This window comes from Bos taurus, chromosome 23 (genome assembly GCF_002263795.3).
Source record: "Bos taurus isolate L1 Dominette 01449 registration number 42190680 breed Hereford chromosome 23, ARS-UCD2.0, whole genome shotgun sequence".
Lineage (NCBI taxonomy): Eukaryota > Metazoa > Chordata > Mammalia > Artiodactyla > Bovidae > Bos > Bos taurus.
In genome coordinates, this window is record NC_037350.1 from 8,136,899 (window position 1) to 8,278,542 (window position 141,644).

The 141,644-nt window shown below is 57.2% G+C and overlaps 1 protein-coding gene across 3 annotated transcripts; it reads right to left on the minus strand.

Moving 5' to 3' along the window:
- Window positions 1-3,244: 3,244 nt before the first annotated feature.
- On the minus strand, window positions 3,245-117,772 carry GRM4 (glutamate metabotropic receptor 4). Of its 3 annotated transcripts, XM_024983885.2 has the most exons (12): window positions 117,651-117,772; window positions 106,544-107,437; window positions 66,414-66,630; window positions 41,024-41,159; window positions 37,972-38,126; window positions 35,716-35,856; window positions 21,452-21,652; window positions 21,110-21,246; window positions 16,880-17,815; window positions 10,207-10,239; window positions 9,993-10,128; window positions 3,245-4,185 (listed from the first exon to the last, which is right to left on the minus strand). In XM_024983885.2, exons 2-12 carry the CDS (start codon window positions 107,060-107,062, stop codon window positions 4,136-4,138), a joined length of 2,661 nt encoding a protein of 886 aa, XP_024839653.1. In that variant the 5' UTR covers window positions 107,063-107,437; window positions 117,651-117,772; the 3' UTR covers window positions 3,245-4,135. The 3 variants fall into 3 exon arrangements, with proteins under 3 accessions (XP_024839653.1, XP_024839654.1, XP_003587709.2); XM_024983886.2 differs by lacking the exon at window positions 10,207-10,239 and having other exon boundaries at window positions 117,651-117,771; XM_003587661.6 differs by having other exon boundaries at window positions 9,993-10,239; window positions 117,651-117,770.
- Window positions 117,773-141,644: the final 23,872 nt, after the last annotated feature.

Sequence of the window (141,644 nt, forward strand, 5' to 3'; positions counted from 1 at the left end):
GCTGGAAGGGATCCAAGCTTGGATACTGCTCCTGAAGCTTAGCCCTCAGGGTCCTGGGAATTCCACAGAGGTGGCCCGTGTGCCCAGCTAGCCTGGGAGCCCAGTGAACTCCTGTTCAGGACAGTTAGCAGCTTAGTCTTCATTTTGAGCCTCAAAAAGCTTTTTAGTGGCATTGTCCCCACCCTGACTACAGAAACCCCAAGGGCTGGTACCACCCTGGCTTGCTCACTACTGCATACCGGGGCCTGGCTTGTACATGCATGAGTGCATGCATGCCCAGTTGCCTCAGTCGTGTCCAACTCTTTACTACTGCCCTATGGACTGTAGCCTACCAGGATCCTCTGTTCATGGTATTCTCCAGGCAAGAATACTGGAGTGGGTTGCCATGCTCTCCTCCAGGGGATCTTCCCAACCCAGGGATCGAACCCTGGTCTCTCCCATTGCAGGCAGATTCTTTACTGTCTGAGCCACCAGGGCAGCCCACACAGTACACAGTAGGTACTTACTATCTGTTGAATGAAAAAGGAAAGTGTTCTTACCAGATTTGTCTAGTTTTTCCCAGACTTTCTTGGTTTTAGGACTGAAAGTCCAGCAGCCCAGGAACTCCCTGAGACTCCAGAGACCCTAGGTCTGAACTCCACCCTCCATCTGCCCCACATAAACATATTTCAGTCCCACATGTTGGCCTTTTGACATACAGCTAGTGTTAGGTAGCTTGGCCTTGCACTGAACTGAGCTACAGGGCTTGTAAATGGACTTAAAGACCCTACCCCCAGAGCTTCTGGTCCAGCCAGCCTGGGATGGGGAGAAACCCATAATTTGATTTCCTCCTTTTTTTTCGCCCATGGCCATGCCATGCAGCAGGCAGGATCTTAGTTCCCCGACCAGGGATCAAACCCATGCCCCCTGCATTGAGAGCACAGTCTTAGCCACTGGACTACCAGGGAAGTCCCCCATAATTTGATTTTCTAACAAGTTCTCAGAGATGCTGATGTTAAGATTCTTCTGCCAGAACACTGATTTACCTGGCCCACTGAGCTGTCCCTGATCCCCTGGGGAGCTTGTAAAACAGATCTGTGCCAGCCCCACCCACGGGACCTCAGATCGAGTCCTTCTGAATGACCATCCACCATCTCCATGGTCTAAAGTTCTGGTGGGGGTAGAACCTCCACTAGGTAGTTTTGTTATCTTGCCCTGGGCAGGGCAGGGGCTGCCTCTGACCTCACCCTGGGGCCTCTCAGAGGCTGAGGCCCTAGGGGAGGGCTGAGCACAGAGGAGAGAAAAGGTCTCCGGGGGGTCAAGGACACTGCAAATCCCCCCATCTTATTGAAATAGAAAATTCTGAAGATACAAATATCTGTCCACATTTCATGGGTGTCTCTTGAGCCTGGGAGTTAATAATATGGGATGGAGAGCAAAGATGAGCAGCCAGCTGGCCCTGGAAGTTCTCCCTACCACATGTGTCAGGGCCGGCCCCATCTGCAGCACCTGGGGGACCCCAGCCCCAGCCTCACAGGCCTAGGCCTCCATCGTGATGGGCCCCTGGGATGCCCACCATCCCACAGAGCTGCAGCAGGCTTGCCTTCCAAAAGTCCTGCTGGGAGTGGGTCCTTCCTCCTCATCTCTGGACACAGAGCCTACTCACCTCTCCTCTGTACACCAGACCCCTGCTGGGAATGCACACCCCACCCAAGCCTTCCCCACTTAGCTCACTCACCCCCACTGTCGTGTTTCTTTGGGTCATCAGCATTTCTAGAGCCCCAGGCAGGCCAGCCTAAGGCCCATGCAGAGCCCACCCGGCTCTGACCCTCAGCCTCCTCCTCCCTCTAGGAGGCCTTGAACTGCCCTTGGGCCCCACTGCCCTCTCCTGAGTGCTAGGGGGACAGAGGGGGCAGCACCCACCTTGGAAGGAACATGACTCTCCCTGGATCCTAGAAGGGGGCTCCACAGATACGGGGGGCACCTGGGGAAGTCCTGGGCTGAGTGTCAAGCCCTTGGGTTCCAGGCCAGGCCCTCTGTCCAGACCCAGCCCAGCCATCACCATAGAGGGACCCGGACCACTGAGGGGACAAGGTGCCTAGGCAGGGGGTGCAGTCAGAGAGCTGCCCCTGCCCTTCACATCCAGCTCCCTCACTCCACCCCTGCCTACACTACACTGGGCACTGAGTAGACTCTATTCTGGATGGCAGCCTCAGGGACCACCCTGCAAAAACAAGATGATGGGTGTGAGAGCTCCTTCCCCACTCCCTCCCTTACATACGTATTTATTGAGCACATAGTAGGCACTGCGCACACACACAGTCTCACACGGACCCCCAGGAGAACAGACTCCCGAGCCTGGCCCCCAGGAGTAGCCCCCCAGGCGGATAGAGGGGCCTGACACGTGATTGAACGGCCCACCTCACCTCTCACACACACCCACACCTGCTCCACACCTGGGCCCCGCCAGCCCCCAGTCGGGCCCCTCCAGCGCTCTGTCAGGTATCAGAGGAAGTGGGGCGGGGGGAGCGGGCAGGAAGGGGCAGCTCAGGCAGCTGCCGTCTGGGGCCTCGCTGTGTCGCTGGCTCTGTAATTTACCCCTGGCAGGGCCCAGCCCCTGAGCAGCTCGCTCCCCACCTCCCAACCTGCCACGGATGCCAGCTGCTGTGAACACACTCCCACTTGCAGAGGACAGCATCCTCGTGACATGGGTGTGATGTGGACGCACACCCACTGGAGCCTAAGCAGACAGACACTCCCACAAGACAAATAAGCTTGCCTATGGAGGCATAGGAGTGCGCGCGCGCGTACACACACACACACACACACACACACAAAATGGACAGACGCACAGGGCTGGGGGGAGACACACACATACACAGAGATACACCTGTGCCATACACCTGGCCCACCTGGCCACGTGCCACACACTCATCTCCAGGACAGCCACCATCCCAGCACCTGTGACCTGGAGACAGGACGCACAGGAGGGGAGGGCTCTGGGTGCTGGGAACCCTGTACCCACTCTCTCAAGAGGAGCATTTACTGGCTGGGAGGGAAGGAGGGGATCAGGTTATGGTTGGCCCCTCCCTGCCCAGGGACTCTCCAAGACCCCACCCGAGGCCAATCCAGGAAGCAGTCTCCACTGCCCTCCAGCCCTGTGTCCCTGTCACCCAGTTCCTCCTTCCCTGTAACCGCAGGGCCTCCAGCTTCGGGCTGAGCCAGGGGTCCGACCGCAGGCCCCTCAGTGGATGTGGAGCCGGGGTGCAAAACCATGTATTTATTTTTATTAGAAATGTTCTTGGTATAAAAACAATCATGCGCTACACATTGTCGTCAATAACCATCACCAGACACCCAGGCACTGAACTCCGTGTCATCGGCGGGAGGGGCAGGCGGGCAGGCGGGCAGCACACGCGGCAGACGGCGGGGGGCAGGCGGGAAGGCTGCGGGCCGCGGGCACGCACAGAGGCCACGGAGAGGACGCAGCACTTGGCAACACACTCGGGATTTGCTTTTGTTTTGGCTTTTTTGTGTTTTGATTTTTTTTTCTCCTTTTTTTCTCTTTAGCGACATGTAGGATTTGGTGAATCGGCAAGAGATGGCAGGGAGAGGGAAATGAAGGCGAGGAGGGGGCTGAGGACAGGAAAGAAAAATGAGAGACGGGCGGAGCACAGGAGAAGAGACGGGAGAGAGCTGGAGACGGCAGAGACGGAAAGAGAGAAGATACAGAAAAAGCAGAGGTCACACAGACAGAGACACACGGCGAGAAAAGGTGATACAGAGAGAGAAGAGAACTCAAGACTGGGATGGAGACTGAGGGAGTCACCAACAGGACAGGCAGAGACGAGGGGGGAAACCAGTGCCCGAGCCTCGGGGGTTTGGGGCGGGGCGGGGCCGGCGCAGGACGCAGGCGCTCGTGGCCTGAGGCTTCCCAGCCCCCCAGCCTCCTCCTGGCCCCGGCCCGGCTTGTCCAGGCCACCCAGCAGTGACTGCCGGGGGTCCCACTGTCAGCAGCACCAAGCCACGTCCGCGGGAGCCCGCAGGCGGTGAGGACATCAGCTGGGCCCCTGGGCGTGGCCCTGGCCGGACGCACCATCCACAAGGGTCTCCGTCCTCCTCCTCCTCCTCCTCCTGGGCGGCTCCGGGGGCCGAGCTAGATGGCATGATTGGTGTAGGTGACGTAGGTCTGTTTGGTGGCCAGCGCTGGAAGGAGAGAGACCGGGGAGCGAGGAGTCAGGGGCTGTCTTCATCCAACGCCCCTTCCGCAGGCATGGCCCTGCCCGGGGCATCAGCACCCACCCCGCCCACTGAGCACTTCCCCCCCCCCACCCCCCGACCCATCCCACCCACCCCCACACCTGGGCTGCCGGCCTGGCGGGCCCATCCGTCTTCACCTCGTCCCCCTAGGCGGACCCTCCTTGGAGCTCTCCCTGCTGACGCCATTCCTCTGTGAGTATCGCCCCCCAGCCCCCACCCCACGGAGTCCCTGTGTGCTCCTGATCCCACGAGGCTTTAAGAGGATCGTGTTTATTTCTGATATGATACAGTCTTCAAGTATGACCAGGGGAGAGTTTTTCAGACATGCAACACACACTTTGGAAACACACATGTAAAGAATATATACAGACACACAGCCTTGGGGGAATGAGCAGAAATGCAGACAGAGGAGATGAGGGAACCAGAGAGGGGCCTCAGGGGGCTGGGCACTGGGGCGTGTGCCTAACTCGGCCCTACTCCCACGCCCGGGGAGATGGTGGGAGATGGAAGTCCTTGGGACCCCTCCCCCTCCCCCACCGGGGGTCCTGTCTCACCCCAGCCCTGAGCCCCTCTTATCTGCATGCATCAGTCCGGCTTCCGCTCACCCATCACGGGGCCAGGGCTGCCTCTCTGGGTGTCTCCCCTCCCCGCAGCCACGGTCAGGGAACCATGCCAGCCCCCCACCCCACCCCGGGCATCCCAAGTGCCTGCACTGCCACCCCACTGGAGTTCACACCTCACAGCAGCCTCAGGAAGAGGCCAGGTAAGCACCACCCTCTTGGAACACTGAGGAGCTGAGGCCAGATGGGTGAGGAGCCCAGCCCGAATCCTGGGGTTTTTTCTGTCCTGCCAGGGCTCAGGGTCTCCCTCCATGACCTGCAGACAGCTCGGGGGAAGTCGGGGAGGCTGCCTGTGCTCTCTCTGCCAAGAGAGCAGAGTGGATGTGGGACATCGCTGTGCCCTCGGTCATAAAACTGCCTTGACTCTGTCAGGACCCTAACAGCTCAGAACAGGGGGGAGCATCTACCAGGCACAGCCAGGGGCTTCTGCCTGGAGAAGGTGACACGGAAGACGGCAGGATGGTGGGCGGCACCCTGACCACCCCCAGCCGTCTGTCTACCAGTTTTCACTGCCAAATTAAGGACCATATTTCCCAGACTCCCTTGCAGCCCAGAGTGGCCTCATGTGACCACATTCCTGCTAATGACAAGTGTCAAGGGCTGTGTGCAGCGTCCACACATTTGATGAAAATAGACTGTTCCCATGCACGAGGAGTGGGAAATGGACCTTTATTGTTTTAAACCACTGAGATTTGGCAGAATTATTTGTTACCATAAAATGATCAAGCTCATTCTTTGGGGGAAAAAAAATAGATTGTTTCCTCCCTACTTCCTCTCTTTTCCGTCCTGTGGCCAGAAGCAACATCTAGGTCGAGTAGCCCCAGGCATGAGGACAAGGACAACCCTCTAGGACCCGACGGAAAGACAAACAGAAGGAACCCAGGTCCCTGCTGCTACCCGCCATGCACTACAAGATCAGAGAGAAACAAATCTGATTTGACCACTCTGTCCTGGGGCCTCTTTGTCATAGCAGCGTGACCGGAAGCTCACTCATACAGCCGGAACTGCAGCGACCCTCTCAGAGGGTCCCCTGGGTGTGGAAAGAAGCAAGGTTGCCAGGATGGGGTGAGCAGGGGGGACACCAGGGGACCAGTGGGGAGGCTAAAGGAAGAACTCTCTCCTGGCCCGGGCTGAGAGTGGCCTTGGTAGGCAGATGAGCTGAACTAGTCCCTGTCAACGGAAATATCCAAGCAGAAGATTAACGATCACTGGGCAGGGGCAGGGAATTTCAGGTTTTAGGTGCCACCTGGACAGGTGCTACTGGAAGGTGTCCACGACACCCAGGACAGCATTAAGAACCCAGCACAGCACTGCGCAGTGTGTAAAGGACACCCACCTTCATTTCTAAAACAGCCTACGTCCCTCTGGGAGGCTGGAGGACCGAGGGTGGACAAGGAGCACAGCTGTGACCTCAGCCAGCTCCTCCCCGCCCTGCGAGGTCTCCGGGCCTACAGCAGGAGGAGAGCGGCCCTTTTTGCTGAGAGTTCCTTCCCTTCAGCTGCCCCTACATCCCCGCCCACTCTCTCCCCCAACCTCAGAAAAAGAGCCGGCCACTGACTGTGACTCTCACGTCCGTGGGCCAGGCTACTGAGCATCAATTCCCCAGGGCTCCATCACCCCTTGGGTGAACTGATAAAACTGAATTTCCAAACCTGTAAACCCATCGGCAGCTCCTGGCTCAGAGGGGAAGGAAAACCTCAGCAGCAAGATCGCCACTGACTGCAGGGGCCCGGGAGCCTGAAGTGAGGGCGGTGGGGGCGCAAGGAGAGCGGCGGGGACAGAGAACGTAGCAGGGAGGGGAGGGACAGCTGGGCCCCTCCTCTCCCTCCAAGACCAGAGCTGCCTCCTCTAGAAAACCCAATCCGTGGGTTTCAGGACCCAGAAGCACCTTCAGCCCTCCGCTATAAGCCAGCAGCCCCAGAGTCCTTCAACGGAGCCTGAGTCTGACCATCTGGAAAATGGGAGCAGTGATTCCGCCCACGGCCCCCAGGAGCTGAGGCTCATAAGGAAGAGCTCTGGCCACTTGAGGTCCAGCCCTGCCCTCACTGGTGTAGGGGATCTCAGCCTCTGCCATGCAGACTTTCTAACAAATTGAACCTCTCAGAACCTCAACTCCCTCATCTGTAAAATGGGGTGATCATAAGCCCTTACCTGCTCTCAGAAACCGGGTAGATAGAAATACTCCCTAAACCCTGAAAAATGGTAGGTGAAGGGGCCGGGCTAAGATATCCATGAGGACTGGATGGGGCCAGCGACACTCCAGGGGCGGCAGCTGCGTGGAGGGGGCGGGAAGGAGGTGTGGCCCAAGGACCCAAGCCCATCCCTCACTGATGACTCCCGGCTGCTGGCTTTCAGTGTCGCTGTCTCAGCTAACAATTAGCTGGGCAGTGGTGGCAGAAGCTGTCAGCCCCCATTTGTCGTCCCCATGTTTTCTCGCCTAATCTGCCTGCAATCGGGCCCCTGAATTATTTATTCTGTTGTTTGTTTAAAGATACGTGGCCTGCCAGTGACAGAGTGAAAAATGTCCCTGCTCCACGGAATGACACCTCCCCACTCCTCTGGCTCACACCCCCACGATCTGGCTGTTCCCAGAATTAATCACCCGGCTCCCGCCCAGCGCCTCCATGGCCGCTGTTGTCCCCGAGCTGAGAAGGTGGGGGCGAGGGAGCCGGCCTCCAGTCCTCAGTGCAGGGGTCGGTGGGGAGGACCAGCTCTCACCCTGCCCTCTCGGGAAGCAGGAGGCTGGGAAAGCTGAGTCTCCCTTGCCAGGCCCGCACAGGGACCTCTCCTTGTCCCCAGTCCCCAGGTGCCAGTCTGAGTAGAGGCAGAGGCAACTGTGTCAACGAGGTGCCATCAGTCCCACCCCTGGGGTTCCCTCTGGCCGGTCACAGCGCTATGCGTGCCACCCTCCGGGGTCAGGGTGCTCTCTCCTGTTAGACACGGGGGTCTGAGCGAGCTGATACCCACTTGCTCTCATGAGCCCTGGAGCAAAGCGGGGCCTGGGGGCATGGGACCCAAGAAGGGTGAGTCTCCCTGGGAAGGAGGAAAAGGAAGTCAGGAGTGTGGGGTGGGAAGCAGCGAGGGGTCCCAGCTCAGGACAGAAGGACCTAGTTAGGGGCTGCCCTGGGGGTTTCTGCACATCTGAGTGGACGTGAAAGACCAGAGGTGGGAAGGCCCATGAGGACACTGCCCCTTCCCATCACAGGCAGAGGGTCCACATGGCATCTGAAGGGAGCCCCAGGCTGTGTGTAGGCACAAGGAAGTTGATGCCCTGGAAAGAAGAGTACGACCATAGGGAATAAAATGTCATTTGGTGGAGGGTGTGGCCAAGAGTTATCAGGGGTGTTGAGCAAAGGAGGGGCATGCTGGAAGCCAGGTACTTGGCTCTGCACAGAGAGACAGGGAGGCCGGATGGAGTCAGAGTCAAGAGAAAGACACAGTATGGCCAGCTAGTCATGACCTTGCTCTGTGACCTCAGGAGAATCACTCACCCTCCCTGGGCCTCAGCTGGGGATCCAGCCCAATCCAGGCCTCACAGGACAGATGTGAAGACCACTTAAAGGGGAGAGATCTCTGGGAAGTGAAAAGTCCTGTTTGGATGTGGGGAAGGACTTTCCTCCTTTCTACAGCTGATAACTTTTTCTACAGGTGGGAATGACTGATAACGGAAGATGCTTCAGCCAGAGCCCCAGGGAGGGGAGCCTGTGGGAGGGCCTATCCCAGCCCAAACACCTGCTAGGGAGGTCTCCTGTTTCTCCGATCTCTTGGTGGGTGACAAAGGGGCCCTTCTCTGGAGCCTGTGCTCGCCAATCTCCCTCCTGGTGTTCCCAACAATGTCCACTTGCGGCCTTTCCCCCAGGACTAGAGGGAGGAAGCAGAGCACTGACCTGAGGGGCCACCGGATCTGAAACTCTCCTGGGAAAGGGGCTCTTCACTCTGCCGCCTCCAAAAAAAGGCCCCCAAGACTCCCAGAAAGCGGGGAGGCAGGAGGGGCTGCTATTTTAACCATTCGGACATTTACAGGGGGTCCAGGGAGGGAGTCCAGGTCTGCGGTGGGACCACAAGTTCCCCTGCACCCTGTCCACCCGGGAGCAGTCGGAAGCGAGGCCCGTACAGTCCCAGCCCACAGGTCAGAGGCCTCGGTCTCTACTTGGAGGCAGTGGGACATCACCTGCTGCCACGAGGCCCCGGGGAGTCCCTCGCCTATCTGAGCCTTCCTTTTCTCATCTGTTGTTTAATTGTTCAATTGTGTCCAGCTCTTTTGTGATCCCATGGGCTGTAGCCCTCCAGGCTCCTCTCTCCATGGGATTTCCCAGGCCAGAATACTGGAGTGGGTTGCCATTTCCTTCTCCAGGGGATCTTCCCCACCCAGGGATCAAACCCAGGTCTCCTGCATTGTAGGTGAATTCTTTACCATCTGAGCCCCCAGGGAAGCCCTTCCTTATCTGTAGCCTCAAATAATTAAAAACCACTGCTTTCAAGGTTGCTGTGAAGATGAAAACTGGTTCCTGCAGGGGTGGCCCAGAGTCGGGGTTCAAGAAATGGTCACCCAACCTGTCCCTCCCATGCCCTACCTCTCTCTCCTTGGACATCCCCCTACCAACCACTCTGCAGGCCCTGCTCCCCACCCTAGGCCTCACTTACCCATCCCAGGACCAGTGTCCTGAGTCCCCCCTCTCTCAGGACCCTGCCTTGGGGCAGCTGGACAAAGTCAAGCTGAGGGATTTTAACTGCTTCCAGACAGCGCCCCCCTACCCAGGGAGACTGAAAGGGCCAGAGTCTCAGGTCACCCTGTCTAACCAGGCCCCCCACGGACTCTTCCTAAGTGGGCATAGTTCCCTGGAAGGGAGAGGCAAGAGTCCCCTTCCCAGGACGGGGCGGGGCAGATTGGGCTGTTGCCCACTGTTGCCTCAAGGCTCTCCTCTGGGTGGGAACCCCGCACTTTGGCCTCAGGGCTCTCCCTGTGACCCCATTGGACCAGACTTGGTTGGGAGCGGGGAAGCGGGGACCTGCTCCAGGAAGAGGGCGGGGCCCGGGCTGGTCCAGAGGAGAGGGGCGGGGCTTGGGCTGGTCCAGAGGAGAGGGGCGGGGCCTGCGCTGGTCTAGAGGAGAGGGGCGGGGCCGGGCACTCACCGGGGGCTTCCAGGTTCTCGCAGAGCTCGGACTTGGCCTCGCCGTTGGGCCGGAAGCTGCCTTTCTGCGTGAACTTGTTGGACATGGTGGCGGCGGTGACGACGGCTTTGAGACTGCGCTTGCGCTTGGGCACGTTCTGCTCCGGGTGGAAGAGGATGATGTACACCTTGGGCATGTAGAGCATCCCCAGGGACACCGAGGCGCTCAGACTCACCGAGACCGTCAGCGTCGTCGTCTGGATGTACAGCTGGGGGCGGGCCGGGGGCGGCGTCAGAGCGCGCTCTGCCCCGGGCTCGCGGGGGCCCTGTCCGAAGCCCACCCCTCAGACACACACAGCTGGCGACCCCGCCCTGTGTCCTGCTGGTTTCTGGCGGAAGGGAGCCATGGTATAGAGCCTGAATTCAGCCTGGCTCCACCACTGTCACTATGTGATCTTGGACAAGCCACATCCTTTGGGCCTCAGTTTCCTCGGGCATGAGAGTTCTAGTCCTTACCTCATAGGGTTGTTGTGAGTTTGAAATGATTTAATAAATGGCAAAGGCATGTAAAATATCTGGTATGTAGTCGGTGCACACAAGTGTTCACCACTGTTACGTGCTATCTGGGAAAGGCCCAGGGGCGGGGCTCTCAGGGGACAGCTGACCCTCCCCTGAAGCAGCACCCTGCACAGGGCTGGGAGTGAGGTGAACATCGGGAGGTGCCTTGTAGTAGCTCCCGGTGGCCATGGCACAGCACTGTGGCCAGGACCCCCATTCAGTGACTGTCCCCCCCATGCCACTCTGTACAGAGCAGGCAGCTGGCACAGGAGCCATGGCACCCGTCGTGATGCACTGATGGCAGCCCAGTCAAAGCTCACTCGCCAGCACTAACAGTGACAGATGTTTAGCAAAATGAAAGCCCATTAATCTGGGTGTCGGGTAATCCATTCTTCAATAGTGGGGCCTTCCAGGCAGGGCCCGACAATTCCCACTGCCCCAGCCTGGGATCCCCTCCCCACCTCCTCCTTCCCTCCTGGGCCTCCAGGTCTCAGCTGCCTCTCTGGCCTCCTCAGCCAGGGTGGGGCCAGGGGAAGCCCAGGCTGTGGCCCCCAGGTCTGGGTATGGGAAAGCAGAAAATGCTCTCTGCCTCCTAGATTTGCCATTTCTGAGCCTGGGATCCCTCCCCTGGGGCCTGGTTAATGTACCACCTCCTCCAGGAAGCTCTCCCTGACTCCCAGATCCTAGCCAACCCCCCAAGACAGCCTTCACTCCTTGCACCCAGCCCAGCAGTGGGGGACCTGGGTCTAGACTTGAGTCCTGAGGTCACAGGGGCCCTGGCCTCGTTGGAAAGTCTCCTGAAGGGAGGGGCCAGGTCCTCCTGTTCTCATATTCTCCCCATCCCCTGCCCCTCTCCATAAATACCTCATGACCTGAATCTGAAGGGCCTTCATCTCGGCCACCCTTCCCCGGGGTTCTTCCCTTTGGAAGGGGGCTGGAGAAGCTGGAGGGTCTGAGAGGAGAGAGCTGTGTGACACCGGGGAAGTCTCATTCCCTCTCCAGCCCTCAATTTTCTCATCAGCACAACGGGATGATGGCACCTACCTCACCCAAACCACCAGGATACCCAAGCACAGACTATGAGGTCACATGAAACTTACAGGGGGTCCCGAGGAGGAGGCTGGGAGTGCGGAGAGGCCACCGTTCAGAAAATGTCACAGACCCAGGAAAACAAGAGCCTGCTCCCCAGTGAGCACACACACCTCTGTCCTCACACACAACCCACACTCTCACCCACGGGCACAGCACTACCCCCAGCATGTGGATGGGAAAGGTCATGACTAGCCAGTGGAGGGTGCCAGCCACCTCGCCCACCCCTGAGATGGCATTGGGGCCCCAGGGTGGAAGGGGTGGAGGGGTCCAGGCTCCAGAGTATCACAACAGACCCTTGGAGAAGAGAGTGGAGGTCTGGATTCAGCAAGAACAGGCATGCTATCTCGGTCTTCACCATTGACTGGGGGTTCCCTGAGGACAAGGCATGCCTCTGTCATTAGATTTGGGGGTCCCTGAGGGCAGGGGTGTCTCTTCTTTCACACTGGGGATTCTTGGGTGTATTTCCAGGATAGATTCATCTTAGGTCATTTGCCCCCACCTTGGTGATGGGGGGAGGTACGGTTGGGCCAAAATGAGGTTGGTGGGACAGGGCTCAAAGACCCCTCTCTGGGCGGAGTGAGGCCTGCAGTTGACACAGTCCTGTGTCGGGGTCCAGGGACTGGGTTCCAGACTCCACTCTGCCCTGACCCACTGAGGGATGCTGGGCCCCCTCCACCAATACAGGCAGAGCTTGCTCCATGGGCGTGAGCACTCGGTTTAACACCTTGAGTTCTGAGTAATTTTTGAACAAGGGGTGTTCATTCTCATTTGGCACCAGGCCCTGAGAACTATGCAGCCAGCCCTGCATACAGGCCTCAGTGTTTTCAGCCTAAGAAAGAGCCTTTCAGCACACAAAATACAAGGAGGGGCAGAAAAAGACCAAACCTGAACAAAACTGCCCCCAATCTGTTGGAGTCCCTCTCCTGGGGGATCCTTTAGCCGTCCCCAGGCTGGGGGTGGCCGGCCCTGTGCACAAAAGTGGGGTTGGCACCCCACCACTGGCTCCAGCACCGATCGGGAGCCCCCAGGTGAAGGTACACATGGTCACCAGGAGATGGTAGCATGTTAACCCTATCAGAGAAACAGCAGTCCTCTGAACCTCTAGCTGCAGGGCCGGGGCCTGGCACAGATGCAAGTCTCCAAGGCAGGCTTCCAGGGTGTGCTGGCACCTGCTCTCCCCTCCGCCCATCCCCCAGCCCAAGCTGCCCCCCTTCCTGCTCCCCTCTTCGACTTTGGTCAGGCCCTCGCTCCTCTCAGTCCTCTGCAAGGAACCCTGCACCAGCCTCCCAGGCCCCCCTCCCCGAGTGAATGAGGCTGTCAGAGCCAGGTTTGATGGGGGAGGACAGAGGTCACCTGGGGTGGGGCAAAGGGCGTGGACAGGAGCCGCTGTGGAGGTGGATGGCGAATTTCCTGGTTTTGCCCTCAGCCTGGTGGGAGGCTCTGAGGAGTTCCTCCCACTCTGGAACCTGGTGGGTCCTGAGATCGTCAGAATCTATGAACCACACAAATGAACTTCCCCACAACCTGGCTGGCCTCTGAGGCCCACCTTGACCTGCTGGAACAGTAATCCCACTGGGTGGAGAGAGCGCACCCCAGTCTGCTCAGGGTGATGGCACGTGGCTGTGGAGTTGAGCCCTGGAAATCCGGCCGCCTGCTCACCAGAGAGACCCCAGTAGCCTGGGGGATGGGTGGGCCAAGCATCTGTGAGTGTGCACAGTACTAGATACACACACATGCTCACAGAGCCACACCCATGTCCCCGAACGACGCCGCATTCATTCACACATCTGAACTCACAGCCACACATTCCTGACTCAGATACACCTGGGCTCTCACACACACACACTCCTTCATGTACCTGGATACACACCTGTGTACACACACAATGCACTCACATAATCTGTACACACACCTAAACACACACCTGCACCTACACACCTGCACACACACCGTTGACCACGCACACTTTATCTGGACACTCAGACACATTCACACAGCCACGAACCCTCGGTACATACACCTGCCCATCCCCACTCAACCTGTGAGCATACACACACACACACACACACGCACACACTGCCATCCACTGCTCAGTGTGCACAAAAAGGCAGGGTGCACAGTGGAGTGGGGCTACTGTGGGGAGCTGTGTTACAGGTAGAGAAGTGCATGTACACACACACTATAACACACACTTCTATTCCCATACACCCATAACACAACTCCCCGCAGTAGCCTCACTCCACTCCACCCCATCTACACATGTGTGCGTGCACACACACACACAAACATACACACACACACGCACCCGGCATCCAGCAGCCGGGCCTGCAGCTTTCACTGGGGCCATTTGTAACTCAGATGTGACACAGCACAGATCCAAAACCAGGTTGCCTGAGCCTCTAAGGAGCCTGGTGTTCTGAGCTGGAGGGACTCCAGCACTCATGTCCCCACTCTCGCCTCAGGCAGAAGCCCAGAGGAGGAGGGGGCGGATGCCACGGCGATTCCATCGGGGCAGACCTGGGTGTCACGGCCACGTGTTGGTGTGGGCCAGCCTGCTGTGTGACCCGGGGCACGTCCCTGTCCCTCTCTGGGCCTCAGAGGAGATCATTTCAGAGGCTCCTCTTCACAATCAGTACTGAGGGGCGCCTCCTACAAAGGGAGAAATCAGAGGCAGGTAGGGTGGCCTGGGGTGCTGAGAGAGGGCTGCGTGGTAGAGGGGCTGGGGCCAGGAGGACAGGAACACGCAGGGAGCTGTGTGTCGGCCGCCAGCCAGGGGAGTTACAGGAAGGCAGAGTCGGGGCCCAGACCACCCTGCTGGCAGCCTCCCAGCTGCATGCCTTACTCCCCAGGGAGGTGAGGGAAGGGGCCTCCTGGGGTTGTTGAGGGTGATTTCTCAAGCTGCCAGCCTCCTGGGATGTGGGCGGCCTCCCCTGCTGGCTCCATGGGCTCACTGAGCGCTGTGGAGCCCGGGGGCCTCTGCCTGTACCCGCCCACAGTGGGGGGCCTCCTGCAAGGCCTAGGAGGGGAGATCCAGACCCAGCCCGCAATGCGAGCTACTCCCCAGCGGCAGCGGCTTTGGCCTGGTCCCGGGCCTCGGGGCGCTCATTGCCAGCCTCAGGGTCTGCATCTCAGAACCGCCAGCCCTCCAGAAACCCCAGGGCCACTGTTAGAAGAAAGGCCACAGGCGTCCCTGTGCCAGACCCAAGGGACGCAGGGCAGAGGCTCCTGCCTTCGAGGAGTTGCTGGAAAAGAGGAGGGCACATCCCGAGGGAGGGCCAGGCCTGAGCTGCCCCAGAGCTGCAGGGGTAGGGGGGTGGGGCTCCTGATCTAGAGCACCGTCATCCGTCATCCGGTTGGGTGACCTTAGACAAGTCGCTCCAGCTCCCTCTGCCTCATCTGTAAACACAGATGGTGAATGTACCCTGGCCCGTCGTGTGGCCCCTGCCGACCACCAGGCCAAGCGCCTGGCACATGACAAGCAGCGGCTCTGACCACAGCCTCACTGGGGCCTAGTGTCCCTCGGAGCTCAAACACAGGCTCGCCCTTTAAACGCCGTCCTCAGGATGGTGATTCCCCCGGACGCAGGTGGAGCCTGGCCCTCGCCCCTGAACCCCAGACTCACACAGCCAACCGCTGAGTCAACCACAGTCCAGTGCCGCTGTGCCGGGCCGTCTCAGCGGCCTCCTAAACTCAGCCCTGCCGCAGGAATCCCCATCTCTGCCCCATAGGCTCCTCCGCTGCCTCCCCAACCCTGCCCCCACGTGGGGAGGCTCCTCCCTTCCCACTGCTCACACCAACAATGGGGGGTGGGGGGGTGGGGGTGTCAACTGAGGACCCCCTCTGTGCTCCTCACTCACACGCACTCCACCAGAATCCCAGCCCCCGTGCCCCTGGATGCAGCCGGCACCCCCCACTCCTCACCTCCTGCGGGCACCATCACACCGCCTCCGCCCTGCCGCCCTGCTCCCCTGCTCACCCTCCGAAGGGCTCACCGCCTGCAGGGCTCACCCCAGAGGGGTCCTACACCCCACTGAGGCCCTCCTGCTCAGAGCCTGCAGCGGCTCCCTTCTCACTCCCAGGAAAAGCAAGCATCCTTGGGCCTCTGTTTCCTAGGCCAGCTGTGCCATCTCCCCACCACCCCACCCTGAACTTTGTCCCCACCCTCCCCCCGACTTCCCAGCCCCAGCATCCTTACAGTGGGCAAGTGGCTTCTACCCTCCTTGTGCCAAGTGATTATTACAACACCTGTGAGGACTGCAGACGGGGGGTCATGGCCAATCTACAATGAAGACGCTGAGGCGGAGGCCAGCTGGCTTGCCCAGGATCCCACAGTCAGACACAGAGCTAGGGTCCTCGGTCCCCCCGATCTGCCCCATCTCTGGCCTCTGACTTCAGGGACTCCCAGTCCTCCGAGATAAAACCCCAGAACCCAGGCAGCACTGGGGCTGTGATGTGGGCAGAGTCCACAGGGCCCTTGGGGTGTGTGTGTCTGACTTGAGAGCCTGGCGGAGCCAGCAGACGGCAGCCCTTCAGCAGCTCCAGCAGGCGGAGCGAGGGCCCTGAGCTGACGCTGCCAGGCCTCCTGATCCGATCCCAGGCTTTGGGGCAGCTTTGGGCTGGAAAGGGAGGGAGCCAGTGCCCGATACGTCACCCAGCCCGGGGACCCCTGGGGCTCCTGGAGGGCAGCAAGGAGGCCGCAGAGAGGGGGAAGAAGAGAGGAGTGGACAGAAAGGAAGCTGGGCTGAGCAGGGAAAGAGAAAAGGGAGAGCCTAAAAAAGAGTGTGAATCCCCTGAGCGTACAATGGTCAGAACTCCACACCCTCACTGCCAAGGGCCTGGGTTCAATCCCCGGTCAGGGAACTAAAAATCCCGTAAGTCACGCGGCACGGCCAGAAAAAAAAAAAGAAAATGAAGAATGGAAGAGCACGCAGCATCCCGGAGGGCAGAGACGACAGAAGGAGACGGGAATGAGATGGGGAGGAGGAAAGGACGGGGTGGGAGAGGCAGGGATGAAGAGTCAGGGAAGGTGGAGGGTGGAGAGAGGGCGGGAAGGAGCAGGAAGGACAGAGACAAGATGGGGTGGGGGGCACAGAGAGAAAAGGGAGAGGACGGGAGAAGAGAAGGGAGGGAGGCAAGAGAGAGGCAAACGCTGGAGAGAAAACTGAGCCGGGGAAGGCAGGCACATCCGGAGGGGCCGGCCAGTCCTGGGAGGCTGCCCCCTGCTCGCCCCCCGCCCCCCTACCTGCCCCCGCGACTCACCTTGTCGGCCGACTGCGAGGTGCCGAAGAAGATGGGGATGAAGGCGAGCCAGACGATGCAGGTGGTGTACATGGTGAAGCCGATGGGCTTGGCCTCGTTGAAGGTCTCGGGCACGCCGCGCGTCTTGATGGCATACACGGTGCACGTGACCATCAGCAGCATGCTGTAGCCCAGCAGGCAGATGAGCGACAGGTCCGAGATGTCGCACTTGAGCACCCCCCTGGCGAAGCGGGGGTCCAGTGTCCGCTGGTCCTGGAAGTCCACCACCGAGTGCGACGGGTCCACCACGAACCACACACAGATGCCCAGCAGCTGCAGGGAGATGAGGCTGAAGGTGATGGCCAGCTGCGAGGCGGGGCTGATGAAGCGCGGGGCGCTGACCGACCGCTTGCCCTGCTCGAAGATGCGGTAGATGCGGTTGGTCTTGGTGAGCAGGGCCGCGTAGCTGATGCTCATGCCGAGCCCCAGGAAGATCCGGCGCAGAGAGCAGGTGCCCAGGTCGGGCTCGGCGATCATGAGGAAGGTGGTGGCGTAGCACAGGAAGATGCCCGCCAGCAGCACGTAGCTCAGCTCGCGGCCCGAGGCCTTGACGATGGGCGTGTCGTTGTAGCGCACGAAGGTGACCACCACGAACAGCGTGGCGGCGATGCCCGCCACGGCCAGGAAGAGGGGCAGCACGGCCCAGGGCGAGCCCCACTCCAGCTTGATGATGGGGATGGGCCGGCAGCCCGTGCGGTTCTCCGTGGGCCGCATGTCGTAGGGGCAGGCCTTGCAGGTGTAGCCGTCCACCTGGTACTGGTACCCCGTGCAGGGCTCGCAGTGCCAGCAGCAGGGCATGCCCTTCACCGTCTTCTTCCGCTCGCCCGGCTGGCAGGGCAGGCTGCAGACGGAGCGGGGCAGCTGCTGGCCACTCCCCGGCCAGAGCATCCGCTCTATCTGTCAACGACAGCGCAGGGGAGCCGGCCTCAGGACACACTGCCCAGTGCCCTGGACCGCCCCCTGAGCTGGCATCCTGGAACCTCGTGTCTGAATTGCTCAGTCAGATGGCCAAAATCCAGCTGCTCAGCTGGCCCTGCCAGGATCGACCGAATCCAACAGCTGCATTTAAATAAGCTCCCGGGCACGATTTAGACCTAGATGACCAGCAGGGGATCCTGCTCCAATACAAAACCCCCAAGGGTCATACAGAGACCAGCAGTGACAACCGAGAGTCACAGGACAGAGCTCGGAGAGCCTGCAGCCCGGACTCCCAGCCCTGTGAGGCCTCGCTCTCACGGTGGTCCCCGACCGGCCGCATCAGCGTCACCCAGGAGCGGGTTAGAAATGTAAATGTTTGGCCACCCCAGGCCTACTGACTCAGAATCCGAGTTTTTGTTTTTTTTCTTTTAATTTTTTTTTTTTAATGTGGACCATTTGTAAAGTCTTTATTGAATTTGTTACAATTGTTCTGTTGTTTCATGTCCTGGTTTTTTTAGCCATGAGGCATGAAGGATTTTAGCTCCCTGATCAGGGACTGCACCCTCATCTGCTGCGTTGGAAAGTGAAATCTTAACCACTGGACCAGGGAAGTCCCAGAATCTGAGTTTTAACCAAACCCCACAGGTGACTGGTGTGCGCACACAAAGGGGAGACACACTGCCCTGTGGCTCAGCCCCCAGGGCCTCCGCGTGGTACAGGCAGTCAGGTTCAGCAGAGAACAATGAACAAAGGTTCAATCAGAGAACCTGCAATGTGTGCCCAGGGCTGAGTGTTTCTTTGCCTCTTGCTTTGAATGAGTGCATTCTGTTACATGCCTCTGAAGACACAACTGCTGCGAGCAAAGGAACACAGAAGCTGGCATGCCCTACTGAGTGTGTCACGAAGTTCTGGAAAGTAAGCGAGAGCCCCCACGAGCTCCAGGCTCTGGGCAAAGGGAGCCTGGCCACACTTGGGAGCCATATTCCAAGCATCAGCTCTTTGGAAGGGTCATGCTTAGAGAATGGCTTTGGGACTTCCCCTGTGGCTCAGAAGGTAAAGTATCTGCAATGTAGGAGACCTGGGTTCAATCCCTGGGTTGGGAAGACCCCCTGGAAGAGGGCACGGCAACCCACTCCAGTATTCTTGCCTGGAGAATCCCATGGACAGAGGAGCCTGGTGGGCTACAGTCCAGAGGGTCACAGAGTCGGACACGACTAAATGACTAACACTTTCACTTTCACGCTTAGAGAATAGTAGGCCCTTTGTCCTGGGAGCTCACTCCAGGAGAAGGAATAGCCAGTTGGTTTGGGGCTGAAGGGAGGGTTTTAGAGATGAGAAAACGGGTGAGTGAGGTGGGTTGGAGCAGGCAGGGTGGAGAATCCAAAGATGGCTTCATGGTAGATGGGGACAAAAATCTCAAGGAGGAAATTCACCTTGTGGCTCTGGGCATGACCATCCCCTAAAAGCCAGCGAGCACAGCAGTGACCAGGGCCAACTACCATCCTGCAGGAACAAGGGGGCAGGACAATCTCTGGGCACCAGACCTGTGATGCTGCAGGGGGACCCAGGGATCCAGGGGGATGGGGGTGTTCTGGGAAACTGTGGCTCCAGTGGAAAGAGCAGTGAATGAGGTCAAATGTTGGGATCACAGTTCTGTCGCTAGCTGGCTGTGCGCCCTTGAGCAAACACCTCAGCCTCTCTGAGCCTTTGTTGTCCCGCCTGATCCAAAGACAGCAGATGCAAGGCCACAAGAACCCTCTGTGACTTACGGCAGCTTCTACTTGGAAGTTCTGTCTGCTTCTCCAGAGCATCAGCCCCAGGAGGACAGGGCCTTTGAGTTACTTCCCTGCTGTCTGCAGCCCCCAGCCCAGGGCTGGCCCAAGGTGGGGCCAATGAATTGCGGTGGAGTCTCCAAGAAGCAGTGAGGTCTGGCCACCGGAGCAAGAGCCCTCGGGAGGGACGGGGAAGGTGTGGCGGTTGAGGACCAGTCCTGCATCGCTGCCTCTCTCCCCCCAGTTCCATGCTGGTGGAGGGGCTTGGATTCCTGGGGATGGGACCCGGGAATCACTCCCACCCCCCAGGCCTGCCTTCACTTACCATACCTGCAGAATGGGGTGATAACAGTGCCCGCCCCACAGGGCTGGCATCCCCACAGTAAGGTAAGTTGATAAGAACAGGAGCCGTCACAGCGGGTGCTCCATAAGGATGAGCTGCCTGCCACTGCCAGTGAATGGAGGCCCTGCCCCTCCCCGCTACGCCAGATCTGAACGAGACAGGCCTCCATCTGGGCTGGGGTCCCACCCTGCCCACACTGCTCCCACCCACTCTGTTCTGTCCGTCTGTCTCTGCTCAGCAACCCAAGGAGCATCACTGTAGGAATGGGCTCTATCCCTGCCACGCTGCATGGCCTTTGGAACCTCCCTAGGGCTGGGTTTCGAGATATTCCTTCTGATTTGGAAGACTGTTGGGGATAAATGAGATCATGGGCAGAGAGTGCCCTGAAAAGCTCCAGGGCTTGCAGCCGAAAGAGATGCTTACAGGAGCGGACGGCAGGGACGTGACGTGACTCTCCCAGATCTGGGCCTGCCGAGCCTGTCCGGTCCACCTGGATGTCATGCTGTGCCCACCCATGTGCGGCTCACCCTCCACCCAGAGAGGGGACCAGTCAGTCCACAGGCACCACCTCGAGGCACCAACCACGGGTCCCTTTTATCCCCAAAACATGACATTATTTGTAGCCAGGGACATTGAGGGCAGGAGGGAGATCCCAAGTCCCTGGGACAGCCATGGCCTGGAACAGCATGGCTGGGGACCCAGGAGAAGCCCCTTCATGCCACCGAGAAAGATGATGGCCTTCCCATGTAGTCTGATGAAGTCATTCTCAAACAGCTACCCGCCAGCAGAACCCCACTGCACGACTGTGCTCCTCTCATCCTTCTCTGTCCAGATACAGCTCTCTCCCTCCTCACCTTTCTCCCCATCCCCACCCCCACCCCCAAGACTCTGAGCCCCCGCACCCCAGTGTGAATTCATCTGTCTGCAGGGTTTGCCCTGTGAGGGGAGCACACAGGAGGGCCCAGGCGACAGGGAAGGACAGGGGCAGGGAGGGCGGGAGCCCAGCTGCCCTGCTCTTCTGTTCTGGAGTTTGGGGGCTCAGGCCCTTTGACGGAAGGAAGCCCCAACTCAGCAGCACCAAACCCAGGCGTCAGGGCTCCCCTCCAGGGGCCGAGTGCCCTCTCCTTCCCCCGCCCTGCCCTTCCTCCGGGCACTTACCCGGAGGTGCAGGTGGTCCGTCCAGGAGCCGATGACCTTGTACTCAGCAGAGCCGTTCCGCAGCTGGTACTGGTAGATGTCGTAGCGCCCAGGTGCATCTCCATTCTCATTGAAAGTCACAGGGTTCCCCGCAATGCCTGGGGGGGCCATGGGGGTCACACACTCCATTTCTTTGCTGAGCCTTTGCCCAGAGACAGGGAGGAGCACGAGCCCTGGGCAGCAACACCTCTGCATGGAACATCTCAGGGGGGTTTTACTCCCTGGAAGCATCCGAAGAGGTTCCCCCACTCCCACCCCATGGAGCCCCGGGACCCCTTCCCCAGGGTTGGGTGGTGCCCCTACCTGAAAAATTGACATTGCGGATGTACTTGAGCAGCTGGGTGCCGTCCACAGGGTCCATGCGCGGGCAGAGCCCCACGCGGCCCGGACACAGGTCTCGGTGCATGGCGTGCAGCGCATGGCCCATGGCGTACACAGCGTCGATCACAAATTGCACCTTCCCCTCCTGCTCATATGCCGAGTCCTGCCCGATGCGCTCCCGGTCTACAACGAAAACGTTCAGGACGGGAGTGCCCACGAGGCCCATGAACGCTCACAGATGCGCGGCGGGAACTACAGCGGCCCCCCCGCCCGGGATACAGCCGGGTCTCCGGGACCTGGGCCCAGGGCTAGCTTCATCACCCCAGGGGATGGTCTCGTGGGGGCACCTGGGGGATGGTCCTGAGGGCCCACTGCCCTTGTGACTGTACGGCTGGACCCTGTGTGAGCTGGGAAGTCACCAGGGCAGAAACTGCGTCTGTAGATGAGGGCAGTGATGCCCTACAGCAGCTCAGCCATGGGCGGCCACCAGCCAGGGGCTGCTGCACCACCACGGGGTACAGGGTGGGGGGGAAATTGAGGCCCAGAGAGGGTGAGGGGCTGGCTGCAGGTCCCTCAGGCTTGAGGACACCCCATGCCCTCAGTGGCTTCCAGATGCCCCAGACATGAGAGGTCACCATCATTGCTGCCCACCCCTCCCCCCTGTCAGTGACCCCACCCACCCACCTCTCCCCCTGTCAGTGACCCCCCTACCCACTTCTCCCCCTTGTCAGTGACCCCCCCTCCTTAGCCAGGGTGAGTGAGCTTTGCAAAATGGAGAACGCACCACACCGCCTCCTCACTGCAAACAGCAGTGGCTCCCTAGGGCGCCAGGCCTCCCGTCCTCACCCCCTTGGGACACACCCAAGCCCTCTGCTCTGGGTCCTGTACAAACTCTCTGGCTGCCTGAGGTCTTGATGTCTTGTCAGTAAAAAGATCATCATCTTGCCCCACAGAAGTGCTGTATATGAGATGAGCTACAGAAAACCCGTGGCACAGAGGAGCTGACCAAGCCACATTATTATGGTGCTTAAGTGCTCAGAAGAGAGGGCTTCTAAGCTGGGCTCCAGAGGCTGCGGGGCTAGAGCAGGCCAGCAAGGCTTTCTGGAGGAGGAGGAGCCCCAGGCCTGGGTCATAATGATGATGGAGAATACGGACTGCTAACTTCTAAGGAGCATCTACTCTGTGTCAGGCGCTGTTTTAAGCTCTTTATGTATGGAAGTCATCAGATAATCACAGCAATGCTATGAGGTAATGATCCCCATTCATTTCTACAGATATGAAAACATTGAGGCACAGAAAAGCTCCCCAGCTTCCCAGGACCACACAGAGCTGGATTTGACCAGGTGCTCCGGCCCCCCGCCTGTATGCCTGAGTGACTTAAAGAGGCTGATTGCAGCGGGGAGGGCAGGGAATTGGGAGGGGCAGGAGCTCTGAGTGGAGAACCGGGGGACGGCAGAGGAGAGGAAAGGGGAGGATGGGCAGACTGCTAGGGACCCCAGCTTCCCCTCCCAAGCCCACAGCCCTGCACAGAGCCTGCCTGGCAGCCTCTTCCGTCACCACCAGGATGATGAAATTAACCCTTAAACACACACAGACACACACCCATGCCTCCCTGCTAGAGGGCCAGGGCCACATCTTACAGAGGTAATTCCCCAGTGGCCAGCAGGGTGAGTGGCACCTCAAGGGGCCATGGGCCTGGGACTTCAATGGGTGTCATGTGGGAGCCAGGTTGAGGCCTCAGGGATCCACAGCTTACCCCTAAGTTCTTCTACTTTTAGCTAATTCATGGTCACTGAGCCCTGCTGCCCAGGGCTCCCAAGGAGCTGGTGGCACATCTCCTCTTCCTATGTTGACCACCAAGAGACTGTGACCAAGGTCAGAACCTGACTCCAGTACCCTAACCTCGGGGTCACAGATCAGAGGCCCCCAGTACCCAGACTGGACAGTTTAGGGGCAGATTCCCGGTTGGCTCTGGGGGAACTGCTGGCTCCAGACATGCCACAGCTTCTGCAGCATGGCCTTGGGGCTGGAGACAGGGTGGTCTTCAAGGCTGAGCCCTTGGCTACCCACTGCACTGCATTCGCACCAGACTGTCTGGGCAGGAACCCCAGCTCGAACACATCATCTAGCTATGACCTTGGACCTGCCACCTCACCTGGTGGGCTTCAGTCTCCTAGACTGCAAGATGAGGATGCCAATGGTGTTTAGCTCATAGGGTCGGGATAGGGCCCCCACGAGGCTAAACGGGTCTATGTTCACAACAGGTCGTAGAGAGGCCCGGTGCTTGCCAAGCGCTGCAGAAGCACGTTAAACACGAGGGCACAGAGGGGTCTAAGCCCCGCCCGCCTCGGAGCTCCGGGGAAGGCAGAGCTGTGCCAACAGGCCAAGCTGTCTCTTGGCCACGGCACAACAGGTGAATGGACGGGAGAGGTAGGTTCGCCGGCCTCAGCAGCCTGCCCTCTTGTTCAAGGCTTCTGATCACAGGTTCCAGTAGCCAGGAGAGAAGCTCAAGGGACAATCTTGCTCCCAGAGGGTGACAGAAGAGGCTGGGATAGGGTTGTGTGGAAAGCCCTAGCTGCGGGCCCTTCCCTCACCTCCGGCCCCCGGGTCCCGTACTCTGTCTGCATTCCGCCATTCCACGTCCCCAGAGCTCCCATCACACCCTCATTTCATACGGATGAGAGACTGAATTATTAACCGGGATGGAGGGGGCAGCTGCGGCCACTAGAGAGAGGGGGCAGGGCTCTTCCCAGGCCAAGGACACGCCGGGTAAGGCACCCTGGCGGAGCTGCCCTCTGGCAGAGCTGCCCTCTGCCTCTCCGCTTCCGGCTTCCCAGGGGTCCCCCTTAGCGGTCCAGCTGAAGCATGCATCCTTGGGCCATGCAGGTCCGGGACCACGTGATCTCACTGGGGTCACACATGGAGTGCAGATGACCTCACAGGAGCCCCTCACCAGGGGGGCCCACCTCTGCCTGGCTCCGGGGTCCTGTGGGCTGTCAGCGGCCCTGGAGCACAGCCCCTCGAGATCCACCCCCCGACCCCCAGAGTTGCCACAGGGCCAGCCGTCGATTTCTGGAGATTCCCCAACACACTTTCACATGGTTGACTTTTGTCTCAAGTCTGCCCCCAATGACAAATGAGATAACAGGGCAGTGAGGCGCCCTGCAAAGGGTCTCTATTTGTAAGGGAGTGGCGGGCCTTGAGTCTGCCCCCTACACAAACTCCGTCTCACACACACAAGGCTCCTCCCCTAAGCCCCACAAGAAGCAACAATGACAGACCCTATGTGTGCTCCCTTTGGGGGAGGGGGCATGGGTCACAAACACAAGTTAAACAAGGTCAAGACGCGCTGTCCTGAATGTTGGAAGCTGCACCCATAACCAGTGAGGCTCTCTGTACACCCTTGACTCCAGCAAATAACCCTGCAGCGTAGCCGATGCTTCCTTTGCCCTGAGCCTCTGAGAGGCAGGCCAGACTAGCCGCCCTCACAGAGGAGGAGGTTCACAGGTAGTCGAGGGCAATACCGAGGCTTGAGGGAATCCTGACCACCGGCAGGTGTTCCTACACACCTGGGGACTGGCCTGGCCGGTGAGTGGATGAGATTTGAACCTAGATCTCTCTGGCTCCCAAAGAGTGTCTGCCACCCTGAACCGTCCCCTCCTTCTTCTCCCTCCATCCATCCAGATTTGCCTCCTTCCCCTTCTCTGGGGCGTCTGACCAGGCCTAAGCAGGAGCCAAGCATCCCTGTCTGCAGGGCTAGAGGAGGCAGGGGGCTGTGGAGGGAAGCCAAGGTCAGAGAACCCCTCTTGTGGGGGGTGGGTGGAGGGACCCCCAGGCCAAGGTGTGGGAATCGCAGTTCTGGGAGGAAGCAAGACACAGATTTCCGAGAGCTCCTGGAGATCAATTCCGGACACGTGGCAGCAATGGCAGCAGCGACGGTCTGAAGATGTCCTAATTGTGTCCCGAGGCATAGTGAGCCAGAGAGGCGTTTGGCTCGGCCACGGGTGACAGCCAGCCCCAGAACCGTCAGCGAAAGGATTTTCCCCGCGTCAAAACCCCCGCAGCTGCGGTTACTACGGCGACTGCAGCCTTTGTCTGCAGGTTGTAAATTGTAATTGAAATGAGTTTTCAAGGTTGAAATAACCATAGCTCCTCCCGGTCTCCCCTCTCACCTCCTCAAAACTCACCCCACCCAGCCACATTCCTCCTGAGGTCTAGGCTCACGTGTACACACACACACACACTTCCTCACAGAAAGGTATGGCAAATCAACCACATATACACTCACACATTTCCACATCTGCACACGTAGAGTCACAACACAAACGTGCCTGCATTTACACACATCTCTGTACACACATCCACGGCCAAACGTACGGGAACAGAAGTGGCCACATACAGACATGCTCTACAGACACAGCTACACGATTAGCACAGCACCTCTACACGCATGTGGCCATCCAGATTCACTGCTGGCGGAGAAGCCCCACAAACAGGTCCTCACAAGGCATTTTATCTGGAGGTGATGCTGAAAGCACAAGTCAGCGGTAAGGAAGTGAGACGAGGGCGTGAAGGGAAGGCACCAACGCCAGGTGTGAGGCTCGCCCACGGGGGCTCCAGAGAACAGCGGGGCCTAGGCCTCAGGGCGGCCCATCTGAGGGAACACACAGCCCCACCCCTGCCGGCTGAAGGCGGGAGGCTGCTCCCGGGGCGTTCATCCCACTGGCAAAGTGGTGCTGGGGGGCCGCCAGGGGGACACCTCAGGGTCCGCAGCCCCAGGTTCAAGTCCACACGGGTAATTAACATAGGTGTGTGGACATACTGCACATATCCACAGATCTGTACACTGGCATCTACGTACAGACAGGCCAACATCCACAACGGTTTTCATCTGTCAGGCAAACTTCCAGGGAGCAGGATAGGAGGATCCCAGGATCCCCCTAAGGAGAGCTGGTGCATGGCTCTGCCCTGGACCAGCCCTCTGACCGGGTTAAGCAACGCTTACATCGCTAGATGAGAATCCAGGGTAATCATGCTTACTTTGTGGGGCCGCTGATAGGATTCAAGGAGGCACAGATGTATCAATAAGACACACAACGTCATACCATGTACCTACTATTCTCTAAGCTTCCCTTTTCCTCTCCTGCCTGACACTCCCCCAAGGGACAACTCCCCACTGCCCGAGGCCTCCACCCAGCCCAGCTGCCCCTCTGCATGCAGCCTGGCATATGCTGACTCTCCCCGCCCCCCTCACGAGATGAGCGTGGGGTGCCCACCCCACGGACAGGGCCCAGGCCAGCTTGTCCACTGATACAGGGGTAGGGGAGGAAGCTGACACCTGTCCTTTCTGGCCACTCCCCCTCTTTCCTGACTCCACCTGTGGTTGAGCCACCTCCCTGGAACAGGCGGGCTTTTCTTAGGGTCCCCAGGTCCTGCCCCCATGCCCTGCTCCATCACCTGGGCCTGCTCAGCACCCCCAAGTCACATAGCAGGCTCCCCCTCCTCGTCTGTGGTAGCCCCCTTGTTCTTCAGCCCCACCCAGCCCACCGTGTCTGCCAGCCCCTCCCCTTTTTCAACCTCCATCAAGCCACCTGCCTTCCTGGTTGTGGCTGTTGTTCAGTCGCCCAATCGTGTCCAACTCTTTGCAACCCCATGGACTGCAGCACGCGAGGCCTCCCTGTCCCTCCCCATCTCCCAGAGTTTGCCCAAGTTCATATTCATTGCATCGGTGATGCTGTCCAGCCATCTCATCCCGACAACCTCCTCTCCTTCTGCCCTCAATCTTTCCCAGCATCAGGGGTTTTACCAATGAGTTGTCTGTTGGGATCAGATGACCAAAATACTGGAATTTCAGTTCTAGCGTCAGTCCTTCCAGTGAATATTCAAGGTTGATCTCCCTTAAGATTGACTGGTTTGATCTCTTTGCTGTCAAAGGGACTTTCTGGTTAGGGGACCTCTAAACAACTCAGCCTGGTCCCCTCTACCCCACGTCTGTTCTCCCAAACTTGGCCTCAGCTGTGTCAGCTCTCATCCCGGGGAACCCTGAACTAGCCCCAGTGCCTCACGGGCCTTTAACGATCAGCACCTTTGGGGCAGGGAGGTGAAGGGCGAGGGGGGAGCTCCTGATTCCCTCTCAGGTGCTCCCCTTTGGGCTCTCATGGGTGGTACAGCCCAGGGCTCCCCGACCTTGAGCCAGACCCAGTCCCGTTCTGAGGGAAGGTGGTTCTGTCCCAGGAAGATCCCAGGGTGAAAACACATCAGAAGCTGAAATCCTGGCGGTGACATTGATTTCCAACTGCAAATAATCACAGGAGCAGAGACGCTGTCTTCACAATCAGTAAAGACCACTTCTGGATGGCCATTGAATGAAAATGCAAAGTTCAGGAATCGTCAAGGAACTCCTGGGTCCCTGAGAGTCTGACCTCAAGAATGTATCCCCAGGGTCTTCCCTGGTGGTCCAGTGGTTAAGACTCCAAGCTCCCAGTGGAGGGAGGTTCGATCCCGGGTCAGGGAACTAGACCCACATGCTGCAACTAAAGGACCCCACGTGCCACAGCTAAGACCTGGCACCGCCAAATAAGTGATTTTTTAAAAAGCAAACAAACAGAACAAAGAATGTATCCCCAGGGTCTTCCCTGGTGGTCCAGTGGTTAAGACTCCGAGCTCCCAGTGGAGGGGACCCAGGTTCCATCCCGGGTCAGGGAACCGGATCCCACGTGCTGCAACTAAAGGACCTCGCCTACCACATGTAAGACCCGGCACCACCAAAGAAATGACTTTTGAAAAGCAAACAAACAAAACAAAGAATGTATCCCCAGATGTCCACTGACCCAAGTTTGAGAAACAGGATGTGGATGTCCGGCCAGATGGGAGCAGCTTGAAACACTGTCCCCCTCCCCACCCCAATACAGCCTCTTATGGGCTAAGTTGCATAGTATCTCTGGGCTTTAGTTGGCTTGTCTGAAATGAGGGTAGCTCCAGGGACCATTAGAATAGAGTAACATGTGTAGCAGAGACCATACTTGGCACCTGGACAGGCCAGCTCCCAGGGAAGGCCCTTCTCTGCCCCTTACTGGTTCTGAGACTCCAACATCACCCCCCCAGCCCAAGAGCTCTCTGGGGAGGGGGCCACAGTCACAGCCAGCCCCTCACGTAGATGTCCCTTCTCCCCCCTCACCCAGCCATGCTCCCTCTCCTGCCAGCAGCTTCTAGATTTTCCTCTGCTTGATCTTTGCTGGCAACATACAAATATGCTCTAATTTCTCCCATTTAAACAAACAAAACCCTCTCCTGACCCCACTTTTTCCCCAGCTAGCATCTCTCTCTCTCTGTTTACAACAAAACTTCTCAGAAGAGCGGCCCTTACTCACTTACTCGTCATCAATTTCTCTCCTCCGTTTTCCTCCTGACAAACTTCAGCCTGGGTTTTGCACCCACCTCTCCAAGGAATCTCCCCATGACTCAGCCTGACTCTCCATGCTCCCCCACCCCCATCTCAAAGTACAGCCAAGAACCCTAGAGTCCTCCTTGATTTTCTGTCATCTTTCTCTCACCTCAAATCCTTTAACAAACTCTGCAGCCACACTGCAAAATTGATAAAGAATCAGACTTCTCACCATCTCCATGGCCACCACCTGCTCCAGGTTCCCATCACCTCCCAGCCCAGCCTACAGCCCCGAACTCTCGTCTCTGGCTCTGCTCCAGAAGGCAGCCAGAATGAGCCCATTATTACATAAATCTTATCACGCTAATCCTTTTTCAAACCCTGCCATGGCTTTGTCTCATTCTGTGTTATTAATGACTAAAACCTTACTAATGGCCAACCAGGCCCCATACACACACTGTGTCAGCCCACCCTACCCCTCAGACCTCAGCTGCTACCTATTGCCCTCTGTTTTAGCCACGTGGGCCTCCTCACTGCTCCCTGAATCTGTCAGGCCTGAGCCTACCTCAAGGCCTTTGCACATGCTGTACTTTCTGCCTGGCAAGTTCTTTCCCAGTCACTTTCTCAGTGAGGACTTTGGACCTCCTGATTTAAAAATGCCACATCCCTGGTCTCCCAGCACTCTCAGTTTCTCTCCAGGAGAAGGCCTCCTGGATCTGTCTTCTCCTGTCTCAGGATTAAGTCTCCGGAGGCCCTCGGCTCTGACCACTGGGACCTCACCATCGTGTACACCATCCGCGAGGCCACACAGTCTCCCACTGGCAGGGGGAGCTCCACGGGGCAGGTCTGCTCCCCTCCAGAGCCCAGCACAGGGCTGGGGACACAGCCAGCCTGAGAAAATGCTAGTTGAACAAGTGAGCAACAGCACAGAGGGGAAGGGCTCAGGACTCCTCTGGCCACCCACATGGCTGATGGCTTGAGCAAACGTGAGCTCCCCTAATGCATGGCACAGCCTGGAGCATAGTACGTAATCCCAAATGTGGGTCTTCCTTCCTCTCCCAGTTCCCTTAGGAGTGTGGAGTTGAAAAAAACTGTTAAAGCCAGGCTGCAATAGCCAGGAGGGCTCTGGGGATGGACATCAGCTGGCCTGAGGCAGGACATCCCTGGAGCCAGATGGCCAGGGTTCAAATTCCAGCTTTGCTATTTACTCCTGAATGATCTTGGGAAAATCTTTAGCCTCTCTGCACCTCAGTTTTCCTTTGCTTCCACTGTGGCTCAAGTGGTAAAGAATCTGTCTGCGATGTGGGAGGCCCAGGTTCGACAGCTGGGTTGGAAAGATCCCCTGGAGAAGGGAATGGCAATCCACTCCAGTATTCTTGCCTAGAGAATTCCACGGAAGAGGACCCTGGCGGGCTATAGTCCATGGGGTCACAGAGGTGGACACGACTGAGCGGCTACACTTTAACTTTCCTCATCTGTAAAATGGGTTGCTGTGGAGAGTAAATGCAAAATATCAGAGCAGAAATTGACATGTAATACACGCTATATAAATATCAGCTGTTACTATTGTTACTGCTGCTAACACAGGCTGGGTGATTGGCATCTCCCCACACATCCCCAGCAGCCACACGGCCGCCCTCCCTCTCACAGCTCCCAGCCCCTAGGAGCAGCAGGCAGTAAATTCTCCTATCTCCTCATAAACCAGACCTTCCTCCGCTCAGCCATCACCTGGCTGGCAGAGCTGTCAAGAAGACAGATGCCACATCTGCCTTGTTTACAGCTTTAATCCCCAAACCCTGTTCTGCAGGCTCCCAGGGAGGGGCCAGGAGAAGAGGAGGGAAGCAGGCGCTGCCCCCCGACAGGCCTTGACAGCTGCCGAGACGCCCGCTCAGTGACCCCTGTCTCGCTCAGGTGGGGGGCAGGCCGCAGGCCACCTTCCTGTGCTTCCTTCAGACAACTTCCCCCGCCTTCCCCAGGAAACCGTGAGCAAGGCAGCTCTGCTCAGGATGGGGATCAAGGGATGGGAGTGGGTAGTACGATTCCCACTTTACAGATGAGGAAACTGAGGCCTCGAGAGATGACCTGCCCAAGGTCACACAGCTAGGGAAGTGGCAGCACCAGGATTCACACCCCGCTAAGGGGGACTCTCACAGCTGTGCATTTGATAAAGAACGGGTGCCCACGACCCCTTGCCATTTTGAGACACACCAGCCCAATCTCCTGGAGAAGGAAATAGCAACCCACTCCAGTATTCTTGCCTGGAGAATCCCCATGGACTAGAGGAGCCTGGAGGGCTACAGTCCATGGGGTCGCAAGGAGTCGGACACGACTAAGCGTCTAACACACAGACAGCCCAATATCTGCCAAAAGACTGCCAGTATCTGCTGCTCTTCTGAGGCTCTCTGGCCACAGAAGCCCTCTTTGCCATTTGGACAAGGCATTGAAGGATTAACATCCTCCAGGGAGAGCCAGCAATGCCTGACAGGAGGGGCTCCCCTGCCAGGTCAGGACTCAGCACTGTCTTTGCTGGGCCCCAGGTTCAATCCCTGGTTGGAGTATTAAGATCCCACAAGCCACACAGTGGAGCCAAAAAAATATTAAATAATCAATTTTTTTAAATGATTGCAGGAGGGAATGCCCTGGCAGGTCCAGTGGTTAGGACTTGGCAGGGCCCAGGTTCAATCCCTGGCTGGGGAACTAAGAGCCCACAAGTCACGTGGTGCAGCCAAGAAACAATTTAAAATTGATCAATTTTTTAAAAAAGATTGATGAGAGTTGGTATACACACACCCCGGCTCCCTCATACCTCCAGTGGGATGACTGGCAGGCATGCTTCATTCTGTCCCCAGAGACCCCAGGGGAGTAAAGCTCCAGCTGTTCGCGGGGGTGACCTGCTTGGCATTACACCCTTGATGGCCACCTTACCTCTGCAACCAAAGTTTCCTGGGATCCTCTCCCAAAGAACAACTGGCCGTCAAATCCTAATCTGGAGGGGAATTCAATTTAACACCTTCAGATTCTGAAGGATGAATCAGATCTTCCCAAGTGTAAGACCCCAGCATGAGATGGTCCTTCCCGCCCTCTAGGAAGGTCACCAGGCCTGTTCTCATCCTGGGGCAGGAAGGCGTGGATTTGGCAGAGCACAGGGCAGGGAAACACAGGAGCTCCCAGTGAGACCGTGGGCTGGGCAGCAGGGCCCGTGGGACTGACAGGCAGATGCCAAACTGTTAGCATCGAGGGGGACCAGAGTGGACCCACCCAACGCCACCAGCGTGGACAGCAGCATCCTGGGAGAGCTGAGTGGGAAGCTAGGCTTGGGAGAGAGAGTGAGGCAGGTGGAGAACACAGGGCTGGCTGAGGGCCAGCAAGAAGAGGGGCTCGGACCATGGACGGGAAGGCGGCAGGACAGGCGGGGGGAGAGCCAAACCGCCTGGGTACCAATCCAGTTCTGCCCATTCTGGTGTTCACCAGTGTTCACCAGTCACCTCAGTGTCCTCTTCTGTAAAATGGGTGCAACAATTATGACGCTGTCCTCCGTCACTGGGGATCCTACAGCTAACAGAATCCTTATGACAGACTTGAACTGTTAAATTACCCAATTGCATCTAAATTCCACCTTTCCCCTTTCCTCTCTATCAACAACTACCATCAATTTTTTTTAAAGAAAGTTTGGAAGTAGGCTATTTATTTTTTTGGCTTCACCTGAGGCATAGAGGGTCTTAGTTCCCACACCAGGGACCAAATCCTCGCCCCCCGCATTGGTAACACAGAGTCCTAACCACTGGACTGCCAGGGAAGTCCCCAGCAATCACCATTTTATGAGCACTTACCATATCCATCATTTTTCAGCCAGCTTCTTCATACCCTTCAAACACATCACCTATCCTCCCAACAACCTGTTGAGAGGGGTGATGGCTTCCCTGCCCTCTCTGGGACTCAGATAGGTTACTTGTCCCAGGTCACAGAGCCAGAAGGAAGCAGAGTCAGACCCAGTCCCTGACACACTAACAGGTGCCGAGTCCCAAGCCCATAGTCCTTGGGTGTCACCCCGGCCCTCCTGGCCTAAGATGTTCTTCCAAGGGACCAGCTCAGCTCAAACCTGGGCGGGGCCACGGGAAGACAGGGCTGCCTCCCCTCGTCCAGGGTGGTCTCAGCTTCCACAAACGTTCCCCCACAGCTCCCCCACCCCTCACGTTACCCAGACATGGGTGAGTTCCTGTGCCTGGCCCGGGGCCACACGAGGACCTCATCAGTCCCTGCTGGGGCTTCCGAGGCAGCAGGAAGGATCCAGGTCAGCTGGAACATGCTGTCCTTCGGTCCTTCCTGGCCACCCAGAGTTCACTCCAGGCTCTCCTGCTTTGCTCAAGCCTTCCCCTCACCTGGGGCGCACACCATTCCCCTTCCTATCACCCCCCTCTCCTTCCAAGCCGGTGGTTCCCATACTTGGCTGCACAGTAAACCACCTGGGGCACCTTTTAAAAAACCCCAATGCCCTGGTGGCACACAGGACCAATTCCATCAGAATGTCTGGGGCTAGGAGCCAAGCATCAGCATTTGAAAAGAACCTCAAGTGACTGGATGTGAACAAAGCTGCTCTTGCCCGATATTCCCAGCCCTAAATAACACTGGCAGAGCTTGAAAAACAATCCACTCCCAAAGTTCTGCTTTGTGGGTCTGGGGATGAGGCCCTGGTAAAGGTCTGCTGTTTTTTTATTTTAATTGGAGGATAATTGCTTTACAATGTCATGTAGGTTTCTGCAATACAACGTGAATCAGCCATAAGTATACATATATCCCCTGCCTCTTGAACCTCCCTCCCACCCTGCACCCCACCCCTCTAGGTTGTCACAGAGCACTGGGTTGAGCTCCTTGTGTTAGACACAACTTGCCACTAGCTGTCTATTTCACATATGATAATGTATATGTTTCAATGCTTCTCTCTCAATTCGTCCCACCCTCTCCTTCCCCTGCTGTGTCCACAAGTCCTTTCTCCACGTCTGCATCTCTATTCCTGCCCTACAAAGAGGTTCATCAGTACCATTCTTCTATATTCCATATATGTGTTAATGTATGATATTCGTTTTTCTGACTCACTTTACTCTGTATAACATGCTCTAGGTTCATCCATCTCACTAGAACTACTCAAATTTGTTCTTTTTATGGCTGAGTAATATTCCACTGTATATATGAACCATAACTTCTTTATCCATTCATCTGTTGATGGACATCTAGGTTGCTTCTATGTTCTGATTATTGTAAATAGCACTGCAATGAACTCTGGGCTATATGCGTCTTTTTGAGTTGTGGTTTTCTCAGGGTATATGCCCGGTAGGGGGACTGCTGGGTCACATAGTAGTTTTATTCCTAGCTTTTTTTTTAAGGAATCTCCATACTGTTCTCCATATGCTATGCTAAGTCACTTCAGTTGTTTCCGACTCTGTATGACCCCATAGACGGCAGCCCACCAGGCTCCCCCATCCCTGGGATTCTCCAGGCAAGAACATTGGAGTGGGCTGCCATTTCCTTCTCCAATGCATGAAAGTGAAAAGTGAAAGTGAAATCACTCAGTTGTGTCCGACTCTTAGCAACCCCATTGATTGCAGCCTAACAGGCTCCTCCGCCCATGGGATTTTCCAGGCAAGAGTACTGGAGTGGGGTGCCATTGCCTTCTCCGACTGTTCTCCATAGTGGCGTATCAGTTTACATTCCCACCAGCAGTGCAAGAGGGTTCGCTTTTCTCCACAGCCTCTCCAGCCTTTACTGTCTGTAGATCTTTGATGATGGCCATTCTGACCTGGGAGAGTATTAAAAGCTCCAGGTGATGCTGATGCACAGCCAGGCTTGAGAGCCACCATCTTACGAAGTGCCTCCCATCAGCCTTCTCACCTGCATCCCCAGACACCCTCTGGGCTGGCTTTCAGATGAGAAAGTCAAGGCCCCGAGAGGGCACAGCTGGCTCAGGTTGAGGGGTACCCAGAGCCCTCCCAAGGTCCCTGACACCAGGTCCTGCTGCAGAGTTACGCAGACCAAGAACTCACAAGGACCCACATCCAACCATATCTAATGTGGACACGCCAAGGCAGCCACAGTAGTGGGCCAACGATTGAGAGCTCAGTTCTGGGTCCACATCTTGCTCTACTGCCTTCCATGTGTGGGAACTCAGGTCCCATTGCTTACCTTCTCTGAGCCTCTGTTTCCAATCTGTGAGAGGCCCGTCGTCCCATCCTCCCACGGCTCATTCCCTGCCCCTTTCAGGGCTCTGCTGAAACGCTGCCTTGCAGGGAAGCCAGACTCTTATCTATTTTGTTTCTACTGCACATTTTCCTTCTGACATAGTCTACAGTTTACTTTTTAAATCTTGTTTGTCTGTCTCCCGATTAGAATAAAAACGCCAAGAGCTTTTTGGCTTTCATTCCCTGCTACATCCAAGATGCTTAGAAAAGGGCCAAGCTCTGGGAGTCAAACTGATGTCTGTAGAGTGACTGCGGGACCCTCAAGGAGTTAGAGACGCTCAGACCAATGAGTGGCAGGGTGCACGGGGCAGCTGGGGTCAGTCAGTTCTGTGGGCTCGCCATATGGACGCCCGGATGAAGCTCAAGGTGGTCAGCCAGAGGGCAGTTCTGCCCAGATCCAGGAGACCCTTCCCCTATAAGCAGCGTCACCGACGGCTGGTGGCCTGAGAGAGCCCACCCACTGGACTTGGAATCAGTCCTGGCCCCGCCCCTCCTGGCCCCCGCTCCAGACCCCGCCCCTCCAGGCCCCGCCCTCCTAACCCGGCTCCTCCCGACCCCGCCCCTGTCCCCGCCTCCTAACCCTGCGCCTCCCGGCCCCGCCCCCGGCCCCGCCCCCCGCGCGAGCTCACTGGTGCACTTCTTGACGTGGCTGCCCTTCTTGAGCGCATGGCGGCTGAGCTTGCAGTGGAAGTTGTCCTCCCAGAACTCGGCAAACCATATGTTGCGCCGGTTGTTGTCCAGCGTGCGGCTGGAGAAGTAGCGGTCGAAGCCTGGCGGGGAACCAGGATGTCAGGACCCGGCGCCCCTCTTTCCACCCGCCCCCAGCCCTTCGCTCTTCCCGCCGCTTAGACGAGGCGCGGGCGGATGAGGAGGGGAGGAAGAGCGCACCCTCTGATCCAGGACCCAGGGGGAAACGTGAGACGTTTCATTTCCTTCCTGGTGAAAAGAGCTGGGTTGAGTTTCAGGGGGGAGCCTGTGTCATCAAACAACGGCTGCCTTTATGGAAGAAGTACAGGATAAGGGTGTTTGCGCTGGTTCTTAACTACCGATATGCTAATATGGGACTTCCTGGAGAAGGAACCACCTGGAGGTCCTGAAGTGAGAGCAGAGAGGCTGGTGCGGGCGGGGGTCGGCGCCCAGTCCTGGGAGTACGTGAGCTCTCTGGTTCTGAAGAGGAGAGGGAACCAGAGAGTGTAGGGACTGGCCGAGGTCACACAGCAAGACAGGGGCCTGAATCGCCCTCCTTCCAGTCCAGAACTTCCCCATGGCTCACTGAGGCAGCCTCCTTCTCCGAATGCTCCAGAGGACTTATCAACTCTGCTCTAAGCCCAGAAAACCCGGACCCAGGGTGGCAGGCTGGTGGGTGAATAAGGCCTTCTCTCCTCCCCCTGCCTTCTGACCCATGATCATTCCGTGTCACATTCACAGTTGACCGAGCTGCTGGGAACAGACCCGAAAGCCTAAAAGTTCACCCAGCAACGAGTTCCTGCTGCTGGCAGGGCCCAGTGGAGGCTCAGTGACTGTCGGAGCTGTCAGGGAGGCGCTGGTACTGGTGGGACGCTGACTTTCTCAACCTTGACACTATTCACCCTGGCCCAGTTCACTCTTTGCTGGCGGTGAGGGGCCGATGGCCGGCGGAGGCTGTCCTGGGCATGGCAGGATGCTGAGCGGCATCCCTGGCCTCCACCCGCTAGAAGCAGCACTCCCTGATCATGACAACTAAAAATGTCTCCAAACAGTGCCAAACGTCCCTGGGGATCAAAATCACCCCCTGCTGAGAACCACTGCTTTCGTGGTTTCTCTGGTGCCCCAGAGAGAAAAGGGCTTTGTATGGCAAGTCCTGGGTTCAGATTCTAGTTCTGCCACTTAATAGCAAGTATGTGTGACTTACTGCCACCAAATGTCACTTAACCTCTCTGAGCCTTAATGTATTCACTTACTAAATGTGGGGTTGCTGGAAAGACTAAATGAGATGTCTGTATGGGGCCTGGCATTTGTGGGTACCAAGAGCCATAGTTTTTGTTTTTTTGTGTTTATTATGGCTTGAAGCTGAGAGGGGCAGTGTGGAAACTCCTGGCACCTGTGTTCCTTCTGCCTCGGGGTGAATAGAGGACGTGGTCATGTCCCTCCCCTACTCAGACCTCGGTCTCTTGGAAAGTTTGGTGGAGGTGGATGTCTGCAGGCTTCCCAACTCCATCAATGCTGATGTCTGTTGACCTCAGTGAGAGCAGGGGAAGAGCCCCTGGGAGCCTGCCGCCACCGTGGGGAGGACAGTGAGGTCCTTGCCCAACTGGGCCTTTAATAGGAACTTCGCACCTCACTCACAGCGAGGCTCCAGCCAGAGCAATCTGTTCCTGCCCAGGGTGACTGAGTTCTGTCCCAGGAGTAAGGGCCCACGCCCCCAGCCCACCCAGGGCCCAGCAGGACTCTGCAGGGAGGCCCCTGCCCCATCCTGGCAGCCTGCTGGCAGCTCCCAGGGCTCTTCTAGCAGAGGACACGCTCCCAGTGGGGCAGGGGTCTCACTTCTTCTGTCCCAGATGGGAAAAGGGATGAGAGTATATGGGGGTGAAGGAGAAGTCTTGATAAATGAGCCTCCTGTACTTGCCACCACCCCCAACACCCACGAATATCTGAGACAGGAGAAAGGACCCTGAGCGTGGCTTCTAACCCCACTGGGAGGAGTGTGGCCAGGAAGGCCTCCCAGCCCAGAACCCGAGCACAAAGAAGCTGGGAGCCAAGGAAGAAGAGAGGGTGCAGGAAGACGGGGAGCTGGAGAGGGACAGTGGGGGGGGATGATAAGAAGGACCCGTCAGGGTGACGCTGAGAGTGGGGTGCATGGAGCAGGGGGTGGGTGGTGGGCGCGCCGTTGTGGCTGCCAGGCCTACCTCGCACGGACATCCTCTTGGGGAGGATGGTGACGGCGCCCTCGGCCACCTCCTCCAGGTGCAGCACAGGGGCGATCTTGGAGCCCCAGCTGTCCGAGCCCATCCAGAAGAAGTGGCCAGTCTGGTTGGCCTTCCGTGCCGCCTCCAGCACACGCCTGTGGGGACACGCACCAGCCCAGCCCAGCCGTGTCTGCCCACAGGCTCCCTGCCCTGGCCACACCTGCCCTTCCCCCGGGCTCATTCCTGTCCCCCTCTCAGCCTGTGCCTGGATCCTCCGTCCTGACCCACAGGAGTCCGGGGCCCACAGCCACCCCAGCACCCACACCTGGACTCCCAGGCCCCCGGGTCCCTGCTGCCCTGATCCACACCTGCCTACAGGCCCACGGCTGCCCTTCACCCACACTGCACCCCTATACCTGCCTGTGCCCTGGGCCCACAGCTGCCTTCTGGCCCAGTGTGGTCTCCCAGACCCATTCCTACCCCTGGGGCTACCTCTGTCCCCGCCAAAACCATGTCTGTTTCCCTCTGGTTGGACCTGCACCATGTCTGACTCAGGTCCCCAGAAACACATCTGCCTACGCTCTGTCCTCTGAGGCTCCCAGACCCACACCCCCTGGCCCTTTGTCACATTTATATCCACTGTCACACACACACACACACCAACACCTGTCCCCCTCTGCACCCCACCTCCTTCTGTGCCAAAAGTCCAGGTGCTTCAAAGAACCACTCCCCACTGCCCTCGCAGATGGATGAAAGGGTGCGGGCAGCCAGGGGCTCCCCACCGCCACCCAGGCCACAGTGACAGTGGTCCTAGTCAAGTCAGGGGCCCTGGAGCCCCGTGCAGGGTCCAGCCCACAACGGCGCTCAGTCATTGCTAATGGATGCTTGAACTAAGAGGCCCCTCAGAGACATCTTCTAGATGGAGAAAAACAAGAAGGACTGGGCAGAATTCCCCGCCATGTATCTCATCCCATGGGGACAGACGGGAGCAGAGAGGAGGCAAACAGCTTGCCCAAGATCACACAGCAAGTGAGAAGCCAGGATACTAGAAACTGGCCAGCCCGTCCCATGGACAAAGCCAGGACAGACGGCGGGGCTTGGGGCTACTGCCGGACCTGTGCAGGAGGTGGCCAGCTGGGGCAGGAAGCCTCAGACTGCCAGGGAGAAACATGTTTCCTCACCCCGGGGCCCACACCTGCCCTCCTCACTAAGGCTGCTGCAGCCCCCGCAGAGCCCCCTAATTGTGGGCAAGGCTGCTCTCAGAACCCACACCGCAGCCCTATTAATACCGCCTGCATCCGGCCAGCCAGAGATGACCAGAGCTCCCAAGGCTCCATCTCTGCAAAGTCACCTGGGTTTATTTTTACCTCTGTTTGCTTCTGAAAATGCATGTGGATTTCCAGCAAGGAGCCCCTCTCCCCACATACCCTGCCCAGATGCTCAGGGGGTCAGTCTAAGGCCCTTCCCCCCTCCCCCCCTCCCCCCTAGGTGACCCCTGTCTGGGACCCTTGGCCCGGCGCCCTCGTCTCCCCTCCCTGCGTGTGGGTCCGTCAGAGCCACTGAGGAGGCCGTGAGTGGGGTGTGTCCCTGGATGGGGTGGGGGCCCCGAGTAGTGCTGTGCTTTGACATGGGAGTGGGGGCGGGGGTGGAGACTGACTGAAGGGAGGCGAAGAGCTCGGAAGGAGCTCCTCCTGCTCCAGGTGCCAGCTTACCTGTGGCAACAGGGACGCCCAGGGCCAGAGTTTAGGGACCCTGAAAGCTTTGTGGGGACTGGGAGCAGCTCAGGGGTGCCAGTTGGACCCTGAGGACTCCCACACCCTGGGCCTTTGCTGCCTGAGAAACACCCATTAGAGCTGGTGCTTATGGCTTTGGAGGCCTTAATGACCTTCCAGAACATTCCCGCCATCCCTGCTGGCACCCAGCAATATCTCCTGGGAGAGAATCTGTTTTGCTGCAACTCAGGAGTCCAGGATGAGGTCTTTCCAAGTGGGAAAGAGTTTTGGAAAGAAGAGTGGACCCAGCGTGGATGCTGATTAGTAATGGGGAGGGGGCCGCATGGAGGCAGGGTGGACCGGGCTAGCTGGGCTGGGCAGGTGGGCAGGTGGGCCAGCTGTCTGAGGGAGGTGGTCTGGGGAGACCACATCTCCTCTGCAAACACAGGGCGTGACTCCCTGACCAGATTCTCAGCAGGAGCTGTGTCTCCCCCTCAGTCTAGGGAATCAAGGAGGCCAGCCCTTCTTGGCCATGACATCCAGTCTTAAAGAGGTGGAAGGGAGAGAAAGAGCAGGAAGAAGGGAAGTGCATTAGGAAGGGTGCTCAGGGGTCATCTTTTAAGGGCACCTGAGACTCTGACCTGTGACTCAGGACCCGGGGGCAGGTGTGCAGGGAGGCAGACTGCTCCAGGGTGTCTGTACCACATGGTTCTGGCACCTGGAGTCCACCTGCCCCCACTCTGAAAATGTGGACACTGAGGTCCAGGGAGGGGATGATACTGCCCACATGAGTGTATGCCCAGATCAGGACTAGAACCACAGCCCAGGCCTCTTCCCACTACTCTGAGCTCGCTGAAGGGAGGACGGAGGGGCTGAGAGACGGCCACCCCTACCTCCTGCCAGCCTCTGCGCCTTCGTTTATGCACATTCCTGCATTCAGTGCTCCAGCAACACTATCAAGCAGGCTTCATTAGCTCCATTTTTTTTAAGCAGAAAAGAAGCCCAGAGAGGTTGAGAAACTTGCCTGAGGTCACACAGCTAGTTGGAGGAAGAACAGGATTCCCACCCAGGGGCTCTCACCCCAAGCCCATGGCCTTAGCCCCTCTGTAAAAGGACCCACTAACCATCCTGAGTTGGTAGAATGGATGCAGGAAATGGGAAGGGGAAAGGAAGGGGAGTCCATGAGCCATAGCCTGTGCCCCAGCCAGAGGGTCTCCCCACCACCGCCTCGTTGGGTCACCCCACCTCTCTGGACCCCAGGGTGGGTCAGGCTTGCCCAGGAAGGTCTCCAGCAGGGGTCCCTGGTTCCCCAGTCCTGCCCCACTGCTGCCTGTCCTCACCTGATGTCATCCTCGTTGGCGAAGATGATGACCGCCCTGGCATTTGACGTCTCCAGGAGCCGCCGGATGATCTTGTCGAACTCCCCAGGCTTGGGCTCCCGAGGTATCTTGACGGACTGGGCAATGCACACGCCCCCTGCAGGAAGGGCAGCGGTCGGCCTGGGGCAGACAGGGTCTTCCCCTGAGACTCACACTCCTGGGGGCTACTCACGGTCCCCTGGCCAGACTTGCTCCCAGGTCCCGATCCGGCATGGGCTGTGCAGTCAGAACAGCCACAGTGCAAATTTTGGCTCCACCAAGCTGAGTGACCATGGACACGTCACTTAAGTTCTCTGTGCCTCTCTTTATAAAATAGGTTGCTAGCAAGAAGCAATAAGTATCGGGCTTAAAGCTAGACTGCCTGGGTTCAAATCTCAGTTCTGCTGCTTACTGCTGTGTGATCTCAGGTTAGTTACTGAACTTCTCTGTTGTCTCAAATACATCATCTGTAAAGATAGTAATACCACCTATTTCATAAGGTTGTTATAAAGCTAAGGGAGTTCATGCATATATAGTAATATCTGCCACACAGTAAGTGCTTAGTAAACATTGGTTCTTTTTTGATGTAACTACCTCACAAGACTTTTTGGAGGCGCAAATCTGAGAATGAGAACAAATTGCCCCCCTTGGGCCATTAGTGCCTCTGGTACCCACATCCACACACACCTACCAGGACCCTTGACCCTGAGCCCCACGTTCACCATCAGGCCCCTGCATAAGGGCAGTGTGCAGGGTCGCTGACTTGTGCCTGCACATCCCAGACAGTGCTGCTGCAAACCCAGCTACTGCCCATATGCGGGCGTTCCTAAGTTCCCCTCTGGGCACTCACTAGCCACTCAGTATGCAGGCTCTCCAGCTTGCTCCCTGACCCAACAGAGTGCGATGACACCCAGTCTCCCTCCATCTTATTTGGGACCAAATTCCCACCAGGGAGCTTAGAAGAGCCCAGGAAGGCCATTCTTAAGGGACTGCTTTGGTGGAGGGGCTGGAGGAGCTCTGATTGGGATCAGAAGGTCTTTAGGGGCCTTCTGTCATTCCGTTCTCTCTGGCCACTGCCCACCTGGCTGGATCCTGGGGAAGGGGACCCAAGGCCTGCCTACCTCTCAAGATCATTCCTCTACAAGAAGCCCCCAAGCCTGCAGGCGCCACCAGGATGCAGTCAACACACCCCGGGATTCACAGCCAGGCAGCGTGGCTCACAGACACCCTGCGCGCACTCTCCACCTCACCCGGGCAGTCCCCGGCCTCAGCTGTGTCTCCCCAGTGCTGGCGGGGGTGCCGGCAGCATTCATGTTATCTCAGTCTCCCCTCATCTCCTGCTACAAAAGCTCCTGTGGACCCATTTTTAGTATCAACTGTATTTGACAGATGAGGAAACTGAGGCTTGGAAAAGAGAAGTGATTTGCCCAAAGCCACACAGTCCCTTGCCCCACTGGGATACAGAGTGGGGCCCCCAGGGAATAGGACGTCCAGCACCTCTGGTGGCAGAGTTAGGGCTCTGTTGATGGAAAAGTTTGGAGGAGTATTCTTGATGAAGGTGGATCCTTTATCTGAGACCATTGCCTTCCTCCGGGTCCCACTCAAGGGCCTCAGCCCAGCTCCATCTCACACAGAATCCTATTGGGTCGCAGCCAAACTACCCACCTTGGCCGGGCACCTGGCTGCCACCCTTGGGCACCCCCGAGCCTCCGTACATCCTCTCAGTCCAGGCCGGGGTCACCTGAGCCTTCTGAGCAGACTCCACGCACCTCTGTGAGGAGGATGGGCTGCAAGGGTCCCCAGTGTGGGGAGACACCACCCACCTGTTTTACTCAGAGGAAGAGGGGCCAGCACCCAGCTCCACCCAGGGAGGGCCCTCTACTCAGGGGGGTAGGTGGCAACCAGGGAAGGCTGCCCAGGGGTGGTGGCCCTGAGTTGAGTGGCTGAGTTTTAGTGGCAGGAGGCCCGAGCAGCTGGGGGTGGGGAGAGGGCATGCTGAGGAAACAAGGCGAGCTGAAGAAACAACTCAAGAAGGGGGCTGCTCTGTGCCCGGCGCCCGCAAGGCCCGGAGCCGCGTGACACAGGCTCACTCTTGCATCGCCAGGAAATGGTCCCCTGGTTCTGTGTAGCAGGTGAGACAGCCACATCCTCTGTGCCCCACCCTGACCAGCGCCCACCTCCTTTACTTTCTGCCCCTTCCAGGCAGAACAAGAACCTCAGGTCCTAGGATGCCCACAGAGGTGCCAAGCACAGAAGAGCATGGCTAGAGGGGCTCCTGGGGGAGGGAGGGAGTGGGGTCTGGGGGCACGACCAGGACCCCCCAGTCCCAGCTCACAAAGAGAACCGATGGGAGCCAGTCTCCTGCCCCCAGCACTGGCCCTGCCCTAACAGCGGCCGGGCAGACACTCAGCTTCCAGCTAAATCCTCCATATGGTTCCTTTCCAGTTAGAAAGTGGGCCAATCGCTACACTTCTCCCCCCATCTGGGGAGACAGATGGACAAGAGGAGGAGGCTGGACAGGGGGTTAGGACGAGCCACCTGGCTCCAGGAGGGAGGAGGGGGCCAGAGGGCAGAGGGGAGGGAGGCAGAGAGTGGGAGCAATTGTTCTCAAAGAGGCAGAGGCTCTTAGGTTCAGTCACATTTCTGGGTGATGCTCCCCTAAGAGGGTCCACCCCGCGGTACATGTTGCAGGCTTCATTTAGCTTCTTCTTCGAAAGAAGATTCAGGTGACCACAGTCTGGTCAGCAAGTCACAAGGTACTCAAGATGAGAGAGAGTCTAAGCGGGAAGCAATGTTCTTACAACTGCAAGAGCGGGGGGACTTGAGGGGAGTCTGGGAAGTTTCAAATAGAGCTCAGTAACACTGAATGTTGATAGTGTCCAGTGCCTTTGAATATTACACTGCACATTTTGCACAGATTCACCCATCTGAAGTCAATATCATCAGCATAACTCCAGCTTATTTACTTATTTTTGGCCACACCATGTGGTCTATGAGATCTTATTTTCCCAACTAGGGAACAAATCTGCACCCCCTGCATTGGAAGTGCAGAGTCTTGGCCGCTGGGCTGCGAGGGAAAGCCAGCACAGTTCCAGTTTAGAGATGAGGACGCTGAGGCACAGAGCGGCTGAGTGGCTCCCCCAGGTCACACAGTCATGCAGAGAGCAGGGTTTCAGTGCAGGCCAGCTGCCTCCAGAGGCCACCCTCTCACCCAGTCCAGTGCCACGACCGGCCACCAAGGCCAGGGGGCACCTAGGGCCCATGCACATGTCTGGGCGCAGGGCCTGCCCTGGGGTAAGTACCCAGTGGTGTCACTGGCCCCACAAGGAGGAACCAAGCACCCTCTGGGCCCCTTGGTGTCACTGCCTGATTGTCAGTTTGGCTGCTCAGGGGACCGCAGCACAGGACCAAGGCTCTCCCAGGGTGACACAAGCTTCCAGGAGTAAGTAGCACAGTATCTGGCTCCACAGTGCTCCTGTCCCCTGCCACAGCCAGAGAGGACTGCGGTGGTGCAAGAGGGACCCACATTTACTGAGCACCCACTGCATGCCTGGCACTCATTGAGTGTCTGGGGCAGGTGCTAATGGCCCCATCTTACAGATGCAGAAACTGAGGCTCGGAGGTGCTAAGTAGCCTGATGGAGGTCACACAGCCAGCTGGTGGGTCTGTAATCCCGGTCTGTGTCAAAAGCCTCCCTTGGGCAGAGGAAGGAAAGGCTCCAGTCGCTGGGTCTCTGTTAGCCCCACCCACTGCAGCCCGTCCCCACTTCTGGGAAGACCCCAAGTCCTACACCAACCACATCAGTCCTCCTGTATCCAGCCCTTGCTTCTGAAGCCCCATCACTGTGGAGACCATGGCTAGCACACCCCTGGGAAGTCCTCTCCAAACCCTTCTACCATGGTGGGGGCAATTTTTTGCACCCCCACTCCTTTGTCCCATGGTCTCTCTCCTTGGATAAAATAAGAATCCATGAGTCTGTACTGAGAGCAAATGTAATAAAATTAAATCCAAGCAGCAAGGAACGCGCCCAAGTCCTATCTCTGCACAGAGGCTGCAACACTTCACCTCTCCCAGGCTCCAGGAACAGGATCATAAAAAGAGGGGTATGGAGGAGTCTAGTGCTCCCCATGGCCCACTTAGGCCCTTCTGGGTCACCCTTGGCAAGCCCCTCAGCCCACACACAGCCCCAGCCCCATGGCAGGCACCAGTTGCCCTGTGCCAGCTGCAAGCTCCACCGTCTGCCCAGCCAGTGCCTCCACGCAGGGCCAGGGGCAGGAAGCCACAAGCTCATGCCAGGAGCTTCTGAGCGCAAGGGAGCAGTCAGGACCTTGGAGAGCTCCCGGCCCAAGCACTCAGGGAGCGAGGAGACTGAAGGCAGCCTGAGCCAGGGAGTCTAGAACCCTACAAGGCAGCACATCCCCTTCCACATTCTTCCCAGAGAAACTCGCACACGGGCGCAAGGAGATACGCCCAAAGATTATCACTGCAGCACTGTTTGGAACAGTGAAAACATGGAAACTACCTAAATATTTTCCAAAGGAAGATTGGAATATTATGTAGTTAAGATATATAAAACAGCTCTCATGACAAAACCCTGAAAATGCAAAGTTGACTGATAAAGCAAGGTGCACCACTCTCTGTCCCTTTCTTGTGGAAATTAAAGGCCACATATAGTACAATGTCTTATATATGGACACACGCATAGATATGAGCAAAAGCTCCAAGAGGGCAGGAGATTTTCCGTTGTACACACTACGATCTCCCCAGTGCCTGGCACACACTAGTTCTCCATAAATGCTTGCTGAACGACTGAGACAAGAAGGGACCCCAGCCCCTGCAGGGTGTGGGCACCTCAAGGGAGGCAGGGATGGAACAAGACTGAGGGCTCCATAGGAGGGCTCCCAGGCATGATCCCTGTTTTATTTCTTGGAAATAATCAGAAGCCAATATGGCAACATGTAAATGCTTGGTAAATGTGCACCTCAGGACCCAAGGCAGACCAGACGTGCAGACACAGTGACAGAGAAGGCAGCCTAGTCCCCACAGGTGCCATCCCGAGCCTCTGTTCATCCACGACACGGGGCCACCTGGCCACTCCCGGGCCGGAGGCCTCCACGGGACGCTGCGGGGAAGGCACATGGGGCCGCCCTCCCATGGCCTGCCCTCCCGGTTCTGAAATCCCGCCTCCCACTGAGGACAGGCTTTCTCCTGGCCAGCCCTCCCCTGGCGCTGGAACCCTGCACCTCCGCCAGGCTCCACACGCCTGCCCTGACTTGAACGTGATGTGGAAGTTCCACTAGTGAAACCTGACACGGGTTTCCTGTTGTATTTTGTGGTCCCTGTGCCCTTTCTATTTGTGGTCTGGTGACCTTTCCCGGTATTCTTTGGGTCCAGCTGATATATCTGTGTTGTGTCTACCTCCCACTGCGCTCCTAATGCCCCAGGGGACGTGGGTTACACAGTCTGATCACTGTCTGACTCACCAGGCTCAGCTCCCTTCTTTTCTGGGCACCTCCCTGCCCCCACGGGATGGGACTCTCTCTATTCACCCATCTGAATAAGTCCTCCCCAGTCTCTCCAAGCAGCCCCCAGACCCCCTGCCTTCAGGGCCCGCCAACTTGTGGACAACCCTGGTGGCCCAGAGAAGGCAGAAAGAAGGGGCCTCCCCCCAGAGTGGCCTGCTTCTGCCCAGGCTCACCCAGGTATGGGGCAGCTGAGGACCTGGACTCCCCTGTGCCTCTGCAGCGCCTTCCGTCACATCCTCCAGGCTTGGGAATCCTCTCACCGCCCCCTCTTCCTTCCTTATCTCACTCACCAGGAGGCCCGCCCCTGCCAGGAAGCAGTAAAACAGCCAGCCCATAGGCAGTGGGCAGCGAGATGACTGAGACATGTACCATGCCCACAGATCCCAGGGGACTCAGCACCTGTGCCCTCCTGCTCTGGCACCCGAGGGTGCCATTCCACAAGCCAGGCTGCTCCCTCATCCCAAACAGCACCACGGGCTCTGGGCTCCAGACTAGGCTGGGCAAAAACCCCCTCCAGGGAGTCGAGAAACTTCCCTGCAGCCCAACAGCACAGGAGCCCAGGGACACTGGGCTCGTCTTCTCTCTCTGTCTCTCCCTTTCTTTTTCTGGCCTTTCAAATTTAAAATTGGAGAAAAACAATGAGAGACCAACGCTAGGAAACCAAGTGGAAAAAATCTACATTAAGGCAAAATGTGAAGGCAGCAAATTACAACACAGAGAAAACGGGGGTTGTTAAACAACCCAAGGAGGGGGTCCCCTCCTCAGCTTCCCTGGGTTCCTGGCAGAGAGAGAGGTAAGGGGAAAGGCAGGAGGGAGGCTGGGGGAGACCCTGGACTATATGGGGTCACACAGTCACACACACACAGACATACACACACAGACGCACACGGAGTTCTTCCCCCCAGCCCCCCTTCTCTCTTCTCCCCCGCCCTCTCCAAAGTCAGACCCCCTCCCTACACCTGCTCTCAGGAGAGGGAGCTCTTCAGAGGCATCAGTGACCAACATCGCGTTGCTTTTGCTTTCAACCAGGAACGAAGCCCTGGTCTAAGGAAACGGAGCCGTGCAGCAGATTCCAGGAAGCAGAGCTGTGGCTGAAAGGGCATCTGAGGTCGGGGAGACGTCCAGGCCCTGGAGAAGCCCCCTAACCCGTGGCTCTCCAGGGGGGCTGGGGCTGGGGGCAGGCAGCGAGGGGTGGCTCTGGCTCCAGCCAGGGCTCGAGGGCTCTCTGGGGTGGGGGGCGGGGGGTGAGCCTGGCTCACGACCAGCACCCCTTTCTGCTCCCACTGCCAGCCCTTCTCCCCACCACCACTCCAGCCTCCTTCCTCTCACAGTGTGTGTGTGTGTATGTGCGTGTGCACGTGAGTGCACACGTGTGCATGTGTACAAGTGGCATGCAAGGCCCACATCTCCCCCTCAGGTCTGGTCCCAACAAAACCCGCCGTCTGACCACATCAGGCCTTCCTCTGCAGGGGCCGCCCCCTCAGTCCGCCTCCCTCGCTCATCTTACCTCCTCCCCGTCTGTCTCTGCTCCGGCCCTCACGGTGCCCAGCACACACGCTGCGCTTGCTTGCGACAGGCCATGACCCACGCTTGCCAGATGAATGGACCACTGAGCACCCGACTACAGGGATGGGAGGGCCAGCAGGCCAGGAGCTGCTGGCACTGGCCTGGGGGCGGAGGCGCTGCAGGAATCTGAAGTGGCCACCTGCTCAAACCTGCCCACTTCCTCTAGGAACCTCCCTGACCCCTGCAGCCCACTGTGACCTCCCCTCTGAGCACCACCTGGTCACACGGAGTGCCCGGATGTCTACGTGTCTACCGGCACTGGGCAGCCACGTTGTGCCAGGCTCTGGGCTGCAAAGGTCATCCAGGCACAGGGCCTGCCCTGTAGTACGCACTGGCAACTTCCAAGCCCACGTGGGCGTCAGGCAAACTGGGACCTCTCTCTCAGTCCTGCCTTCTGCCGGGAATTTACCTTTCCACCTGGATGCAAATTCCTTGTTATGAGTGCTCAAGAAATGCACGTGCAGAAGAACAAGTGGAGAAGTACAGGATAGCTGTGCAAACTGGCAGGGCTCCAAAGGCCCAGGACGAAAGACAGCTGGGCCAGTAGACAGGGCCGGGGAGGGCAGGGCAACTCCAGCCCAAAGGGACACAGTGGGCTCACTAGGAGAGATTTGGCTGGAGCCAGGAAGACCCAGGTACCAAGGGACGATGACCCCGCTTTCCCACCTGCAGGGTCCCCATGATGCTCCCCACCAAAGGTCCGTACAAAGCATGGCTCTCACACCTGCTCTCAGCTTCCTCTTCCCCGCCATTGTGAGACAAAAGGGAAGTCCACTCCGCTGCTTCCTGGCTGTGTGACTGCTCTTTTGGGGTTTGCTTGTTTTCGGCTGTGCTGGGTCTTTATTGCGGTGCACAGGCTCAGTGGTAGCGGTGTGTGGGCATAGTCGCCCCAAGGCATGTGGGATCTTGGTTTCCCAACCAGGAATCGAACCTGTGTCCCCTGCACTGGAGGGCAGATTCTTAGCCACTGGACCACCAGGGAAGACCTTGGCTGTGTGACTTCGGACAAGTTACTTAGCCTCTCTGAGCATCAAGCTTACCATCAGTAAAATAGGGCAGGACTTAAAAAAACTCCACCTGGTGGGGCTAGAGTGAGGGTCAAATGGTATTTGTGAAAGCCTGGGTCAGCCTCCGGGAGCCAAAGCCTCTGGGGAGTGAGCGAGTCCTAGTGGGGGTGGGGCTGCAAAGGCGAGGGCCAGGGACCTCGTCAGGACCCAGGGCTGTGAGGATGCTCTGGGGGCCAGAGACACCAGGCGACACTGACCACTGTTTGCAGGGACAGAACCTGCTGGGCAGAATCCGCGGCCCGAGCCTAGAGGCCCAGGGACTGTCCAAGGCAGGACACACATCCCTCCTTTCCCGAACACTCTCAGTTCATCTCCCCACCCCGCCCATACACGTGGTAACACACACCCTCACAAAGTCACAAACCACACATCACTGCCACCCCACACAAGATCACAGCAACACAAGCTCACACAGTAACCACACTGCCTCACACAACCACACTCACCACACCCAACCTCCGCAAGTCACACCCTACACACAGCCACAGACCCAGACACGCAGGTTAGCTGCCCACACCGCCTTGGAGCCACCAGCCAACTCTTAGCACCATCAACACCTCACCTTTGCTACCGGTGCACAGGGGCCTGGCTGGGGGTGCTGACAGGGGCTGGGGTGGCCCCTGGGGGAGGGGGACAGCAACTGTCACCCAGCAACTACCCGCCCGGCCGCCTCAGTGCCTGGCTCTGGGAGAAACCCGCATCTTCCCTCTGCAAGCAGGCCGTCCACTCACGCCCACCTGCCCCTGGGGAGACCCGGGCTGGACCTGCGGGTGCAGGGTCACCGCCATCAGAGAGCCAGCGTGTTGTGACACGGGGGCCAAGGCTGGGCACAGAGAGGCCCTTGTCCCACGTCTGGCCCCTATGTGATGATGAGAGCCAAGTCACCCAGCCTCTCTGAACCTCTCTGAACCTCTGAATCTGTAAAATGGGACGGCATGCTCGCCACCCTCCAGATGTGTCAGGGGTGTTGTGAGGATTAAAGGGATCACCCATGGACAGCCCGGCCCCTGGGGGGATATTTTGGAGACCGGGAAGAGGCAGGCTGCAGGGGGACCAGCCAGGGCAGCTGTGGGGCTCAGAGCCCTCGAGCTGAGCGCTGCCGCCCCCTCCCTGGGAGGCTGCTGGGCAGCAAGGGCTGTTCAGAGCTGCATTATTCATGGTGCGCAGCTCTGAGCAGAGGGAAATTTGCTGAGTGATCGACCTAATATCTTAACACAAACCCATTTAGGCAAAACACCTTTGAAGCGAGAAAAGCTGGGAGAAAAAAGAGAGAGAGAGAGAGAAGGAAGCGAAGGTGTTTGGAGGCAGGAGGTAGAGGGGGAGGCTGTTGGGGAAGGCACGGGAGGTGTCTGGTTCCAGCCCCGGCCCGCTCCAGGCCACCCGCTAGGAGACCCCTGCCCCAACCCAGCCCCCTAGGGCCCACCTTCCTCTACTCTCAGTGGCCATCCTGGGCATTCTTCTTGTTTTATATACAATAATAATTAATTTTTTAATATTTATGTATCTGGCCGTGTTCTTTGGAAGGAATGATGCTAAAGCTGAAACTCCAATACTTTGGCCACCTCATGCGAAGAGTTGACTCATTGGAAAAGACTCTGATGCTGGGAGGGATTGGGGGCAGGAGGAGAAGGGGACGACAGAGGATGAGATGGCTGGATGGCATCACTGACTCGATGGACGTGAGTCTGGATGAACTCCGGGAGTTGGTGATGGACAGGGAGGCCTGGCGTGCTGGGATTCATGGGGTCACAGAGTCGGACATGACTGAGCGACTGAACTGAACTGAACTAAAGTCCTCAGTTGCGGCATGCGGGATCTAGTTCCCCGACCAGAGATCAAACCCGGGGCCCCCTACTTTGGGAGCATGGAGTCGTAGCCACTGGATCACCAGGGAAGTCCCCAGCTATTCTGAGTTCCTAATACTGAGGATTCCCTCAGCTGAGGGAATCCCACCGACTTCTCAGAGTTGGTTCAGAGAGGGAAAGGAGTCTGCCCAAGCTTCACATCGCAAGTTGGGCTGGTCAGCAGTCATTCAGACCCAGCACTGCTGAGCACTAGTTCAGAGTCCTCTGTTGAAAAACCCCTTTCAGAACAAGACCCCCAGCTCCATCGATACGCCTGGAGGGTGAAGTCACAGAGCAGCTTTTCAGCCCCTTCCCTGGCCTCACAACTCCCCACTCTACAGCGAGACCACTTTCTCCGAGGCAACTTGAATGTCCCTACCCTGGAGCCTTGGCTGGTCCCCCTGCAGGAAAATCCCCCGTCTGCTTTCGCACCTGCCCAGCCCTGCCTCGGAGCTCCGCTTCTCCACCTCTCCCCCACGAAACACCCCAGATGCTCCCGCAGTGGGGATGTGCTGCCGCCCACCCAGGCTCTCACCACACCCCTCTCCCCTGGAACTGCCATCCTCTGCCTAGGCTTCTGGTTTAGTAACTCCTGCGCTTTAAGGCATGAGGGCTGGAGGCATGTTGCCTGAGTTCGGATCCTGCTCTGCTGCTTCTTAGCTGTGACTCTGGACAAGTTACTCACCTCTCTCAGCTTCATCTCCTCATAGTAAAACATGAAGAAAAACTCAATTAATATATGTAACAGTGCCCAGCACACAGCTACTCAATAAACGTTTGCTCTTGTAACACTTGATCATTTTCTCCATCAGCCCATAAACCCCTTCAAGGGCAGACTGTGTTTTTGTCTTTTCTTACTCCCTGGTTTCCAGCATAGCAAGTGTTCAGTGTTGGTTGAACCGACTCTAGTTTCTGGCAATGTTGTCTGCCTGGCCTCTTCACCCCAGACCCCTTGGGAAGAGAAGCCGGCTCTGGGCTGGTGGTAGGGACATCTGTTGAGAGGCAGGGGCATGCAGAAGATGACCTCTGGCCAGCTCCAGCCTGGTAGCCGGGCCTGCGGTTTGGCGGGAGAGCAACAGGAGGCTGCAGACTGGGATGAAATATTTAGGAGCCCACATCCCCAGGAAGTGGAAACTGACAAGCAAAATGAAATGTTGAGATGTAATTACCCAGGCAGGCCAAGTATGTCTCCCTGCCGGCGGCAGGCCCTCCCAAGGTGCCCCAAGCAGGCACTGGGTAATGAAGTCCTCCTGGACCTTCCCACACCAGCCCTCGCCCCCTCCCCAACAGGAGCCTGACTCGGGCTCTTCAAGCCGACCCTTCTGATGGCAGAACAGCAGGATGTGGAAGGAACGGGGGGCTGAGCCCAGCCTCAGCTCTGGATGTACCCTGGGTGAGGCTCCAGCTTCCTCAGCCAAAAAACGGGGCTGCTGACCCCTCGACTGGGAAGAAGGACAGACAGTTGGTGTGAGTGTGCCCCTGAGACTGGCCGTGGTGGAGGGGTGTGGCGAGGACAGAGCAGACCCCAGCCGGCCCTGTGGACCATCGGAGGCTCTCCTTAGGCTCTGAGCTGCCTGTGACTCGGGTTAGCAAGAGCTCATGGACAAAGGTCAGGGCCAGAGGCCCAGATGTGACCCTGAGCTGGAGAAGTGCTCACCCCACCCTCCCCAAAACCTGTCCCAGGCTCTCCTGATGATGTTGGGGAAAAGCTTGGAGCCCCATAGCCTGCGAGCTTGCTTGGCCAGATCTGGGAGTGGGGAGACAGGGACCAGGGAGGGATGGAAAGGGGACTCCAAGCCTGGATCCCGGGAGCAGCCCTAAAGGGGGTCTCAGGAAGGCACCTGGGGAGGGGATGTGGGGATGGGTGCTCGGCTGATCTTGCCCTCTCTGTGGAACACCAGAGCTGGGGCAGAGGACTCAACAGTCTACTGACTTTTCTCAATAGGCCTTTGGGGCTAGACATTTTTCAGAGTAAGAGATGGTCCCATGTTGCAATACAAAAGGACATCCTGGGACTCTGGGCACTAAGTATGAGAGGGGACTTGAGCCACTGTGATATTTACACTGACATTTAAACGCACCCCAGGCACTCTGGCCAGGGTGGGACTGCCTACAGTTGAGAGGTCCTTTCTAAAATCTAAACCAGAGCCCAGAGAGGCTCGTGACCTGCTCAAGGCAGTCAAAGAGATGCCGTGCTGGTTCCTCTCCAGGCTGCCTCCATGCCCCGGGGACAGGTCCAGCGTCACCTGAGGCAGCAGCCAGCTGATCTCTCAGGCTCGAATCCCCTGTGCCCCATCCCTTACTCCTGTGGACACCACCTGACCAGACCAGAGCCCCAGGCCAGCATGACAACCTCAGCCTGCCCAGCCAGATCACCCACCACCCCACCAAAGCCCATCCCACCCCAGCATGCCCTTCCCTCCCACCTTCACTGGCTCTCACCTCACCTCCCTTGGGTCCCGAAGCCCTGTGGCCTCATCTTCCATGCTCCCTGCCTCCAACAGGACCTGCAGTTCCCAACACCAGACTGTCACCTCTGCTTTATGCCCAGTTCCCCTTCCCAGACTCCTTCAAGTCAGCTCCTGTCAGTTCTTGAAGATTCAGCTCAGGTCTCCTCCTCCAGGAAGTCTTCATAGGTGTCCCCAGGCTCCTTCTCTGCTGGGTGCCCGTAACCATCCCAATAACTCAGGTACTGCATGTAGCACAGGGAAGGGAAATTTTTGGACTAGATGCCTCCAGGGAGTGGCCACTGCCGGGCACACTTCCTGGCCCACTGCTGGGCCCACTGCTGAGCACAGAGCATCCACTGATTCAGCAATGATTTACTAAGGTCCTCCCAGTGCCTGGTGCTGCCCTGGATGCTGTGGGGACAGCCATGAATAGGACAGATGAGAATCCTGCCCTTGGGAAGCTGACTTCCGTCTATGAATTAGACCACAGCTGCTGAAGAATAAATGAATGAATGTACAAATGAGCAAACAGACTAACTAGGAGCTGGCCTATGTGCAGAAGGCCTCGTACCCCATCTCCAGCTCCTGCCCCTCTGCCCTCCTTTCCCTGGTTCCCCACCCAGTCCCCTGCCCCTCCCCCTCACACACACAGGTCCATGGCCCGCGCATTCTGGCAACACTGTTCAGTCATGCAATGTCTGCACCTGTTCTCTCATTAGCTCCTCCCAGTCAGCCCACGACTTAGGCGCTGTGACCATGATACAGAGGAGGAAACCGAGCCCCATAAGCCAGAGCCTGGTCCCGCATGCCTCCCTTTCTCCAACTCATCCACTCCCTCTCCCCTGCCTTTGTGTGTGTCTCTCTCCCAGTTTCTAGGGTGTCTGGCGAGTTGCCACCTCTCTCTGAGCCTGTTTCCCCGTCTTAAAACAGGGCAGGCAGAGCGGTTTTGAGAGATGGGAAACAGAGCCTGTTCCCCTCCCCTCACCCCACCCATGGCCCCTACTGCGTCCCGCCCACCCACTCTATCCCCTTCCCCCTCCTTCCCTCCTCTCTCCTCTCACTTGTCACTTTGTCCTGCTTCTTCCCCCATCCCAAGGCCTCCCTTGAGCCCCAAGACGTCTGCAAGATGGTTGTTAGCTTTCCTCTGGCTCATTAAAAATGAGAATTTGCATAGAATATCCATATGATCACTCTGTCTACAGCAAAACGGGGCACAGATGTAACACACCATGCGAGTCAGGGAGAACGAGGATGATGGTCACAAGGGGTGGGGAGCAGCCAACCAGGAAAAGGCCAAGTGCTCACCCTGGGGGTCTGAGGCCACAGAGGCAGCCCCTCACCCCTCCAGCCCTTTCTTAGCCTTTCTGATGGCTAATCCACCCATTTTTGTCATACAATAACCAGCACAGTAAGGAATGCAATTACCCCCATTTAACAGATGGAGAAACTTAGAGCCAAAGAATGGTGGCTTCTCCAGACACACGGCAAGTCCATGGAAGGCCTGGGGGTCAGCATTGTCTGCCATGAGGCGGCCCACCCACCTTATTGTCAGGAATGCAGCCCCCTCCTCACTCTCAGAAGGAAGGCATCATGAAGAACCAAGTTGAGTCACTCAGCTCCCCTACCCAGAGTACCCTGCTGCTCCTCTGGGACAGGCCCATGGTTCTTCAAGGCTCTCCTCTTACCAGTCGCTCTTCAAGGAAGCTCCCCTTCCCCTTTCCCCCAGTTACCTTTCTGCACCCCCCCCACCTCACCCCACCCCCCAACCCTGTACAAGAACAATTTGGCCAGATGCAAAGATTTTTGGAAACAACTGCTTCCAAACCTCATCCCAGCTATATAACTGCATTCAGATCTGCCTCATCACAAAAAGGATTCACAGCAATGCCCAGAAATAAACATATTTGGCTAAAAGAGGAGTTTATAACAAAACCGAGGGGAAGGGACCAGCACTTTACAGATGAGACTCCGAGCAGCATCCAGGGATTGGCCATTCTTGGGGACCCGAGCCAACCAGGGCTTCCCCTGGGTCTGGTGCTGGCGCTGTCCGTGGTGCTGAATCCAGGGGCACCTGGGCCATTCTCCTCCCCTCTGCCCACACACAACCTGGGAGCAAGACGTGAGGGCTAGTGCTTCACAACATACCCTAGACCTGTCCCTTCTCACCACTGCCACTTCTTGGTCATCACGTCTCGCCTGGAGGACAGCAGTATCCTCCTCACTGGCCTTCTTGCCTCAGGCCCAGAGTCTCTTCCCTACACAATGGCCAGAGGAATCCTAGTAAACCCAAGCCCATCCACATCTCTTCTCTGTTCACAGCCCTCCCACGGCTCCCATCTCACTCAAATCAAAAGCCAAACACCTCAGAAAGGCCAGGAGGCCCCCCATGATCTTCCCCTCCTCTTCCACTTCTCTGCCCCTCACTCACTCTGCTCTTGCCACTTGGCTATCCTCCAAGTACCAGGAAGGCTCTCAGGGCCTTTGCACTTGTGAGTAGCCCTCCCTGGGTCACTCTTCCCACACATCTCTGCGTGGCTCACTCCCTCACTGTATTTAGGGCTCTGCCCAAAGTTCACCTCTGCAGAAAAGCCTTCCTTGGCCACCCCATGACAGTCTCCCCTTCCTGCCCCCTCTGTCTACTTATGCGGCTTTCTTCTTCTTTGTGGCAATGCCCATCAGCTCTTATCTGAAAGTCTATTATATGGTGAAGCCTTTGCTTGTTTACAATAAGTTGCCTCTATCCCTGTGCCCAAAAGTGAGCTCACAAGATCAGGGATCCTCATCTCTTTAGTCCACTGCTGTATCCCCCATGTCCTGGCTCAATGCCCAGCACACAGTAGGGTCTCAATAAATATCTTTCCAGCAAATGAATAAACTACTGCATAGAAATGAGGGGTGAAAGGGCTGAAGAAGTGCCCCCACTGCCCTCCTCGCCAGCCACATCCCCGCAGAGCAGGCTCTATGATCTGGAGGCCTGGACTCCCTTCTTCTGAGTCCTCAAAAACCCCAGGAGCCCGAGGGAAGCCATCACTAAAAAGAGGATGCGTTCCTCCCAACCTCCAGGCCCTGTGACACCCACTTTTAGACAGAGCCCCTCGCAGGCTCATCCACAGCCACATGTGACTCAGTAACTCCCGTCACACTCACATTCCGCATCACAGAAGCTGCTCCCGCCCCCCCGCCCCACTCCTTCCCTGGTCCTGAGAGAACCTCTGGCCTGTGTGTGTTGAGGGGGTGGGGTCATCCTCTGAGGTCCGTCCATCTGACTGACCCAGCAGTGCTTCCCGGGAGAAGCTGGATGAGACATCGTCGAAAGGACGGCCCCTCCCTCCTTCCTTCCCTTGGGCTCTGGAGTCACACAGACCTGTAAAAGCTCTGCCTCTGACACACTGCGAAGGCCAGCCTGCAGGCAGCCTAGGCCTCGGCCACTTCCTCAATAAAATAGGGACAATTCTCAGGGCGCCTGTGTAGGGGCTGGGGCCAGGGCCCAGCAGCTGCAGTAGTTAATGAAATGCTCCCTGGAAAATTGCATATTAAAACACAAGGAGGTCCAGCAGGCTTCACACAGGCCGGGCTGTGGCGGCTGAGGGGCCGGCGCAAGAGGCAGAGCCTGGGGCTCAGAGGCTCTGGGAAGAGGGCGGGGTGGATGACACAGGGTAACAAGGGGGAGAAGTAGCTGCAGACATCCCTCCGTGTGTCCACGACAGGCACGTGCCCACTGAAGAAGGTGCGCAGCCCCTGCCTGGTCTCACAAAGAACTGGAAAGCTCAGGGAGGGGCAGTGACTTGTCTAAGGTCACACAGGAGTAGGGGGTGACGCTGAGACCAGAGCCCTCCTGGGACACTCAGCAGCCCCTGAAGAAGGAGCCTCGGGACAGGAGGGAAGGAAGCCATGAGCTCACAGTGTCCCGGGGCTGCAGAGAAATGGGGGCTAGGGCTTGCTTTGATGACACCCCTAAGAAGCCCAGAGTAGGGGGCTGGGAGTTAACTGGGACCTCAGATAGGAAAACAGGCTCAACCTCAGTAGTCAGCAAGGAGGTCAAGAGGGCTTTCTGGAAGTCAAGGCCCAAACTGGGTCAGTTGAGTTCAGTTCAGTCACTCAGTTGTGTCTGACTCTTTGTGACCCCATGAATCGCAGCACGCCAGGCCTCCCTGTCCATCACCAACTCCCGGAGTTCACTCACACTCACGTCCATCAAGTCAGAGATGCCATCCAGCCATCTCATCCTCTGTCATCCCCTTTTCCTCCTGCCCCCAATCCCTCCCGCATCAGTATTTTCCAATGAGTCAACTCTTCACATGAGGTGGCCAAAGTACTGGAGTTTCAGCTTTAGCATCATTCCTTCCAAAGAATACCCAGGACTGATCTCCTTTAGAATGGACTGGTTGGATCTCCTTGCAGTCCAAGGGACTCTCAAGAGTCTTCTCCAACACCACAGTTCAAAAGCATCAATTCTGGGTGGGGGCAGGGAAAAGTCAACGCCTTTGCCACCTGCTCTTTAACAAAGGGGAAAATGTCAGAAGGGATCCCTAAACATGGGAGCCTGGGAGGACAGAACCCAGTGTGCTCCCAGTGCAGAGGCTCAGAGAAAGGGAGGAGGAAGAAACAAGGGCAGGAAATGAACTCAAAGACAGTGGGGTTCAAACCAGGCTGAGATATTCACTTGTCAAAAGGCTCAGAGGTAACACAACCAAAGAGGCCAAATGAGCTGAGGAAACAGGTGCTGTGTGTGTGGCTACCCTGTGGGCTCAGGTCTGGGCCCAAGACCACAGGCAGAGTGGAAGCCAGAGGCCAACCCGGTGACACCCAGACCCCCACGTGGTGAGGATGGAAAAACCAAGAGAGGTGGAGGAGGCCCACACTGGGGGTCTCCTCTGCAGCATCACCCTCACAGGGGATGAAGCTGAGGCTCAGAGACGTACACAGCCACCCAAAGGCAGGGCCAGGACTCGAACCTGGACCCGCACCGCAATCCCCACTCCGGGGAATAATTGCAACGGCGGCAACTCCAGCAGCTCAGTGCTCAGTGCTCAGTTCGAGGCCCCAATGGCACCGGCGCTTTACACACATTAACTCATTTAATGCTCATGGCGAGCCAGAAGGGAAGTGCTGTTAACTTTCCCGTTGAATGAGGTGGAAATTGAGGCCCAGAGCCCCTAAGTGACTGCTCAAGGTGGCACGGTTCATGGTGGCTCTTAAGCCCCCCACCCTACCGCACCATCTGGGGAAGATGGCATGAAGAAGGCTGAAGCCACGAAGGGGCTGCAACCAGCGAAGGGAAACGTTAGACCCAGAAGTAATCTTCAAATGTTCCACAGAAAAGGCCAGTGAAAGAAAAAGTTGCTTCCTGTCAAGGGACAGGGAGGCCTGGCGTGCTGCAGTCCATGGGGTCGCAAAGAGTTGGACACGACTGAGTGAATGAACTGAATTGTCCAAGAGGGAAGGGGTGCAAAGTCGGAGCGAAAAGGGCTCGGCATCTACTATCTCCTTCCTCCTGCCAATCCCATCAAGGTTAGAGGCGAACTCGGGTGGGAGCATGCCCCGTCGTGATAAGTCAGGGCAAACACATCAGAGATGAGTCAGAGAGAGAGAGGAGAGGTGGCTTGGTGACACCCAACCCACAGGACTCACAAAATCAAGAGGTGCCAGCCTCGCACCAAAGGCCAGAGGGCAGAGAAATTAAAGCAGACAGGCGAAATCCCCATGGCAGCCAGGCAGCTCAGGGTTTATCCTCATAGCAGGACAGAGACTGACGTGGCCATCATACAGCAGTCACACTGGTGCCAGCACCTTGCCAATCTCCCAGGAGGCCAGGAGACACAGATGGCACATGGGAGCCCACGTGGCTCAGAGGAGGGTGCCCAAGCCAAGTCCACTTAACTTCCAGCCACAGTATGGTGACGGGCAGGAGACACAACTGGTCTCAGGTTTGGGGCAACCTGGTTGATAAGCTAGAATGGTGGGAACTGGCTCCAAAGAAGGGCCCGCCCCACTCCCACATCCTTGGAAAATGCATGGTCAGTGGGCAGGGGACGCTGGGCCCCAGCTGCAGGTCCCTGGGTGGCGAGGCTGAGTTCTACTCCCAGGAAGATGCTACCAGCCATCATATACACCAACCCAAAAAGCCAGTGGCAGGACCCCTCCCTGCCTCCGGCTCCCCCCAACCTCGGCTAATCTCAACCACGTTTCACCTGACTGATAGTGAGAAGGTCACACGCTCCAGGCTCTGTCTCCGTGCAATTGGCCCCAATCCATGAACCAAAAGACCAAGCCCAAAGTGCCCCCATGATGAGCCTTTACTTACAAGAAGGATGCCTGGAGCCAGAGACCTTGGACTAGGGGAACCCAGCCTGCCGGCTGTCAGAGCCAACCCTGCAGGTGAGCTGACATGCCGCTCCTGTCACAGATGAGAGACGGAGGCCCCGGAAGGGCAGTGACCTGCCTGAGAGCACAGGGCTGCTCTTCTGTTCATTCTACAAACATCTGCGGAGGCCCCGCCATGTGTGAGGGAGGGAAAGGCGCACACAGCCAAGGAGGGAGGGGTCCTACCCTTCCCCGGGCTCAAGGGGCCCAGCCAAGTAGGAGAAATTCAGCAGGCACTGGGGCAGGGGTGACTGGGGTTCCCAGGAGGCCAATCCCAGGGGAAGATCACAGGCCTGCGTGGGTCAGCAAGTCTGCAGGGAACCTTGGCTCAGAGCCGCCACGATGGGCAGAGAAGATTCCCCAGGGCCCTAAGGAATTTGGACATGGCAAGTGGACACACCAACTCCAAGGGCCAAAAAAATTGTTAAAGGCAAGGTTGGCCTGAAAGAAACTGCTCAGCTCCGCCTCACATGGGTCCCCATTCCACGGCCACTAGGACCAGGCCAGGCCCCTCACTGGGGTCCCATCTGCCTGCTCCCTCCTCCTCCAGGCCCCTGCTCACGCTGTTCCCCCACCTGGCACGCCCCCTCCTTCCTCCCCACTTATCCAAGCGTGCGAGACCCCTGCGGCCCTGGAATTTATCTCTTCACCGCCACACACGCATCATCACATCCCTTCATTCACTTATTCAACCAGAGTCTCCCCGGCCCCTGCACGGGGGCTGAGTACCCAGCGGATGTGAAATAGATCCGTGAAGTCCAGGCCAGCGGGGAGACTCGAGCAGGGTCTGGAAGGCTGAGTCTTCCTATTCCTGTCCTCCGGGGAAGGCATCAGGCCACGATGAAGCATCCCAAGGCAGGCGCTGCAGTGGGAAGGATTTCTGTCCTCGGTGGGTCAGGATAGGGTTGCGGGTAGCTGGAGCGCAGAGGGGAGGAGAGGGTCCCAGGGCAGCCTGACCCCAGAAGCCCGTGCTCTGTCAGCCTCCGTCTGCCTTTCTGTGGACTGGGAGAGCAACCTTTCAGGCCTGGATAGGAAGAAGGGCTTACGAAGGGAGTAGCTGGCTGAATTTCACGATGAATCACCCATCCCACCAACATTTACTAAGTGAATGCTGTGCCAGGGACTGTGCTAGACGCTGGGGAGGCACCAGAGAACAAAAGAGGCAAAAAAAAAAGCTCTGCCGTCAAGGACCATAAACAAATAAAAGTGTACTTGTCAAGTGCTATCAAGAAAAACAGGGGACTTCCCTGGTGGTCCAGTGGTTGAGAGTCTGGCTTGCAATGCAGGGGACGTGGGTTCAATCCCTGGTCAGGGAACCAGGGTCCCACATGCTGCAGGGCAGCTAAGCCCGTGAGCCAAAACCAGAGTCCATGCTTCACAACTAAAGATCTCCCATGACACAGTGAAGATCCCGCGTGCCAGGACTAAGACCCAACACAGGCAAATGAAAGAAAGAAAGAAAGAAGACAAAGAATGAGTCTTTAAGAAAAAAGCAAAACTGGAGCAGGAAAGAGGGAACAGAGAGTTTTGAGCTGGGGACACACTGGGACACAGAGGCCCCTCTGAAGCGTGCAGCTGAGAAGGCAGCCAAGTGCCCTGAGGAGGAGGACACCTCGACCACCGGGGACAGAGCTTTCCGGGCCGAGGGAGCAGCCAGTGCAAAGGCCCTGAGGCCAGCTTGTGCCTAGAGTGTCAGAGGGGCTGCGAGGAGGCTGCTGTGACTGCAGCAGAGACTGGAAGTAGAGCAGAAGGAGACAAGGTCTGAGGTGGGGGGGCGGTGGTGGCGTGGTGGGCAGCAGAAAGGGGAGCAGGCACTTCCAGTGGCCTCCCCTTTGGGGGTTCTGGATCTTGGGGGTGCCCTGGGGCAAACCTCCTCTCTACTCTCCCAGAAAAATGAGCAGCACCAGGTCCCCCCAGCCCCCAGGCAGCACAGCTCTTTCCAGGTGGCCGAGCTCTTCCCTTAGCCCCTCGGACCCTCTGTTTACAGCCTGAGAAGCTGAGTCTAGAGATGTCGCAGAGCCAGAGGGAAGAGGTGCCCCAGCCCTGGGACTCCAGCTGCCAGCCCTGCCAGCCAGCCGCGCGGACAGGGGCCATCTAAATGCAGGTCCGACGCTCCGCCCGGGGAGCTGGAGCTGGAGGTCAGAGCAGTAACAGCTTGACGCACCCGCATCTCCGGAATACCAATGGGGGACACGGGGACACAGCCGGGAGCCGAGGCTTTAGAATTTTCCACCATGCAAGGGACAAGGTATCCTCCTAAGGCCCCCACGCCTCCTCCTGCCACACTCAGGAAAGCCATCTCCTTCCCACTGTAGGAGCACAGGCCTGGATGTGCCCAGGGAGCAGGAATCACTCGCTGGAGTACCAGGCTCCCCAGGGGACCCCATGGAGAGGCTCCTGCCGAGATCTGACCTGTGTCCCCCTTGTCCCATGCACCAGAGACAGGGAGGCCAGGCTGGATTCATTCCCCTCCTGCTACCCACCAGCTGTGTAGCCTCAGGAGACTCACTTAACCTCTCTGAGCCTCAGTATGGCCCTCCATAGAATGGAGTTGTCCTGAAAGATAAATGAGCTATGAAGCCCATAAAACAGGGTCTGGTTCACAGTGGGGCTTTGTACATGTCACCTACTGATCACCCCCTCACCTGTCACCCACACAGGAGCCCTGGGCTCTGACACTCAACTTCCCCGTGACCTTAGACAGGCTCCTCGACTTTCCTGAGCCTCGGTTGTCCTCATCTGTGAAATGGAGCACCAGCACAAGTAAACAGGCTCACACAGGCCCCTGCAGATACAGAAAAGCTGTGGGGGCACAGAGGTTTACACTCCAGAGCCCACCGCCTTGGAGCACCAGGGACAGAGGTGGGGGGCACCGAGGGCGGGGCCCCCCCGCCACCCCCTCTAGCCTGTGTCCCCCTCCGGGGTGACTCACATGGTCTCTGCATACCTCATCCCAGGACTGGTTGTTGCCACTCAACTCACCCTCAGGCAGCCTCCACCTGGCAGAGAGGGGGGAGCCCTGAAGCGAGAAGGGCTTCACCCCGCACACAGAGGGGGCACCCACCCACACCTCACACAGGGCCTGCTATCAGGGCAGGCCCGCCGGGCACAAGCCCAGAGATCACTTAGTGTACCACACACACACACACACACACGTCCTGCCCTGGCTGCCTCGGGGCTCGTTCTGCTGCCCTCTCGCCACCAGACCAGCTCTCCTTCAGGAACCAGGCTGGCTGGGCTCCCGTGGTCTTGTCCCTCGTCCTGTCCCTGGACACGGCCTGCAGCCCCGCACAGGGCCCAGCACGGCCCCCTCAGGCCTTCCAACACTCCCAGGCCTCCCCCGGAATGCCCAGCACCAGGGAGGACCCCTGATGATAACCCTCTGACGTGAGCTCCTGAGTGCCCATCTCCATGGGCCAGGAGCACATTTAATTCTGATAACCGGCTTTATCCCATTTTGCAGATGAGGAAATCAAAACCAAGAGCTGCTGACCATGTGGCCAGTGAGTGGCCTAGGTGGAGCCCAGGTCTGCCTGTTACAGCTGCTCTCCTAACCACACGCTGCTACCGCCGTGTGGGGGAGGTGGATAGCCTGGGGTGGGGGCACCAGATCTGACAGCCTGGCTCCAAGTTGCTCCAGCACCTCGCTGTATGAGCCTAGGCAAGCACCTCACCCCTCTGAGCCTCAGCGTCCTCACCTGGGAAAGAGGACAAAACACCAGGCCCACAAGGCTGTCACCAGGATCCGTGCAACGAGTGTGCCTGCCACAGGGCACTGGCTGGCTCAGGGCAGAGTCCGCATGACAGTGACTGGGGCAGGAGGGCACTTCGATGGAGACCAGGAAGTGTGGCATCGGGGCTTTCTCCAAGTCCTCTGCCAAAGGCCCCATCAGGGCTGGGTGCTCAGGAGCACCCTGCCCAGATGGCAGAGCTGGCTCCAAACCCAGCTCCTCCATATTCTGGCTATGTGGTCTTGGCAAAGCCACCTACCCTCTCTGGCCTCAGTTTTCTCATCTATGAAATGGGCATAATTATGCTCCCTGCAGGACCCAGAGCCCAGCACACGGTCGGTGCCCAGGGCTTGCTGGCCTAGCTCCAGCCAGCACCCTCAGCCCACCCCACCACTCCACTCTCTGGCGCGCCTCTGAGCAACTCAAAGATGATTTATACTTCAGAGGACAAATCAATACAATATACAGCCAGAGACATCTTTAATCTCTCACAGGGATTAGGCTACAAGGTACAGCGGCCCCTTTCTGCTGCCCGCTCAATTCTGATTTCAATTTGGGCTGCTGAAACGCGGCTTTTTCTCCCCTTTTCTTTTCATTCGCTAAAGACAGTTCTCCAAATCAAATTTCATTTGGCAGACAAGGCAGAGAGACCCACTGGAGCTGCGGGGGTCTGTGGACGCACGAGGTCCGGCCCGGTGGGCAGCCAGATCTTTGGTGACGGGATGGAGTGCAGGGGGCAGGGCGCACTGTGAAGGCGCAGCTGTGGCCCTGAGCTCTTATTTTTCTAGAAGTCCTTTACAAAATCTTAAGCAGACTTTCTATTTTCTAGAAAGTACTCAACGCTTGATTAGATGCTCACAGAAACTTCAGACAATAGCCTTAGCTTCAGCTAAAACCCAATGCCCAGACCTCACCCCAATCCCAAGCCTCTCCTACAACAGCATGTGTCCCTCCAGGCCGAAGGTGTGTGTATGCATGTGTGTGACTGTCATACCCCACCCCTGCACAGGGCTGGTCCACACGGGGCTCAGTTTATGCCGCTGGGAAATGGGCAGAAGACAGAGTGACAAAAATACGACACAGTTAAAGCCTGTTAAGTCCTGAGCCGCTCTCCTGGGTTCACATCCTTTCTCCACCTCCAACTTGCTCTGTGACCTGTCGCCAGTTATTATGTGGTCTCTGTCTCTCTGCGCCTCAGCTTTCTCCCCTGTGCAATGGGGGTACCTACCAGGTAGGGTGGATGACTCAGGACGCTGGGTATAAATGGGGGCTCAGCATGTGCAGGGGCATAGAGAGGGCCATGTGAATCCAGGGGTTGTCTTCCCGGTCCCTCTGGACACTAAGATTCTGGACCTCTGTCCCTCCCCTGTCCAGCACCTCTGTCCCCAAATCTGACCAAGGCTGCAGCTGAAACAGCCCGTGGGCTTGCTTGGGAAGGGATTTAAGCCATCAAGGAGGAGAGGAGCCTGCCGGGGAGGATGGATGGAGCCAGGGCGGAGAGGAGCCCAAGTCTAAGCAAAGGAACCAAGGACTGGCGGGCCCTCAGAGGGAGGGGCTGGGGACTGGGGTCTGATGTTGCCCAGCCTGCCTGCAGGTGGGAGTGGGCTCTGTCCACCCCAGCTTCCTGCTGTGGGAGCCCAGCTGCTGGAGCCGAGGGCGGGGGCGCAGGGGGCCCGGAGCCACAGCCATCCGTCAGCCCTGCCCCACTTCCACCACCCTGCCGCCCTCTCCGCCAGGTTACAACCACCGGCGGGCTTCGGCTGTACAATTAAAGGGGCTTATCCGAGATTTATAGCAGGATTATACCCGCAGGGTGTTACCGACGCTCGCCTCTGGACACTCTGCGGTCCTTAGGAGAAGCAATTAGAGTCCTGGGGTTATCCGGGTATAAATATATAGATGCCATCCCCAAGGTCGAGGGCTCCACAGCGAGCTATTTAGTGGCAGGGCCTTGGGAGAGGAGGCGGAGGGGCTCCCTCTGCGGGGGTGAGGGGTGTCTACCAGGAGGGGAGGGGGCCCTTCCTGCTTTCCTCCACGCCCCACGCACGAAGGGAGCCGTCCCTCTAGCCCACTCCCCTGAGTCAGCCAACCCAGCGGGAGCCCCCAACCCAGGGGCCCGTCTGCTGCCCTGGACACACCCCCCACCGCTGCCCCACATGGCTGCCCTCCCCGGCAGGGCCATCGGAAAGGCCAGCTCAGAGGTCCAAGTGTGGGCCTGCCGGAGCTAACCCTGTCTTAGCCCCTCATTACTCGCTGATAACTAAAACCTTTATCACTTTGAGGATAGCAATTTGGGAGGGCAGAGAGTTCCGTGGGGGAAGGGGGGCTGGCAGTAAGTGGGGAGGATCCGAGGACAGCAAGCCACTGTCCCATCCTCCCCCCAGATGCCACCCACTGAGGCCACACAGCCCCACCCGCGGCACCTGCCTCTCACCTGAGCAGACGGCTCAGTTGTAAGGAGTCGTCTGAATTCTCAGTCCTGCGAACAAACCCTTGCTCCCAGGATGGCCCTGGCTCCTGGGTCCCTGAGACCCCCATGAACAAGGGCCCCTCCATACCCATCTCCTTCCCCTCCTCTCTGCCCAAGAACAGGGTCCTGTGCCCGGAATACATACGGTTCCTCCATCTGCCTGGCCGTGTCCACAGGAGCCATTCGTGCCCACCCCCCACCTCCAGGAGCCACCCAGCCGCCCGCCCACGAGGCCACAGGCTCAGGCCCAGGAAGGGGGCCCCGGGGCAGGAGGAAAGCACACGGCAGGAACCAGAGCGGCCCCCGCGGGGACAGCCCTGCCCCAGCCCTGAGCAGGAGCCCGCGGGCAAACTCACCATCCTCTCGGGACTTCTGCATGAAGGCCTCCACGCCGCTCTCGCCGTAGCTGCCCTCTGAGGCCAGCGTGGACACGTAGTTCCACTTGAGGGCACGCACGATGTCCACCATGGCCTGGGCCTGGTACGTGTCCGAGGGGACCACCCGGGAGAAGAAGTCGTAGCGGCTGTTGTCACTCAGGTCGGGAGCTGTGGAGGCGTAGCTGATCTGGGGGATCTGGGGGGCAAGAGGGGCCGCTGATGGGGGCGGCTGGCACCCTACCCTGCCCGGCCAGCGTCAGCCCCTACACCCCAACCGGCCTCCCGCCTGGGGACCGTCCCGGCCCTTCCCGCGGGCATGGCCTCCTCTCGACCCAGGGGAGCCCTCTTGACGTGGGATGAGCAGGTCCCAGCCCCACCCAACAGAGGAGGAAACCGAGGCTGAGAGCTGGGCCAGCTGTTGGTCAGCCCTGCCCCGGCTCTGCTCAGGGTCCCGATGCCTGCCCCCGACCTCTCGCTCAGCTCCCCGATCCTGCGTCTCCCCAGATACCCGCCAACTCCCAGCAGGAGTGAGACTGGCACCAGGGTGAGACGGGAGTGGCTGATACGCATCAAGCCCTCCTCCACCAGAAAGTCTTCCAATTCGCCTCAACCAAGTCCTGGGGCTGGTGGGCCCTCCGTCACCCACACATACACACCCCAGAGCCATCATGGATAGCACACACACGCGTGCACACACACACACACACACACCGGGAGCCTCTGGGGGCCTCAGCTGACAAAGAGCTGGGAGATCCCAGCTGGGGAGCAGCCCCGGCTGGGTGAGCATTGGCCCAGGGATGCAGCGGGGACCCGAGGGCTTCTCCAGTCCAGCCCCTGCCCCCCAGGAGCCTTCCACGTCCTCACAGCTCCCTCTGGGCCCTGGCTCCTTCCTCCTGCCCAGCTCAGAGGGCACAGAGCCCAGCTCCAACTCCCCCTGCCCCCTCCCCACCCAGGATGGACTCCTGGGAGGCCAGAGGGAGTGGGGCCTCTCTCCACAGCCTGGGACCCAGAGCCCCTGGGGGCAGGGCCAGCCCAGGGCCACAGCCACTCCCACAGACTCGGACCTCATGGTCCTCGCCCAGCTCCCCCCAGTCACAGGGCGCCTTCCTGCCCCCAGGCTTCCCACCTGGCCCCCCAGGCAAAGGTGGGACCCGGAGGCCCGAAGCCGCCCTTCCTCCGCGGTGGACATCCAGCATCCACAGGGACTGGAAGGGGCTGCGTGCACTCTCCCGAGCCCCCCTCCACCCCTGCTCTCTGCCCTCTGCCCTCCTCACAGGGTCCTCACCTGCCCCCAGCTCCCAGGGCCTGCCAGTGGCCGCCACTGTCCACCCCCTGGCTTGGTCCACACCAGCAGGTACCCATCCTGTGTCCCCTCTGCCCTCTCTCAACTGGCCACAGTGACAGGGTGAAAGGGTGGGCATACCGATCTGGGCAGATGTCGCGGCCAAGACTGATCCCCGAGGGAATCATTAAGACTCAAGCCTGGCTGGAAAAACCTCACGGCCAGAACTGTAGTCTGCATGACAACTGGGGATGGGAAAATATTCCAGAACAGGAGGACTCGGGGAGCCCCCTGCACATGGGTTTGCCCACCTGGCCTCTGCCTAGGGGTGCCCATCCCCAGGGACAGTGGGGGTCCAGCTTCCACGGCGGAACATCCTCAGATTGCCCTGAAACTCCGCAGCACAGCGCTGCCTCCCTGGAGAGTGCAGGGGCCGGGGGCGGGGTTGAAGGAGACACGCCACCCTACACACTCTGCATTTTTCCCATGTTATTGTTGGTTGGTCGCTCAGTTGTATCTGACTCTTTGTGACCCCCGTGGACTGCAGCCCACCAGGCTCCTCTGTCCACAGGATTTTCCAGGCAAGAGTATTGAAATGGGTTGCCATCTCCCACTCCAATTTTCTGTGTGGAACCGTGCAAATACAGCACATGTTTAGAAAGCAAACCCCATTGGAATGGTCTGGAGCACACGGGTCCCTCTGCCTGCCTAAGTCAGCAGAGTCTGAAAACTGGCCCAGTCCTTGCGGCCCTAGAGAACACTTAGCATGAACGCAGCACCCCCTACAAGGCGGACTCTGGCTGGACACTTGATGATTAATTCAGAAAGTATCGTTATTTTTAAGGTCTGACGATGGCGTTAGAGCTGTGGTTGCTTGGTTGGTTTTTAAGAGTCCCTAGCTCTTAGCGCGGTTTCCCGGCCTCAGCACTATTAATGCTTGTGGAGGGAAGCGGGCTGAGATGCTTTGTTGGGGAGCTGCCCCATGCACCACAGGGTGTCGAGCAGCACCCCTGTCCCCTACCCACTGATGCCAGTAGCTCATCCTCCCCCAGTAACAACCAGAAACGTCCCGCGACGTTGCCAAATGTCCCCTGGGGGCAGAACTGTCCCAGTTGAGACCCACTGTTTCAGGGGCATGTACTAAAATACTTAGGGATGACGTGATATGATGAAGCCTGGGATTTCCTTCAAAAGAACTGAGGCAGGACGCGTGGAAGAAGAAATGACGCTGGCCGAGAGCTGACGGCTGTCCGGTGACGCGGGTGTGATGGAGGCACACTGCCCTGCTCGCTGTACTTTTGTGGGCGTCTGAAATGGCCACATTTAACATTTTTGGACAATAAAACAGAACAAAATAAACGTCACCCCCAGGGTCATCGCTCTGGAGAGACGCGCCCTGAATCTGGAGCTGACAGCAGAGACGCAGGGCCAGCACAGCAGGTCCCCGAGAGAGGACGGAGCTTTGTTTGTTCGCCAGCTCACCTCTGCCGGCCCTGATCACACACCCAGAAACGCACTTGCCTCCTAATTAGAAGCAGCTTGTCTCCTGCTTTTGATGTTTTCTCCCAACACGGGGCTGGGGCTGGAGTCAACAGCGCCTGCCCAGAGGAGGGCCAGAGCGGCTCGCAGGAGGCTCAGCCCCGCTTCCAACCCCCTCCCCTCTCCCCCCGGCTGGGCACTCGGCCTGGGCCAGGCCAGCGGGCAGGCAGGCGGCTGTCCAGGTGCCAGGACTCGGAGCCTCCCCCAGGGAGCCCCGGCCCTGTCCCTGAACACACAGGGCCTCCCATAAAGGGCAGAGGACCAAGGGTGGGGGTCCCCGCAGGGTGTGTGTGCCAGCCTGCAGGAGGGCTCAGGGCCCCTGATTTCAGGAGCCCAGGAAGGGCCCCTGATCTGCCCATGAGCCTCCTCAGTGAGCCTGCACTGAGAAGATGGGGTAGAGACAGCATCCCCACCAGGGTGCAGGGGATAAGCATCCTCTTACACGTGGCCCCCTCTGCCAGCTCCTCCTGCCGCCCCCGCAGGCTCCCTCCCTCGGCTGCAGACCCTCCTGAGGGTCCCAGGAGGATGGGTTCAAGCAGCAATTTGGGAGCTAAAGTGCTCAGGTTCAAATCCCAGATGTGGGAAACCTGGGTGCAGGTAACGTCACCTCTCTGGACCTCAGTTTCCTCAGCTGCAAAATGGAAATAATTCCAATCCCTTTCTTCTGAGGTTGTGAGGGGCACATGTGGGAATTCACGGGAGAAACTCAGGCAGCGCCTGGCGGGCAGTCAGCACTCGAGGGTTGGCGCTGATGAGGGCAGTAGTCCGTCCCCTTGCCCTTCCTCGGGACAGCGCCCTCTCTGACTGTTTCTCACCCCTAGACTGTCCCAGGGGCCTCCCCCTGACCCCTAGCGCTCTCTCTCGCTCGCACTCTCTCTCTCTGTCACAGAGTTACTGCTGTGCTTAGTGGGGAGACCTCCTGGGACTGGCTGGCCCTCCAAGCCCTCTCCCTCTCACCCCCACCCCAGCCTGGAGTTGGGTGGCAAAGGCAAGGAGCACCCCATGGGCAGGGGCCTGTGACAACTTGGCCCAGTGGTCTTCTGGCGTCTCCTCAGCTCTCATCGCCCTGCAGCTGGTGCGTGCAAAGTCGCTTCGGTTGCATCCAACTCTTTGCAACCCCATGGACTGTAGCCCACCAGGCTCCTCTGTCCATGGGATTCCCCAGGCAGGCATGCTGGAATGGATTTCCACGTCCTTCTCTGGGGGATCTTCCTAGCGCAGGGATCATGCCTCCTCGAGTCTCCTGCACCGATAGGCGGTTCCATTACCTCTAGCACCACCTGGGGAGCCCTGCCCTGTGCCCGCTGAGCACATTCCTCTCCTTCAAGACAGCCACGCCCACCCCACCACCAGGCTTCCCTCTCCCTGGCCCCCTCCTCCTCTCACCTAACACCCTGTGCACCTACTGTGTGTTGAGCACTGTCCTAGGCACTGGGGACGGCACAACCTCATGTCTCATCCTCCTGGGGCAAGAGTCAGCCAGAAGCCAGGTTTCAGCAGCAGCTGACAACTACAGCCATCCTACCCTGGGGCCATTTGTCCACCTGTTTCTCCCTCCTCTCTGCCTGTCTTCCTCTGCCCACAAAACCCATGACCTCATCTCCCCACATCCAAATCTTCCTAGTGCATCAAGGCCCACTTGTGTCACCTCCTCCGGGCAGCCCCCCAGGAGCCTTCATCCTCCAGGTAGCCCGCTCAGACCTCACACAGCGCCGAGCCCTGTGAGTACTCGGGCTACTCTGGGGCGCGGAGCACAATCTCCTGAGTGTTAGGATGCCTGACCAACAATTCAGCAAGTATTCTGAGGCTCCCCCCGTTGTGCTGGGCAAGGTCACTGGGGAGATGCCAAGGGAACTGGGCTTATCGCACCCCCAAACCCAACACTCACTGCATCTGGGGGTCGCCCTGCAAGGGGAGGAGGCAGGTGGGACGACCAGGAGTGGCACACAGTGTGTCTGCAGCTGGCACCCAGCCAAGTCTCACCCGTATGGAAGAGCAGAAGGGCTGAAGGGCTGCAGGGGCAGCACTTGAATAAGGGCCCCCTCGCCCACCCCCTCTGGCTTCTGGGAGTGACGAGGAGGCCCTGCCACGTGGGGAGACAGGAGCTGCTTCCGGGCTTGGAAAACAATAAAGACGGATGTCAAGCATGCGCGCGCACACGTGTGTGTGTGTGTGTGTGTGTGACATGTGCGTGTGTGAGCCTGTGCTGGAGCGTATGCCTTGAGCATGCCGCACATGCATCGGTTTAGTCCTCCTACCGAATCACTGAACACCAACAGCCTGCTGGGCCCAGCCCGGAAAGCAGGCGCGGGTGGTGAACACTGCCCCGTGGGGCTCCCAGTGTGGACGGGGGCAGACGAGGCAGAGCGGGTAGACGGGGCCAGGGGGCCAGGAGGAAGAGGAAAGCAGGGTGCGGGGGGTGTGAGGGAGAAGGGCCGGGGATGCCCCTCTGGCAGGGCGACACTGAGTCGGGACCCCAAGGTGGTGAAGGAGGGACCACGTAAGTGAAGGGGGCCTTTTCAGGCAGAGGGGACATGCGTGCACTTGCATGCATGTGTGAGGGAACAGGCACAGGCATGCGTGTCTGTGTGCTGGAACCCGAGTCTCTTCTGAACTCACCCCAGGCCCAGCCAGCAGCCCCACACACCCACCTGGGCATGGCAACTCCGGCCGGGATGTGAGTGGTACCCAGGTGCCAAAGGCTCAGACACGGCCACTGGCTCCCACACCAGCACAGCCTGAGGACCCCCTGAAAGTGGTAGGTCCCCGCCATAGCCCCCTCCCATCCCGAGGAGGACGAAGGGGTGAACAGGCTGCCCAGCATCTCAGAGTCCACCAGGGACCCAGACCCCATGGCCTCTGAAGGCTGGGGCCCTGTCAAGGCCAGCGTTTTGTTCAGAGCAGTCAGTGCCTCACCCTGGCCTGGGGAAGCCCAAGTCACGCAGTGGAATGTCCGCGGCTGTCACCAGGGAACCTAGGGCCAGCTGCCAGGAGCCCCAGCCCCCTTCCCCTGAGTGTATGTGCATCAGCGCCCCTCCCCCTCCCTCTGCCTCCCTAACCCTGGCCTCAGACCTCTCTCTCTGGAGCCAACCTGCCCAGGGCTCCGCCACCCAGCTGTGCCACCTTAGACAAGCAAGCAGCCTCCCTACCCCTAAAAAGTGGCCCAAATAACAACAGAGAGGATGGCACCACAGAGGACACACACAGGGCTGAAAACGGTGCCTGGCACACAGGGCCCTTGGCAAATGCTAGAAATTATTAGACGGGAGCAAGACTAGGACCATTGTGCCCATTTTCCAGGTGAGGAAACTGAGGCTCAGAGAGGAAACAGTGCCCAACGAGCAGCAGAGCCATCAGGAGGAACAGAAACAAGATGCAGACCCAGCTGCTCTTTTTTTTTTAATTTGGCTGCACTGGGGCTTCGTCATGGCGCGTGGGATCTCCATGCTGCGTGTGGCATCGAGTTCCCCAAGGACTGAACCCGGGCCTCTCGCATCAAACGCTAAGACTTCTCTGAGGTCTTAGCCACTGGACCACCGAGGAAGTCCCCATACACAGCTCCTGGCCTGGGGCCCTATCCACCCTCCCAGCTGACTCTCCTCTTTCCATTCCACCCACAAGCCAGGCTGGGCAGCCACTGCTGGGGGCTGCAGTCCCCTCTGGCCACCAGCACAGTCCAGGCCAGGACCCAGGTCGACCTCAGGACCCCCACCTGCCTGGCCGCAGCGCCTCTCACTTGGGATGTGGGAGACCCTGCGTGAGGCTGGTCAGAGCCCGGGGTGGCCGCCTGATCCCTGCCCTTCTGATCTTGGCTGCATGGTGCCTCCACTGCCCGGCTCTCAGCATCAGCTGTTTCCTTCACAGACAAAAAGGCAGCCAGGCTTCTGGGTACATGAAAGCTGCTCAGGCAGGAAAGTGTGGTTCAGAGAGTCGGCGAGAGGGAAGGCCAGCTTCCAAAGGCTCAGGGCCCGGCTTCCACCCCGACCTCCCTCGCCAGCTGAGCTGTGCACCCTCCCCGAGGCCTTTGCTGCAGAGCTGGCACCGGGAGGAGCAGAGATGCCCTTGTCGGCCTCCCCACCTCCCCGGAGCCTGGGGGGGCAGATAGCGTCTCACTGAGAGCTGGGCACACAGCGGGCGCCCCCCACACCCTTGCGGATCAGCCATCATCTCCTCTCGGCCAGGTGCAGAGAACATGGATTTAAATAACCCACCTTCAGAGCACCAGCCGCCAGAGGAGCCAGAAAGGAGCTCCCCAGAGTGAGATGCCGCCAGGCTGAAGCTCCCGGCTGGGTCGGAGGCCACGGGGATTCACTGGGGGGAAAGTGGGACTGTGAACCCCAAGGAGAGCGTGGAGGCTGGCAGGGTGGGCCAAGGGTGCAAACAGATTGGGGAGGAGAAACGGGGCACACAGAGAGGGGAGGCAGGGGGCGCTCAAGGTGCCTGGGGAGGGCGGTTAGGGGGAGGAATTGGGGTACGGCAGAGGGGTGCACAGGGTACACAGAGGAGCGCCTGCCTTCAGTCCTGACCACCAGTCTCTGAGAGGGGCCCCAGCGTTCAAGAGCAGAGAAAGCAGACTTCCAGAGCCTGGAAAGTGGGGGAACCTCTGGGGGGAGGCTGGGCTGGAGTCTGGGTGGGCTGCAGAAGGGCTGGGGTGGGCCCCGATGGAAGGACGGTCCGCCCCCCGCGCTGGGCCTTGTCCCGGGCCTTCCCCGAAAACGACCACCTTCCGCCACCCCCCAACCCACCCACTGGACCAGCTGGGGGCCACCAGCCACTGCCCCACAGACCCTGAGGGAATCCAGGCCAGGCCAGCCTGGGCACTCACTTCAGGGCGCCCTCATTAACCAGACCTCACTCCCCTGCGGACACAGCCCGGCCACTGGCTCCAGACCCCCGAGTGGCGGGTCACTGGGGGCCCGCTGCCCTGTGCCCCAAGGCGATCCATCAACCTGCTCACCACCCCGGGGCTCCCGGACTCGGCCTTCTGCCCCCCTCTCTGCCCCCACCCCAGGCCTGGACACAGACCTGTGCCGGGGTCACACAGGCCCCTCAGGCTGGCAGCCTGTCCCCTCCTGGACTGAGAAGTAGACGTTAGTCTCCAAGGCAGCAAGTGCTATGCTAAAAGACAGTAAAATCTGGGGCTTCCCTGGCAGTCCAGTGGTTAAGATTCCAGGCTTGCAGTGCAGGGGATGAGGGTTCAATCCCCGGTCAGAGAACTAGGCCACACGAGCACGGCCAAAAAACAGGCAGACGGTGAGATCTGCCCACAATGCCGTGTGGCCCCTCACCTGGCTCCGTGGCCGCCAGCCTCCCTTCCCACAGAGGGCCTAGCCCGGCCCCAGAAACTCTGCTGATGCCACTGTGAATTCACTTACTCAGTGCTTTTTCATACTGTTCGTGGGGTTCTCAAGGCAAAAATACTGAGGTGGTTTGCCATTCCCTTCTCCAGTGGACTGCGATTTGTCAGAACTCTCCACCATGACCTGCCCATCTTGGGTGGCCCTACTTGGCATGGCTCATAGTTTCATTGAGTTAGACAAGGCTGTGGAAAAGACGCTGATGCTGGGAGAGATTGAAGGCAGGAGGAGAAGGGGATGACAGAGGATGAGATGGCTGGATGGCATCACTGACTCAATGGACATGAGTTTGAGTAAACTCAGGGAGCTGGTGATGCACAGGGAGGCCTGGCATGCTGCAGTCCATGGGGTCGCAAAGAGTTGGACATGACTGAGCAATGGAACTGACTCAGTGCTTCCCTGAGCACCTACTAAGCACTTTGCAGAATGTTCAACACTGGGGCGAACCCACAGAGCCCAACCCCTGCCTTCACGGAGCTGACACTCCAGTGGGAGAGACAATGCTCAGTGAGCCCACACATGGCCAACGTGGGTGCCAGTCCTTAGAGACACGTCCCTCCCTCATTCCCCGTCAGATACTGGCAAATCTGACGACGCGCCCCTCATGCCCCACCTGACGTGTTCTGGCCCCTGAGCTGCGAGCAGGAAGTGCATCAACTCAGGGTCAGGGCGTCTCATCACCCTGCTGCCGTGACTGGTTCCGGGCCAGCCTGGTCCCTGAGGAGGTGGGATGAGCACCCAGCCAAGCCATGTGGACACACAACACGGCAAGTACATTCAGTTTACGGGTTTACAGCCACAGAGAAGCGGGAGCCGTGTGCTCTTGCAGCGCCTCCTCCTGATGCCGATGGACACGGGGGCGCGAGCTCTAGCTCCCCGAGAGCAAGGGGGGAGCTCTATTTTTCTCCACCTCAAAAGCCTGGATATGTCAGGCTCACACCCGTCACAGGTTGGCTTGGGCTGAGCTGAATTAAATTCACACACACACACGCACACACGTAATCATCATCTTCCTGAGGATGAGCATTGATTGAGTGTTTACTGTGTGCCAAGAACTGTGCCCAGTGGTCTTATAGGACTAACACCTTTAACCTTACGACAACCGTATGAAGGAGGTGCTCATTTCCCCTACACCTGGGTACGGAAAGGTCCAGGAGCTTGCCCAGGACACACAGCCGTGATTTAAAGCCAGAGGGATGAGTTCCAGAGCCCATTTTACTCTCCGGTGAAAGCTCAGCCTCCCCGCCTCACAAGCGAGCCTACACACACGTGTGCTCACACACAGGATCTGACAGAGACACTGGCAGCCTCCAGGCGGACTCCCGCACGGCCGGCGGCCACAGAGGGGAGGGCCAGCCCCGCTTCCCCTCTGCTCAGCCACTGCCTCTGCTCCTGACCGGCAGACCATCCGTCTCCATTACAAAGGATCGGGCCGGGGTCGGGGCCAGCCCCTGAGGGTTGTGTAAATGGCTTGGCTTGGTGCAACAGCTAATTTCTAAACGTAATTATTAATTTCATGCTTATCATATGCAAACCTCTGTTTCCCAGATGAGATGAAATTTATTTAATTAGAAATTCCCTCATCAAGCCTTTTGGATCCAAGCTTTTAATTAGGATCACCAACCCCACCCGTGGCTACCAAAGAGTGGGTTCATGGCCCCTGACTCCCCGCTCCCTGAGACCCCAGACAAGTCAGCATGTGTAGGTCCCTCCACTGTCACCAGGACCCCACTGGCCAGGTCAGGGCCCCTCACCAGGCCCCTACCCCTCCCACCCCTGCAGCACGGCACCACAGTCACAACGGATCTCTTTTTCCTGCAGGCGCCATAATAGGGAAATAGCTTGGAAAGAGCTTGTATCATCTTGCAGCCAGAAGGACTGAAATGTTTAAGGTGCTGGAAGACAAAAGACATCACAGCCCTCCCCTCTTCCTGCGAAATTCACACAGCTGCCTTCTTCGGGGAGCCCCTGCCGGGTGCTAATAAAATGCCCTTTACAGCTAAGCCTAGAGCCCACTGTCAAAATGATCAACAACACTTGGCATTTGAACAAAGCATTTTCAACACATTATCTCTGACTTCATCTCCAGCCCCCATCCTGGCCTCCCACCTCGGCCTCAGCTCACACAGCCGCAGCCACACCAGCCTCCTTGCTGTTCCCTTGAACAGGCCAGGCACACTCTGCCTCAGAGCCTTTGCACTGGCCGTCCCCACCACCTGACCGCAATCCCCCCAGATAGGCATGTGGCCCACTCATTCACATCCTTCCCTTCAAGACTACGCAGACATCACCTTCTCAGACCCCCCGTTTAACACCAATCTGGCTTTTCCCTCCCCTGTACCCTATCTCTACCTCGCCTGCTTGAGAAAGTGAAAGTCACATTCGACTCTTTGTGACTCCATAGACTACAGGTACCCTGCCAGGCTCCGCTGTCCAAGGACTTCTCCAGGCAAGAAAACTGGAGTGGGTTGTCATTTCCTTCTCCAGGGGATCTTCCCAAGCCAGGGATGTGAACCCAGGTCTCCTGCATTGCGGGCGGATTCTTTACCATCTGAGCCACCAGGGAAGCCCGGCTTGGATTCCCTCAAGACGATGAGCACTCTCTAACATGCTCTATATTTACTGCTTACTTCATTTATTTTTAAGTGTTTTATTTATGTATTTGGCCATGTGGGTCTCAGTTGCAGCATGGGGGATCTTCAATCTTCACTGTGGCATGTGGAAGCTAGTTCCCTGACCAGGGATTGAACCTAGGTCCCCTGCATTGGGAGCACGGAGTCTTAGCCACTGGACCACCAGGGAAGTCCCTTATTTCAGTTATTATCCATCTCCCCCTAAAAAGTCAGCTCCATGAATCCAGGGGCCTCTCTTTATTCCCTACTGTGTCCTGGGACGCCTGGCACAGCATCGGACCCAATGAATGCAGGGAATACTTCACTCCCTCCGCCCCAAGCTGAGGACAGGCCCAGCAGACCCCTGAGCACCCTAGATGAGTGAGGAAACCGAGGCTCAGAGCCTCAGGGCCTTGCCAAGGTCACAGAGATGCAGCCACGTTCTGACTCTCACGTGGTCTGGTGCCTCATCTGGGCAACTGAAGGGCGCTGCTCTGCAGAAAGGGGCCACTCCACGGCAGCGCCCGGCTCACAGATGCTGAGGGCTCCCTCCTCCCACCCCAGGGCTCAGCTCCGGCCTCTCCTGGGGCCTGCTGTGCCCTGTCCCCTTAATTTCACGCTGATATCCGAGAAGGCAATCATGCGGGGGGCCATCCCCCACCCGCATGTCTCCCTCCTCGGGACCCACCCAGCCTCGTATCAGGAAAGCAAGCGGACACTTGGATTAATTTCCAGGCCTGCTCTGAATTATGTTTTCCAGGAAAGAACCAGACAGATGCAGGCAACAGGCCTTTGAACAAATATTTCCCCAGAAAGCGCTTTATTCAGTCCCTTGTCTCACCCTTTTAAACATTATATGTTTTCTTAGGAGCCCAGGAAAGGGGGGCCCCCCGATAAGGCATGGGGACTGGAGAAGAATAGAGGGCGTGGAGTGGAGAGCCTTGCAGGGCTGACAAAGAAGCGGGTTCTGATGCAGGCTCCGAGGAATTACCGCAGATAAGAGCGCCCGGGGGGCGGGCGGGGGAGCCGGCGGCACAAGGGCGAGAGCAAACAAGATCCTCAAACCAGCACTTGTCCTATTTCATAAGCGAAATGTAGATCAATAAATTACACTCATTTCTGCAGGTCTTACATGCTGACTCCGTAACCTTGTCAAAAGCCATATGTGGGGGGAGGCGGAGGGATGGAGGAGCCCAGAGGCCGGGGAGGAGGGGTGGGGCCTGAGGGGGGAGCCCTGTGGGGTCACAGCAGCTACACCCCCTTCGCCTAGAAGGGTCCAAGGCCCAGGTTTCCAGAGGCGAGAAGCAGGCCACCTCACCCTCTACCCACTACCTCACTGCGTGACCACAGGCCAGTCACCGCCCCTGTGAGCCTCAGTCTCCTCATCTGTCAAGTGGGCACAGTGGTGAGAACTTGGCCTCTGTCAACCTCATTGTGGGGCTCACATGAGTGAACAGGTATGAAAGCCTGGAAAGAGACACAAATATCCAAGCTGCCAGGAGCTGTTGTTACGCATCTGAGTCAGATGATGCACTGACACAGACACTCCTGTTGGCTCTCCCCACGCCCGGAGAGAGGAAACTTTCGCCCTGATTGACACGAGAGGCCGCGGCTCAGAGCTGAGGCCTGCGCCCAGGGTCACATCCCACCCCGGCCCGCTGGATGGCCAAGCAGGGCTCTCTCTGTGCCACGAGGCTGCCTGTGAGCCAGGGTGCTGGGCAGCACTGGGCACCAGGCCATGCCCACATGTCCAAGGGCCGGGGGCTCAGGACCAGCCCAAGGTGCTGCTGTACCCCGGGGGGCCAAGCTGAGAGTGAGGCTCAGCAGGGACCTGACACCTGGAACAGTTGGGCCAGGACCGGGCGTCCTGCAAGCCGGGCGGGGTGGCAGCGGCCAGAGGCTGCACAGGTGTGACTGGAATCCTAAAGGACCCAGGAACTACCATTTCAGGAGCACCCATTCCACGCCAAGCACCCCACGGGGACTTTCTCATTTAATGTGCATACCACAACCCCACGAAGCAAAGGCTATTATTACCTCCGTTTTTCAGATGAGACCACTGGAGCCCAAGAAAATACGGAAACAAAATCACACAGCAAGAGGACTTTCCTGGGGGCCAGTGGCTAAGAATCTGCCTTCCGATGCAGAGGACACAGGGTCCAATCCCTGGTCAGGGAACTAAGATCGCACATGCCAGGGGGCAACTAAGCCCGTGCTCTGCAACCAGAGAAAGCCTGTGTACCGCAACAAGGAAATCACTTGCTGCGATGAAGCCCCAGAGCAGCCGAAAATGAAAGAAAATCACACAGCAAGTGGCAAAGCGCGACCTGAACTCGAGTCTGACTGACTCTGGCCCGTGGGTCCTCCTGCCCCGGCACACACTCCGCTTCCGTTGCCAGCCTCCTGCCCTCTGCCCACATCGCCCACCCCCCTGGGAAGCAGCCAGCACAGGGAGCCAAGAGTCCTTGCTCTGGGCCTTTCCTCATCACATCTCTAGATCCCAACACCTCCCATCTCTGAGTCTCAGCTTCCACATCTGTTCCATGGAGGTTTAATGACCCCCTGGGCTTGCAAGGTAAGGGCAGAGGCCAGGGCCTCCATAATGTGGGGGTGACATCCAGAAGCCTGGTCCACAGCACCCACTGAGCCACCTCTCCAAGCTGCGGGAGTCGGGGGCAGGGCCGGGACAACCTCTGAACAGGGTGTCTCTGGAGCATCTGGAAGGACTCATCTGGGGGGCAGTGATGGGGGCGTGGCCAAGAGGGAGAGATCAACCATGGCGTCTGCCCAGTGTCCTACCAAGTCAGGTTAATGTGCTGTGCTGCGTGGAACATAGGACTCTGTATTAATATAATATGATATAATGGGACATGTGAACATTATTGAACACGTGAGCCGATAAAAGTCACAGGGTCATCGCTCCAAGTAATTTATGTCACAGCCCGCCCACTGCCAGGCTGGCAGGGCGGAGGTCCCACTGGAGCAAGGGGGCCTGAGTAATGGGCAGAGTGGGGAAGGGGCTGGCCAAGTGCGGCCATTCAGCCAAGACCACAGGCAGGCTAGCAGCGGCCACTCACAGAGCATCACCTCTCCCTGCTCCCTGCTGTCTGTCCCCAGCCCAGACCCAGCACTGCCTCCCAATGGCCCTGGGGCAGAGCCAGCTGCTGAGAATCCAGCCTGCAGGGCGCCACCTACCTCCAAGGACCTCCCCCATTTCTGCTGCCCCCCACCGCCACTGTCCTCAGGCTCTGGGCGTGCCTGGCGCTGACTCATCTCTCACCAGCACCCTCAGGAAGGAGGCCATGCCACCCCAGGGGCCCCTCTAGGGAAGTCCCATCTCCAGCTCCACCCCCACCTCTCCTGGGCCCCGGTAAGGACGGAGGTGATACGGGCCTCTCGTCCCTTCATGCATTCATTCAGAGTATACTTACTGAGCACTCACTCTGCCCCGTGCCACGGTGGACACCGGGGAGACCACAGTGAGCAAACACAGACCAGCCCCTGTCCTCATGGAACAGAGTCCTGTGGGAGAGATGGTCTCTAACTGGATGCACATAGCAACACATCCAGCCTCTGAGATGTGCTGGGAAGAGGTCTGGGGCCCGTGAGAACCTGGAATAAGGCCCTGAATCTGCTTAGGGCACCCCCCCTGAGGAGGAGGCGTGAGTTGACACCCGAAGAACAGGTAGGCAATACCCAGATGAAGAAGGAAAAACAGCCCAGATGGAAGATGAGGCAGGTGCAAAGGCCCTGTGGCCTGGAGCCTGTGGCTGGTTGGAGGAAAGGCAAACACAGAGAGGATGGGAGAGCACAGAATGAGACACAGCTGCACCAAAGCAGATCCAAGGCTCAGACAGGCGCCACCAAGTGCAGAGGGACGCTTCCTCGTCCAGGTGAGAGGTGAGGGTGCATGGAGACAGACAGATGCATCAAACTTCCCCAAAAAGCCCTCCAGCTCCAAGCGTTACCCTCCTGTGACAAACTCTCAGTGAGCCCTCCCCTAAACTCTGAATCCAGCCAAGACCAGAGGAAGAGTCTGAAGCTGGGACCCAGGCAACCAAGTTGTCCAGGGCCAGCTGCCTGCTTATCCTCTGGGCTAAGCCTGTTTCCTCAAGGTACCCATGCTCTGGGGGTTCTGCAGCTGCCCCAGTGGCCCAGCAGGGTGAGGAGGGGCCAGGGACTCAGCCCAGGGCAGCGGGGAGGCCACCCCGCTCTCAGCCCTATTGCCAGCACCCTCTGCTATGCTGGAAGCTGGCCCGATGGAAGAGCCTGAGTTCTGCCTGTCACTAAGTCACCATGTATTCTCAAACCAGCCCGTCTTCCATCCTGGGCCCCAGGTTCCTCACCTAATAACCGTGAAACAACAATCACAATAATACCTAACGTTGAGTGGGTGCCTCCTGTGCGCCCGGCCCTGGTCTCAGCTCTCATGTTCCTCACCAGACACCTGCCCCCGGGGTGCTAGCATTCAGCCTGCTGTACAGGTGAGGAAACTGAGGCCCAGAGGAGTTGAATCACTTGCCCGAAGACCTGCATCTGAACCGTCGCCGCCGGCTCCCCCTGCCCCCGCGCTCTGCCACCTCCCCGGGGAGACGAGGAGAGACTGATTCACCTCCGACACCCTCAGCTCCACTGCGCTGCCTTTGTGACGCTCAGTCCAGAAATGCGGCCTCACCCTGGACGGGCCCAAGGACAACAGGTGTGATTTGGCGGGAGGCTCTCCCCCCAGACCCTCCGTCTACTGCAGAAACCTGCAAACGTCTGATTCCACCCAGCCATCACATGCCTCCTGCTCCCAGAGTGCCCAGTACTGGGAGAGGGTGGGGACCGCAGGGCCCTGCCCAGCACTGAGGACCTGCTCTCGGCTGTGCCCCAGCAGCCCCAGGGGGCGGGTCCCAGGCCACCAGCAAGGGACCAGCTCACGGAGGCACCGGCCCCAGCACTTCCCTCCCAAGCTCTCCTCCATCCCGAGGGCGCCTCTCAGAACCGCCCACCATGCTCAGCCCAGGTCTGCTCTGGGTTCTGACCTGCGACCGTGCCTTTCAAGCTCGGTCCTTTACTCTGGACAACACCCCTTCCAGGTGGACATTACTATCTGCATTTTAGAGGCAATGACCTGCAGATGGGAGAGAAGTCGTTGGCCTCGATTCCTCAGCTACTGAGGGAAACCCAGGTCTATCGATGCCAGAGGCGGGAATCCTTCCACCCTGCTGCCCAGCCTCCCTCCAAGCCCACAGCGAGAGCCACCAGCACGTCTGGGGCCTGTCCAGACCATGAGGAGACAGGCAGGACATGCCCACAGGCTCCCCCTGTCCCAGCCCATGTGTCCAGTTTCCAGCAACTGGTGATCTGAGCTGACACTTCTCTCAGAGGGAAGCCCGGAGTGAATCTGGGTCCCTCCCACCGTGTCCACAACCTGGGCCCCTGCCCCAGAATCTCCGTAAAAGCCAGAGGGGCGGCAAAGGTCTGCCTCCTTTTTACTAAAATTGATTTACTCATCCATTTATTTGGCTGCGCTGGGCCTCAGTTGGGGCGCGCGGGATCTTTGATCCTCACTGCGGCACGTGAACTCTGGTTGCGGCATCTAGAATCTGGGGCTTGCCTGGTGGCTCAGATGGTAAACAGTCCGCCTGCAGTGCGGGAGACCTGGGTTCGATCCCTGGGTTGGGAAGATCCCCTGGAGCAGGAAATGGCAACCCCCTCAAAAATTCTTACCTGGAGAATTCCATGGACAGAGGAGCCTGTGGGGCTACCGTTCACGGTGCCACAAAGAGTCGGACAAGATTGAGCAGCTAACACACACAGGATCTAGTTCCCCGACCAAGGATCGAACCCTGGCCCCCGCATTGGGAGCATGGGGTGTTAGCCACTGGGCCACCAGGGAAGTCCCCAGAGTACTGCCCAGGAAGCCAGGCCCAGCAGGTCCCGCTGGGAGCAGAGCCCGGCAAGGGATCTTGCCTCAGTGCATCCAGGCCTTTCCCAGGGGCCAGCGGCCACAGGCACCGAATTCAGAGAGTCCCCCACGCACCTTCCCTACACCTGCGGCCTCGCGGACCTCAGCTCTTACCGACCCCCTGCCCCGACTCGCTTCCCTCTGGCCACACTGACCTCCCCGAACAGTCCCTGAGCCTCACCGTGGTCTGGCCTCCGGGCCTTTGCACCTGCTCTGCCCTCTATCCTGCTGGCTCCCGCCCCCCTCACACACAGGGCGCACCCCTTCACTCATTCACGTCTCTGATCAAACATCACCTTCTCAGCCAAGCTGTCACGGAACAGCTCACCTGAATCAGCCCCACCCCCTCCTGTCCCCTGACCCTCGGCCCTTCTCACCATCTTAATATAACTCCTCTCTCTTGGAGGAGGCGTCTGAAGTGAGCTGCGCCTCACAGGACTGGCAGCCCTACCGCCTGTGAGTCACAGGGACAGAGGCATCTCGCCCGCTCCTCAGCTCAGGAGTCAGAGGTCAGGCTGGCCCCCTGCCCTGGCCCCGGCTGGAGGGCCATCTGCCCTGCTTGGCAGCTCTCCTGCACCCGCGCCTTCCTCCAGCTCAGACCTGGACATGAGACTGCTGGGTGATCCTCCAGGGCGCACTCAGGGAGTGGAGGGTCAGGAGCCAACTGGGAGCAGCCTCTCTCCAGGGGACTCCTGTGGTCCCCAGGCCACAAGAAGGTAGGCGGAGACAGGTCTCCCCACGGTCACCCCCAGGGTGGCGGGGGCAAGGTGGACACTCCAGATAATTCAGCCTCACGCTGCAGAGTATCAGCCGATGGGAGCAGGGCCGGGAAAGAGGGACCACACACAGACACAAGCACGCCTGCAGGCCTGCCAGGCCGGGGAGGCTCCGTCAGTCCACCCAGACCGGAGGGCCCGCTCACGTGCATGTGCCAAGGGTGTCCTGGAGAGGTGCACGCACACACGCACACATGCACAGAGGCGCTCACTCCAGGCCACTCCACAGACACCCAGGTACACAGCCATGCACACACACACACGCACACGCACAGAAGTATCAGTACATCTGAGTCACCCACAGATACACCTAGAGACACGCCGCATGCTCTGAGCCAGGCACACACACTCGGTCTACCTGAGGGTCCCTGACACACCCGGCCCCATGTTCAGGAACACAAGCTCACATGGGCACACCCTGGGTCACACACACACACACCCCAGACACACAAGCACACACACGCTGACAGTGGCTCATGGTGATAAATAAACGTGAATGCGTGTGCCCACCCACACACCCACACACCCACACACACACACATACTCCAGTATAATCAGTACTGGCAGGGGCAGCAGGGACAGCATTTACTGTACATTTTGGGGAGCACAAAAGAATGTTCATAACATCCCCCGATACATCACCACCTGCCCAGCTGCCCATCAAGCAGCTGGAATTCTCAGCTGTCCACAGTGAGCAGGAAAGAGCTGACCACGGTCGCCCGTTACCACCCAGCAAGGGGCAGTTTCTCTGGGGCCGATCCATCCAATGGGAGATGCAGTCTGCAGGGCCAGAGCTCAAGGTGGGTGAGGGCTAATGGGCCTAAACAGGGTCAGTGGGGGTGGACGGGGGCCAAGGGACTGGGCACCACAGGGGGCACCCAGAGGCTGTGTGTCTAACCGCCATGCTCGCCCACCTGCCCTGCTACCCTGAATAGCGTGGGCGGAGGTGGCGGCTGGACTTGGCAAGTCTGCCCCTCACCCCAGGAGGCCCTGCTGGAGGTGGGGTGCCCTGGCTAACCAGCACCCTCTGCCATTCCCTCCGTATCCAGCTCTTCCATGAGACTGAGGGACGTGAAGACCCCCAACAGGAAACGAGGGCCTTGTCCAGAGACCTTGAGATGGAGAAGGCCTTGTCCCTCACCCCAAATTGTACCTAAATAACTGTAGTAGAAAAGGGGAGTGGGGTTCCCCTGTGAACCAAGCTCCCCTCCAGCCCAGGGAGGAGAGAGCAGTGTCTATAATTTGTTTTAATAATCCTGCTGAACTGGGAGAAAATTAACAAATGAGAAACCAGCTCGAAATTAATCAAACTTCCCGGTCCATCCCCCACCTTCCATCTTAATGAAGGTTATTTATCCAACGAGCAATAAAACACAGAATTAAATTAAACGGGCTCTTTCTTTTAGTTCCCCGTGCCCCTGCCCCAGGGAGGCAGTGTCTCCCTGCTCACAGCTCTATCAGCGGCGCGTGGAGGACCTCAGCAGGCCCGCAGCTCCCCACTGCAATCGGATGGCTTTCCCCAGAAGCAGCCCCGTGATGAACGCACCCCCAGTCTCGGCCTCACTGCCAGCTCTCTACCAAAAACACATGCTGGGTACTTAGTCGCTCAGTCGTGTCCAACTCTTTGCAACCCCATGGACTGTAGCCTGCCAGGCTCCTCTGTCCGTGGGGATTCTCCAGGCAAAGATCCTGGAGTGGGTTGCCATGCCCTCCTCCAGGGGCCAGAAATACAAGCAACAGTTAACTCAACCACCGTCCCAGGGAGGGATGGAGCCTGCTGTGTGCATTGGAGTGTCTTCATTTGGGGGGCGGGGGCATTGCTCACGCTCCCCATCTTCCACCCCACAGAGAAACTGGGGAGCCCCCAGTCACCAGTCAGCTCAGGCCTGACTGCAGGGACCACCCCGCCCTTCCTGATGCCCACAGCAGGCTGTAAGAGGAAACACCCTCCCGGCTCCCACCTCTTGGTGGGGAGGGGCTGGAGGGCACTCAGGGTACAGGGGAAACTGAGACAGTACCTCCTGCAGGGATGGGACTCAGTCCCCAGCTTAGGGCCCAGGCATCAGGGGTCACTGCCTCACCCTCAGGGCCAGGGTGCGCCCCGCACCCTCCATCTCCTCAGCAGTCTGTCCAGCATCCGCTTCCCTAAACACCTCCTCCCTGCAGGCTTTGAACCCACGTATGTTCCAGCCAGGGCTGGAGTCACAGGTTCCTAAATAACTACTCTTGGGCCCCCCCTGGACCATTCTCGTTTGCTCTGCCCTCCAGCTCTGATATCCAAAATAATCACGGCCTCCCCTCTACAGCTTCCACAGACATTCTCCCACTTAAACCTCACACCAGCTCCATGAGGGAGACATTTGCCATGATGCTCAATGCATGGTGCCTGGGGCTCAGAGAGGGCCCTGGACCAGGCCCATTGAGGCAGGCTGGGGGTCCCAGCTGTGGCAGCTCAAGTTTGGGGACCAAGGGTGTGCGGCAGGGGGCAGGAAGAACAGGGCTCTGCAGAATTGCCAGGCCTCCGGGAAGCCCCCTCAGGGGCCTTCTGGGGAGGGGGCAGGGGGCTGGTTGTCCCTGGCAGAAGGGGAGAAAGGGAGGGAGGGCCATTGCACCCAAACTCCTCCGTGCCTGCCTCGGACATGGTGACACATTCAGTCCACACACGGCAGCCTCTGAAACCATAAATCTGATCCCGTCACTTTCTGCTTAAGACTCTCCAAAGGCCGCTCATGCCCCTGGAGTGGACAGTCACTCTGTGTCCCGGGACCCAGAGCTCCTGCGGACCCAGCTCAGCAGCACTCTCCTCTCCGAGCAGTCTCCACATTCCTCAGATGGACCAGGGCTGCTCCAGCTTTGGGGCCCTGACCCCAGCCGTGCCCTTCACCCCCACACCAGCCAGGCACCTGGCTCCCTTCATCACTTGCCTCAGTCTATATTCAAAAGCCCCTTCCCTGACCACCGTAGACTAGCCCTTTGCCTCCTCCGTCACTCTCGAAACCTCTGGCCCTCTGCCGTTTTCCTCCACGGCACCTGTCGCCACATGAGTTATGGCGTGTTTACTGTCTTTCTCCCCTGCTAGAAGGCCAGCTCCATGTGGGCAAGGATTGCATGTGATTTTGTTCCCTGCTCTATTCCTAACCTAGTCTAACATATGACCCACTGATTGGCAAATGAAGGAATGAATGAGTGAACGAATAACACTACATTTAAGGCCACCATAACCTCCAATCTGAAATGTTCCATTGGTCTCCTAACCACTCTCTCTGCCTCAGGTCTTAACTTGCAACCAACCCTCCATTCCACACCCAAAGGAATATTAACCCCAATTAACCCCAAACCGGACCAAGGCACCATCCTACTGGATCAAATCCACACTCTTGGCCTTGGCTCCTAATCCTTCCCAACTCTCTCTCCAGTGACCCTCTCCCAGGTCACAAGCCCTGCTGCATCCATACCAGACACACCTGAAGTTCCAACCATACTTGTCCCTTCCACTGGAGCACCGTCATGGCTCCCTCTCTGCCTGCAGGACACCTCCTCCAGGCAGCCACCTATGCATGCCTTGTCAGAACTGACCTCTCCCTCCTCTGAGCCCCCTCACACCCTCACCTGCGCTTCCACCACAGCCCTCCCACACCTCCAACTTGAGTTGTGACAAATCAGATGCATGTCCTACCACCCCATCCAGGAAGGACCCAGATTTATTCACTGGCACTCTCTCCCATCCCCACCACCTGCTCTGGTATCTTGCATAAACTTAGAGTTCCATAAATATTTGCTGAATCCAATGGAACCCGTTCAAACACAGCCCAGGGAGAATGCCCATTAAGAGGGGCTTTTCCTCCAGGTTGCTGCCATTTCAGGCTGCTCTGAGGACAAACGGACCTTTAAGTGCCACTTAACTGCAGCACATGGGAGCAGCTGGCCCCACGTTCCACTCACCTCTCCTCAGGAGCTGCCTGGGAGGATACCGATTCTCAGAGGTTGAGAGGTGACCAGAACTCTGTTAGAATGGCAACGTGCCACCTCTGGCCCAGCCACCAGCCCATAATAGCAGCTTCTGGCTCACCCGGCAGCTTGCATGTTGGGCACATGTGTGGCCACCCCCATGGGTGGGAACAGCAGGCACAACACAGCCACCACTGAATTATTTATTCTGTACATTGTTAGCGCAGCAGAGAGAGCAACTGTGTCTCCAGGCTTCAATTAAAATATCAAGGCACCCGCACCGTCTGCCCAGCCACATGCCCAGCTCCCACCAAAACTGGCAGGATAACACCTCCTGGGACACCAGAGCACCCCCAAGGCCAGCTCTACCGCCCTCCTCTGCTCCCCAACCGCCAAGTCCAATTTCAGGACCACGGACAGTGGCCTCCAGGCTCCTCTGGGGATCTGCCCCTGAAACACCCAGCAGAGCTTTCTGGGCTCTAAAAGAGCACTTAGTAAATCAATGACCTGAAAGAGCCTTTCCAGCTCCCCAAAGCAGCCCAGAGACAACCCTTGCTGGATTCTCAGCCTAACTTTCATTCTCCATCAGCTCTCAGACCACCCCTACAACACTACAGCACATGCCCGGAAGGCCAGAGTTCAAGGCCAAGGCCCTCGTCCCAGGCTCCGTGACAACTCTAGACAGGTCACATCACCTGCCTGGGCTCCAGTTTTCTCACTTGGAAAATGCAAGTGACGGTGGCCAGCCTGTGGTCTCTGGGATTGTCACACCCGATGGAAAGGGATTTTGGCCATGCCAGAAAAGGGCTTTAATTTCATACAGGTGGGCTTCTTCGGCCTTCCCACCCCATCCCAACCTGGAAAGCCCTGATTCTAGGGCACAGACTCAGGATGGAGGAAAAGCTGACAGATCCTTCAGGAGCTGGCTGGGTCACAAGCTAACTGGGTCACCCACGAGATTTAATTCAACAACCCCCGGACTAGAATATGAGGCCGAGTGAAATCAAAGTGGGCGAGCTGAAAAAGAGCAAGAAATTCCAAACACATGCCGCCAAGAGCTGTGGAATGAGCAGAGGCTTCGGGGGGGAGACAGTGCTGCGGGCTTCCCCTGCTTTCTGGACAAGCCTCAGTTTCCTCACCTGGAGAACAGGGCCATGACTACCGACTTCCCAGCCAGCGACTCACATCAGATAACCTATGTGAAACTCCAGACACGGGGCCAGGCATGTAAATTCATCTATTCATTTTACGAAGCACCCATGAGGCTCCAGGCCCTACAGATAGAACAGAGAAGAAGAGGGACACAGCTGCGTCTTCAGAGCTGACACCCAAGTGACCAGTGCTGTTATCCATCAGGATGTCAGGAGAGCTGGCATTTGAGACAGGCTTTCGAAGCAAAAGTGGAATTTCCAAAGCAAAATAAAATGTAGCCAGAAGGTATCATTTCTTTGGGGAAATGTTTGGCAGTTCCTCCTAAATCTAATCATTCATGCAGCCAAAGAGTCAGCAATCATATATACCAACATTTATAAATATAATATAAGTAAACACTTACGTCCACTAAAAGACATATACACAAATATTCAGAAGAGTTTTATTCCTAATAGCCAAACACTGGCTTCAGCCCAGACATCCAGCAGGATGGGTAAATGAATGCTGAACTATTGTACAACAAGCTATTGTTTGCAATAGTCCCAACACAGTGGAATAGTACAGAGTAATGAAGAAGAGAAAATCACCAACATGTCCAACTACGTGGGGGAATTGCACAGATAACGTGAGTCAAAGAAGCCACAAGCAAAAGCCCGACTGTATGATTCTGGTTCCGTGAAGCTCAAAACCAAACAAAATTAATCTATGCTGTTAGAAATCAGGCTATCGATTAGCCTTGGGGAGAGAGGGATATGGACTGGGAGGGGCTCCGAGGAATGTTCTAGAGAATTGAAAATGTTCTGAATCTTTCTGTATCTTGATGCCATACAGGTATGCATTAATACATTTATAGAAGCTCATCAAGTAGTGTCTTGAAGTTTGTACTTTCCTGTGTATAAGTTATACCTGACTTTTTTTTTAATGTAAAGAAAAGATGCATTCTTCAGGGGCTGAGGGAACATCTGAAGCAGAGGCTAGCAGATTGTACATGGTGGGGGAATTGGGGAGGGACCCAGGAGAAGTAGACAGGCAGTGGCAGGCGCTGGAGTCAAGGTGGACAAGACAGGCTGCCAAAGCAATGCCACTCTGGGAGGCCAGGGCTCCTGCCTCCTTCCCCACGCAGCCCGTGTGTCCACAGCAAATGGTGCCAGTGAGGTCATCTCCCCTCCCTGCCAGCCTGGCCCCCTGCCCACCCCCTCCCTCAGCCACCACACTAGATTGCAATCCCAGAGCTGAATTTCCTGGGCTTTGGGGGTTTTCATCCTGAGCAGGAATCAAGCGAAGCCACAGTCCCCAGCCTCAGTCCTGCAGTCCAGCTGGGCACCTCTCCCTACCCCTGGGTCCGGCGCCCACAGTATCCCATGGACACCTGGTTCTGCCTCCTACGCTCCACCTGCCACATCCACCTTTCCACCCGCCCCCCCAGAGAGCACCTGCACACCTGTCACTCCCAGGATAACCACTCCAATTAAGTAGGGCCCTCCCACCTCCTGCTTCCCCTCACCCAGCACCCCAGCCTTCCCTGCCACATCTCCTGGTAAAGAGGGTCCACTGGACGTGCACAGACATGGCCCAGGAGGAGGCTCAGAAACCTCACGCCACCCCAGCCACACAAGCCCACTGGCTCCTCTGGGCAGGTCCTGAGCTGGGGGCCAGGGTCCAGCTTGGCCCTGCCTCCCACAACCTGCTACCCGAGGCTGCGTGGATGCCAAGTCAGAACCGGGCACAGGGCCGCCTCTGGGGCCACGGTCCTGGCCGCCGGGCACCGTCGAGTCCAGCCCTCACCCCTCGCTGACAAGAGTGCAAGAAGTTACACACACACTTGCCCTCTGGCCCAGCACTCGTTAGTAGGAATCCCCCTACAGAGATGTGTGAAGCGGCCGATCATGAAGTCCCCCGTCGAGGCTGTTTTATAAAAGTACAAGATCAGAAACTAGCAAGGGTCAGGCCTGAGGAGACGGGAAGCAGGCAGGCAGTCCTGGGAGCCACACGCCATGAGCTCACCCAGTGGGGGCTGTGAGTGCGTGAAAATGGAGGTGGGGAACACGCGTGTGCACACACACCCCACATGATGGTGAATGGTGCCTGGAACAGGCTGACACGGCAGCCACGCCCAGGCTGAGAGCTCTCTGGAAGGCACACAGGGAGGGTACGGGCCCCCAAGGGGGGCTGGGGTCCAGCTTGGACCCCCAGAGGAGACTGGACGCGCTCACACAGTGATGCCCTCGCTGACCAGGAGGCCACCCCAAGAGTGCTCCAGATGCCCCTCAGCCAGACGGAGGCTCATTCAGGAGAGAGAAGCATCATTACAGGAGACCCTCTCAGGACCGCACCCCCTCTCCCCCCACCCCTCTCACCTTACCTGAGATGCCTGGGAAGGAGGCCAGGACTCAAAGTCAGGGGAGCCCAGCACTAGGGGTGTGGGACCCGTGGTCTGGGGCTGGGAGGAGAGAGGAGGGGGTCTGGGTCCAGGCCCGGGGGAGGGGGAGGGGGGAGGGGAGTCAGGGGAGGGGCTCTCTCCCCCTGTGAGTGTGGTGTGCTCTCCTAATTGATTTTGTGTCTGTGTCACCAGGGTACTTAGGACCATCTTAGAAACCACTTAAGCAATTTAAAATAATCAAAGTACTTAGAAGGCACTTAACATTTCCTCACACTTCAAGCTTCCCATAAACCCCTTCCAGCTGTGACCAAGGGCCGCCCCCCCACCCCACCCACCCCACCCCGCAGTCAAGAGCAGCCCCTGCAGGGAAGGCAGGTGCCTGGTCTGCCCCAGCCCCGTGCCCAGGTGGGCAGCACAGCCACCCCCCACTGGCACGCCGGGCTCCCCCACCCACCTCTTACTCTCACCACCAACTTTCTGGACACAGATCCCTCTGCCTGGAATGCCCTCCCCTGCCCACCAGCATGCCCCCAACCTAGCTAATTTTCTCCTGGCTGGTGCGCCTCAGCTAGTTGTCCTCCTACAGGAAGGCTTCCCTGATCCCTCCCCCAAGGCGGGTCAAGGGGCCCCTCTCACCCACCTTCAGGGCACCTAGCCCGCCCCCATTAGAGCACTCGTGTCTGTCATTGAATCACTGCCCATTTAATGCCCAAGCTCAGGGTTCTCTGCCCAGACTTCGTGTTTCTAGAGCATGGCACAGTCTGCACAAAGCAGGGGCCCTGATGCTTGTTGAGCAAAACAAAGAATCCAAGCCTGACTTCACAGGGGGCATCAGAGGGGACACTCCTCCTCCGGATGAAGCCAGAGCCCAGCCGGGCTGCAGCCACCCTGGACACCACAGGCTACACCCTAGCAGGTGAGGGCCAGCCTGACTGATTCCTCACCATCACCGTCATCCCTGTTTTATACATGAGGGTACCCCAGCTCAGAGAGATCCAGCAACTGGCCCAAAGTCGCACAGTGAGAACACGGCAGACCCAGGAGGGGCAGCTCTAAAAGCAGGTCCAGGAAGCCCCCAGGGACTGATAAAATAAGACTCCACACCCTGAGAGTCTCCTTACAGGGCTGGCTCAGGCCCAGGCACCCTGGCAACACCTGGGTTAACAAGGCCCTGGGGATCCCAGTGGTGAGGCAGGTTTGGAAACCAGTGTCCTGGCACAGAATGTGGGGAGCAATGTGGTAGCCTTGGGAAGAGTGAAAGAGGCATATTGCCCATGAGTCTGTAATTCCGCTCCTGGGCGAGACCCACAAGAAACTCTCCCAGAGCACAAGGAGACACTGGCAAAGATAGTCACACAGAGAGACCATCAGGGAACTTGCCCAGGTGACCACACGGAACGGACGCTGGGCACTGTCACAGTGGAGAGCTACACGACAAAGGAGAACAAAGCAAACCTCAGAGGGACTCCCCTGGTGGTCCAGTGGTTAAGAATCTGTCTTCCGACGCAGGGGATGCAGGTTCGATCCCTGGTCAGATAACTAAGATCCTACATGTCATGGGGCAACTGAGCCTGCATGCCCTAGAGCCCGTGAACCACAAATAGGGTCCATGTGCCTCAACAAAAGGCCCTGCGTGACACAACTGAGACCCGACACAGCCAAATAAACAAACATGTTTAAAAACAGGCAAACCCGAGCAGTGTGACAGTACTCGCCCCTAGAACACACACGTGTGATCCTGTATCCATCATCCTACCGCGTGCAAAACAGAGCCAAGCATCATTTATGGAGAGATACATGCATATATATGGACTTCCCTGGTAGCTCAACTGGGAAAGAATCTGCCTGCAATGCAGGAGACCACGGTCAATTCCTGGGGTGGGAAGATCCGCTGGAGAAGGGTTAGGGTACCCACTCCAGTATTCTTAGGCTGCCGTGGTGGCTCAGATGGTAAAGAATCCACAATGTGCCCACAATGTGGAAGACCTGGGTTTGACCCCTGGGTTGGGAAGATCCCCTGGAGAAGGGAAAGGCTACCCACTCCAGTGTTCTTGCCTGGAGAATCCCCATGGACAGAGGAGCTTGGTGGGCTACAGTCCGTGGGTCGCAAAGAGTCGGACACGACTGAGTGACTAAGCTCACACACGTGTATATATTTTTTTTTTCAAGTGCACAGGAACTAAAGGAATTAAAAACAACTCATCCAGGAGAAGGTTGGGGGCTATCTCTGAGGAGAAAGAAGAGGAGTAGGAGGAGGCGTAAGCGGGGACCTCTGATTACATTTGCAATGTTTTCTTTCTTAAAAGGAAAAGTTTTGACACAAGTAGAGTAAAATATCAATATTTGACAAAGCCAGGGGCAGTTCATTATTTTATTCTCTATAATTTCCCATATGCTTGAAAGAGTACATTATTAAAATATATGATGCCTGGTGGGAGAGGGAAATTCCTTCCTGTCAGACCCACATGAAGGATGCCATTCATCTTTAATGAAATAAACGGGGCTCTTTGTGCAAGCTGGGGGCACCCCACATCCCTGCACCCCACTTTCCACTGGTCTCTTCTCTGAACTGAGCTAACCCTGAAAGCCACATCCCTCAGAGCCCCACCACCCAGGCCTAAACCTCAAATCTCCCACCTTGAATTCACTTCTAAGGGTTAAGCATTGCCATCTTCCTGTCCCCCTGAGGGGAGCCACCCTGGATACTCCGGCAGCTTCCAGGACCTGACCCTGGTTGTGGGGCGTCACTCAGCCCGGGAGGTGCGGGGGAGGCACTGACCGCAGGCACCCCTACCGCCGAGCGTTACTGGCACAGGCCGGGGGGACAGAGGAGGAGGTCGCCTCTCTTGACTGTGCAGCCCTGACAGGAGGCACGGAGGACCGTTGGGGCCCTCCCCACTCTGCGCCGGGCAGGGGTGGGGCTCACAGGCCCTCCAGACAGCTCAGCTGTGATGGTTTACATCTCCCTGGGTCCTGGCCTTGTGGCCCCATCACTGCCCCGGCGCTGGGACGGCGCTGAGCAGAGCATCCTGGGGCCCTTCTTGGCACCGCAGGGAGAAGTCGAGGCCCAGGGAGGAGGGAGGCGGGAGGGGAGAGGAGGGAGGGAGGCGGGGAGGGGCAGGGGAGGGGAAAGGAGGGGAAAGAGGGGGAGGGGCAGGGAGAGCCGCCAGCCTCACCTCACGCATGCGCACAGGGCACCCCCACCAGGGCTACGGTCCCTCCAGCAGCACCTCTGGGTACAAGGCCCGGTGCTGGCCGCTCTGCTGCTGCTGCTGCTGCTGCTGCTAAGTCGCTTCAGTCGTGTTAAGTCGCTTCAGTCGTGTCCGACTCTGTGCGACCCCATAGACGGCAGCCCACCAGGCTCCCCCGTCCCTGGGATTCTCCAGGCAAGAACACTGGAGTGGGTTGCAATTTCCTTCTCCAATGCAGGAAAGTGAAAGTGAAGTCGCTCAGTCGTGTCCGACTCTTTGCGACCCCATGGACTGCAGCCTACCAGGCTCCTCCGTCCATGGGATTTTCCAGGCAAGAGTACTGGAGTGGGTTGCCATTGCCTTCTCTGGCTGGCCGCTCTACAGCGTTCCAACTCATCGCACAGGCTGGAAACTAGGCTCAGAGAGGTTATGTGCCCTGCCGAAGGTCACCGAGCAGTCTGTGGCCGAACCGGGATATTCCCCTTTGGAAGCAGGCCCACACGTGTGTGCCTGGCCTGGTCTCCGCTGGGAAGGACGCAGAGGCAGCCCTAGTCACCCGCAGGCCGGCAAAGTGGAGCCCTGACCCTGGCCAGGCCTACTTCCAAGGGGCTTTCTGGAGCTCTGTCAGGGGCGCCCTGGGTCAAGGGAGGGGAGCCTGCATGGGTCGGGCGTGAGATGGGTGGGCGTCCAGGATGGGCGCAAGGCTGGGGGGCGCGTGGCCAGGAGCAGGGGGGCGCGTGGCCAGGAGCAGGTGGGCTTGGCAGCCGCTTCCAGCTCCTGCCTGAACCACACTTCTGGAAGGAGGCCGCCCCAGGTCACCTGGTGAGAGAGCCAGGCAGAGCCAGAGAGAGTCCAGAAGGGACCCGGAGGGAGAGGAGGAGAACATGGAGGAAAACAGAACGACAGACACAATGAGGCAGAGAGCCGCACCCAGGCACAGAAAGAGGGCCTTAGACCAAGGGCGTCCCCGCTCCCTCCCCCAGCAACCGAAGGCTGCGCCTGCATCTCTTCATCCCGCCCAGCCCAGGACCTCTGAGCCAGGGGCAAGCTAAAGGTCAATGGGAATATAAAGTAGAATATGCCTTCTTTTCATTTTCTCAGTCATAAACATGCTAGTTTAATAAATTGGGGGGGGACTGAAAAGCACACAGCTCCTTCCAGGGTGGGCAGGGGGCTGTGTGGTGGATTCAACCCCCAGCCCCGAGAGCCCCGCCCCTGCCCCGGCAGGGCCAGTTCCCCAACACCTGGTCCCAAGGCTGGCAGGCTCCCTGATTTGTCTCTCTTCAGGCCAGGCACTGGGGATGAGGGGATGACCAAGAAAGAACCACCCTAATCCTGCCCTCAACATGCTGGTGAACTTCGGGGAGACCCACAAGTGACACAGAAGAGACCCCCAGTGTACCCCCAGGATTTCAGCCCTTGGGGGTCAGGAAAGCCTTTGGATGTTGAGTCAGGGCTTGGAGGAATCAGACTCTGCCCATCAGACCTCAAGAAGAGCATTCGAGGAGGAGGGCCTGGTCGAGGCATAGTCACGGGGGTGGTCTTTGGAAAGCCTGGCCCAGGATCCAGGAAGGCCCAGGGTGGCAGCCTGGACCCTGGGGAGTGAGCTGAGTGCTCCTGCAGGGAAGGCTCCAGGTAAAGGACCAGGGTCGGAGCCCACTTAATCACACGCCCTTGGCTCACAGAGAGGGCAGCCAACCATCTAAGGTCACACAATGAGTCAGCAGCAGAGCCAGGCCCAGGACGCAGGCCCCTGAGCTGTGGAAGGCTTCTGGTAAGGGGACCCTCAGCCCTCCCCCAAGGGAGGAGCTGGAGACACCCTACCATCCCCCTCACCTAACAGTGTGAGAGTCAGGAGGACCCCAGGGCCATCTCACAGGGAGACCTGGGTGCGCTCACCAGTCATTTCTCAGACAAAAGCCAGTGACCTGCCCCTCCACCCCACAGAGCCCCGACCCTGCCGTGGCTCAGACCACAGCCCCCCAAAGGCCCCTTGGATGCTGACAGCAGAAGAGAACAAAACTATTGACCCTACTGTGCGCTCACCATGCTTTCAGCTGCCCGTTCTTATCACTCAACATCTGCACCCTGAAAGGTAGTGACTCTGCCCAACTTACAGATGGATGGTGAGGTCCAGAGAGGCTGAGTGATCTGGGGGCCAGGATCTGAGGGGCCCACTGTGTGGCTGCCTCTAAGGCCATTGCTGTGGGCCGACCCTCATGATCAGGGACTCAGCTAGTATCCAGAGTCTCTATGCCAGGTACCGCCCTGAGCACTTTCTGTGTATTCCTCATGTAACCCTCACAAGGCCCTGTGAGGTGAGGGCAACAAGGGCTCCAGTTTATAGACAAGGAAACTGAGGCACAAAGAGATGCCTCTCACATAATGAATGGCAGGGCAGGAGTATGAGCCAGGCCATCTGGCCCAGGGCACAGGCTTTAACCACTGACTGCCACTTCCCCTGAGGATCTCCACCTGTCTCCCTCTAGTCTCCAGCTCTGTTTGTCCTCAGGCCAGCAGGGGGTGGATGGGGAGAGCAGGGGCGGAGGGGGGGTGGGAAATGCAGGGGGAGGAGTTGGAAGAGGTAGCGGGGGCTTGGCAGTGAGTGGCAGCAAGGAAGAGCCCAGGGGAAGCACAAGCCTCCCACATGGAGGGCTCCGTCCTTATGTCTCCTCCCCATCGCCTCTGCGGCTTCACAGGGACTGGTCAGGAAGCACCTTCCTGTCTTATAGGTGAGGGAACTGAACTCCTGAGAGAACCAGTGACTTGCCAAGGTCACCAAAGTCCTGGTGCCCCCCCCCCAATACCCTTTGTAGACAGAAGGAACAGGACGTGGGTTTTAGAGCCCACTTGGTCCTCCCCTCCCTGCCCCCAGCTCGCTGGGTCCTCCTGCTTGAGCTCCTGGGTCAACAAAGCACAGTCTTCCCCAGGGCCTTTGCACGTGCTGTTCCCTGCGCCTCTCTCCCTCCAGATAGCCCAGGACAACCCTCTTCGCTCACGTTTATGCACAAATGTCCCCTCTTCAAAAAGTCCACCTCCTCATGTCCACACTGCTATACTTAAAACGGATAACTAACAAGGACCTACTGTTGCACATGGAACTCTGCTTAATGATATGTGGCAGCTTGGATGGGAGGGAGGGTTTGGGGAGAACGGCTGAATCCCTTTGCTGTTCATCTGAAACTATCACAACATTGTTAATCAGCCATACCCCAATACAAAATAAAAAGTTTAAAGAAAAAAAAGTTCACCTCCAGCCATCCCCTCTCAACGGGCACTCCCACCCGCCATGGCTCTCCAGCCACTTCCTGGCTTTGTCCTGCAGGGACCTGCTCCCCTCTGACAATTACACATTTACGCATTTTACCTGTTCACTGCCTGCCTTCCCTTCAAACATGGAAACCCTCAAGGGCCCGGCCCCCATCTGCTTCGTTTCCTGGTGGATAAAGTTGCTTAGCATGGCGGTTCTCCACCTGGGTTGCACATGAGTATCAGCTGGGGAGCCCAGGCCCCGTCTCATAGCATTTAAACCTGAATTCCTGCGATGAGGCTTGGATACCTGGGTATTTTACACTCCCCAGCTGATTCCAACGTGCAGCCAGATGGAGACCACCGTGCCAGCAGAGCAAGGCCCGGAGGAGATGCTCAGTACAGATTCAGTGAGTGAATCAATGAACGAATGAGTGAATGGATTCTTTTCTTAAATATGTATTATTTATTTATTTAGCCATGCCAGGTCTTAGCTGCAGCACTCAGGATCTTCACTCTTCATTGCAGCAGGCAGGATCTTTTTATTTTCCAGCTGTGGCATGAGGAATCTTTAGTTGAGGCATATGGGATCTAGGCATATGGGATCCCTGGGTAGGGATCAAACCCAGACCCCCTGTGTTGGGAGCAAGGAGTCTGAGACACTGGACCACCAGGGAAGTCCGCAGTGAATGGATTCTTCCACATGGGTCAACCAAGGTCCAGATCAGGGACAGGGAGCCAGAAACCGGAAGTCATGAACTTGAGTTTCCCCAGGTTCAGCCCCTCCACAGTGTCACTCACCTCCTTCCAGCGCATCTCCAGCAAGTTGACCCAGATGCCCTGAAAAGCCTCCACTCACTCCTTTCTATCCCTCATAATAAGCCTGTTTGCTGATCCAGTGACCAGGGCTGAAACTGTCCTGCTTCCACCCCCAAACTTCCCATATTCAGACAGGTCTTGCAACCGAAGGGTACACCAGGGAGGAAGCGGGCTCTAGAGGGCTGCAGGGTGGGCAGGAGCGCTCCCTGGAGAAGCCAGATGGGACAGGAACACTGGACATGGAGGAGGGCTCAGAGGTCTGTCCAGCGGCCTGCCGAGCCTCCCTACAGGTCTGCAGATGCAGACAGGGCCCCAGGGCTCCTCAGCAGCTGGAGGCCCAGGAGTCCAGTGTTCCCAGGTGACTATGATGAGCTGCCAGGCTTGAGAGCTGCCGGGGCAATGCAGCCTGTACTGCAGCGCCCCACCCGCAGGGAGGGACTTTCGGGATAGAGCCCCGGGCTGCATTTTCCCTCCCCTCACCCAGCTCCCCGCTCGGTTCAGGCCTGGGCCTGACCCTGGCTCTTGAGGCCCCCCTCCCCAGATTTCCACCACAAAGAGACACCTACGGTTTGGGGGAAGGAGAGTCTGTAACAGCAGAGGGAGGGCTGATCCTCCCCCCAGGGGAACAGCCCTTGACAGTCACCCTCACCAAGTGACCCTCAGGTCACTTCCCACGCTTCCCCCGCCTTCACCCCTCAGTGTCATCCAACCTGCTCTGGCAACACCAGCACCATCTAAGCACCTGCTAAAGGCTTTGCCCACATTATCCCTGCTGCCAGATGAGGACGTGCACACTCCTTTACAGATGCATAAACTGAGGCTCAGCAGGGGCCGCACAGTGAGCATGGGGCCAGGTCTCACCAAGCCTACCTGATGGCCAAGAGGAAGGACAGCAGAGTAGCAGAAGGGCAAAAGTAACAAGTGGTACAAAGATGCAGCCGCCGGGGCTCCTCCCCGAGCTCCCCACTGACTAGCCGGTGACCTGGGGAAGCCGCTTAGCTTCTCCGTGCCTCAGCCCTGCATCTGTAAAACGGGGATAAACACCACACACCGACCCTGGGTAGGTGCTGTGAGGACTGGGGCAGACCCTGACGCAGGAAGTGTGCTGTGTGAATGCTGGGATTACTGTACCCCAACAACCTCTTCAGGAGAACCCCTCATTCACTCCTCACACATTTGCGGAGCGAGACTTCTTGGGACAAATCTCTAATAACAGCCAACAGTAGGACATGGAGGTACGTTTTAACAGGGAACAAAACCTTAAGTGAAAGGGATTCCATAGAGGAGCTGGAGGTATTTGGAGGGTGGAAAAGCCCCCGATGCTGGAAAAGACTGGGACGACAGAGGATGGGATGGTTGGATGGCATCACCAGCTCAATAGACATGAGTTTGAGCAAGGTCCGGGAGACGGTGAAGGACAGGGAGGCCTGGCGTGCTGCAGTCCATGGGGTTGCAGAGCTGGACACGACTGAGTGACTGAACAATAACAACGAAACACAACCAGGTGTCCTGTGCAGTGTCCCTGGCTGCTCAGTGGTTAAAGAATCTGCCTGCAGTGCAGGAGACCTGGGTTCGATCCCTAGGTCAAAAAGATCCCCTGGAGAAGGAAATGGCAACCCACTCCAGTATTCTTGCTTGGAGAATCCCATGGACAGAGGAGCCTGGTGTGCTACAGTCCACGGAGTCGCAGAGTCTAACATGACTTAGTGCCTAAACACATCTAGACAAACACATCTAGGTGGCCCAGGGCTCACCACGGCGGTGGGCACCAGGAGCGACGGCGGGCAGTGACTGGAGCCCACAGCAAGACGGGCTCAGCTACACTCAGCCCCACAGCCAGAGGCTCACGCAGGCTCTGCAGACCAGGCCACCCTGCCATCATCGCAGAGTCTGGGGAGACCTGAGGGAGCCCTGCTCTCCATGAGTCCATTCAGCTAAGATTTCCCGAGGGCCCCCATGGGCCTGGCCTCCACTGGGGTCCTATAGGTGCTGCTTACAGGCCAGCAGGGCTCAGCTGATGGCGTCTGTCTCATCTACTCAGTTCCAAGGGTGTAGCTCAAGAGCAGTCCTAGACAGCGCGAACATGAACAGGCACGGCTGTGCGTCCATAAAACTTTACGGACACTGAAATTTGAATTTCACATAATTTTCCTGTGTCATGACTTGTTGCTTTTATTTTTTCTTCCAACCATCTGAAGCACGGAAACCATTCTCTGCTCACGGGTCGTACAAAAACAGGCAGCAGGCCGGAGGAGAAGCCAAGAAAAACAGGGAAACAAAGAAACAAGGACGTAACTACAAACTGTGGTGAAGGTCATGACGGGGAAGATGTGAAAATAAGATAGAATAACTGGGGGGTGGACGGTGTTCCTCTGAAGACAGTCCATTTAAACTTTAGGTTGAATAAGAAGGATCAGCATCAGAGTAGGAGGAGGACATTACAATGTCCCGCTGTAGAGCGGAAAGCAGGTGCAGAGGCCCTGTGGTGGGAAAACAGCCGGTGTTTTCAAGCAACATAAAGCAGTGGGACGGGTGCAGAGTGCACCCAGGAGAGGCTGAAACATGCGGTCAGGGCACCAGGTATCACAGGGTCTCTCAGACTGGCCAGCAGTGTGGAGGTTTGCATTTTAATCAAAGAGCAACACAAAGCCAAGGAAAAGTCTAAGTGGGGGGGTGAGCTGGATGGATTTGACCTTGAGGAAAATCATTCTGGCCACTGAGCAAAGGTTTGCCTGTGGAAAGACCTGTTTGGAAGCAGGGAGAGGAGAGAGAGGCTTCAGCAGGGCCCAGGTGAGAGAGCACCCGTGGCAGAGAGTTCCCAGGACACGTTCAAAAGGAGAGCCTGCAGAGTGTGTGACAGCACACAGAGGGAGGTCAAAACGCCATCAAGGTTGCTGCCTGGGCCCTAGAAAGATGAAGCTGTCTTCACGGCAGACAGGCAGGCCGCGGGAGAGGGGGCGGGCCCTCTCCAAAGTCACTCCTGCTTGCGCAACGCAAACATTTTGAAGACACAAAAGCCACGTCCTCAACAGAGCATTGGTATCAGCTGAGCCACGTTTCCCCTTGGCTGGGCTGGTCAGCCAAGCACCCGGCAGGCAGCTTTCTCTAACACACTTTCACGTTGGGTCTCAGTCGTGTCTGACTCTTTCGTGACCCCACGCACTGTAGCCCACCAGGCTCCTCGGTCTGCGGGATTTTCCAGGCAAGAACACTGGAGTGGGTTGCCATTTCCTCCTCCAAGGGATCTTCCCAACTCAGGGGCTGAACCCACGTCTCCTGCGTCGGCGAGCAGATCCTTTACCACTGTGCCGCCTGGGACGCCCAAGCACCCCAAAACCTCCTAGCGCTTCCCTCCCCAGGAGGGGCAGGCCCTTGCAGGCAGGCTGGCGCGGCACACAGAGGGCCAACGCCCTGCATCCGCGATCCTGGCCCGGCCTCTCCTAGGAAGCGGGGCACCTGCCCCCGCCTGCTGGCTAGCATCCCCTCCGCCCTCCCTCCTGCGGCCCCTTCCTGCCCTCCCTCCACTCCAGCCCATCCCTAGTGCTCAGGCCCCGCTGTGGTGACAGCAGAAACCCTCATTATCTGGGAGTTATGCTGGCCACTCAGGCTCCACACTGCACCGCCTGGCAGATGGTGGGGCCTCTCCAGGATCAGCCGCAAAGGTCACCGTCTGTCCCCTGCCCACCCAGTCCAGCCTCTTCCACATCGACGGAGTCCCTCATGCTGACTTAAAGTCCGGCTACAAGCTGTGCAGTGACATTTCCTGCGGGCTGACTGTGTGCCAGGCACCGACCAGGCAAGTCTTTTCTGGACATTAACCCTTAATTCCTACACCTGGCTGAGGAGACCACTGTCACCCCCATTGTACAAAGGAGGAAATTGAGGCACAAACAGGCTAAACGATCTGCCAAGGTGGCAAAGTTGTCTGGCCCCAGTGTCCAAATTCTTTTTTTTTTTTTTTAATTTGGCGATGCTGGGTCTTAGTTGCAGCACTCGGGATCTAGTGCCACAACCAGGGATCAAACCTGGGCTCCCACATGAGAGGTGCAGAGTCTTAGCCACTGGACCCCGGGGAAGTCCCTCCAGTGTCCAATTTCCTAATCACCATTCTAGCTCATATTCCCATCTTCAAGCCTCAGTTGCTTATTTCTCCACTTCAAAAATGAGGGACTCAATGCGATTATTTCTGGATCCTTCTGAGCTCTTACAGGGTCAAGGATTCGAAAACTGCTTTCTTCCAGGGCACTTCCTATGACCTTTCTCCTCCCAGAAATATTGCTTTCAGGAAAAGAGCGGATTGGCTCATTCATACTATGGTGTAAATGACTGATACAGTGACTGGATGTGGTGGACATGGTGAGGTAACTCTGGTGGCACAGAGATTCAAACCCAGACCTGACTGCTTTCAGAACCTGGGCTGTCCCCACAACATGATACCACACAAGCCACTTCCTCTGGGTTAGGCTCTCCTCCAAAATGTATTCCTTACCTGCATCAATATTCCCTGTCCTAGGAGAATGGAAATGGAACCAAAATGAAGATGAAAGTGGGGGTGGGAATAGAAGGGTAAAGAATACAAGCTGTCAGACCCACAGCACCCCAAAGTCAGGGCTTCTGATCCTGAACGAAGGCCTAGGTTCGAGACCCACGTCCAGCCCTGTGGCTCTGCAGAGGCAGTCTGGGACCTGACCCCCAGCCCTGGCCCATCTTTCAATCGGGGCTCAGTGTCCACTGCTGTCGGACGCAAGTTGCCCCTCCAAGCTCTGGCAGGTGTGAGTTTTGTTCCTACCCTGGCCTTGATGGAACCCTATGAGCATTCTCCTAGCAGGAAATCACCCTCTCTGAGCTGTGTACCAGAAATCTACCTCGTGGGAGAAGGAGAGAGCTGTAAAAACAGCCTCTGGGGGAGTTCCCAGCAGGCCCCACTAATGGCCTTGGTGGAGCGGGCTGGGCACAGCGGTGCCCTCTGAAACAGACCCCTAGCATGGCAGCTTCCCCAGCCTCGAGAGGCCCCTCCCTCACCCTCTCCTGCTCAAGGCTCTGCTCCTGACCTCCCTCCCCAAAGTTCAATCTTTCTGCCTCTGTAAATGGCTTTTCAGTTTCTCGCCCAGCCTCTCATTTCTATCAGTTTAATTATTGAGGAGCCCTCTTGTCGCCAGCCTGGAACATTAACACTGTTAAAAGGGACCCAGGGACTTTGGACCACAGCCAGCTGTCTCCTTCTGGCTCTCTCCCATCCCCCCCACCACTCCCCCACTTTCCTTTCCCAAGAGCCCCCTCTGTTCCCCGCTTTCTTCCCCCAAGCCTCTCCCTCCCAGTCCCATCTCAGTCTCCGTGAGCCTGGGGGTCTCCTGACTCCCACTCCCACCCGCTCATCTCCCTGTGATCTCAGGAGGTGCAGACAAAACGGAGGCCACGGTCACACTCACATGTGACCGGATGGTCTGGGGAGAAGGAACACCTGAGATCCCCTGGAAGGTGAGGCCCTTTGGCCCCAGGCCTCCTCACCAGAGACCTTTCCATCCTAGGAGGGGTCAGCTCAGAAGTCGCAGCCCACTCCCGCAGGGGGCCTCCAGAACCCGCTTCAAGGCCTGATGCTGACAGCAGCCCTTCTTAGACCCTTTTTCCAGTGACACCTCTCGGCTCCTTTGATGTCTCCCACCTCCCTATAAAGCGGGCACTAACTCTCCTCTGGGAGACAGTGGGGTGGGACCCTCACTGATGTCTTAGCCCCAAGGGCCTGATCATGTTGTTTTAACATTTTTACAAAACGCTTTTTAATATTTATTTGTATCTGTTTTATTTCCTTTGGCTGCGCCAGGTTTGGGTTGTGGCACACGGACTCTTCCATTGTCTTTGCAGCATGCAGAATCTTTAGTTCTAACTTGCAAACTCTTAGTTGTAGTGTATGGGATCTAGTTCCCTGGCCAGGGATGGAACTGGGGCCTCCTGCATAGGGAGCTCAGAGTCTTAGCCACTGGACCACCAGGGAAGTCCTTATAAAACACATTCTGAAACACCCAGAGTCACTGCAGCAGCCCCACCTGTGGTCTGGCCTTCTCATAGGTGGGGGGTTGTGCCCACTCAGATAGGCGGCCTCTGCTCCATGACACCTGCTGGCCCAGGTCACCTCCCCTCCCAACCCCGGGGCAGGCAGGCTGAAACGATGACTCAGCTGGCCCAAACCTCAGTAGGCCCAGGGCTGGGACCACTGAGCCCTGCTCCCTCTCCCCTCTGGGTCTGTCCTCCTCACTACAGGATTGGGCAGAGGGGCTGGACCAGGTTCCCAGTCCCCACCCCACCAATGAATGACCAAGGCAACACTGCTCCCCAGGGGTTGTTCAAACTGTTCACTGCCAAGGCAAAGTTTCCTTCAAGTCTCCTTCTGCATCATGATTTTGCATCCTTCATGATGCATTTGTTTTTAAAATTAAAATAGTGCTTTCATCCAGATCATTAAGCAAAACCAGCACTCCAGGAAGAAGGCCCCAAGTCAAGGGCTGCACAGCACCCGTGGCCCCGACCAGCCCGTGGCAAAGTTCCAACCCCGCTCCACTAGACAGGACAGCCAACACGGGACACTCACACCATTCACCCCACTTCTACCCTAGCCTCCCCAGAAATGCCCCCAAGTACTAATGCATCATGGGACTGGGCAAACAGGTTCCAGAAAAGGCCCAGGAGAGACGGCTCCAGCCTCAGCACTTCCCGCCCTGCATGAGGCCAAGAAGGCTCTCTGTCCACTCCCTAACTCTGGAGACTTTGAGGAGACAAGGAGCCAACTCCAGCGGCCAAGAATCTAACATGAGGGTGAAGGAGGGACACAAAGGCTCCCTTTGCGCCTCCCTTCCTCCCCCCTCCCCCTGTCCTCTTTCCCTCTCTTTCTCTGTTTCTCTGTCTCTCTGTCTCTCTGTCTCTCTCTCTCTCTCTCTCTCTCTCACACACACACACACACACACACACAGCAAACGAGGAGGCTCCCGGAGAAGAGCGGGCATATAATTATTGGTAAAATGCTTGTAATGTTTTTCTCTCCACCCGGTAGCTTTCAGTTGTTTTAGCAGCTTAGCGAAGCACTTGGCTCCAATTGAATTGCAAATCAGCAGCTCCTGCCCCAGGAAGAGAGGAAGGGGGGCGGTAGAGAGGGGGCAGGGAGGGACTCCAGAAGGTAGAAAGGTGTGCAAGGAAGAGGGGCAGAAGGAAAGGAATGAGCCGGGGAAGCTCCGTTGGGGACCCAGGGCACCCGCTCCTCCAGGCCTTTCTCGTCCACAGCTCCAGTCACTGTGGGTGAGAGCTAATGCCTCATGCAAAAAACCAGGACACATTTTCTAACTATAATCCTGAGGTGGAGCGGGAGGGCCACACGGGGCTTTCTCAACTACCCAGAGGAAAAAAAACAGATCTTTCTTGGGAATTGCAATTATTGGAAAACAATGTCAAAACAAAAGTCTTGCTTTTTCTCCCTGGCAATCTCCAACATTCACACTTCCAGTCTACGTCTATCTTTTAACCTGTGTACCTTTCTATCTACCTATATTTCTGTCCATCCATCTGTCTGGGGTTTTTTTATATCTCTGTCCGCCTGTCTCCTCCTCCCTCCTGTTGTTCAGCAGCACTTCCTTTCCCTCCTGGTTCAGAATTCCCCGCAGAGGAGCAGAGTTGATCAAAAGGCTGCCTGCAGCAGGTGCTGTTTCAGCACCACGGTCAGCACCACCGAGCTGGGACCTTCTCTCTGCCCACACGCAGGTCAGCCCCAGATTCTCACACATCACTGTGGGTACTGGGGGGCAACACACTCTCTCCCAGGGATTCAGGAGGAGAAGAGGGGAAAGGAGCTGGGCAGGCACTAACCTTGAAGAGGCGAAGGATGTTGGCCACCATGATGGAGACGGAACTCCCGGAAGCACCAATGACACCCACCACGCGCTCAGGTTTGGTGATGATGGGCGGGCCGCCACTGCCACAGCGGACCTCCGTGCCGTCCTTCTCGATGAGCGCCTGCACAAAGGTCAGCGACTGCTCCAGGGCATGGGTGTCCCTGGAGCAGGTGTCCAGAATGCGGGCGCCCAGCGTGATGTTGGGCAGCAGGTCCGGGTCATTGTTGATGCGATCCAGAGCAAACAGCATGGCCTCCAGCCGGTGGATGCCCTTCTCCTTCTTGAGTTCTCCACAGGCCTTGCCCTCCGAGCCCCGGCCGTGCACGGGGAACAGGCCTCCCAGAGTGATGTCCCCGTCTATGCGGATGGAATTCATGTGGGGGTGGCCTTTGGGCTTCCCCAGGGAGGAAGGCACCCAGGGCCCGGAAAGGCTGAGGAGCAGGCAAAGGGGCAGCTGGGCCCACCACCAGCCCCAGCCCCTCTTCCCAGGCATCTCGGAAACCCCTAGAGACCCATGAATGGCAGGCCTCGCTCCTAGCCTTGGCGGGCCCCAGGCCCCACGGCCTGGACGAGCATGGGCACAGCAGCCCCCACCAGTCTCTCCAGGGCGGCTTCAGCAGCAGGGTGGCTGAGGGCGGCCAATGGCCAGAACTGTGCTGGTGCTCCTCAGCCCCCGGCGATGCTCAGTTGTGGAACCGGCTGCACTCAGACAGCAGGGAGTAGCTGGGGTGCAGCAAAGCTCTGGTCTTGGTCCCCACGTCCCTCAGGCCTGTTCTCAGTGGATGACCGTGAAAGGTGGAGAGTGCTCCTAGCTTAGCAGATCTTGGCATCAAGGAGAAAACAGCTCCAGAGCTCTCCTCTTACCAACCTAAGAAAGAGAGAAAGAGAATCAGAGAAGCCCAAGAAGACATTAGCTATTCGCATCTTTCATCAGGAGCCTGGTAGCAGGAGATGCTGGAGGTTGTGGTCAAATACGCCACAGACCTCCTGAACTTGGCTTCCTCTCTGCTGCCGCTCGACTTTGGTGCAGATGAGAGAACTTAAGGCAGAAACTGGGTTATGTCTGAAGGTTCCTGGTGCCCACTGCCACCAGACCAGAGGTCTCAGAGAACACACCCCAGGGAACCTCCAGAGACCTAGGAAGAAGAGGGGTCTCCTCTCAACAGGCACCCACAGGAAGGAGCAAGCACGCAAAAACCGGCCCCGCTGGACACAACCCATTTCAGAGATAGGAACACCAAGGCCCAAAGCAGGAGAGCACTTGGCCCAAGTCACACAGGGGGCGAACGCCGCCTGGAACCCAATGCCCAGCCCCCAGTTCTGGAACCAGACACACAGGTTCCTTGAGGACTTGGAGATGAGGAAAGAAAACGGCCTCAGAAGAAGTCAGGCTGGGAGCTGCTCAGTCTGAAGGCCAAGAGAAGCTGGGGCTGGCGGAGTTGGGGAGGGTGGACCCTCCATTTCCAACCCCAGCTGCCCTGCTACCCCACCAGAGGGTCAACCCAGCGAAGGCTCCTTTTCACTTGCTGGGCTCCCCACCCCACCCCAGGGGTCTTTATCTCTCCATTTCTCTTTGCCACTTCCTCCCTCTGAGAGGGGGCTCAGGTTCTGGCCTGAGCTAGTGCACATTATTATGATGACCATCATTATTATTGTTGTTGTGATTAAATATTTATCTGCAAGGGGAGAGGAGAGAACACCAGCTCTTCCTCATTCTCATTGCTAATCTGGGCTAATTTCCCCAGGGCTTCCTTCCCAGGGCCCAGCCTTCCCTCAGTGCCAGCAACTTCCCTCCCCTCGACTTGGGAGGCCCCGGGGAGAAAGGCTGAAAGCAGAGTCAGGGCGGGGTTGGGGTGGGGGGACGACTTCAAGGCCCCCTTCCCTGTGCATCTGTCAAATGAAGACCAGGAGCCGCTCGCCCGATCTGTGCCTCAGTCTCCCCAGTCGTGTGAAAGAGCCTGTGTTTGGGTTGGGAGGCTTCGCTGGAGACCTGGTCCCTCCATGAAGACCAAGTGGGGGTCTCAGAGCCACCATCCCCCCACCAGAGGCTTCCAGGGCTCTGGAAGGGGCAGGGAAGCATGGGGACCCGCCCCCCAGGATCCAGCCTTGGCTCCTGGGCTTCTCCGGTGAGCGTCTTTTGGACACTCACCTCATACCTCGCCCCTCATCCAAATGCTGCCCCCTCCATTAGCTCCTCAGAGGCCAAGAGGAGGGCTTGTAATTCTCCTCAGCAGCCTTCTGCAGGTGAAGCAGTCTCCCAGAGAGACCAGGTGACTTCCCACTCAAGGCGGGTGAGGACTCAAATCCAGCACTGGTCATGCCGAGAGCGCCTGGGGAAGCCAGGACCCAGTGACCTAGGGCTGGGGGTCAGTGCTCTGGGGAGGGCTGAAGATCTGTCAAATACAGGCAAGGGGCAGCTACACCCATGCAGACCCCTCAAGAGCACTCACACCTCCGTGAGAGTTGTCTGAGGCCTCTCCCAGGTGGCTCTGGGGAGTGAGGGGTGCTGTGGGGTGCTGGCTGCCAAGGCCAGTTCTAAGCAATTCAGACAAGAAAGAGCAGGAGTCCCAGCCCACCCTGCAGTCCTACTGCTGCCCTGCTGGAGGCCACGCTTGTCCCCCAGGGAGTCCTCAGTTTTAACATCTGTAAAATGGACGGGCTGGAATAAGACACAGTCCGGAGGCCATCCTGGCCCTGTGGGGCATTTCAGTCATCACCATGAAGGGAGGGAGTCAGCTACTAGCCTGCATCCAGGCAGGGACGTGGGCGGGACAGTCCATGATGAAGCACGGTCTTGTCCAAATGCCAGCGGTGCCCCACGGAGAAAAAACAGCGAAGGACAACACAGCGCGGTTTGCCAGGCACCAGGCAGGCACTCTGCCTACATCGGCTCAGGTAACACATCCCTATGAGCCAGGTGGGATTTTTAGCCCCATTGCACAGATGATGAAGCTGAGGTACTAAGCCTCACGTGGTGACACAGCCCAGGAACACAGAGCTTGTGTAGTGCCCTGACCGCCCCACCACGCTGGCTTGCCAGAGGGTCTCTCAGGCCCTGCCCAGCTCTGGCATCCTGGGCGGTCAGGGGTGGGTTTTTTTATTTCAATAGAGGGATTTGGGGCATAGGGACAGGCAGTGAGCAAGGCTGCAGCAGGGCAGATTCAGGCTGCAAGACCCAGTACACAGCGGCTTCTGCCGGTTGGGCCTTCTCAGGCTTCCAGATCCTTCATGAGGGATCAACACTAGCTTCTTCTTGAAACCCGAGCACCTCCGGGCTGAGCGGAGCCCAAACATAAGCAAATAGACACACACACACACACACACACACACACACCCCGCAGGCAGGAGAAAGCAGGCGCACGTGGAAAGAAGGCCTCAGTGAGGAGAAAGGCAAGCACTTGCGAGATGAGAATCGAGGCCCCAGGCCGCCCTCCACCGACTGGGTCCCAGCCGCCTGCAGCGGGCCCTCTGCAGCTCCCAGTCCCACCAGGCCTGCCCTTTCTGAGCTCCTCCAAGACCCGGGCAAACCACCGCCTCTGTCAGCCTCCCCTGCTTGCTTTGATCCTGCATAACAGGCACCCAGGGAAAAGTAAAAATACCTGTGAGTGAAAGGAGCCAGCAGAACAGAAGCTGGGGGAGGGCAGGGAGGGGCGGGAGCCAGCCTGATCTGCCCTCCCCGCCAGGGCTGGGCACTTCCCTCTGCAGGGGAAGGGGGAGCCCTCAGACCACTGCCCACCCCCCAGCCAGGTCCAAAACAGCCAGGAAAGCTCAGCTCTGGGACAGCTGGAAGGGTCCCTCCCCAGGTGAACTCACCAGGACTGAGCAGGTGCGCCTGCCCACCCCCAGGTGAGTCTCCACCGGGTGCTCAGTCTCGCTCCTCCTCCCCACTCCCCAGCCGCTGGAGCACCTCCTTCTGTGGCACCTGCCAGATTCTGCAGGGAGGGAGGAGGGGCACAGGGTAAAGCAATAGTTCACTGGCCGGTGGGCTTTTTCCAGAACATTCTCTTCAGTGAAAGGGGCGGGAGGGGGGGTGCTCGGCAGATGGTTGCAGTCTACCCCACTCCAGCCCAGCCACCCCACAACCCAAGGGTCTCTCAGACATCTGAGGAACTGGCCACCCCCACCTCTTCCAGGCCTCAGCAAGCAGGACTCCAGGCTTTTCTCCTGCCTAACCTCAGTCCTTCGTCTCCAGCCAGGGCCTGGGCCAGAAAGAACCACAAACCACAAACCGACAACCAGAAAAGCTGCTGCGATTTACTAAACTTCAATTTAGTTTTCACCGAGCTGCTTTTGCTTCTCCCAAAGCAAAAGAAGAAACAGACTTCTCTCAAACATGAAATAAAGGACAGCGACACAGGGAAGGACCCCGCACTTGGCTCCCAGGGGTGGGGAGCATCTTCTTCCCTCCCCGCTCCTCCCCACCTCCCCACCCTCTCAGGCTTCCGGCTCCTCTGCAGGCCAGCAGACCAGCCCCTAGGGTAGAGCCAGGAGAGCCAGGCCCAGAGAGGGTCCCGCAGGCTCCCCTGGGCCCCCAGCGCCCCCTCCCCACCTTCCTGAGCCTCCGGACCTGCGGTGGCCCCTCCCTCTCTGCTTGCCCCCATTCCCTCCAGCACCTGCCTGGGCTGGATTCACTTTGACCTCTGCAGTGCCTGGCCCAGCCCAGGTGCTTGGAGAACTCGGGGGACTGTGAATAGATACGTAGGATCGGGATTGAACCTCCTGAGCTGTTTAGATGCCTTGTGGCCCACATCTCACGTTTCCACGGAAGGAGGAGCTGGGGCTCCACTCCCCACAGGGAACCATGAGAGAGAACCTGAGGCCTCCCCCCTCCTTCCTCCACCGCCCACAGCCCCACCTGCGTGGGAGTCCGGGCCGAAATCACTGCACTGCAGGCCACTTCTGAGGCCCCCCTCTCTCCTGTCCCCCTGGGGAGCTGCAATGGCTGGTCAGAGGTGAGGTTTGCTAGACAGTCTCCTCTCAAATGGGCAAGGCCTAGACCCTGGGAGCAGGTCATCAGAAGTCCGTTCTACCCCAGCAGCACCAGCAACAAACCTCCACCTGTTTGAGTCCCTGGGAGAGGGGATGCTCTGCTAGCTTCCTCAAACCCCAGCAGCACAGCCCTCTCCCCACATGGACCACATCTGGGGGAACCACGTCCTCCTCACCTTGATGTCTCTGCGCCCCAGCCTGCACCACACCTCGTGTCCCCCACCCGGGTGTGGGGACGTGAACGGATGATCCCTGGGCCCTTCCCACCCTCCTCTCCCAGGTAATCTATTTCTAGATGAATAGAAAGGGCAGCCCTGCTCGCAGGCACTCGCCCAGGCTGAGCCATGTTCTAAGAGCAAGAAGGAGGCCACAGTGGGGGCGGGGGCCCTTTTCCTCCACGGTTAATGCCCTAAAGCCTCTCTCTGTACGTGGTTATCTGACACTGGTGAGCCTGGGAGCACGTCTGGGGCCACATGGACAGCATCACCTTCATCTCTGCATCCCCAGGGCCTGGCTCCAGGCTCAGAACACAGGCAATTCTCCATCAACAACCAAAGGCAGGTCCCTGCCCCGAGCCAGCGTAGCGCCACCCTCACCAGTGGGGACCCAGGGCAGGGGGCGGGGGGCAGCAGCAGCATTCCAGGTCCACAGAGTGGAACTCAGACCTTGCACTGAATTCTTGCAACTCGCTTATATGATCAGGTGTGAAACATAATCCCTGACCCTTCAGTTATGCAACATGCCATCCGAGTGTGTACCAAGTGTGTACTGAGCTCCCGCTGTGTGCCAGACTCTGCTCTTAGCACTGGGGAAATGCTGGGAGTGAAAACAGATACAGACACCTGCCCTGTTAAGCCCACATCCAGTGGTGGTGCAGGGGAGACAACAGATACATCTACACACAGATGGGGATCCAGGGCTTATGAAGAGACACAAGGCAGGTGAGAAGAAAGGAAATGGCCCGGCAGGGGCTTTGTGAAGGAAACGATAGTCAGGGAAGGCTTCTCAGAGGAGGTGGCATTTGAACAGAGACTAAAAACAGGAAGGGCATGAATCATGTATCTGAGAGAAAAGCATCCCAGGTAGAGTCCAGCAAGTGCAAAGGCCCTGAGGTGAGCATACAATTAGCAATCATTGTTCAAGGAACAGCAAGGAGGTCAGGATGACTGGACAGCAGTAGGAAGGCGGAGAAGCAGGAGAGGAGGTCGGGGGCGGGGGGGGGGGGCTCCAAGCACAAAGCCAAGCAAGGCCTGGTGGGCCACAGTATGGATAGAGAAAGCAGGGCCCACTTTGAGCACAGCAGCCAGGGACTCAGGACAAGAGAAACCACAGGCTCCATGCCAGCCACCCACTCAGGCCACAGCAGTTCACATCAGTTGGAGGGCTAAGCAAGCATATCTCATTGGCACTGGGGCCCACCAGTTCAGCCCAGAAAATGCCCAGCCTTTTTAAAAAAATTTTTTTGGCCATGCTGCACAGCATGTGGGATCTTAGTTTCCTGACCAGGAAGCAAACCTGCACCTCCTGCTTTAAAAATGCGGAGTCTTAACCACTGGACCACCAGGGAAGGCCCCAGAAAATGCCCAGCCTTGACTGTCCCCCTCTCCCAGGGCAGAGGTGCTAGCCACCAGCTCCTGCTTGCTCGGTGTCTCCTACTGCAGCGGCCCCCACCTCCATGCAAACCCTCAGACCTCTCCTTCCCACCTCAACCCCACCCCACCTCCTCTTGCCAGAACCACCCAGCTTTCTAGCCCAGCGCCCAAAGGGGCAAGTGTCTTTGTTTGCAGCTGTTGCTATTGAGGGCTTCCCACTAATGCTGTTTCTTTCTCTCTCCTCCTCCTTCCGGTCCCCGTTCCTGAACCCCAGCACTGCACTGGGAAGCTGGGGCCCACGAGCTTGGCGAGTCCATGTCCAACTCCTCCTGCCTCGCACAGCCACAGGTAGAACCACGGTTGTGGGGAAGACTCCCCACCCTAAGCCACCCTGAGGTTGGGCATGAAGAAGGCGCTGTGACATCTGAGCAGTGATCACCCACCAGAAACTTCAGAATCCAGGTCAAGTCCCCAGCCTTTACTTCTATATCCAAATCTAAAAATAACCCTGTAGCGCTGCGGTATGTTTACTAGAAGTCACGGCCCAGCCAGGACGCAGGTCCACAGGCTAGTTTCTGCCCCCCTGAGGGACAGGGTGGTGGCTGGGCGGGTTGAAGGTGGAGGATGGGGCAGGACCCAAACCTCCTGATCCCTATGCGGGTGGCCCAGCCTGGGACAAGCAGCCAGCTGAGTTCTCTGGGAGTGTCATCAGAGCCCCCAGATGGCTGGGGCTTTCTCCAGAAGAGGGAGGCTCAGGGGGACACCGCAGCCTGCCCATCAGCCAGGCTCGGCCCAGAACGGCCCAACTGTCATCACAGGCTGGCATTTCCCAATTACCACAGATAATATCTGCCTTAATTGAATGGGGCCCAGATAATGTCATTAGGCACCACATTCCCCAGTTTATTTAATATACTTGTGTACACATATATTTATGCCTCGCTGCTGCCATGAGATTGCTCAATGGTGAGGCTGATAATAAAACATTTCGACAGGAACTTTAATTTAAGGGGTGATTTTCACTATCCTTGTGGTGCTTGGTTTTCCCAAGGAGCCAACAAAAACTTGGACAGGCCTGTGGGCTGGAGGCTGGGGGGGCAGGCTGCATCCTTCCCTGAGCAAGTCCCTAAGTTCCTAAGCCTCCCTTTCAGGAGCCAGGCTCCGGCAGGAAAAGAGAAGGGAGGGTGTGAGGCAGATGCCCAGAGCCTGACTCCAGGCCTGGTAGGGAGAAGGAAGTGCGTTGGGAAGGCAGAGCTGCAGCCTGGGGTTGGGCAGAGAACGGAGGGAAGCCAGAAGCTGCACAGCAGGGAAAGAACTAGAGCGCCCAGGAGCCAAGGCAGTCTGCATGCCGGCAAGGGCCAAAGGCAGTGAGATCTCGAAATTAATTTTTGATAGTCCCCTGCTAACTAGGGCAGAGTGGACCGAGACACAAGCCCTCCCTGCTCTTTCCAGGAGCCAGCACCAGGCTGGGGGGGTGGAGGGGGGCAGAGGCAGGAGGCACCAGAAGCTGGTGCCCTCCGCTCGGGCCCACTGCCCACCGGGGGAAGCCCCCCCGGCCTCCTCCCTCAGGTCAGCCTGGGCTGTCGGCAGCTCTGCCAGCCCCAGCGAGCCGGGCCAGCGCCCAGATGCCAGCGCCCCCATGCCTCCTCCGGGTGGCACAGGCAGCCGCACTCTGCAGGAGTGAGATAACCTTCCAGCCGGCGGCTGGCGGGCCCAGCTGCCCAGGCTCTCAGTGGGGCCTGCCCACTGGAAAATGGGGTGCTAGGCTGAGCAGAGGAGGACAGCCGGGGTGGGCAGATGTCTTGGGGCGGGTGGTAATTAGGGGCTGCCGGCTCCACGCTGATCTGGGGGAGAGGATATGTCTAGGGGCTGTAATTATAAAGCTCAGAAGTCTTTATAAAGGCTGGTCCTGGTCCCACCATCTCGTGCCAGCTGTCCCCCTGCAGCAGGGCGGGTTTGGGTGTGTCTGAGCATGCCGGAAGCTGGGCAGAGGACCCCTCAGGAAGCAGGTGGGGGCTGCCCCCGACCCTCCCGGCCAGCACACTGCTCTCTCACAGGCTTGCTTGCCAAGGCTCCCTTGCCGACCTCAGCCGCCTGCCTGCCTCCGGGAGGCACCCAGCCTTGGAGAGGAGGAAGCCACACAGAGGAAGGCAAGGGGAGGAGGCAGGTGGAAGGAGAGGCCAAGAGGCTAGTGCAAACCCTGGCATGCGCCCTCCTCGCCCTCGGCCAGCTCAGGCCCTGTTTTATGGGATGTACTGCATGCCCCCCCAAATATCCCATTCACCGCTCTCCTGGAAATCCACCACCAGTAGAGCACTCCACTGGGTTAAGCACTGCCTTCCTCCTCTCCAACTCTTGAAACCAAATGCCCCTGGGAGGGGAGCCCTATAAGTGATTCAGACCTCAGAAAAGAACTTTTTGATATTTTTGTCCCTGACAGGGGTGAAGATGTTGACAGCTAAGGGGAGATTGAGGGCTAGAATGACAGAAGTTGGGGGGAGATGAAGACCGCAGTCACCAAATTCACAGGTGGGTGGGCAGAGGCTCAGAGGCACCATCACCAAAGGTTCCACCCGCCCCAAGGACAGGACTGTAGGTGCTGGGAAGGCCCTCTGGAAAGTGGTCCTCCGTGGGCCCCAGGGAGGGGCAGGGACTCTGATCCCTACTCCCCACTGTAGCCTCCTTGCCACTAGCCCCAGGGCCTGCCCAGGAGAGGAAATAAGACCCCTGCCCTGACCGCTGGGTGACCACACCCAGGGGCCTCCAGACTGTTCTGTGGGACTTCTCTGCAACATCAGGAGAGGCCCTAGAAAAGCTCCTGCAAATCCTCACCTTCTCATGGAAGTTCTCCCACCACCTCAGGCTCTGAGCCTTCGCAGAGCAGAGGCACCCATCCAGTGCATGAGGCCCAGGACCCCAAGCGGAGCCGGGGAGAAAGTGGGGGCCAGGGAGTCTCCTGGGGAAGGGGAAGTGGGGACTAGAACATTCTTCACTTCCAGCATGAGCTGGCCCAGCGAAGGGAGGCTGTGGGGACAGGGTGCCCCATATGGAGACTCTTACAGAGCTGCCCCCCCACCGGCAGCCCACAGCCTCCACCCTCACCCCAGAATGGAGTGGGGAGGAATATGAGGATCACAAACACACACGATCCTCCCTCCACCATCATCGGGCTTTCTGCCAGACTGACAGAGGAGCAGACAGACTCACCAAAGCTCCAAGAGACACGTGGCTCCGGGCACCCCATTAGGCGAGCCCGGCGCAGTCCCGCAGAGCAGCTTTCTCCCGCACCAGGGCGAGGAGGGTGAGCAGGACGGGGGCGGGGTTGGGGGGGCGGTGGCGGCTGGAGAAACAAGGACCCTCCTCCAACAAGGGCCGAAAGTCTGAAGGCGGGGGAGTCGCTCGAGGCCTGGGGGAGGGGCGCTCCCAGGCTGGGCCTCAGGACTCCCTGCGCCGCCACTGCCGCCCCATTTCAGCACAAACAGCCTCAGACCGCCCCGGTGCGGGGGCGCCTCGCGCAGTCGGGCCTCCACCTCCAGCCCCGCCCCCGCTCAGGGAGGGGACGCCTCCAGCTCCAGGGCGACTGGGAAGCCCGACCCCGGAGGGCACCCCCCAACACACACACACACACACTCGGCCCGACCCCGGAGGGGAACCCCCAACACATACACACACACACACTCGGCGCGACCCCGGAGGGGAACCCCCAACACACACATACACACTCGGCCCGACCCCGGAGGGGAACCCCCAACACACACATACACACTCGGCCCGACCCCGGAGGGGACCCCCCCCCAAACCGGCCCCCCCCACACACACACAACTCAGCCGGCTGCCCGCCGGGCGTTCGCGTAGAAGCAAAGGTTCATCAGGGTCCGAGAGAGGGTCGGTCCCGAGTGTCTGAGAAGCACCTGACCCCGAAGTCCCAGGGCCCTGGGGAGACCCCAGACCCTGGGGTGCCGTCCCATCCTGCCTCCGCCGAGCGCCAGCGGGCGCCGGAGCCGGCCGGAGACCAATGCGACGCTGGGGCGCCACGGGAGCGGGACGCGGGGCCAGCCCGCGGGAAGGAGCTCGCACGGCTGGCGCTGCCCTCCCGCCCAGAGACCCGCGGGGACCGGGACACAGAACGGCCCGCGCCCCCGCCGGCCCTGCCTCTCCGCAGAGGGGGCGCACTGACGCCACAGTCCCCACCTGAGCGCGGGCTCGACCCCCCAGCCGGGGAAACCCGACACAACCCCAGGCACAGGAACACTTTCCCCCGGACCCGCAGAAGACCCGCCGCCCCACTCCCGGTCCCAGCCCCGAGGAGAGACCCTCTACCCCGGGTCCCATGTCCTCCAGCCCCGAGAGCTCCGGTCCACCGGCCCTCCTCTGGGCAGCGCCGAGCGCGGGAGCCAGCCAGAGGCCACCTCTCGGAACCCCAGAGTCCCCGCCGCAGCTCGCGCCCCCGAGGCCGGAGGGCGCCGTCCCCTCCGCCCGTACCCGCGGGCCACAACTCACCGCGCGCCGGCGAGCGCTCGGGGGCGCAGGGAGGCGGCGGCCGGAGGCTGGCGGCTCGCGGTGGCCGGAGCCCGGGCCGCGGCGGGCGGCTCTGACGCTGCGGACCGATCCCGGCGAGGAGCCGCCGGGAGTCCCGGACGCAGCGGGAAGGAGCTGGCGGCCGCCCGGCCCGGGCTGCCTCCGAGCGCGCGGCGGGCGGCTGCTGCTCCTAGAGCGAGCCGGCGAGCTAGGGAGCGGCGGGAGGCTCGGTTCCGTCCGCCGCGGAGCTCGGCGTCCGAGCGCGAGGGAGAGTGGGAGCGGCTCCGGGAGCGGCGTCCGGCCGAGGGCTCCGCGCTGGGAAGGCAGTGGAGCGGGAGCCGAGCCGCGATCGCCGCCGGCTGAGATGCGGGCGCCCGGCGGCGCCGCGGCAGCCGCACGGCAGCAGGAGAAAAAGGAGAGCGAGCGAGAGAGCGCGCTGGAGAGCGAGCGAGCGAGAGAGGGAGCGGGAGACCGGAGAGCAGTGAAGACGCGAGAGGGGCGGGCTCCGGGACCACGAGGGCCGAGGGAGCCGCGGCGGCTCAGCCCCGCGCCCACGGCCGCGGCCGCGCTCGGGAAGGCGCGGGCCCGGCCCGCCAAGTTTGTGCGGCAGTGGGGCCCAGCGCGCGGCTTCCGCAGGCCTTTTAAAGAGGGAGCTGCCTGGGGCCCACCCCCGACCCCGCACCTCTCCGCTACAAGGCTGGGGCTCACCCCGCGCCCCGCCGCCCCTCCGCACCCGCCCCGCCTTCTGCTCCCTCTCCCACCACGCCCCACCGGCGCCCTCTCCTGGAAGCCCCCTTCTCCCGCCTCCTCCCGGGGGCGGATGTCTGTACCTCGACCGGAGGAGCTGGCAGGGACCCCTCCTGACCCTAAAGGTCGAGGATCAAGGAACAGAGCCTCCTGAAGCACTCCCGGAGAAGTACCACAAACACAGTGATGCCATGGGGTCACACTACTCGGCACTCCCACCTTCCCGGAGCATCACTGAGAACCCCCACCTTGGGCCAGCTTCTCACGCATCTGCGCCACACACGTGGCATGTGCCCCCAAGTGGCATGTTCATTCGCCCACCTCACTGCTCCTGGTTTGAGCAAATGACACAGGACGGGATGGGGCGGGGATTCCATCTGACCCTGGTCACACAGCCTTCAGGGGCGCCTTCCTACTGAGGCCGGCCCCGCCCCAGATCTCCACCAGCCTGGGAGAACCCCCACCCAATGGCCCACAGCCCACTGGTCTCTGTCCAGCATTGGTCTGCAAAGTGTAACAGGTGGCCCGGCCAGCAGGTAGGAGGGAGCCTCCCTCAGGCAGGGAGAAGCTGGAGCCTTGGTTCTCCTCCCCCCACCACCCCACGCCCCCCCCCCCCGGGGTGGAGGTGGGGGGATGCTGTGAAAAATCCCCCAAGAAAATCCCCCAGAGAAGGCTGGCCTTAGAGACAGGCAGGGGAGGAAGAGCGGGAGGGAGCCTTACAGCCTCTTAGGATTGCAAGAGCATCTCGTCCCAGACTGCAGAAGCGTCTTCAATTAGAGCTGTGACGTGTGTGACTGTCCTTGTCCCAGGGAGGGTGCTAAGCACAGTGCCAGGGAGCTGGGGGTGGGGGGCAGTGCAGAGGGGGGAGCGGCTGACTAGCCTCCTCCCTCCCCCATATCAGTCATCCCGGCTGACCTGCAGAGTGCCACTGGGCTCCAGTGTGCCCAGGCCTGGGGGACTCAGTGCCCCCACAACCCCACCCCTCATTTCCACAGATGATTTCTTCTAGATCAGGGGAATGTTTGGAAGGGCCTGGGAATAGCAGGGCCTGACCCTGCCCTACGAGTCTGCCCTTTCTCCCTCCCTGTTCCCCATCCAATACCCTGTGTCTTCCCAAAGACCCACTCAGACACCCCCTCCTCCAGAATTCCAGACACCCCCCGGCCAGAACCACATCTTGTTCACCACGGTTCATCCAGGGCCTGGCACTGTGCCTGGCCCGTATCGAAAGCTCAGTGAATGTCTGGTGAATAAATACATGTTGGCAAAGCATGAACTGTCTTTGTAAAGCTCGCATGTGATAGCCCCAAATACATGTCTCATTTACCCAGTTAGACTGAAGTCTCTGATGGAAGGGCCGAGATCATGGACTCATTCATGCCTTTTTTTTTTTTTAATGCAATCAGCACTGACCGAGCTCCCGCCTCATTCCCAGTCCCAGAAATACACAGAGAGCAGCGCTGCAACCTGCCCTTGAAGCCTGCACCCAGGGCCACGTGCACCTCAGCCCGACACAGTTCAGAGAGGCATGGATGAGCTAAGGCCACCACAGCTTGTGCTGTCCAGCAGCTCTGCCCAGCCAAGTGTACACTGCTCTGGGCTTGGAGGAAAACTCAAGTCACCCCGGGAGAGTGGGAACAGCCTACATGGGTTCCAGCCAAGCCCCAGGCATAGCTGGGTCCCCTGCCCAGGGCCCCTCAGCTTCCTACCTGCACAAGGACCATGACACTGGCCTCACAGCGGAACCACTGGCATGCCATGCACCCAGGGAGGGGTGCTGGAGGTTCAAGTTCAACCTGCTTTGGGCTTGACACACGACATATCCTGTCTTGAGCCTAAGTCTGCTGAAAAGATGGGAGTCTTTTCTGATTCCTTTCAAGGTCCACAAAGACCAGCACCAGGCCCTACTGGCAAGGCCGTCATGAAGAAGGAATAAAACAATAGATGCAGGGCACCCGGTCCTGTATTTAGGTGTCCAGAAATGGAAGCCACTGCCATTGTTAACATAGAATATAGTCCTCAATATCCTTTTGTGGAATGAATGAATGAATGAAACTGAACATAAGTGGGCCGTGGTTTATTGAGAACCAAAGGAACTCAGTCACTCTCCCCACCCCCTGGCCCTCAGCGTTGCCTGCACTCTGGTCATAATTATCCCACCCCCAACCCCCCACCAGCTGTGTCGCAGAAGGCTGGGCAGGCTATATTTTTCAGGGGTTAAAAAAAGAAACACTGTTGGCTGGCAGATGGCTGAGTTTGTGGACTCGTCCAGTTTGAAGTTTCCCAGCCTGAGGCCCAGCGCTTCTGGGCAGCCGTCCTGGCCCACCCCAGGCTTCCAGGTCTCCAGCCTCACTGTGTGTGGTCAGCCACCCAGCCCTCACCTGGGACCCCCAGCCTGGTCCAGCAGGGACACCTCCTTCATGCTGACTCATGGCTGACTTGACTTATAACAACAGACACACAGAGACACACAGACACACACACATACACAGACACACCCCTGCCACAGACAAAGTAACACATTCAGATACACATTCACAGACACACACACACACAGACCCTCAGACACACATGCAGAAACCCTCATGCATACCTCTAGGAATGTCATCTGGGGTCTCCTTTCCTGTAGAAAAGGGAACTACAGAGCCTGGAGAAGGGTGAGGACAAGTGACTTCAAGGAATTGCGTAGCAAGGCCCTGGCCTGGGCCAGCCATGAGGGCCTGAATTCCAAACTGCTCTTCAGCAAGTCGTCCCACTCCTCAGAGCTGTGCTCTGACGGGCAGAGGGGCACAGGGCTAAAAGCAGGAGGCCACGTTCTCAGTGCTAAGGCTGTATGACCTGGGGGAGCTGCCCAACCTCTCTGAGCATTGGTTTCCCCATCAGTGACATGACACGCTGGGCTACAGTCTCTCTAAGATGCTGGGTTTTGGTGTTGGGTCTTATTCTGAAACCTTTAAAGGAGGCTGACCTGACTGATACTGGTGGGGTCCTCGGTTGGGAGGGGGGCATTTTAATCCACCAGTCCTGCATACACAGGCCTCCCTAGGGGCAGGTAGTCCTAGAGGAAACAATCACACAAAGTTCTGCATGGTGTGACCTGGAAGCTCTTCCCGAGGTCTGACCTCACTCCCTTCTGCCACACCAGACTTGTTCTTCCTGCTCTCACTCTGGTCTCCCTAGCAAGGGAAAACACCTTGACATCCTTTTCCCACCCACTGGGTTGGCAACTCAAACTCACCAAGCTGCCCTACGACCTCTCCATTTCAGAAGAATCTTGGGACTTCCCCGGTGATCGGTGGTTAAGACTCTGCCTGTCAATGAAGGGAGTGCACATTTGATCCCTGATCAGGCAACTAAGATTCCCACATGCTGTATAGAATGTCCCCCCCCAAAAAAATTTTAAGACAACAGTTATCTTGGAAAATCCTGAAGTTTAGATTTTGTTGAAATAGATCAAAGTGAGCTTGAGGGTGCAGGGGCTTGTGGAAAGACTGGCAGGCCCGGAACCCATGAGAAATGATCGCCACGTGGAGTGGGCTGAGCCACTGCCTCACCCACTGGGTCTCAGATCAGTTCAGTTCAGTCGCTCAGTCGTGTCCGACTCTTTGCAACCCCATGAATCGTAGCACACCAGGCCTCCCTGTCCATCACCAACTCCTGGAGTTCACCCAAATTCATGTCCACAGAGTAGGTGATGCCATCCAGCCATCTCATCCTCTGTTGTCCCCTTCTCCTCCTGCCCCTAATCCCTCCCAGCATCAGGGTCTTTTCCAGTGAGTCAACTCTTCTCATGAGGTGGCCAAAGTACTGGAGTTTCAGCGTCAGCATCGGTCCTTCCAATGAACACCCAGGACTGATCTCCTTTAGGATGGACTGGTTGGATCTCCTTGCAGTCCAAGGGACTCTCAAGAGCCTTCTCCAACACCACAGTTCAAAAACATCAATTCTTTGGCGCTCAGCTTTCTTCACAGTCCAACTCTCACATCTATACATGACCCCTGGAAAAACCATAGCCTTGACTAGACAGACCTTTGTTGGCAAAGTAATGTCTCTGCTTTTGAATATGCTATCTAGGTTGGTCATAACTTTCCTTCCAAGGAGTGAGCGTCTTTTAATTTCATGGCTGCAATCACCATCTGCAGTGATTTTGGAGCCCAAAAAAATAAAGTCTGACACTGTTTCCACTGTTTCCCCATCTATTTCCCATGAAGTGATGGGACCAGATGCCATGATCTTCATTTTCTGAATGTTGAGCTTTAAGCCAACTTTTTCACTCTCCACTTTCACTTTCATCAAGAGGCTTTTGAGTTCCTCTTCACTTTCTGCCATAAGGGTGGTGTCATCGGCATATCTGAGGTTATTGATATTTCTCCCAGCAATCTTGATTCCAGCTTGTGCTTCTTCCAGCCCAGCGTTTCTCATGATGTACTCTGCATTTAAGTTAAATAAGCAAGGTGACAATATACAGCCTTGATGTACTCCTTTTCCTATTTGGAACCAATCTGTTGTTCCATGTCCAGTTCTAACTGTTGCTTCCTGACCTGCATACGGGTTTCTCAAGAGGCAGGTCAGGTGGTCTGGTATTCCCATCTGTTTCAGAATTTTTCACATTTGATTGTGATCCACACAGTCAAAGGCTTTGGCATAGTCAATAAAGCAGAAATAGATATTTTTCTGGAACTCTCTTGGTTTTTCGATGATCCAGCGGATGTTGGCGATTTGATCTCTGGTTCCTCTGCCTTTTCTAAAACCAGCTTGAACATCTGAAAGTTCACGGTTCACGTATTGCTGAAGCCTGGCTTGGAGAATTTTGAGCATTACTTTACTAGTGTGTGAGATGAGTGCAACTGTGTGGTAGTTTGAGCATTCTTTGGCATTGCCTTTCTTTGGGATTGGAATGAAAACTGACCTTTTCCAGTCCTGTGGTCACTGCTGAGTTTTCCAAATTTGCTGGCATATTGAATGTAGCACTTTCACAGCATCATCTTTCAGGATTTGAAATAACTCAACTGGAATTCCATCACCTCCACTAGCTTTGTTTGTAGTGATGCTTTCTAATGCACACTTGGCTTCACATTCCAGGATGTCTGGCTCTAGGTGAGTGATCACACCATCGTGATTATCTGGGTCGTGAAGATCTTTTTTGTACAGTTCTTCTGTGTATTCTTGCCACCTCTTCTTAATATCTTCTGCTTCTGTTAGGTCCATACCATTTCTCTCCTTTATCGAGCCCATCTTTGTATGAAATGTTCCCTTGGTATCTCTCACTTTCTTGAAGAGATCTCTAGTCTTTCCCATTCTGTTGTTTTCTTCTATTTCTTTGCATTGATCGCTGAGGAAGGCTTTCTTATCTCTCTGCTGTTCTTTGGAACTCTGCATTCAGATGCCTATATCTTTCCTTTTCTCCTTTGCATGGGGTCTGATGGGTTTCAATTTTGGTTTCCCCTCAACCAGGCCATGACATGGAGATGTCTCTGCTGGGGGTGGGGGGTGGGTTGTTTAAACAATCCCTGTGCCCTGGCAGGTCATTTGCGGGATGAAGAGCTGACTACAAGAAAAGGCCCAGCTCCAGCCTCTGCAGAGAATCCTGAGTCACCCTGCAGGCTCAGCGGGGTTGAGGACAGCTGGGGTCAGAGGTGAGGCCCTGGGTCAAACATCTTGGGGTAAGTCATCCCTGCTGTGCCTCCCAGACCAGACCAGCCCTCCCCCTCTGCCCCACAGAGATACTACGTCTCAAGGGCATGGGTACCTGGAAATTCCCCCAGGCCAGGCTCTTGGACAGGCCAAGGAGTGACCACCCCTTGGAGGCTGGGATGGCTCCAACCTCAGGAATCTTCCCACACCGCCTGGAACTTTCTCGGGTCTTTGACTTGGACTAATAAGCTGGCTAAAGCTAAACCTTTCCACAATTCCAAAATCCCACAGGCTCTGTAAAGCAGTTTGTCCATAAATTTTCGGCATACTCATTTAGCTGCAAAACCTGATGTGAAATCAAGTCATTGTCCCTGTCTTGCTCCCTCAGTGGGAGAAGTCTCTTTTACCTCAGGAACCTGGGCCAGCATATTTGTTTTTGGGGTCCTACCCCCAGGCCCCCGGGGATGCTGCACACTACATCATATTTGTGCCATATTATCTCTCTCAATTCCAAAACCACTCGGCCCCCCAAAGCCTATGCACCTGGAATCATCCCATTTGGACCAAAGAGTCTCCAAGGTCCGCAGTACAGCTCTGTCTACACCCTCCCACCCACCACTCCCACCCCCGTCATATGGGAAGAGGAAAGAGACCAGAGGGAGCAGAGAGCGGGTCCTGAACACGGTTCTACTAAACCCCAGCGCTGGGGACCTGACCTGGCAGAAGCTGGAACAGGTGGGTAAGGATTGAGGGGACAGTCAGCCCCAGATTGCTAGAGAGAGGGGACGTGGAAGAGGAAGCACAGGGGGCACTCTGCGGCCACCCCAACATCTTCAGTGCCAGGGAAGGAAAGCCTGGGGGTCAGGGCCCCCAGAGGAAGCATCTCTTAGAGATGCTCTTGAAAGAGGATTAGGCTTTGGAAGGGCTGAGCACCCAGGTTGTGGAGGAGTGGGGTACACAGCCTGACTGGGCACCTGACCCTCCACGGGCGGAGCCTGTGCCAAGCATGAAGTGGGTGCCCAGTAAATGTTCACTTGTTAAATGAATGATTGATCCCTGCCCCAGAGAGAAGGATGCTTCCTCCTCCTAGATGTTTTAATATCTATTTTTTTATTTATTTGGCCGCGCCGGGTCTTAGATGTGGCATGCAGGATCTTCACTCTTAGCTGTGGCATGCGAGATCTAGCTTCCTGACCAGGGACCAAACCCCCTGCTTAGGGAGCGTGGAGCCTCAGCCACTGGACCACCGGGGAAGCTCCCTCCTCCTTGATTTTCAGTGTCTCCTCCTCCTCCCTCTGCCTCCTTTTTCTTAAGACTCTGGATTTTCCGGCCTCTTTGCCACGCTGTAATTTAAAACTACTTATCATCCCTCTCCTTCCACACGTCCTCCGGGGGGCTGTCAGCTGTGAGCCCAGTGTCATTAGGATGAATGTCACAGCCACGATGTCAAAATACAATTAACGTTGAAAAGCCCCTCCCGCCCCGCCCTGGGCCTCTTGGCTGGCCTGCTCCTCCCGCCAACGGCAGGGCTCTGGGCATCAGGAGAGCAGCCGGGGCCAGGGCAGGAGGGGCTGCCACCCATCGGGCCTGGCAGGAGGCGGGGGAGGGAACGGGGTGGCGGGGGCAGACAGCCTGGAATGGGGACGCCTCTCCTCCTGGCTGCACCGCCCCCCTGCCCTGCCTTCTCCACATCCTCCCAATCCCTTCCCTCTCACCCACTGCACCTCCTTGATCATCACACACTCGCAGAGCAGCCCCGCCTCAAACACTGTCCCCAGCACCTGTGCTAGAGGGCATGTGTCCCATGACGCTGTCCTCTGAGCCTCCGCTCCCTCCTCCAGCAAATACAAACCATGATTCTGCAGCCACTCGAAGGAAAGGATGGGGCTGAGAAGAGCTTTTTAGATCTAAGGGAGCCCTATGATCAAAGCTTTAGCTTGTCCTCCAAACAGGCCCCAGGTCCTTGGGTTGGGGCAAAGGCCACAAAGCCCAGCTGGCTGACTGACAGCAGGGCTGGGGATCCCTGGCAGGCCCCTCCATCACCCCCCTACACACACACCCCAGCCTCTGCCCTCCTCAGGGACCCCCTGGACAGTGGGTAAGGAAGCCCCAGCATTTTCTCCCTAAGGTGGAGTCAGACAGCGGGCAGGCAGAAAGCTAAAAGGACTCCCAGGCCTGCCTCTTGTTAGTGGCGCCTGAAAGAGGGTAGATCCCCAAGCCCCTGCTGTCTCCAAGGCTTTCATCCTCACAGCCGGCAGCACCCCCCACGCAGAAATACCGCATGGCAGGGGGGTGTCATGGTCAGGTCACTGCCCTGCCCATCCCCACAACCTCATTTATCCAGGAAAGCTGAGCCATACACTCGGGGGCTCTGCTTCCTCTAAGGCAGCAGCAGTTGACCACCCCTCACCTTCCTCCACCTCAGCTTGTCCTTGCCTCCTGTACCCACGAAGACCAAACATCACCTAGACCCCCAAGGGGGACAAAGCAGTGCCAAGAAAGAAAAGCCCTCACCCACCCACCATCTCCTACCCCCGTGGGCTGCATTTTAATGGCATTTGATTGGATTGGATGTGCTTTTAATTCCCTCCTGGGACGTCAGAAGGAGGAGGGGAGAATCTTTAATTCATCCAACTGAAATATTAATAGAACTCCAACCCGCTGGAGTGGGGTCTGAGGCCCCCCACAACAGGAGACATTGGGAGACCAGCAGGAGGCAGGTGGGAGAGGGCCAGGTGGAGGATGGGCCCCACCCTGCCCAGAGGTCCCAGGCCTCCCACCCCACTCCACCCGCCCTGGGCCCCCTCACCCCCGCCCTCCCTACCTCAGAGACCTGTACCAGCCCTTGAGGGTACAGATGAGGAACTGAGGCCCAGAGAGGGGGAGCCATGGGCCAGGGTTGCACAGCACCGTCACTTCAGCGTTCAGTCTGACCCTGGCCCTGGCTCCGTTCTGCACGGCCCAGCTCCGAGCCCACAGCCGCTCGGCCCACAGCTTCTCTGACCCCAGCGCACGGTAGTCATAGGAGGAGCAGGGCTCCTGAAGCACTGGCTCCACCCCACCCCACGTCCCCAACCTGCTGGCAGAGCCTGAATGCCTTCCCAGGGGCAAAGACTTGGCCCACAACTGCAGAGGCCACGGCTGATGGCAGACAGACCCCTCCAAGAGCAGGAGGTGAGTAGGGAGGAGAGCACAGCAGGTGAAACCTCCGGGGCACAGAGTGGAAGCTGGGAGCAGGAGAGGCCCCCTGTGTTCCCAGGAGGCCATGTCTGGGTGTTCAGGACCAGGGCTGACCTGCCTGTGCGTGTGTGCGTGCGTGCTAACTCCCTTCAGTCATGTCCAATTCTTTGGGACCCTATGACCATAGCCCTCCAGGCTCCTCTGTCCATGGGATTCTCCAGGCAAGAATACTGGAGTGGGTTGCCGTGTCCTCCCCCAGGGCATCTCCCCGACCCAGGGGCTGAACCTGCATTTCTTGCACCTCCTGCATTGGTAGTAGAGTTCTTCCCACTGACACCACCTGGGAAGCCCGACCCCAGCCTGTACACCCGGTCAATATGCTCTGTGGTTCAAGTCCAGTTCTTTCTCCACTTGAGCCTAATACGCCTGCATTCATCCCCAACTGAACACTCACCACCAGAGGGGCCACGGTTGACCCCTTGACCTCTGCAGCCTCATTTCCTCACCAATCAGGAGGAGACCCCCCACCAGGGTGGTCCCAGTGGATGGCCAGGTGAGATCCTGTATGCAGCTCCTGGCTCCCTCCAGCCAGAGACCCTGTGGACCTTGGAGGACTCAGGGTCTCTGGCTGGAGGGAGCCAGGAGCTGCATACATGTCCTCCAAGGTCCTTCTCAGCTCTGTGGCTGAATCAGGTGCTCTTGTCTCCCAGAAACCCCTCCTTGACCTTCAAGGCCCAGCTGACTGTCACCCGGGTCCAGAATTCCAGGACACGCAGTTCCCCAGACTTGGGGCAGGGTGGGTGTCCGTCTTCTACACAGCTCCCATTTCTTCAGTCTGTGGTGTTGGAGAAGACTCTTGAGAATCCCTTGGACTGCAAGGAGATCAAACCAGTCAACCCTAAAGGAAATCAACTCTGAATATTCATTGGAAGGAATTATGCTGAAGCTCCAATACTTTGGCCACCTAATGCGAAGAGCCAATCATTGGAAAAGACCCTGATGCTGAGAAAGATTGAAGACAGGAAGAAAGGGGGACGACAGAGGATGAGATGGTTGAATGGACATGAGTTTGAGCAAGCTGCCGGAGATGGTGAAAGACAGGGAAGCCTGGCGTGCCGCCGCGCATGGGGTCGCAAAGACTCGGGCACGACTGAGCAACTGAACAACAAGCTGGTTTAGAGCCTGGGGGTAGACAGCTAGAGGGACACAGAGACGAACGACTGGTTAGATGGATTGACGGTCCTGACCTCCCTGGGCCCGTCCTCCCAAAGTTCAGTCCTCAGGAAGCACGTGGGAAATGTGAGACCAAAAAAAAAAAAAAAAAGAATGCGGAGATGGAGATGGTGGCCGGGTTTCTGTCCCGGCAGTCTCCGGCAGAACACCAGCAACCCTGCCCAGAGCACCAGCAACCCTGCCCAGACCTCCTCGGGATGAGGAGCCCCGACGCCTCCTCCCCGCGAAGGGTCTTGAGGGGCCTCCTTCCGAACCAGCGCGCGCGGAACCTCCGCCGCCACGCGGCTCGCATCGCAGGCCAGCAGCGCCGCCGGGTGCCCGAGCGCCCGCACTGCACGCCGGCCCGGCCCGGGAGGGTCCGCGAGTCTGAGCCGGACCCGTCCCGGGTCTACGCTGCCCCAGGACTCAGAGCCCTCCCCGCTCCGACACCTGGATAAACACTCGGATCGAGAGGGCTGTTTTTCACTGGAGCAGATCCTAGGAGGAGGCAGCGGGGGCGGCGGGGGATAGGGTCTATTTCGGGGCTCCCTCCTGGCTGGGCCACCGCCTCCCCGGATTCGGATTCCTGCAGCGGCGGGGCTCACCTGCGCTGAAGACAGAGAGCGGTGGGGGAGGCACTCCCCCCAGGTGCAGAGGGCCAGGAAGGCATCGGGTTAGGGCTGTCCTAGATTCCTGGGCTCAAGAAAGGCAGAGTGGGGCGGAGGGGGTGGGGGGTGGGGCGGTACAGCAGCGAGGAGGCGCCTGCAGCTGAAGCCGCCCCTCCAGCCTTCCCAGCCAGCTCTGACCTCTCTCCCCAGGTCAACATTTCTGTGCTCCCACTGTGCGCCTGGCCCTGGTCACCAACTTCATAGCGCATTAGAGTCACCTGGGGAGCTTTCAAAACTCCCGATGTGCGTCAGCACCTCAAACTAGTCAAACTAGAATCTGTGGGGCCGCCAGGTGCGGTCACCCCGGGATGCACCTGGCAGCTGCGTCAGATCCCGCGGGGCCGGCCTGACAGGCGCGGGGCCAGCGGGCTGTGTCCCGGGTCGGCCTGTCACCCCCACCACAGCCCTGAGAGGTCCAGAGACCGCCTGCTCATCACAGAGACTCCTGGAGCTGAACAAGCATCCAGCCCCCTAGACAAGCCTGTGCAAACTGAGGCTTCCTTAACTGAAAGCCCCAACAGGCATAGGTACTGGGCCGGCATGTTTACTGAGAGTACAGCCGGGTCCTCCCTCGGGCTGGGGACTGAGGACAGAGCGGAGAGATGGGACCCAGGGAAAGAGCTTTTTCCAAATTGGAAAATGCAGTGGGGGGAGGGGGAGGGGGAGGGGGAGGGCAGTGCCCACTGGAACTCCACCAAGCCTCAGTGCTGGCAGCCACAGCTAGACTTTTTTCTTAATTGAAGTATAGTTGATTTACAATGCTGTGTTAATTACTGCTGTACAATGAAGTGATTCAGTTATACACACTGACACACACGCACATATACATACATTCTTTTTATATACACATTCTTTTCCATTGTGGTTTATCACAGGATACTGGATAGTTCCTTGTGCTATACAGTAGGACTTGCTGTTTATCCATTCTGTATATAAAGCTTACATCTGCTAGCCCACGCCCCCGCCCCAGCCCTCCCCCAAATCCCTCCCCCTCGGAAACCACCAGTCTGTCTCTGTGCCCTGATTCTGTGTCTGTCTTGTAGACAAGTTCATCTGTGTCATATTTGAGATTCCACATATAAGTGGTATCGCATGGTATTTGTTTTTCTCTTTCTGACATACTTGGTATGGTCGTCTCTAGTTGCATCCATGTTGCTGCGAATGGCACCATTTCCTCCCTTTATGGCTGAGTCGCATTCCATTGCATATATGTGCCACATCTGCTTTATCCACTCCTGTCGGTGGGCATTTCGGTTGTTTCCATGTTTTGGCTATTGTGAGTAGTGATGCTATAAACAGAGGGATGCGTGTATCTTTTTGAATTATAGTTTTGTCTGGATATATGTGCAGGAGTGAGATTGCTGGATCATATGGTAACTCTATTTTTAATTTTCTGAGGAATCATGAGACTATTTTCCACAGTGGCTCCACCAACTTACCTTCCCACCGACATCCCAGCTACACTCTTTCAGACAAGAGGAGGGAGAAGGCTCCTGGGACCTTTGCTCTATTCTAGACCCTTTGAAGGAGCTCAGTGAGGAAAGCAAAGCACTAACAGCTGTGAATTAGCATTTCAGTCCCATTTTACAGATGAGAGGACTGAGTTCAAAGGGGTAATATGCTTTGTCCAAGGGCACTGGACAAATGAATCCACAAGTCCTGTCTGTTCCACCTCCAAAATGGATCCTAAATCCACAACAACATGGGTGAAATGCAGAGATGTCATACTGAGCAAAAGAAACCAGACCAAATTTACATATTGGGTGACTCTGTGATTCCACTCACGCAAAGTATAAGAACAGGTCAGAGTAACCTGTATTGAGAGAAGTCAATATTGGCTGCCCTTGAGGGGGCAGTGACCCCCTCAAGTGTGAGAGGGGGAGTGTGAGAGGCCTCTCAGGTTTGTATGTTCCCCCTTTTATCTGGACACTAACAACATGGCTGTGTTCCTTCTGTGAGAGTCAGTTTTTCTGCAGCAAAAATGTCAATAAATTCTGTGTACAGAATTCTGAATGGGTTGAAATGAGGGCTCCAAAGCTCCTTCACCTTTCTCTCCAGCTCACATCTGCTTCTTTCTGCCACCCAGCTCATCCAGAAGGCAGGACACATGATGTTACAGCTGGGAACCTTTGGTTGCAAGCAACAAGATGACTCTGGCCAACTTAAGCAAAAAGTTTTTTAAAGTAACAGGAACTGAATTGACAATTCATGTGTAACTTCCCAGTGGTCTCTGCTAGGTCATCAAGAGGACCCAAGCTGGGTTCCAGGCTGCCTCAAGATAACGGCAGCTGCCAAAATCCAAATCTCTCCACACATCCTCCCAAAGGCATTCAGAACAACGGGGAGAGTAAACAGCACTACCATGGCCCCCCGCCCCACCCCCACCATCAGCATGACCAGGACACCCTTCACTTTCCAGAGTTGGCCGTTCCAGGACAGTTTTTCTAAGCACCTGATAGGCCCTTTCCTGTTTATACTGTTTTTCCTAGAAAGTCTTTTCCGGGGGGAGTTACGCTTTTGTGTGATCTCCCTTCTTTTCTATTGTTTTGTTCTCTTGGTCTTTGGGCACTCCAATATGGGTATGTTGGATCATCGTTGCTTATCTTTTTAAAAAATGTTTGCTTATGTGGTTGTGTTGGGTCTAAGGTGCAGCACGTGAGGTCTTTGCTCTTCACTGCAGCGTGCAAGACCTTTAGTTGCGGCTCCTGGAATCTAGCTCTCTGACCAGGGATTGAACCCAGGCCCCCTGCATTGGGAGTGCAGAGTGTTAGCCCCTGGACCACCAGCGAAGTCCCTCTTTGCTTATCTCTAACCGTCTCTTTCTCTCTGATGCATTTTTACTTTGAGATTGATTTTTTGTTCTCTTGGATTTTTTTCATTCCTTTTACGATGTGAATGCCTCTCATGATATTTTCAGTTGAGTACATTGCAATTTAATCTTTGCTTGTGAGATGATGTTGACTTTTTCTTCCATTTCTTTCTTGATTTTTGCTAACTCTCATTTCCCGTTTCTCATTTTTTAGGTCCATTTCTGTATGATATCTTAGAATTTCTGATTTACAGTGGTTTTTTTCATATCTACAAAAGCTTGTTCAAGGATATTTAGTGCAGTTTGAAGTGCTGTGTTCCACGTTTCCTCTGCCTGGTGGTGTTCTTCTGGAGGAGAATCTCCATCAGCTGAAATGTTTTGATTCTCATCTTCCATTTTTTTTTCTTTGACTGTACATTGTCTGATTTTTTTCATTCATTTTGAACTATCTTCTGTTTCCCTTGACCAGCAATCATAGGTGTTTGTGGATATGATGAGAGGTTTGGGTGACTATTTATTAGAGTTCTTAGTTCTAGAGCACCCTGTTCTATTGCTAGAGGAGCAGTAAAGCTTTTAATAAATCAATGAATGGTGTGTTTTCTGGGGAGAGTTTATATGTCTTTTGATTTAACGATATGTGGCCCGAGTGTGCTGCAGAAAGTATACAATGCCATCTCAGTAGTGTTCTTGCCAAAAATGTTGGATCAAATCATGCAGACACAACCAGGCAAATATGAATTGTAGGATATTCTGCAAGACAACTGGACTGCATTAGAGATGGCAATGTCCTGAAAGACAACATACAGGGGGGTTGCTCTAGGATGCTAAAGAATCATGACGATTAAATGCAGTGTATAACTTGGATTGAATCCTGGATTTGTTTAAATAGGTATCAAGGGCATCATTGGGACAAGTTTAAGTGTTGACTGTGTTTTAGATAATATTATTGTGTCTGTGTCAATCGTAAAGGAAATCAATCCTGAATATTCATTGGAAGGACTGATGCTGAAGCCGAAGCTCCAATACTGTGACCATCTGATGCAAAGAACCGACTCATTAGAAAAGACCCTGATGCTGGGAAGGACTGAAGGTTGGAGGAGAAGGTGATGACAGAGGATGAGATGGTTGGATGGCATCACCAACCTGATGGACATGAGTTTGAGCAGGCTCCAGGAGTTGGTGATGGACAGGGAAGCCTGGCGTGCTGCAGTCCACGGGGTCACAAAGAGTTGGACACAACTGAGCGAAAACAACACTGTGTCAGTGTTGAATTTATGGGGTTGTGTGTTAGCTTTTTCTGTTTGTTTTGTTTTTTAACTAATTATTTTATTTATTTGGCTATGCCAGGTCTTTCTTTGGAATTGGAATGAAAACTGACCTTTTCCAGTCCTGTGGCCACTGCTGAGTTTTCCAAATTTGCTGGCATATTGAGTGCAGCACTTTCACAGCATCATCTTTCAGGATTTGAAATAGCTCAACTGGAATTCCATCACCTCCACTAGCTTTGTTTGTAGTGATGCTTTCTAAGGCACACTTGGCTTCACATTCCAGGATGTCTGGCTCTAGGTGAGTGATCACACCATCGTGATTATCTGGGTCGTGAAGATCTTTTTTGTACAGTTCTTCTGTGTATTCTTGCCACCTCTTCTTAATATCTTCTGCTTCTGTTAGGTCCATACCATTTCTGTCCTTTATCGAGCCCATCTTTGCATGAAATGTTCCCTTGGTATCTCTAATTTTCTTGAGGAGATCTCTAGTCTTTCCCATTCTGTCATTTTCCTCTATTTCTTTGCACTAATTGCTGAGGAAGGCTTTCTTATCTCTCCTTGCTATTCTTTGGAACTTTGCATTCAGATGCTTTTATCTTTTCTTTTCTCCTTTGCTTTTCACTTCTCTTCTTTTCACAGCTATTTGTAAGCCTCTCCAGACAGCCATTTTCCTGTTTTGCATTTCTTTTCCATGGGGTTAGAGGAGAGTGAAAAAGTTGGCTTAAAGCTCAACATTCAGAAAATGAAGATCATGGCATCTGGTCCCATCACTTCATGGGAAATAGATGGGGAAACAGTGGAAACAGTGTCAGACTTTATTGTTTTGGACTCCAAAATCACTGCAGATGGTGACTGTAGCCATGAAATTAAAAGACGCTCACTCCTTGGAAGGAAAGTTATGACCAACCTAGATAGCATATTCAAAAACAGAGACATTACTTTGCCCACAAAGGTCTGTCTAGTCAGGGCTGTGGTTTTTCCAATGGTTATGTATGGATGTGAGAGTTGGACTGTGAAGAAAGCTGAGCGCCGAAGAATTGATGCTTTTGAACTGTGGTGTTGGAGAAGACTCTTGAGAGTCCCTTGGACTGCAAGGAGATGCAACCAGTCCATCCTAAAGGAGATCAGTCCTGGGTGTTCGTTGGAAGGACTGATGCTGACGCTGAAACTCCAGTACTTTGGCCACCTCATGCGAAGAGTTGACTCATTGGAAAAGACTCTGATGCTGGGAGGGATTGGGGGCAGGAGGAGAAGGGGATGACAGAGGATGAGATGGCTGGATGGTATCACCAACTCGATGGACATGAGTCTGAGTGAACTCCGGGAGTTGGTGATGGACAGGGAGGCCTGGTGTGCTACGATTCATGGGGTTGCAAAGAGTCGGAGACGACTGAGTGACTGAACTGAGCTGAACTGATGCCAGGTCTTAGTCGGGCATGCAGACTTCTCTCCAGTTTTGACCCATGGACTTTAGAGCACTTGGGCTCAGTAATTGTGGCGCTCAGACTTAGTTGCCCTGTGGCATGTGGGATCTTAGCCCCCTCACCAGGATTCAAACCTGCATCCCTAGTGCTGGAAGGCAAATTCTTAACACTGGACCACCAGGGAGACCTAGAGGAAAAGAACCAGGGAAGTCGCTTGTGTGCTTGTGTGTTAATTTTTAAAATATTCCCCCAAACTCCTAGACACTCCACCAATCAAGAAATGGGGCTTGGTGATTCCCTGGCGGTCCAGTGGTTAGGGGTCCACACTTCCACTGCAGGGGGCACAGGTTCCACCCCTTGTCAGAGAACTAAGATCCCACAGGCTGCACAATGCAGACAAAAAGAAAAAGAAAAAAGTTTGAGGATATATGTGAACAAAATGGCAAAATATGTGAACCTAAGTGAAGGGAATAAGAATTCCACTGCACTGTTCTTCCAACCTTGCCGCTTTCTAAACTTTCCAGTGTGCACATGGAGGGGTGGGGGCGTTGGAAAACAGAGAGAGGCAGGATTTATTTACTTGAGATGCCCAGCTTATGGAACTGGGAAAAAACACAGATGACTAACCAGGTCTCAAAGTATCGGGCACAACTGAGAGACTAACACTAAATACTAGCCAGGTCTTAGGGAGGACAAGACAGGAAGCAGAGCTTCAGCAGCCCTCGTCTTCAGGGACTTGCTGTGGAAGCCGAGCCCCAGCCATCTCACCTCCCTGTGAATTTCCACACAAGGTCCAAACCCCAGGAGAGAATCTCACGGGTCCAGCCCACCAGTGATGGGCCCACCCCTTCTTCTGTCCACCCTATCAGACCATAGGAAGGAGGGCACTTCCCAAAAGAAAATCAGGAGGCTATCATTTGGGGATGAAGGGAAAAGGCACAAATATTCTATCCCCAGGGCCTCCAGAGTCTGAATTTGAAATCATGCTGCTTTCCACGTGAGAAAAGGATTGACCCCACTCCTTGGATCCCAGTTTCAAAAAGTCCGCAGGGAAGGGATTAATTCTCTTTTCCTTGATCCAGTTGGCTCTGGCCAGGGTTGTGGTAATACAATTGGCCCCATCCCAATCACATGACTCCTCCTCATCCTGTCAGCCACCGCCAAGGATCTGAGGCCATTCAATAATATGGTTGCTATACACATTATGGGGGGAATTCCTAGAGAAGGGGGTTCTGAGTAGACCTTGTCCACTGCACAGGGTGGACTCAGAATACCCTGGGGACCTAGAGGAAAAGAACCAGGCTTGACCCTAGTAAGTCAGGGAAGCTGAGAGCTGGAGGTAGGGGGGAGTTGCCCAGACAGACAGCAAGGAAGGCGCCTTCCCGATCTCAGAGAAGCCTACTGTGGTAGGCACTTTGGGGCGCTCACCTTACCCCTGCCCCACACAGCACTGGGTGCACACCCAGGCCGATGTTTTCCAGCCCCCGGGATCTTGCACAAGAAAAAAGGAGAGATGACGATTTCTCTTTGTCATCTAGATAGAAAATGTGCCTGGATGGAAAACAAACTGGGGGACTTCCCTGGCGGTTCATTGGTTAAAACTTCATGTTTCCAGTACAGGGGGTACAGGTTCACCCCCGATTGGGGAGCTAGGATCCCACATGCTGTGTGCCATGGCAAAAAAAAAAAACAAACTTTTTTTTTTTTTAAGCGAATCACAAACTGCCCCTGGCCTGAGTGAGAAAGAAAACCCCCCAGCCACAGACAGACGGGAGGAAGAAAATGACGCTTCCTGCAGTCTGGCCGGGTCCCTCCCTGCTGCTCACCACGGTGCCCCTTTGTGCCCTCTGAAGGGGGATCCGGTCCCTTCCTTCCAGCCCAGGTCCTCACTTTTGCAGAGCAAAGAGGCCAGAGCCAAACTGAGCACCTGGGAGGGCTCAGGAGGGTTCAAGACCAGGGCGGCTGCCGGCTGGTGGGCGGAGGGGCGGGTCTCCGTGAGAGGCGACGCTGGAACCGGGACCAGGGACCCCGGACTCCTCCACAAAGCTGGCTTTGGCCCGGTCACTTGACCTCTCTGAAAAACGGCCATTGGGCAGCAACGAAAATCTCTCACTTGGCTGCCAAGGATGGAGCGAGAGGCTGAGGGTGAACTGTGCTCCTCACGTGGGCGGGCAGCGTCTGGCCCGCGGGGCAGCAAGCGACCTGAGAGGGAAGCCGTGGGCCTGAGACGGGAGACCAGGAGCGCCGGGCCTGCGCAGAGCCCCCTCCCTCCCGCCACAGCGCAGTGAGTGTTGGCAGCCAGGAGACCCTCAGGGTCGGCTTTGGGGGCTGGGTGTCCCCGCCAACGCAGATGCACACAGGCATCTCCAGGGACGCTGCCCCCTCCTCCCCGTGAGGGGGTCTCAGGACAGAGCTCCGGGCAGCCGTGTCCTCTTTCGGCCCCCACGCGGGGCCCTGGAGGGCTGGGGTCGGCTTCTCCCCCGGGGGGCGCGGCCCCTCTTCGGCCTTCGTTTCCAGCTCGGCTGCTGGCCGATGTTGGCCAGCAGAGGGCGCGCCGACATTCCTTTTGTGCATTTCTCCTTTGCACCCGCTCCCCCTTCTTGAGCGCGCTAGGGCCACGGGCAGGCGTGAAGGGAGCCGGAATAACCTTTACCGGCCATTGACCGAACACCTGCTGTGGCCAGGCCCTGGGCAGGGCCCTTCACACTAGTCCCGGACCCTCACGACGACCCCTCCAGGTAAACAGCATCACCCTCTTTACAGGGGAGGGAGCTGAGGCTCCCAAAGGTTGTGTGTGGAGGCATTTTCCACCAGGTGGACACACCTGGGCCCATCATTCACTCAGCAAACTGGAGGCTCAGCAAACTGGAGGCTTAAACTAAAGGCCTTCCTTACAAATTCAGTGGTAAGGGAAACAAAACGCCCCAACCAAAGAACTGGAAATGAGGAAACCAGGTCTGGGACCCCCTTCCCCTAGCCTGCTGTCAGCTGGTCCCAGGCACAGGCATGGTCCTGGTCCTTCCAGCTTTGTCCTCTTGGGGCACCGGGGCCCAAGGCAGCCCACCTACCGCTGCCCCCTGACCAAGCCCACAGCCAGGCCTGGGCTCAGGGACACCAGGAGCCGCGCCTTGTCTCTCAGCCCCAGCCAGGGTCTCAGCCTGTGCCCAACCTCCAGGTGCTTCACTCCCCTGGGTCTCCAGGGTCCTCTGCTGTCAGCAGATCCTGGCCTGAGCTTGCTCCCTAGAGAGCGAGGGTTCAGTCTACCGGCCTCAGGGATGGGGATTCCTGGGTGGCAAGAGCAGGGCCACTCACTCCAGGGGCCCCTCGTGCTGCCCCCCAGGAAGGGCCCCCGATCGGGCCTCTGGGGCACCGAGTGGGTGCCCGCCAGGAGGCTGCACTGGTCCCTGGGCCCAAAGGCAGCTCATTTCAGGGGGCCTCTGTCACAAGCCACTCTGTTTCTCTTCCCCAAATCCAGCTTTTGTCCTCTCCTGCCCGCTCCTTCCCACCATCTCAGCTTTCTGGCGATATTCAGGTACAAACAGGTCCAGAGCCAACTGAAACTCGCCTCACCGTGGTCACTCCCTCGTTAGGGTCACGTCCCTGCCAAGCAGCCTGCAGGAGGGAGGCAGAGATGAGGAGCTGCCCACATCACCTCCCTGGGGTGTTAGTGTCTCCCTGCTGTGAATGACGTCTCACGGGGTGGGCAGTGGTTCCGCAGGGTCCCCTGCCTGTTCAGTGTCCTGTGAGAGTCCAACCATCCTACCACCACTCAGCACCCTCCCCAGGGTCCACCCCACCTTTGCTGTTGCTGAGGGTCCCTTGCCCAGTAGCCAGCCCTTCCCTGGGGACCCCTAGTTCAGTTCAGTTCAGTCACTCAGTCGTGTCCGACTCTTTGCAACCCCATGGACTGCAGCACACCAGGCCTCCTTGTCCATCACCAACTCCTGGCGCTTGCTCAAACTCATGTCCATTGAGTCAGTGATGCCATCCAACCATCTCATCCTCTGTCGTCCCCTTCTCCTCCTACCTTCAATCTTTCCCAGCATCAGGGTTTTTTCAAATGAGCCAGTTCGCATCAGGTGGCCAAAATATTCGAGTTTCAGCTTCAGCATCAGTCCTTCCAACGAATATTCAGGACTGATCTTTAGGATAGACTGGTTGGATCTCCTTGCAGTCCAAGGGACTCTTAAGAGTCTTCTCCAACACCACAGTTCAAAAGCATCAGTTCTTCAGTATTCAGCTTTCTTTAAGGTCCAACTCTCACATCCATACATGACTACTGGAAAAACCATAGCTTTGACTAGACGGACTTTTGTTGGCAAAGTAATGTCTCTGCTTTTTAATATGCTGTCTAGGTTGGTCATAGCTTTTCTTCCAAGGAACAGGCGTCTTTTAATTTCATGGCTGCAATCACCATCTGCAGTGATTTTGGAGCCCAAGAAAATAAAGTCTGTCACTGTCTCCATCGTTTCCCTGTCTATTTGCCATTAACCCTCAAGTTGGGTCCCCTGCTGCCCCCACCCCGCCTGCCCTCCTCTCCTCTCCCCTGCTTCCGTGGTCACTGGAGAGGTCAGCCTAGCCAGGGAATGAGATCCCAGGCCCCCTTTCCACAGGCACCCCCACCCTCACATTTGGTCTTTACTGCAAGCAAGTGAACTCAAGCATGATGGCTTAACTAGGAAGGAAATGATTAGAAAATATAAATGGTCTTCTGCTTCAGGAATTAAGGCTTCACGGCTGAAGAGAACAGCCAAACTCTGAGAAACATATTTACTTGTGATATGGCTGATCTGATGAAAGATACAGGATGTCCCTAAGGAGAGCCCATTCTGGAAGAGGGGCCAGGGCCTGGCAGGGCTGGGGCGATAGGCAGCTGATAAAGTCCCCTCCATTACGGGAAACTGAGGGCTTCCCGGGTGGTGCTAAGGAAGAGCCTGCCTGCCAGTGCAGGGGACACAAGAGATGAGGGTTCGATCCCTGGGTTGGGAAGATCCCCTGGAGAAGGGCATGGCAACCCATGCCAGTATTCTTGCCTGGAGAATCCCATGGACAGAGGAGCCTGGTGGGCTCAGTCCGTGAGGTCACAAAGAGCCCGACACGACTGAGCGACTGAGCATGCACACGTGCACTGGGAAACTGAAGCTCAGGCCAGTCCAAATGGGGAAAGGGCAGTCTTGGGGCCCCTCACTCAAGGTGAGATGAAGTTACTTCAGCTCAGTGGCGCTTCTGATACGAGCACAAGTGGAAAAGCAAAGGCTGCCTGTAGTACTGCTTTCCCAAGACCCACCCAAGGCCCTCAAGACTCCTACCGATTTTTAAACAGTGAGCACACAGAGACCACCAGCACAGGGGAGGCAGCAGAAAAAATGAACTGCAGATTTAAATCCCTAAGGACAGAAGACTGGAGGGTTTCAGATACAAGATATAGAACATCTATTTATGAAATACTTGAATAAAAGGTGCAGTCATAAAGAAATCACTCAACAAAAGACTATTAAGAATGAACAGATAGATTTTAAAATAGAATTCAAGAGAATTCCCTGGGCATCCAGTGGCTAGGACTCTGCACTTTCAATGCAGAGGACACAGTTTCGATCCCTGGTCAGGGAACTAAGTTCCCACCATCCACACAGCCAAAAATAAATAAAATATGATTCAAGAAATAACAAATTTAATGGCTGAAATTCAAAACCTTATGAAGGCACATTAGACACAGTAGAAGAGAAAATTAGTGAGCTCAAGCTATATTCAAATTATCTGGCAAATAGCACTGACGGGGAAATTAAGAGTTTGAAAAAGATATAGGTAGAATTAAAAAAGCAAGGATGTAATTAATTAACATAAAAGGATAGTTCCTGAGGCATGATTGAAAAAGGAACAGTTTGGGGGTCTAGTGTCCATTTTATAATAACTCTGTCCATTAAAAAAAAATTTTTTTTTAATTTTTGACCGCAAAATGTGGCATGCAGGGTCTTAGTTCCCAGACCAGAGATCACACCCTCTGCCTCGAAAGCTCAGAGTCTTAACTATTGCATCTCCAGGGAGGTCCCTCATTCCATGTATTTGTGTCTTACACACTTTTCTACAGTTTAGAAAATTCTATAATTTATAAAAGTTTATAATTATTTACAAGTTGCAAATAAAACAAAGCTGGGGGTGCACACCACAATCAGCCCTGCACTAGAAGACGGGCTTCAGGAGGAAGGCAGATGATCACAGAAGGGGAGTCTCAAATACCTGAAGAAAAAGTGAGCAAATTAAATGGGAGGAAGATGAAGATGTGACGAGATGCAAATAAACCCTATCATAGAAAATGTGGATTTTTTTTTTTTTTTTAGCCACAATTTTCAAACTATTTTTAACACTGTAGCAGCCACAAGACATGTCAAAGGGCCACTACAGATGGTATTAATAAGGACCCTGGGAAGGGCTGTGAAGAGTCCCAGGTTTTGCCCTACTGGAAAGCTAACAAGCTACCTGGTCACCATTTCACAGGTTTTGGCAGAAGAGACGAGAGCTTCTGTCAGAAGAATTTAGTGCTCGAAGCTCTGTGAGTCGCGTGAGTTTGCATTTTTCCTCTTGTCCGACAGGTCCCAGGGGCCCATGTGCAGGGGCCCAGGTGGGTGCTGAACACCCAGCCTGTAATGACTGTCTCCTGCAGTGTCCCTCACTAGGGATACACAGAATTCTGCAATTCAACTAGAGAAATCCAAGCAGGGCCAAAACCCCCCTGGGCTTCTCAGATGTCTCTCAGAACAATTTTAAGAGGTCTAATTTGGGGACCAGGCCTCACCTGCTGACCTGACTTGCCTAGACCTGCTGTGGCCTCATTACTGAACTTTGTGCCTGTGATGAAGTTTCCTCACTGGCCCCAGTCTCATTACTGGGCCTCCCTACTGCAACCTCAGTACTGCAGCTTTAACAAAGCCCTGGGGCTGCCCAGACACCTGTGGCAGGCATCACCAATCCATCCCAGCACTAGTCCTCAATCCCTGCTGTGACAGTGTTTGCAATCAGCGCAACCAACAATCAGG

Coding starts and splice junctions, on each gene's coding strand:
- GRM4 (XM_003587661.6), bottom strand. CDS start 107,062: ATGCCTGGGAAGAGGGGCTGGGGCTGGTGGTGGGCCCAGCTGCCCCTT. Junction 35,857..37,971: donor CAAGAGGATGTCCGTGCGAG/GTAGGCCTGGCA, acceptor GTTCCCCGCCAG/GCTTCGACCGCTACTTCTCC. Junction 17,816..21,109: donor CGGACCACCTGCACCTCCGG/GTAAGTGCCCGG, acceptor TGTCGTTGACAG/ATAGAGCGGATGCTCTGGCC.